The 101,593-nt window shown below is 37.5% G+C and overlaps 15 protein-coding genes across 25 annotated transcripts; 7 read left to right on the forward strand and 8 right to left on the reverse strand.

Moving 5' to 3' along the window:
• Nucleotides 1-3,568: 3,568 nt before the first annotated feature.
• On the forward strand, nucleotides 3,569-9,399 carry LOC117615693. Of its 2 annotated transcripts, XM_034344824.1 has the most exons (14): nucleotides 3,572-3,952; nucleotides 4,837-4,927; nucleotides 5,054-5,138; nucleotides 5,270-5,339; nucleotides 5,705-5,774; nucleotides 6,249-6,318; nucleotides 6,430-6,475; nucleotides 6,572-6,821; nucleotides 6,909-7,114; nucleotides 7,238-7,312; nucleotides 7,834-7,894; nucleotides 8,036-8,116; nucleotides 8,898-8,977; nucleotides 9,080-9,399. In XM_034344824.1, the coding sequence occupies exons 1-14, from the start codon at nucleotides 3,816-3,818 to the stop codon at nucleotides 9,156-9,158; spliced, it is 1,401 nt and encodes a 466-aa protein (XP_034200715.1). In that variant the 5' UTR covers nucleotides 3,572-3,815; the 3' UTR covers nucleotides 9,159-9,399. The 2 variants fall into 2 exon arrangements, with proteins under 2 accessions (XP_034200716.1, XP_034200715.1); XM_034344825.1 differs by lacking the exon at nucleotides 7,834-7,894 and having other exon boundaries at nucleotides 3,569-3,952.
• A 3,505-nt stretch (nucleotides 9,400-12,904) lies between these two features.
• Nucleotides 12,905-16,231, reverse strand: LOC117616123 (leucoanthocyanidin reductase-like). The gene is made up of 5 exons (XM_034345338.1): nucleotides 15,878-16,231; nucleotides 15,617-15,757; nucleotides 15,278-15,515; nucleotides 13,578-13,781; nucleotides 12,905-13,499 (listed from the first exon to the last, which is right to left on the reverse strand). Exons 1-5 carry the CDS (start codon nucleotides 16,079-16,081, stop codon nucleotides 13,237-13,239), a joined length of 1,050 nt encoding a protein of 349 aa, XP_034201229.1. The 5' UTR covers nucleotides 16,082-16,231; the 3' UTR covers nucleotides 12,905-13,236.
• A 4,005-nt stretch (nucleotides 16,232-20,236) lies between these two features.
• On the reverse strand, nucleotides 20,237-26,420 carry LOC117638668 (transcriptional repressor ILP1). Its single transcript, XM_034373766.1, has 6 exons — nucleotides 25,068-26,420; nucleotides 24,487-24,654; nucleotides 23,497-24,173; nucleotides 23,033-23,315; nucleotides 22,506-22,792; nucleotides 20,237-20,911 (listed from the first exon to the last, which is right to left on the reverse strand). Exons 1-6 carry the CDS (start codon nucleotides 26,268-26,270, stop codon nucleotides 20,719-20,721), a joined length of 2,811 nt encoding a protein of 936 aa, XP_034229657.1. The 5' UTR covers nucleotides 26,271-26,420; the 3' UTR covers nucleotides 20,237-20,718.
• A 641-nt stretch (nucleotides 26,421-27,061) lies between these two features.
• Nucleotides 27,062-30,552, forward strand: LOC117616416 (SUPPRESSOR OF GAMMA RESPONSE 1). 3 transcript variants are annotated; one of them, XM_034345732.1, is made up of 7 exons: nucleotides 27,062-27,253; nucleotides 28,202-28,343; nucleotides 28,525-28,711; nucleotides 28,791-29,287; nucleotides 29,598-30,071; nucleotides 30,176-30,234; nucleotides 30,327-30,552. In XM_034345732.1, the coding sequence occupies exons 1-6, from the start codon at nucleotides 27,246-27,248 to the stop codon at nucleotides 30,227-30,229; spliced, it is 1,362 nt and encodes a 453-aa protein (XP_034201623.1). In that variant the 5' UTR covers nucleotides 27,062-27,245; the 3' UTR covers nucleotides 30,230-30,234; nucleotides 30,327-30,552. The 3 variants fall into 3 exon arrangements, with proteins under 3 accessions (XP_034201623.1, XP_034201624.1, XP_034201622.1); XM_034345733.1 differs by having other exon boundaries at nucleotides 27,065-27,253; nucleotides 29,598-29,622; nucleotides 29,656-30,071; nucleotides 30,176-30,552; XM_034345731.1 differs by having other exon boundaries at nucleotides 27,070-27,253; nucleotides 30,176-30,552.
• A 3,532-nt stretch (nucleotides 30,553-34,084) lies between these two features.
• Nucleotides 34,085-34,615, reverse strand: LOC117615126. The gene has a single exon (XM_034344137.1). The coding sequence runs from the start codon at nucleotides 34,448-34,450 to the stop codon at nucleotides 34,304-34,306; it is 147 nt and encodes a 48-aa protein (XP_034200028.1). The 5' UTR covers nucleotides 34,451-34,615; the 3' UTR covers nucleotides 34,085-34,303.
• A 2,725-nt stretch (nucleotides 34,616-37,340) lies between these two features.
• Nucleotides 37,341-41,181, reverse strand: LOC117626269 (serine/threonine-protein kinase STN7, chloroplastic). The gene is made up of 10 exons (XM_034357944.1): nucleotides 40,583-41,181; nucleotides 40,409-40,498; nucleotides 39,978-40,100; nucleotides 39,730-39,828; nucleotides 39,196-39,364; nucleotides 38,996-39,089; nucleotides 38,402-38,495; nucleotides 38,259-38,315; nucleotides 37,695-38,108; nucleotides 37,341-37,606 (listed from the first exon to the last, which is right to left on the reverse strand). Exons 1-10 carry the CDS (start codon nucleotides 41,030-41,032, stop codon nucleotides 37,439-37,441), a joined length of 1,758 nt encoding a protein of 585 aa, XP_034213835.1. The 5' UTR covers nucleotides 41,033-41,181; the 3' UTR covers nucleotides 37,341-37,438.
• Nucleotides 41,182-42,039: 858 nt separating this feature from the next.
• On the reverse strand, nucleotides 42,040-43,898 carry LOC117626279 (probable galacturonosyltransferase-like 3). The gene has a single exon (XM_034357953.1). The coding sequence runs from the start codon at nucleotides 43,639-43,641 to the stop codon at nucleotides 42,574-42,576; it is 1,068 nt and encodes a 355-aa protein (XP_034213844.1). The 5' UTR covers nucleotides 43,642-43,898; the 3' UTR covers nucleotides 42,040-42,573.
• A 4,807-nt stretch (nucleotides 43,899-48,705) lies between these two features.
• Nucleotides 48,706-53,699, forward strand: LOC117616150 (receptor-like protein 4). The gene is made up of 9 exons (XM_034345375.1): nucleotides 48,706-49,031; nucleotides 49,155-50,207; nucleotides 50,284-50,434; nucleotides 50,550-50,621; nucleotides 50,711-50,779; nucleotides 51,493-51,561; nucleotides 51,971-52,048; nucleotides 52,604-52,812; nucleotides 53,051-53,699. The coding sequence occupies exons 1-9, from the start codon at nucleotides 48,956-48,958 to the stop codon at nucleotides 53,152-53,154; spliced, it is 1,881 nt and encodes a 626-aa protein (XP_034201266.1). The 5' UTR covers nucleotides 48,706-48,955; the 3' UTR covers nucleotides 53,155-53,699.
• Nucleotides 53,700-62,334: 8,635 nt separating this feature from the next.
• Nucleotides 62,335-64,038, forward strand: LOC117614552 (AP2/ERF and B3 domain-containing transcription factor RAV1-like). The gene has a single exon (XM_034343405.1). It carries the CDS (start codon nucleotides 62,554-62,556, stop codon nucleotides 63,817-63,819), a length of 1,266 nt encoding a protein of 421 aa, XP_034199296.1. The 5' UTR covers nucleotides 62,335-62,553; the 3' UTR covers nucleotides 63,820-64,038.
• Nucleotides 64,039-66,248: 2,210 nt separating this feature from the next.
• Nucleotides 66,249-70,765, forward strand: LOC117627086 (methionine aminopeptidase 1B, chloroplastic). Of its 4 annotated transcripts, none has more exons than XM_034359005.1 (11): nucleotides 66,250-66,476; nucleotides 66,587-66,668; nucleotides 67,047-67,287; nucleotides 67,514-67,675; nucleotides 67,757-67,798; nucleotides 68,189-68,260; nucleotides 68,480-68,559; nucleotides 68,747-68,844; nucleotides 69,385-69,432; nucleotides 69,792-69,962; nucleotides 70,225-70,765. In XM_034359005.1, the coding sequence occupies exons 1-10, from the start codon at nucleotides 66,353-66,355 to the stop codon at nucleotides 69,935-69,937; spliced, it is 1,095 nt and encodes a 364-aa protein (XP_034214896.1). In that variant the 5' UTR covers nucleotides 66,250-66,352; the 3' UTR covers nucleotides 69,938-69,962; nucleotides 70,225-70,765. The 4 variants fall into 4 exon arrangements, with proteins under 4 accessions (XP_034214910.1, XP_034214896.1, XP_034214889.1 ...); XM_034358998.1 differs by having other exon boundaries at nucleotides 69,792-69,941; XM_034359019.1 differs by lacking the exon at nucleotides 67,514-67,675 and having other exon boundaries at nucleotides 66,249-66,476; nucleotides 69,792-69,941.
• Nucleotides 70,766-70,875: 110 nt separating this feature from the next.
• Nucleotides 70,876-72,184, forward strand: LOC117627108 (allene oxide cyclase, chloroplastic). Its single transcript, XM_034359032.1, has 2 exons — nucleotides 70,876-71,333; nucleotides 71,426-72,184. Exons 1-2 carry the CDS (start codon nucleotides 71,105-71,107, stop codon nucleotides 71,950-71,952), a joined length of 756 nt encoding a protein of 251 aa, XP_034214923.1. The 5' UTR covers nucleotides 70,876-71,104; the 3' UTR covers nucleotides 71,953-72,184.
• Nucleotides 72,185-74,639: 2,455 nt separating this feature from the next.
• Nucleotides 74,640-76,713, reverse strand: LOC117615248 (zinc finger protein WIP6). Its single transcript, XM_034344300.1, has 2 exons — nucleotides 75,561-76,713; nucleotides 74,640-75,275 (listed from the first exon to the last, which is right to left on the reverse strand). Exons 1-2 carry the CDS (start codon nucleotides 76,029-76,031, stop codon nucleotides 74,838-74,840), a joined length of 909 nt encoding a protein of 302 aa, XP_034200191.1. The 5' UTR covers nucleotides 76,032-76,713; the 3' UTR covers nucleotides 74,640-74,837.
• Nucleotides 76,714-80,469: 3,756 nt separating this feature from the next.
• LOC117615039 (transcription factor HHO3-like) lies at nucleotides 80,470-83,226 on the forward strand. 2 transcript variants are annotated; one of them, XM_034344016.1, is made up of 5 exons: nucleotides 80,474-81,066; nucleotides 81,187-81,464; nucleotides 81,588-81,873; nucleotides 82,030-82,106; nucleotides 82,539-83,226. In XM_034344016.1, the coding sequence occupies exons 1-5, from the start codon at nucleotides 80,934-80,936 to the stop codon at nucleotides 82,911-82,913; spliced, it is 1,149 nt and encodes a 382-aa protein (XP_034199907.1). In that variant the 5' UTR covers nucleotides 80,474-80,933; the 3' UTR covers nucleotides 82,914-83,226. The 2 variants fall into 2 exon arrangements, with proteins under 2 accessions (XP_034199908.1, XP_034199907.1); XM_034344017.1 differs by lacking the exon at nucleotides 82,030-82,106 and having other exon boundaries at nucleotides 80,470-81,066.
• A 5,507-nt stretch (nucleotides 83,227-88,733) lies between these two features.
• LOC117614891 lies at nucleotides 88,734-91,421 on the reverse strand. 3 transcript variants are annotated; one of them, XM_034343818.1, is made up of 8 exons: nucleotides 91,131-91,421; nucleotides 90,942-91,035; nucleotides 90,730-90,855; nucleotides 90,432-90,590; nucleotides 89,768-89,886; nucleotides 89,355-89,546; nucleotides 89,176-89,266; nucleotides 88,734-89,081 (listed from the first exon to the last, which is right to left on the reverse strand). In XM_034343818.1, the coding sequence occupies exons 1-8, from the start codon at nucleotides 91,283-91,285 to the stop codon at nucleotides 88,998-89,000; spliced, it is 1,020 nt and encodes a 339-aa protein (XP_034199709.1). In that variant the 5' UTR covers nucleotides 91,286-91,421; the 3' UTR covers nucleotides 88,734-88,997. The 3 variants fall into 3 exon arrangements, with proteins under 3 accessions (XP_034199709.1, XP_034199710.1, XP_034199711.1); XM_034343819.1 differs by having other exon boundaries at nucleotides 90,730-90,847; nucleotides 91,131-91,247; XM_034343820.1 differs by having other exon boundaries at nucleotides 90,730-90,847; nucleotides 90,942-91,051; nucleotides 91,131-91,234.
• Nucleotides 91,422-91,526: 105 nt separating this feature from the next.
• On the reverse strand, nucleotides 91,527-94,469 carry LOC117614890 (programmed cell death 6-interacting protein). Of its 2 annotated transcripts, XM_034343817.1 has the most exons (7): nucleotides 94,159-94,442; nucleotides 93,499-93,666; nucleotides 92,794-93,055; nucleotides 92,510-92,676; nucleotides 92,199-92,348; nucleotides 91,798-92,077; nucleotides 91,527-91,686 (listed from the first exon to the last, which is right to left on the reverse strand). In XM_034343817.1, the coding sequence occupies exons 1-7, from the start codon at nucleotides 94,201-94,203 to the stop codon at nucleotides 91,658-91,660; spliced, it is 1,101 nt and encodes a 366-aa protein (XP_034199708.1). In that variant the 5' UTR covers nucleotides 94,204-94,442; the 3' UTR covers nucleotides 91,527-91,657. The 2 variants fall into 2 exon arrangements, with proteins under 2 accessions (XP_034199708.1, XP_034199707.1); XM_034343816.1 differs by having other exon boundaries at nucleotides 91,527-92,077; nucleotides 94,159-94,469.
• Between the last annotated feature and the right edge of the window lie 7,124 nt (nucleotides 94,470-101,593).

A 101,593-nucleotide genomic window follows, 5' to 3' on the forward strand; every position in this document is an offset into this window, starting at 1 on the left:
TCACCTTTTGTTGCCTCTCTCGTCCTCTTTGTTTTTGTCATTTTTTGGAGTTTTACATATATATATATATATATATATATGATGCCATGTAATGTCTGTAAGAACCTGCATTGCATATAGAAAATATCTTCTTGCTCTTTTTTTTTTTTTTTCTTTTATTCATTTTATGCTGCAATTTAATTCTTATTTTTAATGAATTTATACTTGAAAATATATATATAAAAAAATAAAAGGTTAACGATGCATTACCCGACAGTTACTGCAGTGGTGTTGGTTAAAGGAGATGCAATTTGCAGGTCGAAAAGCTGTAATTAGATATGCACCTAATATATATATATATATATATATATATATATATATATATAGTTCATGCAAAAAGAAAATGTGAATGTTCCATATATAATTTTCTATTTTCTTTGTGTGAAGACCTTAAAAAAAAAAAAAAAGCAAGAGGAAGAAAATGAATGCATGTATATCATATTACTCGGTTATGTGAAGCGTCATTTGGGTTTCCATTAATTTGATGTTCCCGTGACATAAAATAAATACAGTTTTCACGTTAATTGGGTTCCCATGAATTCTTTGACTCGGAAAAAAGCAGCATTCGAAGCAGTGACTTGGACAATTTGACTGTGCCAATACAAACTGTTATGACAACGTTATTTGTTCCTAGGGATGGCAACGGGTCGGGTAGGGGCCGGGTATGACAATATCATCCCCATTCCCGCTTTCCATCCCCGCCTTCATCCCCGAACCCATCCCCGTTTATTAGGTTTCGGGGACTATCCCCCATACCCGCCCCGAATCCCCAATTTTTTTGCATAAAAAAATATTTATCATACATTTTAACATTAAATTTCATATTAACTTATCATTCAACACATCCAAATTAACTATAAAGTTCAACTCAACTATTTAAAATCACATCAATATGAAATTCCATAGAAAATTAGGAAGAATTAGGAGAGAGAAGTTAACTTAGGGTTAAACATAAATGTTATATTTATTTAAATATAAACATATATATTTTCGGGCCGGGTTCGGAGATGGGGAAGCCAATACCATCCCCTCCCCATACCCGTCAGAGATTTTTCAAGTTCGGGAATCCCCGTACCCGATACCCATTTAGACCCGAAATCTCCCCCCATTAGGGTCGGGGACCCGACGGGAACCCACCCCTACGGGGATTTTTGCCATCCCTATTTGTTCCCATGCAATGTTATAGCAGTATAGCATACAAAGACGCAAGTTTAGATTCATTTGAATTTTAAGTGAGAAAAATACTCAAATGAAAATAATAATAATAAAAAGACGTTACAAGGCTTGGCTTTGCGCTCATGCTGGGCTGGGCTGCTTAAAGCCCTTGACCTTCGGGTCAACCTCATCCAATATTTTATTCGACTGCTGAAAACACGCTGACGTGTTTATTGACGAGTATGTGACGGAAGCAAAATTCAAAACTTGGCAATGCCATCTGCTACAAACCTTTTTGTTTCCTTCGCCAAATCCAACCAGAGATGATAAAAAATCCAATTACAATTAATACGCATGTTTATTTAAAATGTAATTTTTTTCCTTTTGCCTTCTTTTGTATTTTAATTCGAATCTCGTTTTACTTAATTGCAAATACGACTCCAACCCCGCTTTTCTTTTCTTGGACAAATGCATATGCTCTTAGAAAATAAAACCACTTATTTGTTGTATTTTAGCTTTTCATCATATTCCCTCCCTATACCTATAGTATTTGTAGTTTCTTACAATATGAATTTTTTGTTGTTGGAAATACAATATGAGTTATCTGTATATATAAAGCAAAAGACAAAGAATAATAAAAATAATAAAAACATCATAAATGCCCTTAATTAATGCAAACGTTAAAAATTAAAATTATTAATTAAATGAGGATAATATGATAAATTCATATTTTTTCATATTAAAAAAATTCAAATTAAAAGAAAAATTATATAATAGATCATATTTTTATGAAACACAATTACCTATTATTTTTTTCATTCTAAAATAAATTAAATTTAAAAAAAAATTTCTCGTAAGTGCGGAAGCACATATAAAAAGACTAATATAATAATAATATGTTTGGTAATTGGTCTAAAAACAGCCCAACGTTGTCTCGTCCGAGTTCGTATAGTGGGGTGTGTGAGGAAGCTTCCTCGTAGGCCCAATCCTTAAGAATAGCAGACTATCAAACATGAAACCCAAATTTCGTGAGATGGAGCAGACTAATAGATAAATGAGTTATTTAACTATGTAGGTGAAGCTGGGTCGTATGGTAGAATTCTATATAGGGCACTAAAATGAAGCTCTATTTTTAAATTATTTTAAAATTGATTAGTCATTTGATTAAATTTGTTAATTTGATCTAACGGTTAAAAAATAGAGCCTCATAAGACCCTCGCTATAGAATGACTCGGGTGGTATATGTTCTTTGACAACCCCATCCTTCTGTTGTTTCTTATGTTTTTGACCTTGGTGGGTAATTTTTATGTTTTGTTGGGCTTTATTTCCTTAAAAAAAATTGTTATTGACACTTCAAAAATATTATTTTACATTCCACTTTGTTGAAGAAAAAAATATAATAAAAAAGTACATGATGATATGTTTTTTTTTTTATAAACATTAATAACAATTTCCTCAAATTTTCTCACGCTGATTATGGACATTCGTTTCTGGTGTGAAAGGGATGAAGTTTGTTAAGGAAAAAACCTCATATTTTTTGGTCTGTTATCTCTTAAATATATTCAATACCATTTGTCCATTTCAGGGGGTGGATATATCATAATCAAGCACCAGCCTGAAAAAACATGGTATAGATACTCTGAGAAGTGTGTAGATTTTACATACCATATATGTATTGACCAATGAATGACCTTCCTACAAGTCTCATACTCATAGACTCAAATAAATCTGATACGTTCTTTCATTTAACTATTCTTGTTCAACGACAACAAAAATAAAGTTGTGTTTTTAAAAGAAAAAGAAAAAGAAAAAGAAAACTGGATTTGACCACTCAATTATCAATTGATTCGTGCATGATAAACAAATGGTTAAAGTAGATGCTGCAATCAAAATGCTAATGCACCAATCAAAAGAACCGCAGCTGTGCCTGCCATCTGTACTTCCAATACCACCTCACTCTCAGATCTTATCCGCTTTAAACAATCAACCCAAAAAAACTCATAAATATCCAATTACAGATGTGTATTGCTTTATAAGTACTTTACGTCACTAAACCTTAATTTCTAGCCTTCCCAATGCTATTAATAGAAGAACATAGAGGTGACAGAGTTACTTTCGTATCTTAGGGTATTACGAAACTCACGCACATCAACGACTGAAAATTAGTTACGACCTCGTATATGATTTTGTGAAGCATTACTTATAGAATAGGTGTATCGTTTTTTTCCCCTTTATTCCACGCGGACAATTTCAGCCCATCCTTCCCTGGTCTCATTACACACAAATACGAGGGTAGTTTCGTCCACAACAGTTGTCTGTCGTAAGCAAACGACTTGGGCCACTTGGCTTTTAGCGTGAAAGTGAAGTGAAGGAGGAAATAAAAAAACAAAACAAAAAACGCTTATACCTTGATACACACCAGACCACCTCGAAGAAGAAGTCTCCTTTCGTGTCTTTTTCTCTCAAAAGTTTAAAACCTTCGACAGCTTCTGCTTCTTCTTCCTCTTTGCTCCTCGCTCTCTCTACTCTTTGTTTCCGTACTGTCCCTGTAAATCCCTTCTGTGTAGATAGAAGAGATAGAGAAAGAGAGGCCAATTTCTGCGCACAAATACTTTCTGGAAATGTTGGTTCCGCGGAGAGTGATGACGTGGAGGTCGGTGGCCAAGTCTCTGCAACCTCTTCTTGCCCATGCCTCGCTTTTCACATTCACGATTTTCCTCGTCCTTAAACTCCACCATGCCGTGCGGTACCATTGGTGGTTCGTAATTTTCTTTTCCCTCTGCTTTTTCCTTTTTTTTTTTTTTGGTGTTGTTTTTGTTTGGTTGCCGAGAAACTGAAAGAAAAAAAACGGAAAAAAAAGAAGGAATTTTCATAAGCATTTAATTCGGCGAGGGAGAGTGTTACATACTGTAGTTTCTCTTCTTGTACTGCATTGTTCTGGGAAACTAAAGGTGCCTATTTTGCCAGTTTATGAAGTTTTTACCTTTGTGGGTTCAAATTTCTGTATTTCTAGGTGTCTTATGGAGTTAATTGCTAAGAATCACACTCAGTTTTCGAGTAAATTTTTTTTTGTGTGTGTTCTGTTTGGCAATTTAATATTTATTGTATTGGATATGCATTTTCAGTGATCATGGAGGGCTGTTGCTTCATTGAGCATAAAGTGGAGATCTTTGATTTTTTTTTGTTTTTAGTTAGGATTTCTTATGCTTACTGTTTCAAATTCTTAAATGCACTATTTGATTTTGGTTTGGAGATTTCATAACTCAATGAAGCCATTTTTGCAATATAATTCAAACTGACCAATGCACTACCAAACCTTTAAAAACAGAGTTGAAAACATACCTGTTCACCACGAACTTACCAAGGTCTAAGCCATTCATTTATTCATGGCTGTAGCTGAGCAGTGAAGATTGTAGAAAGAACCATTTAAGGTCATCTCATGCAAGAAAGCTGCCTGATAGTTTAGGTTTTGTAGCTGTAATCGTATTGAGGGTTCCAAACCTCTTTGGCGAAGCATAACTTTCCTTAAAAAGAAAAAAGAAACCCAATGCTTCCGAATGATTCCTCTGATTTGTCTACTACATCAACTGATGTTTTCGATATTGGTTTAATGTATAATGTTTTGTTGTCTTAAAACCGCAGGATCATATTTTCCCCTCTGTGGCTTTTCCATGCAGTTGTAGCACGAGGCAGATTTTCGTTACCTGCTCCAAAGATGCCTAATGATCGCAACGTATGAGATACTATTTCCAATTTTTTTTCTTTTTTGGATTTTTCATGTTTCCCACGTATCTGTGTTGTAATGTTTTTGTGGACGATCCTATTTACAAAACAGTAAATATTTCTTTCTTATGGACAGTGGGCACCTTTTCATGCTGTCATGGCGACACCGTTGCTTGTCGCATTTGAACTAATGCTTTGTATCTATCTTGAGAGCAGATATGGTATAGAGGCAACATACTAAATGACAATCATCATTTAAAACCATGTTTCTTTTCTTTAAACATTTATACATTTTGGTATGTAGATAAATGGATAATCAGATGTGTCACTAATTCCTATTTTTTGTGAACAGTTGTAAGCTTGAAGATTGTCTTTGCACCTTTGGTGGCGTTGGAACTCGCAATTCTATTTGATAATATCAGGTGTCTATATTTGCTTCAATAAGTTTCATTTTTCAGGTTACCCCCGCTCCCGGTACTACTTTTTGACTAATCATTGGTTTCAACCCTGTAATAGTAATTGGACCTGCTTTATGACAATCTGGAGCAGAGTCCCGATAAAATCCATTGAGACATCCAGATCGTAGATTAATGAATTATCGTAAAACTTCACCAAAATTTTATTCTATGACTTCTGATTCTATTGCCAAATCTTAACCTTCACTTGATCTGAAAATTCGCGTTACTTAAGTTGTTCTATAGGGCTATGTATCTTGTATTTTACAATGTAATGTTTTGGTTGAGTAAATTGTATTTCTGCTTAAGTAATTAATGTTTCTGTTGTATAGGATGTGCAAGGCTCTAATGCCTAGCGATGATGAGCATGTGAGTGATGATGTGATATGGGAAACGCTTCCTGTAAGTTTGCCACTATTTTACTATAGAAGGATTGAGTTGGAATAGGTATTTCTTATTGTTATTAGGCTTAAATGAATTCAATTCTTGATTATGAATTGAAATGTTTGCTTCATCTATTTGTTCTGGTCACCTAGTTGTTTGTGACTAAGAGGATTGCGGTTATTTTACAAGTAACTTCTATTTATATTGTAAGCTGGAAAAAATCTAAACATGAAATTATGTGGCATGCTGAAAAGTGATAATTAAATCTGTTTTTGAGAAAGAAAGAAATATTAATGGCAGTTAAGATCTTTTCGTCCTCTAATAATATGTGTGATGGGTTTAAAGTAGCATTATCTGTACACGTAGTGAATTTAAAGATGGTAATTGTTGTGTGATATTTTCCTTGCCTATGTAGTATTTATGGAAAAAAAAATTTATGGCTATAAACTCCTTTATACTTTCAATGCTAAATTACCAATCTTTGGTTTCCAGCACTTCTGGATCTCTATATCCATGGTCTTCCTTACTGCTGCCACAATATTTACTCTTCTAAAGATAAATGGTAAGTTTTGGTTCTCTAGTTTTGTACTTGTATTTAGTGGCACGTATTGCAATGATATGCATTCATCTCTTACAATATTTCCTGGCCTGATTAACTTTATTCAACATGCAGGTGATATTTCTGTTTTAGGCTGGTGGGACTTGTTTATTAACTTTGGGTACTGTTACATTTGTGTTTACAATGATTTTGACTATTAATGTTCAGTATTCTTTGTCTTCACTTCCTGAATTAGCTTCTATATATCCTTTTACAGAATTGCAGAGTGTTTTGCCTTTCTTGTTTGCACGAAGTGGTATAATCCAGCTATTCACAGACATGCTCACATTCAAGAACCATGTTCACCTTCAATGACTATTAGATACCTTGACTGGAATAGTGGCTTAGTAGTTTCTTCAGATGAAGATCAAGACGAGAGTGCAGTATGCAGCCTGCAGGATATTGGTGGACATATTATGAAAATTCCTCTAATCTGTTTCCAGATCCTACTCTTTATGCACTTAGAGGTGTGTTCAATGTTTAAAAGATCTATCTGTTGATAGTTTTGGAATGTTCTCAACAAGTCATCATCTTAAGTACATTTATCATTTCAGGGAAGACCGTCTGTTGCTAGGCATATCTCAATTCCTGTTCTTTTCACTCCTCTTCTTTTACTGCAAGGAGCCGGTGTTTTATTTGCTGCATATAGATTAACAGAGAAAATTCTTCTTTTAGTACACAATGGAGTTTTTTCTGGAAGATACTTGGACATAACATCAAAAGTTCGTGAGTATTTTGGGTTCTTTCGCCATGGTTCAAGGTAAGGAATTATTTTTAGAAATAGAAATTTCAAATGATCTTTAGAGATCTCTACTCAACACAAACTTTAAACAAAATTCAAGTTACTATGTAGTCATTGTTGGTTAAATCTTCCTGTTGGCAGGTTTTTGGGTTGGTGGTCGATTGACGAAGGAAGTCGAGAGGAACAGGCTAGACTGTATTGTGCAGGGGCTTCAGGGTCTGTGATTCCCTTACCCTTCATAACTGCATTCATTTTCTGCAATATTTAGGCAATCTTCTTCCATGCTTCCTGCTTTCTTATTGAAACAATATTAAAGAGTCCTTGTATTCTCTCAATTAGACGTTCTAAGTACCTCAAAATGTTGTATAGATGCTGCACTATGGTGCGTTCTCGTGTGGTGAATATAGATGCTTGATTTGCAATTTATGTAATACATGACACACTTTATAACTGGAAATACAAATATTTTAAACTTTGTGTTGTTGCAATTCCCTGAATTTCTACAATGTTCGTTGATCCATGAATATGCTTTCCTACATGTTTTCTGCAATAGAAACATTGTTGGGATGTGTTGCAGTTTTGGTTCTAATTGTCAGTGTTGTTGCAACTTGCCTGCATGGCTTTCTAGTAGGTGCTGTCGCATAGATAGATATCTGTTAAATTGCCTGAAAATAGACGTATCTTGCAAAGTAATACGAAGTTATCATTGTCAATCCTTGCTCTGATCTTTCTTTCAGGTATGACACTTTTTCACCTGATATAGTGAAGAAGTTGCCTAGATCGGACCTTGTTCAGGAGGTGAGCACTATTTCTGATTCTGTTGGGTCATGGTTGCCTCTTAATTGAACCGTTTGTCTTGGTTTCAGCATTGTTTTACTATCTAATTGATATTTGAGACATGTAATATCAGCTTATAATATTTCTGTTTTCCTATCTCAGATTTGGAAACTGCAAGCTGCACTCAGTGAGCAAACAGAAATCACGAAATTTAGCCAGCAGGAGTATGAAAGACTTCAGAATGTAATGGTTCAAATGACCTGTTGTTTTCCACATAATGAGTATACGAATATTTTCCTGTTGATTTCATAAATTTCGTTCCTAACAACTCAAGTCAACCACATCAAACAATTGGGTTAGCTACATGATTCCTTCTGTGATAGAGTCGTGAACATAAATTCTTTTCCCCACTTCTCCAGTCATGAGCCAGTCTCCATTACATCTTGAATAATCTTGTTCCTACCTTTAGTGGTTCTTTTTATAACCTATTGATTTAGCTTTCAAGAATCATTATACTCAAGAAGCTCAAGAGTGAAATGTCATCTAACTAAAAACCAGTGAGTTCTGCTGGTGGAGTAGAGAATTTATGAGTACAAGGTCTGCACAGACCTGTAGTTCCAGTAGTAAGATGAATCCTGTCCAATCCCTGGCAATAACAAGAAGTAGAATCACTCATCAGTTCTGATTGTTTCTTGTAGAGAAGGTGACATCTCTCTAACTACAGAACAGGTCAATATACCTCAAAAAGTTCTTTTGTTCCTTAATTGGGTTATTTTCCTTGGGTATTTGTTGCTGTTCTTGACACGAGTATTCTTTTTTTTTTCTTTTTTTCCTGTATTACTCAACTTTACTTGCATAACAATTGCTTAGATAAATTAAGTTAATATTTTCAAACCGAAGACTCAGTATGGGATGGAGTATTCTAAAAGAAATCAATTGAATATTATCCATAGTTTGTGCCACTATTCTTGTTCCAGTGTGAGGATCTAGTTTGGGGCTTACCTGTTTCAATTGAATCCAACAGGAAAAGATTTTATGTCGAGTATGCTTCGAGGAGCAGATTAATATAGTCCTCCTTCCATGCAGGCATCATGTTCTTTGCAGGTACCTTCATATACCTTTCTCACCTAACTTGTTTTCATCATTTCATCGTAACAATTTACAGTGATTTTATTCGTCTTAATCTTAATTCTAAATGTATTTCAGCACTTGCTGTGCGAAGTGTAAAAAGTGCCCCATATGCCGCGTCTCCATTGAACATCGACTGCCCATATATCATGTGTAAAGCAAGAAGACCAGCAGTTCCAGAACTCTGATGTTGCTTGTGATTTTAGGTTGTGTGTATCAAGCAGTTGGAAGCTGGAAAAATTTGTTTTCTTTGTTCATGTCATTATCTTGTAGCATCGTGCCAAAGAATTGTATATACACCCTCTTAGAGCACTTCCACCGAAGGTCTTAAATATCGAGGGTTTCAGAAATATCGGGGGTTCAAAAACACGGAAATATCGATGGAAATATTGGGAAAATATCAATATCGATAAAAATTAGATAAAAACCACGGAAATTGTGATAAATACATGAAAATTTTTAATGGAATTTTAGAAGTTTATTTAGTTAATCATCTATTATTTTGACACAAAAAATTAGAAGGAAATGCATTGCATGGTGGGTTTGAGTGATTTAAGTTGATTACATTGTGAGCTGATAAACTCCGTGACTTAGAAAATCTGGAGTAATTAATGAAAGATAATTAAACACCTCATAGTAATTTATTTATCATTTTTAGTACAATATTTTATACTTTATAAACTGCATGGTAAAATACATGAGTAACTTTAATGTAAACCAACTTGATTTGTTATGAAAATTAGGCACCTTACCATGCTTAAAAAATAAAGATTGAAAATTAACTAAGAATATAAATAAATTTATCTAAGGAAGAATTAAATAGGAAATAAAGAAAATGATTACAGAGATTTAAGTAATTAAGCAACAATTTGAAGGGGAATTTAATAATGTAAGTGCTTATAAATAATAAAATAATGAATAAAATTAAATGGATTAAATAGGACAGAAATAAATTATATTAAGTAATTAAGTAAATGAGCAACAATATAAAGCAATAAGTAATTATATTAATTTATATTTTGAGAAACAACTCGCAATAGTTATAAATACGAGATTCCATAGGTAATAATCACAAAGTGATAACTAGCATGGTGGTTAAATGGCTACAGATATTGGAAGGAGGAGGGGTTTGAACCCAATGCGCGTGAGTTTAAGATCTGGAAAGTATTTAGGAAATTGTGTTTCCTTTCATTGTCATAGTAAAGGGCAAATACTATTTTTTTTTTTAACGGAAAAAAAAATCAAATTTAAAATTTTGGTAGGTATTTTTAGAAAGAAAAAAAATCATAATTTTTTGGTTTTTTTTTAACAAAAAATTTTGATTTTGATTTTTTCAATTTTTTTAGTTAAAAAATTGGCAGCCGTTGGATTGGAGCACAAACTCTAGATTGGACCCTCCAAGAGTCACCACGTGACTTAGAGCTATTGGGTAAAGTTGCGCTGGCGCTAGTTTTAAATTTTTTTTTAACGTTGGCGCGTGTAATAATAGGAACTGTAATAATAGCACCATTATATGAAGAAAATGAGAGAATATTATCATGTTGGTAAATTTTGTTTCATATAAGCTAAAATGGGGTTTTTTTTACGCCACATTGCACGCTCTGAAACTATTCAAATCTTTTTTTAGAATTTTGGGTTTGAATATAGGCAAAAATTAGTTACTTAATAAGATATAATTGATGTTTGTGGCGTCAACACGTAAGGTCATCTCTAGTCAGAAACTAATATTATATATATATATATAAACAAAATGAATTTAAATTTTTTTTTAAGTTATTAAGAATAAAAATTTATGGTCACTCACCGTTGGATGTAAATTCAACGGTTGACTTGAATCAGGTAATAACCATTTATGTCATATTGCATTTGTATATATCATTTTGAACCATTGGATTAATATCCAACGGTGGGTGACCACAATCTCTTGGACTCCTGTGGTCCAAGAGATCGGGACTGATATATATATAAACAAAATGAATTTAAATTTTTTTTTAAGTTATTAAGAATAAAAATAAAAACCTAACGACTAGCTGACGTCATCAATGATGTCAACGAGCCGTTAATATTGGCTGTTGGATTTGCAGTTATACGAGATATTTCGTGCTCTTACCCACGCGAGATACTTTCTCCCCTTGGAAAGCACATCCGCTAGGCCCACAAATTTTTTTTTGACTGAGGCCAAAATTGGGCTACATTTGGCCTAGTTGCAGGGCTAAAGGGCCAAATGTGGCCCTCCAAATTTGACCTTTTTTTTTTTGGCCCATGGCTGAAGATGAGTTTTGTATTATTTTAGGGCTATATTTGGCTTATGGCCCATGGCTGGAGATGGCCTAAGCTACCCCAAGGCAACAGCTCGAGTCATTTCTCCTTGTAGGCTTGCTTGGGTTGGTAGGCTCCACGCCTTGCCCGTGCTTGCTGTTGTGCGCTGGGCAAGGCCTAAGCCATCTCCTGTTCGAATTGGGTCCTTGCAATGGAAGTGCCCTTATAGTCACCGACTACACTGGAGTTGGTTGATGTTTTCTTGTCCATATCGTATGTTTATAATCTGTCAACTCAGGAATGGAAAAGTGACCATTTGAAAAGTTAAAAATTTTGGTTATCAATTTTTTTTTTTTTGGGTTCATGTTTGTGGTTGCAAATTGAACGATGCTTCTTTTGGAGATTTTGCAATAAATATTTAAGTTAGGGATTGATTACATACTTTTAATTTCAACCGTTGGATTGCATTTAAGAGACTACTAATATATTTAATGAATACAATCCAACAGTCAAAATTAAGTATTATAGAACATGCTAGCAACCTTCTCTCTAAACTTTTCCTTTGAACATTCTCCTTTTTCCTAATGACATGCGACACTTCTATCTCACTCAAAACAATATTTTTAATTGAAAAAAATATTAAATTGTATTTCCATATATGCCCTTGACAGAAACTAAAAAGTAAAAAATCCTTTGAGTTTTCACAGCCCGCTCCCAAGCCACTCCACCCAACCACGACACAGCCCAACCTCTCTTGCTGAAAAAAAATATCCAAGATTTTTGTCTCTCTCTAACCTCTACATACCCTTTGCTTCCCAAATCATGAAAATTCAAACGCTTTTTATTTTTTTATTTTTTATAATAACAAAACGAAATAAAAATAGAAAATAGTGCTTTGGTGGTGAGATTTGAGAATAAAATAAAAAAATTTCGATTACAAACACCGGAGAAAGAGAAGGAGGTGGGAAGGTGGGGGACTGTTGGGTAGGGATAAGGGAGATGTTGTTTGGTGGTAATGAGGGGTAGAGGAAGTGGGTTTCTTTCATATGCTTGTTTGGGTACCGGTCATGGGTCATTGCTGGGTATTAGTGGGGAGGTAGAGGAAGGATAGAGAGAGGATGAAGAGTGAGATGGAGAGAGAAAATATTTTTTAAATTGAAGAAATTAGGGAAGTCAATATATTTAAATTAAATATTTTATTTAATAAGGATAAATTTGAAAAATAAAAACTAACTTATTTGATTATTAATGACATTATTTTAAGTGTAAATAAAATGACACATGTCATGACAAAAAGGGAGAAAGTGCAAAAGAGAATGTTTCTAACATTCTTTAAAGTACGTAACCAATTATTAACATAAAATACTTATTGAAGAATTTTATATTGCTTCTTTACCGATGTTGCATTGCCTTTTTCTTCTTGGCTCTCTCATGCTTTATAAGTGACACGATGAGAGAAATAAGAAGAATAAAGCCCGGCAATGAAGTGGGTATTTTTTGTTTCCTTTATGTTTTCACTTTCTGTAATCATTAGTGAAGAAAATAAGAGTGGTAGTAGAAATTGAAAAGATGGCATAGGCAATTTCATCTTTCCCTTGTTATTGCTGGAGTAAAATAAAGATGAAAGTACAGAGAAAAGTAAAATTGGTAACTAGTAGTAAAAAGCATGGTTGAACTTGAAGATCATACATACTAGTACATTTAAATTATGAAATAATGATAACAAACTGGATACTTTAATATTTCAGACGGAATCCAGTTTCCTTGTCTGAGAAACCAAACAATCAAATTAGCATGTGTCTCTGAGGACAGACAAGATGGTAAACCCTCCATGCTAATTTAACATATTCAATACTCCCAAATTGTTGGACAATTTGTAATGTCCTTTTTGTGCGGGGGAGGAGAAATAAGACCAACATAAAAACAAAAATAGTAGATGAATATGCCTTGGGTGTCAGAGAGTCTGATGGGGTAGATCAAGCACACGTGGCAGTGACAGCCCTCGGTTCAACAACTGCAGTAGTTTTGGTGGAAACTTTGTTTTTCTCTAGCTCTTGCTCGTCTTCCAATTTGAGAAGAAAGTCATTGAAGCACTCATCCAAGGTCCTGAAAGATTCTCCCGGGTAGAGGGTCCCAATCTCCACATCGTGAGGGCCATCCACGGGGAAATTGACCTGGCAACCTTTGATAAAGATATCGTGGGTGAATGAGGCCACTATACTTTCTGGTATGCGTTTCTCTGAAAAAATAACAACGTTAATGTCATAAAACAAGAAAAAATATAAAGTTTCGATCACAACCCAAATTCAGAAATGACCTGCAGCAATGGTTAGTAGGTCATCTTCAGTGATGGTAACTCTGGGAAGGGTGCGGCCAATTTTCTTCTCCCACAGAGATGCCAGACCATTGATGTCGTATAGATTGGAAGGGGGTCGAAAATGAACATTTTTGTTCATGGTTCGGATGTCGTCCACCGTTTTCATTGTGAACTTTCCAATATCAGCGCCGTCTATAAAGTAGGCTGTGTATAAAATTAATAGATCAAGTCAGTTGGTTGTACATACGAATTCGCATTCTTTCTGGCTGAATTACAATAATTTAGACCATAGGTGGCTGGTAAAGGAGGGTGACAGCCCAGCCCGTGAAAGAATTTGGATGGGATGGCCCATTGGACAATAAACCTTAATTTTGAGAGAAATTTTTATATGTTTTGGATATATCACATAGTGTATCATTTGATCAGTCTCGATCTCTTGGACCACAAGAGTTTAAGAGATTGTGGTCACCCACCGTTGGATATTAATTCAATGGTTCAAAATGATATATATAAATGCAATATGACATAAATGATTATTACCCGATTCAAGTCAACCGTTGACCATAAATCTCTTGAACTACAAAGGTCCAAGAGATCAGGACATACATAAAACATATGAAATTATTCTATAACTTACTACATTACTTTTTATGATAATTAAAAATATTCCACATGTTCTATGATACGTGATTTACCAAGAACATCCAAAAATTATTTTGATTTTAGGGAAGGAGTTCCCAACATGTGGGCATGTTTTAAAAGTGAACCTTTTTTTAAAAATCAACAAAAAGTGAAGAGTTTCCGTCTTATGAATGTGGCGAAATTCTATAAGATATGTTGATGTGGACAAAATAAAGAAACAGTTCTTCGTTGTAACGTACTAATGATGTTGGACCCTTCATATAAATTTATCACTTTCAATAAATAAATAAAATGATTCTGATAATAAATAAAAAAAAGGATTATAAATTAGTGTTAGTTTCACACACGATAATAATTTCTTATACATATAAACAAGTATTTAACCGGTATTGTATTAATTGACTAACGGTTGGTTTTGGAGTGATTTTGTATAGACCAATAATCACTTATATGGAGAATCACTTTAAGTGATTTTAAGTAATTTTGTAGAGAAACACACCTTATAATCACTTAAAATTACTTAAAGTGATTTATATGGAGAAACACCTCTCATCTTTCTTAATAACAAAATTAAAACACAAGTTTAAAATGGTTTAGTTGGCTAGAATATTGTACATGGATTTTTTTTTATGTTTTTTAATCTCCGGAACTTTTTTTTTCATTTTTTATGTTAACTTTTCTTAATTTCAGTTATCAAAACCTTAATTTAGAGTGAGGTAGAATAGAAAAGAGAAAGAACAAAAATGATTAAAAAGTATTTAAAAATAAATGGGACAAAAGATGAGTGGAAAAATCAGCTCCTTTTAAATTTAGTAGTTGAAACTAAAAACAATTTTTTAAGAATATTACCAAAAGTGCCACGTGTGCTTGATCTATCCATCAGACTATTAACAAACGATTTTTCGTTAGCTAGCTTTTGATTTAAGCCCTCCATTTTTGGTAAAGATTTGGAGGATAATACCTATAATGGTTATTCTCCAAACCCTTCAAATAAACCTGTGTTAGCAGAAAAAGTGGATTCGCCCAACAAAAGAAACCCAATAATATGTGTATCATACCTTTAACGTTGCCATCACCGTAGATTTGGAACTGATCCAACGGTGGAAGAACCTCAGAAGGATGCTTGTTGTCGAAGTAGGGCCAAGAAGCAATGGAATTGCAGCAAATGTAAGTGTAGGGCACCCCAGATTTCTCAACACACCGCCTGACTTGGCGCTTCTCCAAATACATGGTGAGCCCTGGTTCCACCGGATCAGCCCTGTCGACATCGTGCCCAAACTCTGACGGCAAAAACCTCTGCAACACAAATTTTGTTGCATTACTATGAGAAAATGAAATTCACATTGACATATTTTGCTACATTCTTTTTTAAGGTGTTTTATTAAATATGTATATACCTTAATTGTGCCAACAGCTTGAATGGCCCCAACCAGGATGATCTGGTCCAATATTGTTGTACCACCCACGGCTGATATTACCACCTCAATCTCATGCTCTCTTAGCAGTTTCTCCATCAGTGCCTTATCAGAAATCACCCCCTGAAAATACTCAAAATTAAAAACACATGTTACAAAATCAACAAGAATAATTCGACCCCAGAAAGCAAAAACAGAGGAAAACAGAGACACCTATATTTATTCACACACACATACACATACATGTAAGATTATAGCGCCTCTGTCTTTGAGGGATTTGATGATGTCAGCCTTAGAAGGGTCATGAGGGCCTGGCCTGATCAGAACATAAGTGGGTTGGCCAGCATCAAGGCTAGCTTCAGCCACAAACCTCCCGATGAAACCAGTAGCACCAACAATGAGGATTCTGCCATTCTTGGCTGCAGAAACACAAGTTGACACAGTCATGGCTGGCTGCTGGCTGCTGGCTGCTCCTATAGCCCTTGACCCTTTTGTTATTTCTTTTCAAATTTTAAGTCTTTTTCCCAAGTAACTTAAAATGGAGGGCCTGTGCTTGATATTTGGCTTATTAAAGCCTCACACGATTTGGGTGTGCAAGTGTGTGAAATATGGGATTCTATATATAGAGGAGAATAATATGCTACCATATATTTTTGTGTATGGGTGATTTGAATTTGTTTTTATTTAACCTATAAGGGATGCAGGCATGGCTGGCCCTAATTTATATTTCAGCTACCCTTCAACATACAAATTTTGGTGGTGTATTTCTCTGATCATGATCGAGTGTTTTGAAGTGTAGCTATCTGCTCTGTTTCCATGCGTTGACTGATAGCTTAGCTATATAAAACTGACTTTGTTTCTTCATCTTTTTAATTTAGGCACTGTTCGTTTATAAGATTAAAACAATTCCCAGTTGGGTTCCAAAAAATTTGTTTTTTATGTCCATTGTCAAATCTCGGATCATTATATTCCAAGTCCAAATTCACTGGAGCTTTGACATCAAGAAAGACTAGAGAGGAGGAGTTTGAACAGCACAAGAAAGAAGCCTAAACTTAATTAATAAACCGTAAATCCCACACTTCTAGTAATTCAAGGTTCCCATGCCTTTATATACAAGCAGAATGCTGCTAATTAGGCACGTCGCAACGGCTTGATCCGGAAGATAATGCCTTAACTATCAAGTGACTTCACTAATTCAACAAAAATTGTTTAAACATCACGTTGATCATGTAACTTAAAATTTTCATTAATGATAACGTGGGCAACAACGATTATCTAAGTAGATCCTAAATTTCTGTTCCTATTCTTTTTATTTTACAATCCACAAGGGCCGTGAGTTAGAAGTCACTATCAAATCATCAATAAACTAAAATTATGAAATACAAAAACTAAAATTATGAAAACGAAGAAGCCATTTTTCTTCGGTGCCTTGTTTGAGACCCCACAACCACAATGGAAGTTGGCAGCTAGCTCATCAGCTCATCTACAAGTCTGCCAGGGCTTTGAGTTTGCGTTGAATGAGTAAAGTTTTGAGCTTTTTGAGATTTTATATTTGCACTTCCAATTTGAGTGCCACATTATCAACAATTGTTTTCCTTTCTTCAAACATGTGTACTACTGCATGTACCGGTTAATAGAAACAACAGAGATGGGGCTTTCTCACTATGCAAACAGAGCAGGGTCCGAGGAGCTTGCATTACATTTTAATTTCGTCTAGGAAATCTTTTTTTTTTTTTTTTTTTTTCCGGGTCAACTTGGAGGAATCTTATTTACAGATTTAATTTACTAGAATCAATGGTAATTTTTCCCCTGGGAAATAGGGAAAAAAAAGAAGTAATTTTTCCCCTGGGAAATAGGGAAAAAAGTGTCTGATTGGTTTACACGACCCCTAATTTAAATACGCACACAACTCGAAACTAGTACTGTACAAAGCACACACCTTTGCCACGTCTCAGCTCGGCTTTTCTTTTCTTTTTCATAATGATTAAACGGCTAATTAGTCATCATTATAGGGTAAGCAAATTCAACATCATTTAATTTATTTATTGTTTGAAGCTTCCAAGTTTCAACAACCAAAGGCATGCAGTCATTGATCATCAGCACCTACACATCTTCACGCACAGGTGCGTCAAAGTTACAGTCTAACCTTGTTAGGTATGAAATTATTACTATCATGCTTATTTTTCTTTGGAAGACAAACAAGACAAGAAAACGGTTAGGCACTTGGGCTGCACTTATATTACATGAAAATTCAACCTTGTTAGGTTTTCAAGTTCAGGTTTTTTTTATCAGCAAAAGGTATGGAGAAGGAGCTCACCCACTAACATGGTGAATTGACCAAACACACCACGTGAATGTGAAGCAAAAGAAAGGATTTTATTGAACTGATTAACTGTAGATTTATTTGTGCAATGAGAACAATATGCAAGCACCAGTCCACAATATGATCTATACATGCTTATTCTTTGTTTTAACCGAGAGATTCTTAAGTGTAATCTTGTTTCTATCTCTTTTATCATGTGAACAGTCAGAAGAAGATAGAGATAGACAAATATAATTGTATACAAACGGAACCGGTGATAGGGCAATATATACATATATATCTTCTCCATATGCAGACACATGCATGGCATTTGTCCTGGTCTAACACAAATGCTTATTAGTATTCATGATCTTGTGGGGATCTTACGAGCTTCATAAGGGCAATATATATATATATATATATATATATATCTTCTCCATATGCAGACACATGCATGGCATTTGTCCTGGTCTAACACAAATGCTTATTAGTATTCATGATCTTGTCGGGATCTTACGAGCTTCATAGGGATGAGTGCAGACCAAACTTTGAATTAGCGGTTCATATTCGGCTTGTTGAATTGGAGCATTGACGTTCGAAGTTTTAAGTTCATGAATGAATAGAATCCCCGATCCCACGCATGATAATATATAGAGCAACTTGAAATTTTAAATGTCGCTCGCTCTACGTAATTAATAGAAAAACACGGACATTACTTGTTCTAGTGTAAGGGTTAAGAAAAAACAATGGATAAAGAAAACGAAAGAGAGCAGAAGAAGAAGACGACGAAAGGCAGCAGGTCTAAAAGTCTGCAGAAGATCTGATGAGCTGAGAATCTGGATATGTAAGGAGAGGTGCGACAGATAGAAATTGCTAGAATATTAACCCAGCAGGTAGCATTTGGTAAAAGTGATTGTCAAAATGACTAAGCAGCTGATTAAAATATATTTGAAACGGGAAACTTGTCCAATTAGTATGGAAAGATAAACCTCCTTAATCAGCATGAAGAGATTTATATTAATAGAAAAACACGGACTTTTCTTGTTCTAGTGTAAGGGGTTAAGAAAGAAAAATGGACAAAGAAAACGATAAGAGAGCAGATGAAGAAGAAAAATAAAAAAGGCAGCAGGTCTGCAGTCTGCAGAAGTGCTGATCAGCTGGGAATCTGGATCTGTAGGGAGAGGTGGGACAGATAGAAATTGCTAGAATATTAACCCAGCAGCAGGTAGCATTTGGTAAAAGTGATTGTCAAAATGATTAAGCAGCTGATTAAAATATATTTGAAACGGGAAACTTGTCCAATTAGTATGGAAAGATAAACCTCCTTAATCAGCATGAAGAGATTTATATTAATAGAAAAACACGGACTTTTCTTGTTCTAGTGTAAGGGGTTAAGAAAGAAAAATGGACAAAGAAAACGATAAGAGAGCAGATGAAGAAGAAAAATAAAAAAGGCAGCAGGTCTGCAGTCTGCAGAAGTGCTGATCAGCTGGGAATCTGGATCTGTAGGGAGAGGTGGGACAGATAGAAATTGCTAGAATATTAACCCAGCAGCAGGTAGCATTTGGTAAAAGTGATTGTCAAAATGATTAAGCAGCTGATTAAAATATATTTGAAACGGGAAACTTGTCCAATTAGTATGGAAAGATAAACCTCCTTAATCAGCATGAAGAGATTTATACTAATAGAAATTTCAAGTGTGCTCAACCAATCAGCATACAAATCCAAATCCTAATCCATTATCTTTATCCTAATAAATATTTTAATTACTCGAATAATCAGCATTCGAATCTGATATGTGAAACTGGAATCTTGATAATTAAGTTTAGACCCTTCAAGTCGTGTTGTTTACATATAAGGACTAAATTATTAACCTACTATTCGTATTCTAACATTATTGGAATATATATACATACATACAAAAAATCCTCATTCAGGTTGCTAGATACAGGTGAAAATGGTTTTTTGTTGTAAAAAAGTTATGGTTTAGGTATGATGAAGAAAAAAGTGCTTGCGTTTTAGGAAGAGCAGGTGTGATTAACAATCCTAAGACAATACTAATTAAAAGCCGCCACTCACCTACTGATTAAAATGTTAATGGTGAGGGTTAAAATAAACTGACGTGACAAGACATGATGCACCACCAATCTCAATTTTAAGAATAAACTGGTGGATCAGATTAACCAATTAGGATTTAGGTGCAAATTCAGAATACTACCTACCTACAAAGTGGGTGTTATGAACTCGTAATCAATATGCCCTACCCTGTAGTACAATTTTAGGCAAAATACGTCTCTTTCTCAGCCTAAACATTTTAGTCGAATTTTGCTATCCCATCAGGGTAAAAGCAGAAGCGAAAATAACTACTTGAAATTTATCCCCAATAATTCACAGATTTCTTCTCTAAAAAAATTCACATCCTAATTCCCTTATGAGTGGGAAGAAATTGAATAAGAACTCAGTGTTTTCCTTTTCTTTTCATGTTAAGAAACCTAACCCCTAGAACTCATGCTACAAAGCACATCTACCAATGGGGCAACTATCCAATAAAAGGGCCTGCTTGAACGGCTCGTTCCTTCGCTTGATATATAGTATGTCCACCGATAACAAAGGGGAGAGAAGCGCCTGCTTGAAATTTAGGTCCAAGATTTGCACCTGGTGTTTGCTTAAAGTGCCTCTCTAGAAGGATAGCTCAAAAATGTAGCCGTGACCTTTGACCCTTTTTCTCTCCGGGGGGGGGGGGGGGGGGCTTCTCTCGAAATTTCTTCAGGCTTCTAACAGTTCATAATGCCTCCTTAAGATTGAAGGTCCTAGTTAGGTCCCTAGCCTTGTCATACTCATTCAAGTCAACCAACATTTTTTTCAATCTACGGGCAAGTCCACTAGTTTCACTTTGTGTCACACCTAGCGAATGCTTCTTCTCCAGAGTCCTTCCCAGTGAGAGCACGTAATCCACCAGTGACTGCAACTTACGGCTGCACAATGTAAGGAAAATGAGTAGAGAGCATTGAACATGCAGTTAAAAGGCATTATATAGTAAACAAATATCAGTTTATATTAACTCATCTAGTGGTTGGAATATAAAACTTAAGGTGAAAGCAAAAAGAGTTTTTCTATTTAAACCCCACACTTCTCTTTGTTCACCCATGTTCTTAGTTCACCCCAACTTCTAATTCAAAATTTCACAATTTCTAAGAAAACCCCACTATCTTCCCAAACTACCCTCAGATTAAGTATTAATTTACACACACCCCATACACCCCACTTAACCCTCGGATTGATCTAATAACTTATTAAGTTCCTATTTCTGTCAGTTTTGTAGTTTGCCCAATTCAATTGCAAAAGAACCCACCTTTACAAACCCCACAATTTCTGGGAAATTTGGAAAAAGGAATTGGAACCCACCTCCTATACCCCAAAGAACAATTCCTGAACCCAAAGGCAGGACCTTGATTTTTTAATGTTTCAAACAGCCATCTAATTGACTCTGACTGGGCTAAGCTCAATTCCTTGTCCAATGGTCTAATTGCTTTCAGAGTGAAACATATACTGCTAAAGATTTAAGCAGGACTATGTTCTTTCCCTTGAGTTTTTCAATTGGGTTGCAGCTCAAAACCCCCGTTAAGGGGAATGGAAGCTCCGTGCCCAGCAGATTGGGGTGTTTCCCAATTTCCCATTTTATCAATCTCCCAAAACTTAAATCAATTCACCAACCAAAACCCTCAAATCCCAATTTCTCATTGTTTAAGCAGCTGGACCATGATGATGTATTAGCTGGTGACAGTCCTCTGGATTTGATGGACAAGGCGGTGGGGAGTAGGAGGGGTGGTGCGCGGTGGGATATTGAGCCATGCACTTGAACTTGTTTTCGGTGGGGTGTGTATAGATGTATTAGGGTTAAATATTAAGTTGGATGATCTTTTTTGTCTTTTTACACAATAATAAAACTTAACAGCTTAATGATTTAAATATTGGGGTGAACAAAGAGAAGTGTGGGGTTTAACATAAAAGGGAACTGACAGGGAAGGAGGGAGGGAGTTGGTTACGATGCAACAACATTTTAAGCTAGCCATACTAACAAAATACAATTAGATTTGACAGTTCTAAGGCTTCTAAATAAAGAAGCTTGCTATGTTATAAAGGGAATGTAGAGTTGGTCTATGATAAACGTGATGTTCAACTCAACTAGTGTTACAATTTTTGTTAACCTCTGCAATACCCTGGATGTAAATGTAGGGAAGACCTTCAACAAGGTGAGGGAGGAGAAGAATGGAAGGAAAGGAGAAGGCTACATCTGTTACCAATTTCAAGCACCAGATTAACTGGGGTTAAACTTAAAACATCACATCCTTAAAATCATCAGTTGAAGTCAAGTATGCATAACAGACATGGGACACAGAAGTAACTATTTCAGAAACAGATTATCATCCTTAACATTCACACAGTTAATATTAGTAAGCAAACTCATGCAAGGAAGTTTACTGTGTTGGTTGAAAGTGCAACAGGGGATATTTTGAATGGCAGGAAATTCAATATTATTAAAACACTATCGTCATTAGCAATACCTACCGGTCCCCTGTGACATTTGAGCCTGCCCACACCCCAGATAGAGAAGCAACAATCCTTTCAGTTCTTGTAATTGCATCATGAACATTTGCACCAATGCTTCGAACATGAGGTAGAACTTTGCCACATAAGAGCTCCTCAATAGCAAGCTTCTCTAGAACTGGAAAAGCAAGGATTTCTTTCCACAAGCAGATGTTTTTCATCAAACGAACAGACAAACCGAATCGATATGCTGCAATCCGTGCTGCATTTGGCACCGCTGTCAATACAAGTTGGCTCCATGTTGGGACCTATAAATTGGAAATGATGAAGAAAAAAAAGAAACGATATCAACTCAGTTACAATCTAGAGCTGACAGGTAGATAATTAAAACATAAGTTAGATAGCATTAATACTTCAATTGCATAAAACATAAATACACCACTTGCATAAATTAAATACATAACGCAAAAATATGTCAATAGACACATATCAGTCCATATGCCTGCTTTAATGTCTTAAAACTTAGTTTGATAATCCAAAAGTTATACCGTAAGATTGGTGACAGCATCAGCCAGACGCGTATGAATAGCAACCAACAAATCTGCAAGAGCCTCACTAGAAGGCGGAACATAATCTGTTACCACACTTGTGGCAGCAACTGCATTCTTTGTCTCTCGTGTACTGAGAATGTCCCAGCAGTGAACAACTTGGTGATGCAAAATGGGTAATGCAACCTTTTCCACCAGATCAGGGACAAGGTTAGCATCAGCATCATCTGGTGCAAAATCACTTCCATCCTCCGGTAAGTTATAGTCCGCTAACAATGAATGCCTGAACAGGGAAAAGAGCTTATTAGAAAGATGGAACAAAGCAGCAGCACTACATCAGTGTGTGCTTTTATAAAAGATGTATAATGGCTATTGCCTCAACCAAGCAGGCTACACCCAACAAGAGAAGCAAGTCTGTATAGAAGGTGTGAAATATTTTGCACTTCAAATTTATGCACAAGTACCAGCTCATATTTAGAAAATCTGTTTTTTCACGGAGAGGATCCCACTTCACAAGCTCCAGCCTTACATATGGAGAAAATATAGCAGGAGCACTTAATGACATATAAGCATCACGGTAGCTGGATGCATAGTCTCTCTTCCATTCTTCAAACCTTTCTTTGACCAATGAAAGTTTGGAATATTCCTCGGCTGCATCACTGAAAACTTGAGCAGCAGTCTCGAGTACTAACTGGCGGTGTTTGTGGTATGCATTACTCTCACTGTCACTCTCATCGGTGCTTGATTCTCCTTCTATTGTTCGATGGGTACTGTCCACTTCCATGGATGACAGTCTCTTAGATTCGTACCTTCTTTTCCTGTGTTGATGAGCCTCGGACCTCCCTTTCATATCCCTACGTTTCTGAAGGTTCATATCTCTACCAAATTCATCTAATTTCACTGGTAGATTTGTTTGTTCCCTCTCAGCAGTAGTTGCAGCTTGTGCTGCACTTTTAGCAGCTGCAATTATTTCAGCACCGCTACCTTCTTTACTGAAGATAGACATTGCTGCTTTTACAGCTGCTTCTACTTCCATCATTTCATCATCATCCGCACTTCTTCTTTCCAAAGTAGCAGATGCACGTTGTTCATGAATTTTCTGCATTTCCTCTTCAAGCTCTTCTATTAAAGGAGCTTTAACCTGAAAATGAAGAATTACAGCAAAAGAAGATTAGTTCTGGTCAAATGATGTCCATATTGGGATTAAAAATTGAAAACAAAAGAAGAAACATAAAGTAGTTTTTAAACTGAAAGTAATATGGCATTACCAATTCAAAAAAGAAACATAAACAATATAAACTCCCCATGTATATCATACACTACCAATTTCCATTCCTCGTCTGTTTAAAAACCATAATCACCTTTCCTATGAACTTATACATATGTGTAAATGGGAAGGGAGAGAGGGGAGGGGGGGAATGATAATTCATGTTGTTATTTTGCAAATAGCATACCTGCAAAAAGTTACATAAGACAGAAACAAAGTCACGAAGCTTTTGCGTGAACTTATACTTCTCATCAGCAGCAGACAGAGACTTCTCGAGAGCAGTAATATTCAATAGTGAGGAAGACAAATTTTCATCAGTCTTAGTTAGTGACAACATGGTTCTGCCATGACTTTCCTGAGAGTTCAAAAAAAAAAAAAAAAAGAGGAGCAAATCATATGAATCAGAAAACATATTCTGAGTGTACAGTCATACATATGCATATATGCTATAAACGCCCCAAAAAATGTGGATATATCAAGCCAGAAATGAGTTACCGACACTGGCAGATTCTTTTGTTTCCAAAAGTATGGTTTGCATATTCAGCTATGTATTCTTAATGTCAAATCCCAAAAAAGCTGTTGGAAAGTGACAAATCTTTATTCTACACATAGCTTAAAAACATAACTAGTGAGCAGAAATTGACGTCGAGAGTAGAAGCCAATATTTCTTTCCATTATTAATTCCCATGAGACCTTGAAATGTCACTAACATAAAAAATTTCAATTTAAAAAAAATTCATTTTTGACAAGAAGAGCAGCATTTCATACCTTAAGCTTCATCACATTTTCCTCCAAAGCTTTCTTAGCAATCTCAGCTTGCGCCTTTATCGACATCACATTAGAACCTTGTGATGCTCCAATGGCCCCTCCTATACTTGGCCCAACAGGCACGCTCTGTACTGAACTATACCCCGCCATTGCGGAGTAAGTAGCCTTCGGTTGCGGCACACTCTGAACCACAGGAGCACTAGTGCTGACCACGCCTATACTAGAACCATCATCCATCCTTTTTCCCAACCCTTTCCTGAACTGCTCTTCTTCCCAAATCTTCTCTTCCTCGTCTTCATCCTCATCACGGTCGATGCTTTTTTGCCTCAATACAGCATCCGCTGCCCTATCATCAACATCCTCAAACACACCCTTTTTAGAACCCTCCACATTATCCCCAAATATCGCGATTCGACCTCGAAACTCGGGCTCCTCATCGCTCAACCCTTCAGCAGCGCCATGATTACTCCCTGAATCCAATGAAATAAAATCCGGGGCCGCCGCCCTCGATTTTCTGAGCCGTTCCCTCTTCGCCCGAATCGCATTTATGGTGGCTTGATCAGGAAACAACCCAGATGAGCCCTTTGCCTTGTCAATTCCCATCGAGGCCAATCGGGCCTCGGCGTCGTCCTTGTCCCTCCTAAACAAACTAGCCCTTTCCTTCTCTTGCTCTTCATCGTTGTCGGAGTCCAACTCCCGGGCTTCTCTCAACGTATCGGAGATTGTGCAGCTGGGTTTAACAAGGCCCTTTAAAACAATGGTGGGTTCGGAGGAGGGTCGAGAGCTGGCTAGGGTTCTCGTGTTCTTCTGGAGCTCACGAAGCGCTTCTTTGGTGTAGGTTCCAGCTTGGGGTTGGACGTTGGAGGGCAGAGAAGTCGACACAGAAGAGGTATGAGCGAGACGGTCTTTGAGAGCTGTCATCTTGTGGGCTGAAGAGGGCTTGCCGAGACGAGAAGAGGGCTTATCGGGTTTGGAAGATGAGGAGCGAGATGGGGCTGCGGCGCTTTCTTCGTCGTCGACGAAGCTGAGGAGCTTTGGGGCTTGATTGTGTGGCTTCTTGGGCTTGGAGGAGGAGGAAGAAGAGGGTTTTGATGAGGATTTGACGGTGGGTATCGTCGCAGGGGTTCCGGTGTCGTTTGGGTCGTCGTTTTTGTCGTCATCGTCGTCAGCACGGCGGCGGAAGTTTCTGGCTCTGCTGCTCATGGTGGTGATTGGGGATTTCGCAGTATTCGAACGGAGAAGAGAGTGGGAAAGCGACGAAGGGGAATTTGGGATTAATTGGGAACAGAAATTTGCCGATTCGCTACTTACTTTTACTATTCACTACTTCCTACCCTAGTCTAATCTAGTCATTTTAGCGGACCCTAAAAAATATATTGTTTGCTTCTTTTTTTCCTTTTTTCTAAAAATAAAATAGGAGTACCTGTGATATCATATGAATTTTTTGGGTTTCAATGACAAAATAAATTAGAAATTTTGACAAAGAAGGTAAAGTTTCGTTTTTTTTCATTTTTAAATATTATATATTTATGATAAATTAAAAAACAAATAGTGTTCACATCGACGTCATATCGATATAAATAAAGGGAACTTAAATAAATTTTTATTGTCCTTCAGCTGAAAGCAAAAAGAAACTAAATTAAAATTTCTATTGCCCTCACATTGATAGTGAAAGTAACTAATATTCCCCTAAATCTTAAAACAAATGTACATCATGCTTTATAAATTGCTAGTGCTTTGCCATATTTTTTCTTCCATTGAAGCTAATTGATGGTTGACACATGTGATAAAGAAAACATACTTTCGATCAACAGCGGTTAATGAATGAAGTTAACGCCAAGTCGCCATTTTCCCCTCTTCGCGCCCTCTTCTTATTACAATTATTGAAACTATAAAATTAATATAATATAATATATTAGTTTGAAGAAAAGAACACACAGTTTCAATATTCAAAAATCAAATTTTAAAAAGAAATCTTTTATTAGTTCTTGCTTTTTTCATAAAATACGAGGTAAATGGGAATAACAAAGTCGAGTTAAATATAAATACCTGAAGTCTTGTTCGAGTCAATCTGTCGGTCAGTCGAAGTAGACGAAGCGCAGAGAGAGAGAGAAGCAAGTCGGCTGCCTTTGAAGCTCTGAACTCTGAGTTGGGCTTGTTCATCGTCATCGCTCACCTATGGCTGGGTATGCGCCTCTCTTTGTTGCTATTTTAGTTTGGGCCTGTTTTGGATGACTTTGAAGTTTTTAGCTTTCTATTTTTTGTTTTAAAATTGTGTGTATATTTATTGATGCTTCTTTCAGACTTATCATGGAATTTTCTGAGTTTTTGATTCAATTTGTTATAGTTTATGTGTTCATCTGATCAATGTACCATGAAAAACAGTTATCGATTTAGGACATGTAGTATTTTGTTAGTGGACTGAACAGTGGCAATCAATCTGTAAGCTTTAAATGACAGTGGATTATCAATTGACAAATGACAATGCTTAAGCTCTGACAAGTATAAACTACTTTCGTTCAGTTGAGAGCCATGATTATTGTTCTGCTGTCATTGTTGAGTGCTGAGCTATACTCTTAGATCCATAATCTCTTTTTTTTCTTTTTCGTTTTTTGTGGGTATGTGTGTATATTTCATGTATTAATCGTTATGCCCTCAGAGGGTTTTTATTCTGTTTCAAATTGTACCCTCAATTATATTTAGGTGGGAAGGTTGAGAGAGGGATTCATAATAATGTGTAATACATTTATTTTCCAAGAGATGGAAGAGGCCATGTGCACCTGAGCCAACATAAACAGCCCCAAAATAGTATGAGCTTTGCTGTGTTCTCATCGAGTCAGAGGTCACCTGTATTCACAGTTTGCAATGACACACCTCTGTGTGTGTTCTGATAATTTGGGCACTTTTAATACTTTGGTGGCGTATTATGATTGATTAATCTTTCATATGTTGTTTCTTCTCAATCGTCTTTGTCCTATGCTGGTTATACCTTTATGTATATTTTCAGTGTACTCCCAGCTTAATTAGAATATCTGATTTTAATTAAGATGGGTTCAGAGTTTACAGTATTTTTCTGATCCATATGTTGGAGCAGCAGATTGTTTCAAGTGTAATCGTTTGTGTGATTTATGCAGACCATCATGGTTGGTGGACAAAAATAGAATCGCCACAAAAATCAAGAGTGCATCTGGAACCTGTGATCCTGAAAGAATTAAATGGCAAAGCAACCCAACTAGAGCTTGTCCAAATTGCCAATATATGATTGACAATAGTGATGTAAGATTCTTGTTTTTGTTTTTTCATCCAGATATTACACTTTTAACGTTCATCAGTGAAAACCCATCAGTTAGAGAAGCTCTTGTTGGAAAGCATTTCCAACAATTTAGTTAATGAAAGTTTGTTTCTTTTTCTTGGATCTTCTTTTTTAACAAAAGTCGTTTGCAATTTCTCTTTCCAGGTTGCTCAAGAGTGGCCGGGTTTACCCAAGGGTGTAAAATTTGATCCAACTGATCAAGAGATTATATGGCACTTAATTGCAAAATCTGGTGCAGAGGATTTAAAATCCCATCCTTTTATTGATGAGTTTATCATAACTGTTGATGATGATGAAGGAATTTGTTGTTCCCATCCTCACAAACTACCAAGTAAGTGGCAAACATTTATTTTTTGCTTTAATGCTGGTCCTTAATGTTTTATTAGTTGATTCGAAAAATTAAATTTTAGGTGTTAAGCAAGATGGAAGTGCATCCCACTTCTTTCACAGAGCAATTAAGGCTTACAATACTGGAACCCGAAAGCGCCGAAAAATACATGATGGTGATGGTGATGTTCGCTGGCACAAGACTGGAAGGACTAAACCAGTGATGTTGGATGGGGTTCAAAGAGGATGTAAGAAGATTATGGTTCTCTACATGAGCACGGTCGGAGGAGGCAAACCTAAGAAAACCAATTGGGTTATGCATCAATATCACCTGGGAACTGAGGAGGATGAGAAGGATGGAGAGTATGTTATATCTAAAATATATTACCAGCAGCAGCAAGTCAAGCAAGCTGATAAAACTGATCAAGATATTCCTGAAGGTTTTGATCTGGTTATCACAGAAGTAGATCCAGTCACTCCCAAGTCGGTGACTCCTGAACCTCCGCGCACTGAACGAAAGCTTGCTGATTTTGATTTGGGACAAGATACTCCTGCTACTTCCAGAGATCCCTTTCCTCAGGTATAGTTTGTTTTCTATATTTGATTTTTAGTTTACTTCCAGTTTTCTGCTAACAGCGTGTCAAGACATATTTATTGTTTGTGTCGAACATACTCAAATTGAAGAGTTAAATATTATACTTTCTGCATTCACATTCTTGCCCTAATGGATACTCTCTCCATTAATAGAAAAGGGATGTTGGATGCTGTAATTGGTAGTGGCATGTTTCTAACATATAAGCAAGCTGCCTAAGATTTTTATGATTTAATGTAAATGATCGAAAAAGATAATGATATGGGCTTATTTTTGTGGCTTCTGTATTCAACTGAAGCATCCGGAGATGGACCATGCTGAAGATGAAGTTCATCCTAAGATGGACCATGATGAAGATGAAGTTCATCCTGAGATGGACCATGCTGAAGATGAAGTTCATCCTGAAATTGAAAAGCCTGACCATTATGATCAACACAATGTTGAAAATGAAGCCGATGAAGTAATAAATAACACTGAAAACAATTCTCAGGAAGATCCAAAATGGTGGGACAGCGAGTCACAGAATCTTCTGGATTCGCAACAACTTGTGGAAGGGCTGTCTCTGTGTGATGATCTTCTTCAGAGTCAATCTCCAATTAGGATTGGACATGAAAATGGTGAACCAGCACAGGTCAAACCCCGTCTTGCAGATTATGCTAAGCTAGGACCAGAGAATTTAAAGAAGGATCTAGAGGAGTGCCAAAATATTGTCCTGGATCCTGCAAATACTATGTTAGAAGATACACCTCCAGATTTCCGACTTAGCCAGCTCGTAAGTCACCTTCTCTGCCATTTAATTTTGCTTCTTATTCTTTTAGTCAATTTTTTCTCTTTGCATTTTCTTATGGTAATGTATTTCTTCATTCGGTTTTGTAGGAATTCGGGTCACAGGAAAGTTTCCTTTCTTGGGGTGTCAAGTTGGCGGACTGAATATGGTTTGGGCTTTCTAGTGTTCGGTATGGTTGCATGGTGGTAAATATTTTGTAGCTACATTTTGATTTAACTTTGCCTGTCAAATCATCTGCAGGTTCTGAGATCTAACCTTTTGCCAAACAGCTTGAATCGTGATATCTGGTGTGAAAAGACTCTTTGTAACTGTAATTCACCGATATTTTGGGTTTGAGCATTGATCAAACTTACACTTCTGCTCTCTTTAAGCTTCAAGCTGAAATGCAGTTGTTTTATCTGGTTTGCTTTGTATCTTTGGATTGGAAACATTGACATCCAAATATATAAACCCATTAATTCTCTTATTCACCAGTCTTAATTTCAGTTGCTGCTTCCAGCAAAGTGCTTATGTAGTGAATTGCTTTTTTAAGATGTGAGCAGGACATTTTACTCATGTTGAACATATAAAATGGAAATTATAATGGATTTTGAACTACAGAAAAAGCGCAAGAAAAAAAAAAACTAAAAGTACATAAACGTGTGGACCAGCAAATTATTGGAAACTTTATGCCAAGGAAAGCACTAGTGAATTGCTGACATGTAATAAAATGAGAAGCACAGCTTGGACCAATAAGACATTGATCAACTTAGAGGGCTTTATAGAACAAGCAAGTTGGCTTTGAAAATGGCTTGAGAGACCACTGGACCTAGCCTGCTGAATTAATCACTTTTGAGGTTCCAAGTGCTTGTTGATGAGCAGGCATGATCTTGCTTGGTGGGGAAGGCAGATTAAGACCTAGCCTAGCGCCACTGGACCTTGCCTGCTTATGAATTAATCACTTTTGAGGTTCCAAGTGCTTGTTGATGAGCAGGCATGATCTTGCTGGGTGGGAAAGGCAGATTAAGACCTAGCCTAGCGCCACTGGACCTAGCCTGCTTATGAATTAATCACTTTTGAGGTTCCAAGTGCTTGTTGATGAGCAGGCATGATCTTGATTGGTGGGGAAGGCAGATTAAGACCTAGCCTAGCAAGCAGCCTTGCTGGTGGCCTGGTAAGCATGTTGTAGGGTAAGTACCCTTGTTGGAAAGTAGGGCACCCACCCTTGTTGTATTAGCAAGACCTACCTAAAGCTCTTCTCCTTAGCACAATATAAACTTGGAAACGTACCCTTTTGTGTTGCAAAAGCGTCCGGTGCCGCCGGGCCTTGGTCTTCTCTTTTGATGCCTTGATGCGGCTAAAGAGTAGACACAGAGGGCCACAGCACCCTGGCAAATTTTATTTTTTTTGGCTCCAACTGAAGAAATGCCATTAAAAAATTCTTGAATTATTTTGAAGCTAAATTAGTTTACGATTCAATCTTAATTAATCACTAGTTTGAATAAAACATTAAGAATATGTTGCTAATGATTGTAATTACCTGACCTCAACTGCTAACAATATGTGTATACATGCTATGCAGTTAGGGGTCTCAGAGATGAGATTCAGCAACCTGGTTGGCACCCGGCACAACATAATCTTCTATCCTATGTCGTATATTTATATCATATAGAGTTAATAGGCCACCTTCTTAATATTGGGGACACACCAGGACCCATCTTTCTCCAATAATCCCAAAGAATGTAAGTAAACTCTAAGTCAACATGATTAATTAAATGATAACTATGCCAAGACACTAAACTTTCTCCCTTCCATAATCCACCCACATCCTAACAAGGAATTGAGTGTAATCACCGATCAATCATGATTAGTTATCAGCATTAGCATTTCAGTGACGCCCACTAATACTAAAGTGTCATTGATGAATGTGAGACTTGAAATTAAGTTACGCACTCACACGGTATTGTGCTAATATCATCCTAAATAATTTGTTTATAATCCTACAAAGAAAACAACAAAAGGGTATTGGAGAATCTTCTTCATCTTTATGATTGATGATGAAGCTGCATACTTATCCATATTAAATGTTGATGTGGATAGGTAATTGGATATAATGCATATCATCTATGTTAAACTTGCACTTATTATGATGAGTAACATTTTCATTATTGGGGAACACGGGATGTGCTAAGTGTGGACCACACGTGGGCCGCATGTTTGATTAGAATAGAATCGGTTGTGTGGTGGGGTTGAAGATTGGGGAGGCGCACGTGGGCATGATAAGGCTGCTTTGACCCAATTGCTTTCTGTCGGGGACCTCTGGGCTTTTTTTTTATTATTGCCAAAATAGCCCAAAAAAGAAGAGAGAGCCTAAAATACTGCAGAAAAACTATAATAAGGAGTTTAGAGTGAGGAATTTATTTGAGGGATTCAATTTTATTATTAACAAATATGAGGAAATCAATGGACTTAAACATTTTAAGTGGTTTGATAATTGATGGTGTAAATAAGCTCCTCACTCTAAACTTCTCATTGTAGAAGCTCTCGAAATCCTGAAAGCCTCCCTCTGTGAGGAGAAATTTTTTCGTATTCCTGTTTAGTTGCCCTGTTTTCTTATTTATCTTCTCATGTCATTTATTAAAGAGGATACAAATAAGAAGAAAGAGACAATTAAACGGAAGTAAGATAGTATTTCTCCAACTTACAGAAAAAAAAGAGAGGTGGCACTATCCTATGTGGCCGACAACAGAATATAAGATTGCATATTCAGCTCCTGTGCATCTGACATTCTGACCCACAAAACAAGAGGAAGAAAATAAATAACGACAACAAAATAGAGCTGTTTTTGGTTTTTACAAAGATAATAGATCGTATGCCACGTGTCCAGTTACGTGTCAACGTATTATGCGAGTGCGTAGAGTATTATGGTGTTCCGGAGAGTAGATGGGGTTTACTAACGACTCCAACAAAAGTAGAAGCTGCTGGCCTTTTTTTCTTTTAACCCTTCCCTACTTCTTCCTCTAAAAGGAAAGAAGAGACAAAAGGGAATACTATTGGGGGTAGGCCCATCACTACCGTACACGTGGCACACGTGAACATGAGTTGGGATCCAATAATTCAAGTGGCCCACAAAGGAAGGGGGAGCTTGAGTTTGGGTTTTGACCCAAACGTTAAAAGCTGTTTTCACAAGGCCATGTTTGGGCGCTCACTTAGTTGAAGACAAAGTTTAGGTGGAATTGATTTTGAGGATATGCTGGTGGTGCTGGTGCTGTTTGTGTTAAAGACAAGAAGATCTCACAATCAAAGCTTATAATATTGTAGTGATTAGTGACGATGGGCCCAACTGCAACTGTTTGTTTAAGTTTAATTAAACCTGGTTTCAGGTACAATTTTGTCATCAACCGAACTAATTATGAATGCATATATCATCTTATGGTTTCTGCACTTTTTGGACATGCAATCCAAAAAGCACAAATTATGTGGAGGATTGAAGTGAACTACAATTTCCAAATCCAATCCTCACTTGAAATTTAAATGATTAATACGAGAATGCTTATGGTCCATTTCCTTTACCAACACTGTGAGAAGATATTTAAGCTGATCAGCAACAATTTGATCTGTTCATAATTCTTCTTTTAAATCAACAGACTGAGAAAACCATCTCAAAAGGAAGAAAACTTGGGTTGGGCATGCATGTGAATCTTCAATTTTAACAAACAAAAGTTCATTATAGGCTAAAGCCCAAGAGGGCTTTCATTATAGGAAGTGAAAAGCTTAGGCTTTAGTTGCTTTGACCTTCTGAGGTAAAGCAGAGGCTTTAGGGAGGTGATGATTGAAGAAACTTTATTCCTCCCTCTTTTTTGAATCTTCATAGTCGCAAATTTAAGGCCAGAATCACATGAATGTTGAGCATTGAATCTCAATCATATAAACATAACAAAAGCAAGCTTGTAATATACAGAGAGGATGAAGAACACATAACAACTCTTGCTTGTAATATAAATATCAAACTTTATATTATGCTATCCGATGTACATATCTAGCCCCGCAAGGCCAACCCATACAAAATTTTGTTTCAACTTCCTGACAGAAGAACATTGCTGCTATTTACACTCAACCAAGAAGATCAAGATACAAAAAAAGGGGGGAAATTAAGAAGAAGAAAAAAGGAACCAAAATCTTCTTGCCCATCATGCCATGGACTATTGGGACGTTTAAAACTTTAGCTAGGACTTGAATTAATCATGCCAGCAAAGGAGCATGACCACACACCTCCTTATGATGTAAAGCCTGGCTCTTTGCTCTCTGAGGACCCCTCCAAGTCCTTTGCTTGAAGAAAGCCTTCTCTTGCTGCCTGCCATGGTGGAATTGCTCACAATCTTCATATCTTTACAATCTCTTTTGTTTTTCTCTTTGACTGGTGCTGAGTTTTTGCAAGTCAAATGAGGGTTTTTGAGGGAATGTGCTTGTGTGAATTGGTTTCAAAGTGCAAAGGCCAAAGGGAGGTTCAGCTTCTTATAGAAAGAGGAGGAGGGGGGTGTGGTCCAATTGCTCACACGATCAGATTGGTCTAAACAAAGAGCCAAGGATGGGGCATGAAAGGGTGTGAGCCCCCAAACTCACCAGACAACACCCAAATGGAGCCCACAACCCACTTTGGAATCCAAACCTCAAGCAACACATAAGAAAATGATAAGACAATCCAAACAAAACAAGGACCCCTCTCATCCTCTCCCCCTCACATGTAATATTGCTATGCCTACATAGGTCTAATTTGGACTATTATATTTTATTTTATTTTACTCTTTTTTTATTTGGGTAAATATATCAAAGTACGTAGGCATTACCCACCAGCATAATGGGTCGGCCACTACTAACCACAAGGTAGCAAGTTTGTTTTTTTGGGAGTTTATGAGCTGAGCCTTCAAATTTTCTAAATGATGAGGTCATAATTCTGCAGCAAACCCCAAATTTCCCCTCTTTTCTAGTGCTTTTCCTTGTTGTTTTCCTTTTTAACTTTTTTGTTGGATCCACCTAAACAGGCAATAGGATTAGGATAGGAGGTGGGAAGAAGTTGAATCCTACATAAGAATGCATAATAACTAACTTTAATCAGCATGATTTAAGACTCTAATGACTTCAGCTTATCATCATATAGACTATAAATAAATAGCAGAACCATATCTGTAGGGACAAGACAACGGCTTTGATAGCAATGTTAGGCTTTCCCTGTACCATGCTCCGGCAATTATTGCATATTTTAGGTGACCAGTGAGCACACAAGAAATGCAGATGATGAGAGTTCATTGTCATTTTTGCCAGGTTTCTATCAAAGATGATGTCATTAAACTTTCACTGTGTAATAAACAAGGCTTGTTGAGAAGTGGGTTTCTTAAAACATGGACATTTTTTTCTGCTTGGCTTGTTCTTTCAGAATAAAGGCCAGAAGTTGAATTTGCTGATTCATCTCATCATGATGATGATGATGATGATGATGATATATATATATATATATGTTATTTGCAGAGTAGGCAATAGGGCATGCAGATGAGTGAGTAAGATTTGCAGAGCTTGCACTTTAAACAGAGACTGAAATATTTGGTGGGCAATGTGAAAGACAAAGTTGTCTGTGTGTGCTAAATGAGACACTGGGAATATATGGAAAGGGCAACTAAAAAATATATTATGATGATGAAGCCATTTGCATTTTGCAGTGGATCAAAAGGCCCAAGATTTCCCAAGCAAAGCGAAGCAATTATATAAGACATGAAAACCCAAGTGATTGATTAATTTATAGGTACCTTATGCTTCACCAGAAGCAAAGCAAACCAACCCACTTGCTCTGTCTCGTGCTCCTCCCTTTTTTTTCTCTGGAGGCCAACTTCCAACAAGCAAAATTTTCCTTTTTTTTTTATTCTTTCTCTGAGCAATTTTAAGCTGTCAATATCTAATCAGGCAAATCATAGATTACACCCAGATTAGAGCTAGAAATTGGTGCTAATTAGTCTTAATCTCTGAGTCTGAGAGCACTATATTCAAAGCGTCTCATGTTATGTTTGTTGTTCCAAATGCACTTGAACAAAAAATAATAATAATCTGGCTTGGTTGTACTGAACAAGAAGGCCAGACAGAGTTGCACGTGAAGTTCTCGTGATTTACAATGTCATTGCCTGTAACATAATATTAAACCTTATCTCTAAAGCCCTGAATTATATTTGTTCTTGATGCTTCTATTAAAAGCAACTTCGGATTCAATTCCTTCCTTCTGCAACATGTTGTGTTGTGCTTCCTTCCACAGCATTTCCTCTGCAATTTCAAATTCAAATTCAAAATGGCAATAAACTAAAAGCTTAGCTAGCATCAACCATGAACATGTGAAAAAACATCTGTGGATTGTACGGACTTGAGTGGCAACTACAGTTGTATTCTTACATGCATATCGGATTTTGACAGGCTTTTCTTTAAAGGAAGCTTTGATTTGAATAATTTTAAGCCACGTTCTTGAATTAATGTGCGTCAATTACAGCTTTTAATTGCCGTACACTTCAATTTCCTAGTGAATTATTGTGTTCGTGCTCGTTGACCACATAGCCAGCATGGTCATTTGCATGGCTGGTTCCTGGTTAAGATAATCATATAATTACGTAGTGTAGCAACCTTTGACGAAATGGGGAATTCTGCAAACAAAAAAATGAAAAAGAAAAATCTATGAAACACAAAGGAAGAAGCCCAACTCGGCCAACTGGGTTTTGGTCAACTGGTTTTGCTGTCGGTGGACGGGTGAGATTGCTTGTTTAAATGACCAACTCCAAATCACACTAGAGGCGGAACCGTCGATCCATCCCAGAGTCCAACTACGAGTATTAGGTTTGTCAAGTCCATTTGCTATAAATAAAATGACAACAATTTAGGGTAAAAATTGGGAATAAGTTACTTATTAATGTTTAAAACTTGATCCTATATTCAAGTTAAAGGAAGGCATTGGCAGAGAAAGAAGGTAAAAAGGCAAGAACACGAGCAGAATAATCATGTTGCCTAGTTCAAGTGTATCACAGGCTCACACAGCCTGGATATTGAAAGACTCAGAATATTTTTATTCTTTTGGTCAAGTAGGACTGAGAATGCTTGCTTGTAGTTGCAGTTCATGGAGGACTGTGTCATAAGATTTATAATCCATATTCTAAGTCCTTGCACGTGTGCTCAAAATATATGGGATTTTCTTTCTGGGAGGAACCAGTATTCGAGGTTTGTTTCTATTAGATTCCAGCTACTTTCTGTCACGTTTAAACATAATTCTATATCACCAAGTTGGTCAGTTGAGACTGCTACACAACATTTACAAAAGGGGGAAAAAAAAGGTATCTTCACGAACTTCAATCCTCTCTGGGAATCCACCTGCTCCACCAGAGACTCTTCCTACGTTGGTTAAGCTCATCCATGCTCTCATTCAATGTTCTTACAATCTTCCTCTGGAGCCAAAGAGCTGAAGCAAGAGCATTTCTTCTTGCAGCACTTGCCTTCTTCTTATTAGGCTCCATTTCCTGCACAATATAGAAATGAAGATCACTGTGCATCAAATCCTGAAAAGAATACGGTTTACTGATTTCTGAACTTAGTTCAGGTACAAACTCTGAGATCCTGGAGCTGAGCTTCTGTGAAGCCTCCATCCTGCTGGGTTCCGGATCTTGCCATTAGCCGAATAATCCATTTGGCAGCCTCCCCATAATCTTGTTGTGTATATCGAAACAGTTGCAGCCTCATATTCTGCATCAAGGACAGAGCCAACAGGCCTTCCTTGTCAAAGTAAGGATATGCTAAAGCTGTTTTTGCACTGATTCTTTGTCTTGCTTTGTATCGAACCATTGATGTCAAGAGTTCCCATCCAATTCCACCATCCAAATCCAACAGCTCAAAACCTCTTCGTAGTTCGGTGCTAGCACGAGGCTCGGCGCTTTTCCTCCATGCAACCAAGTCATAATCACACCTTTTTAGTTGACGGTTGAATTGAATTAGGCTGTTGTCACTCCGTAATCCTGGGAATGCCTACAGGAAGAAGACTAGCAGTATGAACCCTTCAAAACCCCCATATTTATAAACATGAAACTGAACGTGTGTGATAATAAGAAGTTGAATGAGTATCAGTCAATTAGTTAGTATAACAACTATAGCTACCTAGCAATTTTTGTCACTCACCATTTGTAGGAATATGAGCCCGGCACTGTAGATATCAAATCTATCAGGCAAATTCATCTGTTTTCAAAAACCATTAAAGCAGTCAGCTGCCTGAGAAAGTAAGCTAGCTATAATCAAAACCAAATTCACAGTTAATATTCCACCTGCCATAGAACTGGGGAAAGTGCTGTTGCCACTGGAGCAGAGGGAGCGGATGGCGTTTGTGTGCTCATGATGTATTGCTCTGGTGCAGCATATCTGAAAAGGGAAGGATCCAAAGACATCATGAATGCCTTCTGATAGGAGAACAGTACATCAATTTGAGTGAGATGCTATAAGAAAACTGAACCTAGGTATTACTAAAAATATGTAAATCAGAAGGATACCCTTTTAAGACTGATGATTCAGCTAGCATTCTTTCAGAAATCAAATATCATATATTCGATTATCATACAAGTCTCATGTATTACAAACTTCACAAACTGCAGGCTTTTTGCTGAAACTTTTTAAAAATATTTTTTGCCCTGGCCTCCATCTGGGTAATTTTTTGCAAATCAAATTAAACTGTGGGTGTTTCTGTTTTATTAGTACTTAGGATCATTTCAAGGTGCATTAGCCTGACGAAACTGATACTATTTTAAGGTATCCCTCTAGACGACATTAACTATATTAGTGCTGAAAATTTATTTCTTTCGTCCATAGATGTAAAGTAGAAATTGAAACTCATCATTCATTGTCTTCTCCAAGTAGAGGTTTACCTTGGATCCAAAAGAAACTCCTTTGGAATATAGTTGATGCCAACTCGCAAATCTGCTGCAGCTCCAAGATCAATGATCTTGAATGTTCGAGAGCCTGCTCATTGTTAAAATAGCAATAGGAAATGTTTAAACTCTGAGAATAATTGAACTTTTCCAGTTCCTCCATTGACTCAAATACAGCATGCCATCAGTATTATTACCTTCGGAGAAAATAACATTCTGTGGTTTTATATCCCTATGTACAATCCCTGTTGAGTGAAGACCATCTAACGCAAATAACAGTTGTCTCATAATTGTTTGAATGATCCTATTTTCCCTTTCCAAACCCTTTGGCAAGTCCTGGACCTTTCCAAGAATCATGGTTTCTACCTGAATTTTATGTGACCATCAGTGAAGTTAACAGTTGTAGAATGGAATTAAACCAAAATTTACTGTAAAAATAAGAAGCAACATGTAACCAGCAATTCACATGCCAAGTCCCATTATCATTAATTTTTCCAAAATTTTCCTTTTGAACCAAAGATCAGTTTAAACATAGATGATGGATGAACCATGGAAGCTTGTAGCATACTGTTGGTAAAGAATATCTAAATTTTGGTCATAATCAATAACTAGACTGAAAGTAGCCTGCTAGGATGTTAATTATGACAAAGAAATCATCAGTTTCACACCAAAAATGGTTAATTCTGGCAATTTATAGGGCAACCAAAAGGCTGATGAGAGAAAGTACCAACATTATAGGGAAAGTCTTTACTTTGCATCAAATCATACAGCGTGGCTTCCCCTTCAAATTGCCATATAAGCCAATATTCAGCTCCTTTCTTTGAAGAAGTCTGCAACAAGATTCATGGTATTAATTCTTATAATGGGGATTGAACTAGAATGTACAATGGAATGAGCTATCAAAGAATTCTTTTTTGATCTTTAGAGATAATGATACCCTTAAAATCATATGATACTAGTAGGCATTATAGAGCAACACCTCGAGAAATCCGTACTTAAAAGCAGCACAACTATTTGCACACGCCCTTCGCACACGTTCATTCATCCAAATCTCCACAGCACCATATTCAGTGGCCTTCTTCAACACAAAGTCACCTTCTTTCTAGTGTCAACCAAAAAAATAACATATTAGCATATCATATTCTCATACTCTTCTTTTCTTTTCTTTCTTCCAATGTGAGAAGACACTGCCCATTTGACAATACAAGTGAGCTCCTTATCAAAACCCAGACTTTTGACACAAATCAAAATTGAAGTAATGACTGCAAAGGCAAATTAAGCAATACTTGTTGAAATCATATAACTCAATTTTTGAACTCAATCCATTTGATATGTTCAAAATTTAATTCATTCACAAGACCAAGTAAAATCACAAATTTATGTAAAGAAATTCAATTAAGTACTTGATACCTTGGAAGAAGACTTCTTATTAGCCAATGAACCTTTGTAAACCACTCCAAAAGCTCCTTCACCCAACTTTTTCCCCAAAACAAAATCATCCTGTCCCACAAAACCAAACACAAAACAAACTTGAGATTCACAAATAAAATCCAAAATCAGACCAAAAATCAGCCAAAAACCAACCTTCCTGTAAGTGGGTCTAAAAAGCCTCTCAATAAAAGCAAGCACAAACATGTCAAAGAACCCAGGAGCCACACCAGGAGTGGCCCATAGATAAGATAGGGCACTCAGAGCCAAAATAGCACCAGGGGCTGTGAGTGTTAAGCCATTAGACTTTGGAAGCGTGCTTCTGTATATGATATCACCGCACTCCATGACTGTACACGGAAGCCCCACTCCCACGCCCAAAAAGAGGTCCTGAACCGCATGGATCAACTCGCCGCCGCCAGAGGCGAAAACCAGCAACGTTTTCGGGTTGGAGATAGTTATTGATCTTGAACTGGGATGTGGTTCGAAACTGGGTTTATTAATTCTAAGCTTCTTGCCCAGAAATGGTGATGTGGGTTTTGATTTGTGAGGGTGGAGCTTGGCCACTCCTATACTAACTCCACCGGCTGCAACAGTAGCAGCCATGGCTGTACAGAGAGAAAGAGGCTTTCAGAACTTGTATGGGTGAAAATCCAGATACCTATAGTCGCTGGCTTACTTCAAAAATGTCTTTCAATCTTAGATTCTATCTCTTTCGAAGGTGTTTTCTTTTTTTCTCCTATTTTCCAGTGACCGTTATTTTGTGGAGGGAAATGGTTCAATGGGATTGATGGCTAATAATTCACCAAAAAATGAGAGATTGACACGTCAACACATGCACCACAGAGTTGGAGTGGGACCTTCATGTGCATCGTGTATGGAAAAATACAAAAGACAAGACTAATTGGGCTTGGGGAAAGTAGCAAAACCCATGTTTGAACTGTCTTTTGCTATGCAACGCAGTAAGGCACAACTTGAACTTGCCCACCGTAGAAAAAGTCTGCCTCATTTCATTTGCCTGCTCAGAGTTAGAAGCCCATGAACAAAAACTTAAAAGGGAAGAAGAAGAAAAACGCCCACAACATATAGTTTTCTTTTGCTGGGCTTTCCTTTTCTGTTATGTTATTATTAATTTGCATCTAAGATTAATGCGCCTGTGGTCAGTTGTTGACGATGGTTGTTGTCCTTGTAGCCTTTTAGACAATGGGCTTGAATGAGCACGGGAGGGACGATTGGAACTTGGAAGGTGAGTGCATTTATCATCCACTCCAGGCTCCAGCTGTCGGTGGCTCAATTTTTACTGCACTGCACTGCACCATGGTTGGTTGCTGCCATTATGCCATCGCAGCGAGAAATGTTTAGTTGCATTTTGCTATTATTGATTAATAATATTATATTATTTATGTCTTCCGTACACAACATCCCATTCAAAACAAGAAACTTATGAATGATATATGTCTTCCGTACACAGGAGTTGTTTGCTCATTTTTATAATAAGTCCTCTTTATCACAAGTATGTATCACCCAATTTTAATTTGCAAAACCGAACATTATTCTAACAAATTCCTAACAACCAAAACGCCCCCGTATTTACAGTAAAAGAAACGAGTGGGTAGGTTGGGAAGAAACTTTTTCTTTTTTCTTTTTCAATGATTGTACTCCAAAAGTGAAAAGTAGTAAACACCTTTGATACATTCCACTTCCACTACCTACAATATCTATTTTTAGTCTTTTACACACACAAAAGAAACGAAAAAAACAAAAAAGAATGCGCATCTTTCATTTCCGAATCTTCACCAAATACCCACCCATTGGGCCATTGGGCCATTGGGCCATTCCACTTCACCTACCATAATTACCAGACCATACTTGGCCTTCGTAGATATTTCAAATTCTTACCACGCACCGACGATTTATCACCTTCCTCATCAAAATCCACTCCTTTTTCTTCAACACGTGTCCACTAACACTACCCCCGCCATTTCCAGTCAAATTTCCCTTTAACCGCTGTAAATCCCAATGCCCTGAACCAGCCCAGACAAAAAGGACATTCATATTGTCGGATTTATCCGCACCGCCCCCGTCGCGTGCCAGCAGAGCAGAGATCGTCGGACATAGCGCAAGCCTCCGTGAATCACGGTGCGGCTTCAGCTATCAGAGAACAACGACGAATGACGGTACAGATCATAGGGGGCCCACAAGCTATCCAACGGACACGGCCGCTTCGAGTCCAGTCTCAACCACGGTTTCCCCTTCCCGCTCCAATGCAGCAGGCTCACGGGCCCAGGGTGGAGGTCCCTACACAGCCCCTCCAGGTTGTCACCGCCAAGCCCGTGCTGGTTCCACCTGTGCTCCACTCCCTCCACGTCACCCGCGAAAACCAACAGAAACGGAGGCAGCGACCCCAGCTCGTATATACGACACCGTTTCTGCACCCTCATCCAGTGCTCCAGCTTCTCCGTGTACTTTCCCTCCCTCCATTTCCACAGATCGATCACCATCACCCCCGTGTTGAAATAGCACGCCCTCCGACCCTTAAACGACGCCGCGAATGCCGCGTTTGACCAGAATTTCGGGGTAAAGTAGTTGGTGAAGTTGGCGTGGCAATACTCCGGCGCGCCGAGCACGCGCCTCCCGAGGTTTATGCTCCACAGCTTCTCCACGTCGTCGACGACGATCAAATCGGAGTCGAAGTAGATGATGCGGCGGACGCCCGACGGTAAAAGATCGGCGAGGTAGATTCGCGCGTAGTTCAGGGGCTGGTCGAGGGCGCGCCGTACAGAGTAGGAGATCTTGCCTTTCACCAGGTTGGAGTCGAAGTGATAGAGGTGGAAGGTGAGGTAGGGGAAGGTGGAGGTGATGACGTGGCGAAGGAGGTCGGAAGGTCGGCGATTGTGGTGCGAGGCGGCGATGAAGTGGAAGACGATGTTCTCGGGGCACGTGGCGTGCTGGAGGACGGAGAAGACGCCGGCGATGGAGCCGCGGAGGTAGGTGGTGTCCAAGGTCATGGCGATGTGGATGATGGAGGGATTGTAGTGGGAGTGCTGGTCCAGTGAGGACCATGCGGTCCGGGGACATCCTCGTCCATTCCGAAATGCAGGTGCTTCTCGAAACTTCGGGAGCTCGACGGCGGCAGATGTCGCCGGAAATTTTACGGTGACGGTGAGGACGAGGACGATGAGGAGGAAATAGAGGAGACCATGGTCCGGTGGCATGGTCTGGTGGTGTAGGGAATTGGAGTGAGAAGGGGAATTAGATATTAGACTATGAAGTGTGAAATGGGGTGCGGCTTGGAGGGGAGAGAAGGGATGTTTTAGTGAGAGGGTAATTTTGGTATTTTGTAGGGCTTTGGTGTTGTGGGCCCCTGGAAATGGAGTCTGAAAGAGGAGAGAGATGATACTTTGATTGATTTTGCATTCATTTCTTTCCAGAGAATAGAATGAGGAGAGAGGGAGGGGGTGGCGCAAAGGCAAAAGCCAGGCTGGAAAGACGCGTCGTTTTGTTAGTTGTGTTGGGGACAAAGGTGTGGCCATCTTGTGGTGGATGGTTAAAGCTTTCACGGTAGGCATCAAATGGGCCGTACGGTGGACGTCATGTCGTCTCGTTCAAATGAATTACTGGGATGAATTAATATAGGATTGGAGTAACAAGACGCCGCCGCGGCGTTGTTTAAGAATTGAAGTTAGGGAATGTGGCCTGAAATTAGCAGCAAATAAGATAAGATTTTTTTGTGCCGTATCTTTTCTATAGGGAGCGATGGATGGATGGTAAAATGTAATTGAATGCTTTTGGATGTCGACATTAGATTAGGGATGAAAATAAAGGCTAAAGAAGCTCCCGTGATTCAGTGATTAAAGCACACTTGCTACAAATGCACTCTGCTGCTACTATTCTACTTGAATTTGATTTCGACCGTTGCATAATTTTGATAAATGGGAAAGCCATCAAGCCACGCATTGCATTATAAATTGAAGACCGTATAATAGAGTTGATGGTTTTGCCAGTAGATTAGGACAATGAGTTAACCTCTTGTATTGAATTTCTCTTTTCGTATATTAAATTTAGTTAAAATATAATTTAAGACTATTTTTGTATATATAAAAAATAAAATTAAAAGAGGGACCAAATAGATAGAAGCAACTCTAGACTGGCTTTGCCATCTTGATCTGGATGATATACAGCTGGAAATGAGCGATTAAGAGGGTTCTGTGTTGTGCTGCTCCAACTGCCACATGGAATAAGATCCATTATTCCATTCCAGCTGGCTTGGCAGCTAGACCTAGAATGCATATCATCGGTGGTTTCGCTTACGTTTGAGTAATTGTGTAGTTGTGTTAATTATTTAAATGGCCATTGGCAATTTGGCAGCATCACCCCTGTTGTATTCTATATCATAGAAAACAAATATTAGAATTTCGTAGATTGGCAATAACTATCTACCTCGTAAATTAGTGATTCATTTGTTGTTGCATCACATCAGTTGTCATATGAATGTGATGATTCTCATTTGCCCCAATTTTGATTTATTATGCCATATGTAACAATTCGTTAAATTAATGAAAATTTGTCATGAAAATGTCACGACCATATATACATATATAAACCTCACCATGGTTCTGTTTGTGTATTTGTGTTACATGAAATTTTGATTTCTGAAAGTCATTCGTTATTGATTGGTGCCACTGGAAAGCCTTGGCTATAACATACATAACAAGTCGATGTTAAAGGTATTATCATGAGAGTCACGTTTAATTAAATAATGTTAATGGGGACGTGATTTAACATGTTAAATGTGGACAGTTGTTGTTTTAAGAAATGCTTTTATATTTGTGGTTTTTTTATTATATTAAATTCTTAATTGACATGTCCTATTGTATTATTGTGTCACTCATAACACAATTCGAAAGGCAGGAATTGATAGTTTTATTTGATACCTTAAGACTCTATTTGATTCACGGAAAAGATTTAAGGGAAAATCAATTCCCATGTCATTTTTCATGTTTGGTAATTTTGTGAAAGTAACCGATAAATAACATTTTATTTCATTTCACATGTTTGGTTTGTGTATGAATGAAAAACAAAATTGGTTTACAAATTTCAATTATACCCATATGAAATGAAATAAAAAAAGAACACATTTAATATTATATTGTAATTCTAAATTGTTAATGGGAGACAATATGATCATGAAAAATGTGTATTTAATGTTGGCTTATTTTGCTAAACTTTCCCATGAGAAGGAAAACAAAACACATGAAGGGAGAATGACTTCATTTTCCCTCTTACTTTTTCATGTGCAAAGAATTTTTCATGCTTGAACTTACCAAACATGAAAAAGCAATTAATTTTCTATCTTCAAACCTTCTTTTTCATGAACCAAACCAACCTATTAATCATAACCACAGTCTTAAATATTATCGTTTTTTGGAATGGGCGATATTTTAGCCCATATCCACTTAATTATCGTCAATATATCGATATTTTCGTCGATATTATCGCAATAATGTCGGAGGCGATAATTTCCTACTCGTTCGTGCTTTATTTGGGCAATATATCGCGATATTATTCCCATCCATCTAATGGGCCTTATCCAACAGGCTGCGAATCAATTTGTTAACAATGTTACGACGTGTAATATTTATATGGTCTTAAACGTTTTGCAAGCTAATATTATCTAGGATAAATTTCCATTTAGAAAAAAAAAATCCCTAATATTATTTTATTATGTTTAATTTAGGTATATGTTTAATGTTACGACGTGTAATATTTATATGGCCTTAAAAATTTATGCAAGCTAATATTATCTAGGATAAATTTCTATTTATTTTAAAAAAAAAATTCCTAATGATAAATTTAGGCATATGTTTAATTTTATTTATTATTTTATTATGGAGGTTTTTTTTTTTTTTGGTGGTTATATATTACGGAGTTGTATTATTATTCACTATTGAGTTTTAATATTGTTCATTATATGTGATACTAAGTTTTAACTTTAATAGGAATTCTTTCTATGTGGTAGTAAGTTACTCATATATATATATATATATTGTCAAGCTCATATATCTTATCATATGCAATATATTGTAGTAAATTAATATAACTAAAAAATTGTGGTGTGTTTAATTTTCTTTCACTAATTACTACATATTTTCTAAAGACAGGGTGTTTGTCAGGTCGCTACATAATCAACTTAAATCACTCTAACCCACCATGTCATGCATTTTATTCCAGTTTTTTGTGATAAAATAATAGAGAATTGACTAAATAAACATCCTCTAAAGTTTCAATAAAAAATTTCAAGTTTTTCTCACAATTTTCTTGATTTTTATTCAATTTTTATCGATATCGATATTTTGTCGATATTTCCATCGATATATCCGTATTTTTAGACCACCGATATTTCCGAAACTCTCGATATTATAGACCTTGATCATAACTCATCTCAAAATCAAATACTCAACCCACCCACCCACACTACCCAAAGTCAGACTGACAGCCCACTCAGTTTTAAACCCGCCCCTCAGCCCACTTAGTTTGGTTTGGTGGGATATACAAGTAGCCCACAAAAGCACACACACAGATAGAATCATTGCATATAGCTGAAGGTATGTACAATACGAGACAATTTGAAAGCGGAATTGTGGCGGAAAAGATGGAACTCATGGAATGCGACAAATCTAGAATAAGGTTGGGGAGGCAATCCTCACTTTTCAAAAATTCCCCCACAAAATATATGTACTTTATATACAAACGATATTTTGCTTTAATGTACTCTAAACAACAGAAGGGATAATTCGAATTCGGGTGCCGATTGAAGAACACATCCACTATAATCAACTTAATTAAGTCCATATTTGCTATTCATTAAGAGTTATTCATGCCAAAAATCATATGAATAAAAAGTTATTTGAAAATCTATAATATGCAAAAGAAAATGCACTTCATTACATAACACTAAATGAGAATGTGGGATAGTTAAATGACCAAACAATGTCCGATTAATACGGTTTTTTGTATAAATAATCTTTGAAAGAAAACCTTAAAATTACACAATTTGGATGATTGATTTACCTTACATAATTATAATATTATCATTTAAAAGAAAACAAAGACATTCTTTACTACAGAAAGCGTTTTACTATGTTTTGAAATGAAGAATATTAAACAAGAGGTAAGTCGATGACATAACAGTGATTTGTCGCTATATTTGGGCACGATAGAATTATTTGTCTCTAATGTTTTTAATTGCAGAAAACAACAAACCATAGGTCACGGATACACAGAGAGTTCAACACAACTCCAAGCATCCATAAATACAGGGCAACAACTAGCAAACAAGGCACAAGTAATTATTTTAAATAACACGGTGGATTGGTTTAGAAGAGACAGGCCTGTTAATTAGTGGAATAATTAAGCATATTAATATCAGTTGAGTGTGTAGCAGAGCTGAGGGCGGCGGTTGGGTTGGGTGACTGTCCGAATTTATTTATGCCCTTCAAATCAAAATTAATAATGATAATTTGTAATTAATTTCGTTTTAATTAATAAATATAATGAAGCAATGTGGGTTTTGTCCCATCTTTAAGTGCTATTGCAAGTTGCAAGGGAAATTTCGTCTGGTAGTAGGAACGCGCGAAAAAACAGAAGGGAAAAAGGAAAAAGGCTTGTATAATGTTGTGTTGGCTTGCATGGCTGCCCGCCTAAGAAAAAGAAAGCCACTGTATATCTTAATGGAAGATGCAGACGTAGTCCAATGTACATTGGGGCTTTCGACAATCGTCTGGTTTGTGTTGGGTCCCACCTCATTCCATCGGTTTCAGTGCAAGACTGAACCCGGATGAGGAGAGAGCCATGGCCATCCTCCTCCTCCTACACTGTGCAATTTCCGAATTTTGGGTTTCCGGCTTCCCAATTTCCGATCATCATACTCTACTATTCTCTCACGTGAGGCCTGCTGTGCTCTACTCTGTGACAAGGTCCTTTTCATTTCGTTTTATTTATTTAATATTTCCACACCCAAAAAAAAAAAAAAACACTTTAATCACTTCAAAATTTGACAAACCCTTTCCCATTTATGGACAGCCACTAAGACCCTCCTTCCTCAGCATCACACCAGCAAGGCCATTTTAAGTTTGTTCACCCAAAATAACAAACAAATCTTCTTTAATTAATTAAAAATATCTTATATCTGTAAAGTAAGTGGTAAGTTTGCGTTAAGTCTCAATCCCTGATTTAACTCCCCAAATCAGTACTATTTAATTAATTAATTCGTTAACTACCGAACCACCACTACTGAAATAAGTCGACTCACTCGACCCCAAGTCCAAATCTGGACCAGCATTCACTTTCCTTCTGTGCTATTATTCATTCGTCTTCCCCGCTAATCTCGCCTTCCAATCTCCGCCTTTTCTTCTTTCTTTCTCTTTTTTTTTTTTTACCTCCAATTTCATCAGTGTCAATCAGTCATGTCCTAAACACTCATCCCACTCCCTCCAAAAAACAGAAAAAAGAAAAAAAGAAAAGAAAAGAATGAGCCTCGTCTTCTTCCTCCTGTCCCTCTCTCTCTTCATCTCCTCCTCCTCCTCTGCCTCACCTTATCCCTACGGTAACAACCTCCACCCTCCACACTCCACAACCATTACGCGCATTCTCTCTCTCTCTCTCTCTGACCAACTACTTTAACCAACTCTGTAACTGTCACTAACTCTACTTCTTCTTTCTTTCACAGGAGGACTCTCCTACCACATAGACTGCGGTGGCCCCACCGACTCCGTCGACCCATTCAACACCGCGTGGCTCTCCGACCGCTTCTTCACCGGCGGCGCCACCTCGGTCGTCTCCGAGCCCCTCCAGTTCCGCCACCCCCAGGAGAAGACCCTCCGCTACTTCCCCCTCTCCGCCGGCAAGAAGAATTGCTACATCATCCCCAATTTGCCCTCCGGCCGCTACTACATCCGCACCTTCACCGTCTACGACAACTACGACGGCAAGTCCCACTCCCCCTCCTTCGACGTCTCCGTCGAGGGCACTTTGGTCTTTTCCTGGCGCTCCCCTTGGCCCGAGGACCTCGCCCGCACCGGCGCCTACTCCGATCTCTTCGCATTCGTCTCCGACTCCGAGGCCGATGTCTGCTTCTACAGCATTGCCACCGACCCTCCCGTCATCGGATCTCTCCAGCTCATCCGGGTCGACCCTGCCTCCTACGACGCCGTTTCTATCGGCCAAAACTACGTTCTCGTCAACTACGGCCGCTTCACCTGCGGCTCCGATCAGTTCGGCCCCGGCTTCAGCAACGACACCGATCTCTTCGGCCGCTCCTGGCAAAACGACAAGGACGTCCGATCCACCGACGACGATTCCACGGTCCGATCGCTGTCCACAAGAAACACCATTGCCAACACGGACCAGAGCCCTAACTATTTCCCGATGAAATTGTACCAGACGGCGACGTTGGTCGACGGCAAAGGACTGGTGTACGAATTGCAGGTGGACGCGAAGCTCGATTACTTGTTGTGGTTCCATTTCGCAGAGATCGATTCGAGCGTGACCAAGTCGGGGCAGAGAGTGTTCGATATACTCATCAATGGCAAGAATGTTAATCGAATTGACATATTCAAGGAGGTCGGGAACTTCGCGGCTTATTCATGGAGATACACTGTCAAGAATTTGAGCAGCATTGTGCTGAGCGTGAAGCTTCAGAGTGTGGCGGGTGCGGCGTTGATCAGTGGGCTTGAGAACTACGCTCTGGTTCCGGCTGATGTTGCGACGGTTCCAGAACAAGGTATAATTAATCCCAATTTATTATTTAATTGTTTGATTAATGATAAAAGCCTTGAAGGATTATGATTGGTTTGCAGTGGTTGCTATGAGAGCATTGAAGGATTCACTTCGCATTCCTGATAGAATGGGGTGGAATGGTGATCCTTGTGCTCCTACGAATTGGGATGCTTGGGAGGGAGTTACATGCCATCTGAATAAGAATGAAACTGCCCTCGTCATATCTCGAATGTAAGAAATATATTCTCTTAATCTTTGTTTTCTTTTCAATTTCAAACCTTAACCCGCAGATGCAAATCACTGGCCAATGCATTACACATTCAAGTAATTATATCACGTATTTCAGTGATCTTGGAAGTCAAGGCTTGAAAGGGTTTATCAGTGACCAGATTAGTCTCTTGTCAAACTTGGCAAGCCTGTAAGTATCAACTGCAAAACTACTTTTTGGTGGATATCCTTTATAGCTTCAGCTTATACTGTTTCTGTTTTTTAAATATAAATATACAGGAACTTAAGCTCTAATTCTTTGGGGGGCACATTACCATCTGGTCTAGGCCAAAAATCTCTCAACACGCTGTAAGTCCCACTCATGTTGCTGCCATGTCAGTAGAAATACTTATTGATCTTTGTTGTGAAAGATAAATTCTATTTTGATGTTCTTGTGTAACTGAAAACTGTTCCTTAAGGGAACATCTCCTGGCTGAGCATCTATTTTGATTCAGTTGAGCATAATCTTACTTTTATTGTTTTCTTATATCCCTGCCCTGTGTGACTTGAAAAAACTGTATTCCATTGTTCGTATGCATTATTTTTCTATTTTACAATTCAAGAGGTAACTAGGATTGTGTTTTTCTTCTGCTTCACTGATGAAACAAGTTTACCAAGCAGTTTGGAATCCTTTCTTCAAAAGCATTTTTCTTGGCCCCTTTCTTACTCTTCTTCTAAATAACATTTCTCTGTCATCAATTCACTTAGGAGTTGCATCTGTTTGAAGATTATAATATTTGTTTTGGTTGTCATATCAGTTTCGATGTGTATATTTATTATTAGCCTTCTTCATGGTAGCTTCAGTGTGATAAACAAACCTGCAAAATCTTCTGCTGAACTCTTTTCTGGAAAAGTTCCTCCTTTTCCTTTCTCACAAAAACTCTGTTATATTTAAGTTTTGCAGAGTGATAGCACGCCTGTTAATTTCGTATGCTAACATTTTCTGATGTTTGCTTTTATTTTTCTAGTCGTTTATGTGCTTCTGAGTTATTATTTATTTTTAGTACACTGCTATTTTGTAGGGATTTGTCAGACAATCAATTTTCCGGGTCTATACCACAGAGTTTAGCCACTTCAAATCTTCAGCTTGTGTAAGTAGTTTCCTTGTATATTTGTGTCCATCATTTGGTGATAATGGAGCTTTGTTCCATTGTGCTTTTCGCAATCAATAGGCATTCTTCTACTGAAATGTTACCAACACTCAAGCCAAGTATGTTAAATATATGTTGTTGAGTAAAACACACTACACTCCACACAGTAAGTTCTTGTTAATCTGCGAGGGACAAATGCATTAGTTTGGAAAGGTGTCAATACTTTCTTACTAGCCTTGTCTATTGCGGATGTTTTATAGGAATTTTTACTTAAACTAATATTTTATCATTCATATATAAAGTAGGTAATTTCCATTAACTAACAATGTGAAAGAAGCATTGTCTGGATTAGCCCGACGCTTTCCATGTGTATATTTCTATATTGTTAATGCACATTCTCTGTTCACAGGCTAATGAATAATAACTTATTGGAAGGCCAAGTACCAGAGGAGTTGTATTCGATTGGTGTGCATGGTGGATCTATTGAGTATGTCGTAATTTAATTTTATATTATTAGTTTCTCCTTTTGACATATTATTTCAAATTTTGATGAAGCTCTAAGTTCTCTCTATACTTGTGTGTATGCTTGTTGGTTTGGTAAGGGTTAAAATGTAATATGTATGTATATATTGTTTTACCAGTAAACTTATATGAAACCTGCTGTATTATTTTGAAAAAGACACTGAATAGTGTCCAAATTTTTTGGTATTGGTATTCAAACATTTTTGGTTCCTGTGGCTGTACTTCAAAACATGGGCTATAGCCTGGCCATTCTATTTTATTTTGTTGGCCATTGGGTTGGCTGGCCTTGGGGGTTCAGATTTGTAATCTATTAGGAGATGAACCAAAGACCTCTTTCTTGAAAGAGGGATGATGAGTTGTGTTACAAACCTTGTCTAGGAGTTACATCAGTTCGCAAGAACCTAGTAATGTTTATCACATGCGTTGCATTTACTTTCTTTATTTCTGTTGGTTAAGATTAATCTTGAATGTAGGTTTTTGTTGCATGTTTAACCAATGAGCTACTGTGTTTCTTTGACAGTCTCTACGGTAACAAAGGTTTATGTGGGGTACCATCTTTGCCTGATTGCCCTCTATTTTGGGAAAATGGTGGCTTATCTAAGAAGGGTAAAATTGCAATAGCCGTATCATGTGTTTTTGGTTTCTGTCTGCTGCTGTTGGTGTTATACATAATCTGCATCCGAAGGCGTAGGAATGATTATGACTTTGGCCTACCTCAAGACTTAATGTGTGAGTATGAAATAAGTTCAATCTTATTTAGATTTTGTTATTTAGTTGCATTCTTAAACTATTTTAGCATTTGGTTTCCTTGTAACAGCCAGAAATACTTTTTTATTCGTGTGGGAATTCTTAGACATTATTGGCTAATCAGATAGTTGGATATAATGCTTTAATTTTTTGAAATTCTTCTACTGACAGGTTCTTTCTTTTGTTTCGTTTTTCTTTAAATTAATGGCTTTTCTTCCAGCATTTGCTGCTAAGAGAAACAGATATCAGAGACAGAAGTCCTTGATGCTTCTTGAAATGGAGAGCCAACATGCCAAGGCATTAACACCTTTTACTCCCCGGTAACGAAGTGTTTTCTCGAAGAAGAAAGTAGCAAACTTAACACTCACTTACCAAGAAGACGTACAATGAGGAACTTGATAGTGTTTTGTACAAAGTTCTCGATTATGATGTGGACAGCAGCACCCCTGCTTCTGAAGTCGGCTTCATGGTATTTGCATTTTGGAACAATTGTTCAGGCATGAAGTCTTCCCGAAGCCAGTCCGCAGAATACGATGGATCAAAAATTTTGACTGACGAAACGAAATGCATAAGGCCCCAGCCATCTTATACCAAAGTCTCAGCATTTGTTGGATATATTGATGTAAATTTATAGTTGAGTGCATGAAATGGAACTCACAATTCTACCAACTGGTCGCTGTTTCATTGTTACTGATTTCTGGTCTAATTTTCCCCTCCCACACTAAATCTACATGCACTGACTGATCTTTAGTCAGATTAGTATTTGCCTGCAGAAATGTGTAATTTTTGTAGTGGATTTTCATAACGCTGATTTAAGCAACTGGCATGCTTGTTCTTTCTGATGAATAATTGAGGTAAACACCTGAAAATATAGTCTTCCTTTTTTCTTATTTTTCACTAAGATGCGCTTTTCTACCGTTTGTTATTATCTGCTGCGGTTGTGAACTGAGTTTCAACCTTGATACAATTAGCAGTGTCTTATGGTGGATTTTCCTCTAGTACAGTTCCAATCCAATTATCCACGGGAGGAAAAAGTTTTCATGTGCGCCTAATAATGAGAAAGTAAGAGCTCAACTATTTTTGTTTATTAGGGACATAAAATATTGTTGCTTAGCGTGATAGAATTTTCACCTGTGTTTGGTAGAAAAAGTTATAAATAAATAAAATTTAATCATTATAATAATTTATAAAATTGAAAAAAATAAGTATCCAATCATATATTTTTAATCAACATACAAAGCAGCAGGTAATGGAATTCTTAACCTGATGACCTCCCAAAGTGTGAGATTAGATTAGCTGCCATTTTGACAAAGATATTGCAAAAGTCATCATTTCATCACTGGAAACCACAAATTAAAACTTGCAAATTACAAATTAGGCAGCCCGTTTGGAAGAGAGAGAGAGACCCGGGCGCTGTAAAACAAGGACCACATGACCTGATCTCATCTCTCTCTACAGCTAGCTCATTCTTCATGTCAACGTTCCAAATTTGAATGGATATTTCTTTAGACTTTGATTTAGAATAGCAGCAAAACCAGCAACCAAAACTAACACAAATGATATTTATCTTCTCATCCAGAGACCTATAGTGTTTGAATAAAAAGGAATCTCTCATGCTTTCACACATGACTTGTTGCAAATTGTCAAAAATTAAAGTTAATTAATTGAGCTGATCACGATTATCAACTCGCTGGGATAGGATTAATTGCTATTAAACAAGTCCTTAAACATTGCATGCAGTCCTTAAATTATGCTTATCAACAATAATCCACGTTGGCCTGTCTCTTTCAGTTTGAGCGGACTTTGAGTCATGGGTCTTTGCTTCTTGGACTGCTTCTCTGCTTGTTCAAAAGAATATGATGCATCATCATGTCATGTCTTCAAATAATCTCAATTTCCAATCATTAATTAATACAACTATTCAAGTACTAATAAGACCAAATGACTTTGATTATGGTTAATTGCGCCACGATCAGTTTGATGGTTAAGCAAACACTTATCACTTAATATCTGATTAGGCCAATTCAATTCATCAGAATGAAGTGAGAAAACCCAAGTTTCTCTATCAAGCAACACTAACCATGTGTTAATTATTTGCACTTCACTTATCTTTAATTAGTAGGGTTTGCAATTTGCAGCCTACGACTTTGTCAACAAGCAGACTTGGGAGGGAGGGAGAGAGAGAGAGAGAGAGAGAGAGAGAGAGAGAGAGATCAAGTGGCCCAACTTGGTCAGGTCAGGTTTGATTGAAAAAAAATGATCAAATGGGATGGTGGTGGCGGTGGTGGTGGTGGCATCAACCTAACAAAATGTATGGTTTACAAATTCCCAAGAATAAGTATTAAAGTAGAGAAGAAGAGAGCTGCGTTGAGCTTTTGACTTTGGACAACATACCATCAAAACAAACAAATTCATCAAATGAAACCCCAAGTTTGAGTTGACTCTCCTTTTTATACAAGGTTTGGCGACGACTTTGAGACGTACAACTTAAATTAAAGACTTGAATTGGTTTTTGGTTTTGCATTATTATTTTCTTTATTCTTGTTGTTTTTGAGTGTGATATTTCCACGTCCAAGCACCCTTCTGGATCAGAGTCAGATATTATCTTTTGACTGTGAATTAATAAATTTATTAATTAGACATTTAAATTCGATTATTAATTCAAAACCAAAGTAAACCCTTGTGAATTAATTATTAATTCCCAATTACAAATTACAATGAATGAACGAAAGAAAGAAAGAAAAAATCTATTTAAAATTCCATGATATTTTAAGATGAGTTTTACTCCACTGGTTAACCCCCTGATTAGACCGATTCACCACATACCTTAACTTCCAATTCAAAACAGTAATTAGTGTTCCCTTAATTAGTAATCCACGAAATTAAGAAAATAGTTTGGCATACGACTTGTTGACTTGCTTGCTTGACCTCGTATTTTGTGTATTATATTTTCTTAATGACTTGGTTACTGTCTCATCTCACTCATCCACCCACATAATTTGGCAAGTGTGTGTTTATAAATTATAAAAATAAAAATATTGGCAGGTAGTGGTGGCATGGCATGGGGGGGGGGGTGATGACGTTGCATTGAGTGAGAAAGGTAAATGCTTATCTGCAACAGAAGAAAACAAAACACAATCAGAATCGCTTCCTATTTGTTTTGTTTTGTTTTGTTGCCATATATTTTGGCAAATGGAAATTGGTAGCCAGCCAACCACAAACCCCAACCCAAGTGGCAAGGCTTAATTTGACTATGAGGCTTAACTTCATGCGTGCCATGTCGGCAACATAAATAACCTCACATTAGTCCATTACTAATAATATACTGGGACCCACTTGCATTTGGGGAAAGCTTTGCCTCACTGTTGTTATATTTTCCATCTAAGTGTCGTTAGTTGCTGATTTAACCCTAAGAAAATATGTTCTTCATTTTTCTTTTTCCTCTTGCAATACAAGGGGTTTAGTCGGAATATGAATAGAAACTCTTGAGAGTTTTGTTAGAGATAAGTAAGTCACGCATGTAATACACGTTTACGATTGACGGCCAATTCACGCATAATTAATATAAAGAATCCATCATGTCAAAATAAAACTATATTAAGTCGACATTTAAATGCAAATGATTCTGTGATTGAGAGAATTTGAGAGCGGACAATCATTAAAGCATGAAGAAAGAAAGAAAAAAAGCCAAAAAGCCCAAAATATCATTCAAATTCAGTTGATCAAGTCAAAATCAGTGAGACCCCATTGCTTCAATTTGTGGGTCAAAAGACTTGAAACAGTGCAGGTGTATCTAGAAGCGAATAATATTCTCAGTTATTATTTTTTTCTACACTATCTCTCTAGGTCTAGCAATGTGACTGGTGTGAAGTGTGGGTATGGAAAGAACACTGTCAAGGAAGACTTTGTGAGGCATGGCCTCTCAGCCAATGGGATGAGTTATGTGGCACACAGGGGACAGTGGGGCCCAAACCCAAGGACCAATGGTTGTATTGTATTTGCTTTTGTTTGAGTCAACAAAAGCAACTTCTAGTTACATATGATATGACCCTACTTCTTTACAGCCTAGTTGCTCACCTAATGTAAACCTCATTATTGGTCCTCGCTTGCAAACAATGTGGCTGCCTACTTGCCTACTTATCATTTTCGTTTCGTTTACTTCAAAACCAATTTATATAGAATCTTCTACACTCCAATGTGTATATATATATATAAGCTTCTTTGACCAACTTCCATTTTTTCTCACTAGGGTTTAGCTGGACTTATGCGTTGATTTCCTGCAGTGTTTTATTTAATCTCTCTCTTCCGGTTTTGATGCTAATTAACCTCACTCTTAGTTTGAATTTTAATGCCCTAAGACTAGTTTATAAAAGATAAACTACTAATTAACTAAGTCAGGAATTATGTTTAGTCGTGTTCGTTAAGTAACATATAATTCTCGCTTATAATTTTCAAATAACATATTCTCAAATTTACTATTTTAGTCAACAGATCTAAACCACATCAAATTTAAGTTAAAAACTTTGCAATGGATTAATACATTACACAGTCTCAGTACGAAGTAGGGTTTGAGTGGTGATATACGATCACGTGGTTTTGACCCGAAAGGGGTGGGTCATTGTCCACGTCGGTAGAGGATCGGGCAACGGTCAAGGATCTCATGATATCACTCGGTTTTAGTTATTTCCTTTTTTTCTCTAATGTTGTGATAATTAATTTTAATTGGCCCCTAGTTATATTATTATATTCTTTGTATTTGTGGGTGGAGTGTTGCTTGCGTGTGAACAGACAACAGATGGAAAGAAACAAGTTGGACGATAAGAAACAAACAACAAATGGCAAAGCAAATAATGCGTGTTCTTGACGTGGCGGAAAAATTCCACCCCCCAAGAAAATTAATATTTGGAAATATCATTTTCCCCATGTTTGTCCCATAACCATTTCTTTTTTCTTTTTCTTTTTTTAATTGAAGAAAATATTTACTTCCGCGTTTCTTTTCGCACAACTGGTGCAAATTGCCAAAAATAAAATAGGCCCGGGGTTTTCACCTGTTCTTGGGGACCAGTGGTCCAGCTCCACCTTGCATCTGGCAACTGGCAAGCCTTGTCAATAATGTCACTCTTAAAACACCTCCCCTTGATGAGTTTTGCATTATTTTGTATTTTCATGTGTTAATTAAGGACACTAATGCACCATTAGTGACTGAAAATATGAGATAAAAATTGACATGTTATGCCATTCTTTCATGCAAGTTGGTTAGGACAATGAACTTACTTCTTTGTATTCAGTAGAGTGGGGCATCAAAATCGGAATACCGAAATTGTCCCGAAATCGTGTCAATCTTGTGCCATCCCATTTAGTGTTGAAGTGTAAATGGGATGATACCGTGTCATCCCGTTACTGTTTGGCACGACACCGATTCCAAATTTGTGATCACATTTGGTGCCATACCGTACCGAACAATACCAGGTAAATAATAAACCCCAATTTCAAATTCCTCCTCTCCCACGAATATTTCGACTCTTCCAACTTTGTTTCCTCCGTCTCCCTTCTCTTCTCATTTCCTTCCCTCTATTCTTCTCTCTCTCTCTCTCTCTCTCTCTCTCTCCGAAGTGTATAAAATCGGTGGAAAATGAAAGCCCCAAAGTCTCTTTGAGTTTTTGTGTAGAAAAATCAGGGGTCGAAGCTCGTATTCTTGGTTGGTATTGAATCAAGACTTGATTGTTTGTTTTCTTGTATTAGGCTTGATTTGTGAAAGCCAATGTGAATGTATTCAATGTATCATATAATTTGGCAGGTCTTAAACAAGACTCTTGAATCTTGATTGTTTGTAAATTTTGTATCAGGCTTGATTTATAAAAATGGCAAAATTTCTAAATTTTTGCAGGATATTTTACGGTATCAACATTGATACCAAATCATACCAGTCCCATTTGGGTCCAGTATGGTATTAAATTAATTTGGAATATTGATTGCATTATTGTAACTTGTTGTTGCCTTAAATGTACTATATATCTCTATTTGTATACTTACTTGAAGTGTATAATGAATCTTTCCATGACCGAAAAAGAAAAGCTGATGACACAATACAAATCCTTTTTATCCTCTTCCAACCAATCAAAAACAAACATCACCAAATTCCTCTCGGCATGTCGACTTTTTTTCCATTATAAAACCGCACAAGATGAGATCATCAGATTCATCACTACCTGAAAAACCATAAAGCTGTGTGAAAATTAAAATAAAAGTCAAGCTTCTAAGTGTTATGTATAAGCTTATCTTTGTCATAATGTTTCTATTGGCCGTTTTAAAAGTTCCCTTCAATTTTATTCTCTTCAAGCATCCAAATCAAAAATATTCCCGCATATTTTATTTTCTTCACAAAAATAAAGTAGAGACGTGGAATGTGTTGGCATAGTGATCCTCAGTCATCAACGATTGAAAATGCCCTGGAGAGGAGGCTTGGAAACAGCCGACGCAAAACGTTAATTATGTAAATCTGTACAGATAATCGCAAAAACTTTTTACCTTAATTATTATATTAATATAAACTATAAGAAAGAGATAAACGCATGCTTTTGCTTTGGATATCATCAATATATGAATGCACTAACCAGATTGGGATTGGTGACTTGTGAAAAAGGTTCCCCGTCACCAGCCCCACTATATATAGTAATTTTCAATTAAATAAACGTTTATGTTGGCAAATTTGCGATAAGAGCGCATGCCACGTGGTTGATAGAAAAGAGTTGATTCTTTTGCACAGCTTTTAATTTGTTTATTGAGAAACAGGTGGAAAAGGTTAAGCACCTGAACAATGTCTTATTTGATCGGGGATTAATTGAGGATTAAATATTAATCGAACGTTTATCCAGAGGTGAAAAGGATAGGCTTAGGCATGGCATGGTGAGGAGGCTAACCACCTATCTTACTTAAGAGATAGATGATGATTAAAGAGAGGAATTTGCAGAGATCTAAATATATATAACATTTGGGTTATCAGATTAGGTTTTGAAGAGAGAGATTCAGACCAGTGAGGAGAGAGCTTGGTTGGTGGGATCAAAAAATTATTCCAAGAAGATAATATACTTAACTCTACTGTACTCTTAATCATCTAATTATGGAAAAAAAAAAATCACAAAAGATGAAGATATGTGATGCACGTTTTTCACTATTTGTTTATTTTGTGTCGGCCTTTGGATATATATTTTGATGCATATGTTTATTTTCTTGGATTTGAAAGGAACTGACGTGACATACACAACCAATCAATGTGGCAATCTTTCTAATGAGGGATGACCTAATCGCTCAGCAAATTAATGGAAAATGCAAAACAACATGCTTTCTTCTAGATAAGCAAATATTTGGCCCTACCATACCAATGTAATTTCAGAATGAAAAAGATTAGTATTAATAAATCATTTACTCAGAAATCTTAAACCTAGTTCGTGCGAAAAAATATATAATTATCAATCGCAAATACTAGGGTTTATTTTGGTATATTTAAATTATACAAGTGTATATTATGTGGTACAAGCAAGTTTATTGGAGATGATGACACCAAACAATTTATGTTCATATTTTGTTTGTTGAGTTCCCACTTGTAAGGAGTGGCGATAACAGAAAGACTCGGGTTCCGTATACAGTATACAATAATACCGTACGTCCGCTGTTTTCTGAAAATCAAAGTTAGAAAATAGGGACCAAACTGAATTATATTAAAAGAAAAGAAAAAGGTTAATTACACGTAAATCCATCGTATTATTAGAATTAAAAAATTAGAGTGGAATCTGAAAGAAGCAGCAGCAGGACCCACGTAAGAAAACCGAAACCACAAGTCCACAGAGGCAAAGCCCAAAAAAGGGGCTGACCCACCGTCTTCAGCGCTCGGTTTTGAAGATCAACTTGCATGTGGGCCCTCAGAAGACCGAGGACTCGTCCGTACACAAAACCTATTTTTAAAAATAATATTAGAAAAAAAATATATCTGGATGCAATTGAAATCAAATCCTCAACACCCTCACCGTCACCTATAATTTAAAACACGTAATTGTTAGGCCCACTGAATATTTGGACAACGAGTTCAGCGGCGTCCGATTAGGCTGTCTCTGATCCCCATTCCAAATCAAACGGTCCACATTAAAAGGAGTAATATTAGTATCACAGGCAGGCATGGTGTGTGCATGAACGGAGGGTAGCCTAGCCACTTGGAGAGTTGGAGGGAGAAATGTCAATGTTGGTTGGAAATACGAAATAATGGAATTGGAAGGAAGGGGAAGGAAGTACATATATATATATATATATATGTATATTTGTGTTTTGTGGGGATGGGGGATACTAAGGTAAGGTTGAACCTAGCTAATAAGACAAACCATGAAAGTAGGGGAAGGACGAATCAAATCAAGCCAGCTGGTAAGACTTATTAGGGGTGGCACAGAGAGAGAGAGAGAGAGAGAGAGAGAGAGAGAGAGATGAGGTGAATGCCTATCCAAAAAATCCCAATCCCACGAGGGCTCATTTAACTTTAGCCCCACAACCCATCCTAGTGGGAATGGAATGGAGCTGCAACTAGTAGTAGTAACATAACATCTCCCTCCTTGTCTCAATGTTTATCTAATTCTAATTCTAATTCTAATTATAATTCTAATTGGAGCAATAAAAGCAACACACCTTCTTAATCCCAACAAATATCCAAACATCCTACCACTCTCCAACTTTATGTGATATTGCTAATTATGCACAATCATTTTAGATTATCACACATTTCAGATAAGATTCATTTATATACATTTATTAAATAAATGAAGATGATGGATGGTAATAGAAGGGGAGGCCATGCTGGAAGGCTGAACACAGAGAGAGAGAGAGAGAGAGCAAAAGCTTTTTCAGGGGGGATGAACTTAATTTACTAAAACAAGGTCCATGCTCATGTGAACCTCATCAACTTGTTTCCCCCTCCCCTCCCCTGGGCCCCACCTCACATACACTGCCCACAACCCGCACATCCATAATATTATCTATCATCCCTATTCTTATTAGACTAGTACTATACACTCAACCGGGTATAGTTTAATAAAATAAAATAAAATGATTTATAAATTAGAAGTTTTATGTTTAATTTTCATTACATCTTAATTATAATTTGTGCGCATGAGAAATTCCATTTCCGTCTAGTTTATGCTTAAAAAACAAAGACCTATAGCATATTGATACAACACAGAGAGAGATGACCCCACTTCATATTTATTTTATTCTAAATTTAATTATTTTGTTTTTCTCATTTATTAGTCCCCACCCAGTTGCCAATTGTTTCCCCTTTCTCTCTCTCTTTTCTCTTACAGGCTCACAGCATTGAAATGAAAATGAAGATGAAAAAAGGATGCAGACATGAACCTTCCGACCTCTTTACCATCCCAATCTCTTTGGCTTTGGGTTGACCCACCATACCCACACATATACCCATATCTCTTCTTCAAATTTAATATATATATTTATACACATAGACACCATACAGTAAACATAAAACATAAGTAAATCCCAACCCACCCTTCCCCTTCCTTCACTTCACCCCCTATATATATACTCAACCTTGAAACAATCCCAATTCATTACACCTCTCCTCTCTTGGACTTGTATCATTCATACATCAAAAGCACCTTTTTATCTCCCTCTTGCTTTCTCCCTCCTTCTTTAAACACACAATTAAATTAGGTAACAAAAACAATGGATGGCATGAGCTTAAGCTGCACAGAAGAAAGCACAACCAGCGACTCCATATCCATTTCACCCAACAATCATCTTCTTCCTACTACTATCGCTATGTCCCCAATTGCCAAGTCATCACCCCACGCCCACAGCCTCTGCCGCCTCGGCAGCGGAGCCAGCAGCGTCATTCTCGACTCCGAAATCAGCAGCGGCGGCGGCGGCGGCGGCATCGAAGCTGAGTCCCGCAAGCTTCCCTCCTCCAAATACAAGGGCGTCGTTCCCCAGCCCAACGGCCGCTGGGGCGCCCAGATTTACGAGAAGCACCAGCGCGTCTGGCTTGGTACCTTCAACGAGGAGGACGAGGCGGCCAAGGCTTACGACGTCGCCGCCCAGCGCTTCCGCGGCCGCGACGCCGTCACCAACTTCAAGCCCTCCCCCACCGCCACCGGCACCGACGACGACGAAAGCGACGACGTCGAGGCCGCCTTCCTCAATACTCATTCCAAGTCCGAAATCGTCGACATGCTGAGGAAGCACACTTACAATGACGAGCTGGAGCAGAGCAAGCGCAACAACTACGGCTTCCTCGACGCCAACGGGAAGCGGGCCAGGGCCCACGGCCCATTGGGCCCGTTCGGGTCCGACCGGGTCCCGAAGGCGCGTGAGCAGCTTTTCGAGAAAGCGGTGACCCCGAGCGATGTCGGGAAGTTGAACCGTCTCGTGATCCCAAAGCAGCACGCTGAAAAGCACTTTCCGTTACAAAGCGGAAACAACTTCAACAACCACACTAGCACTAGCACGAGTGGCGGTTCTGCTTGCAAAGGCGTGCTTTTGAATTTTGAGGACGTCGGGGGAAAAGTATGGAGGTTCAGGTACTCGTACTGGAACAGCAGTCAAAGTTACGTGTTGACCAAAGGGTGGAGCCGGTTCGTGAAGGAGAAGAACCTGAAAGCCGGTGACATTGTGAGCTTCCAGAGGTCGACGGGACAGGACAAGCAGCTTTATATCGATTGGAAGCCCAGGATGAATGTGAATAATAATAATAACAGTGGTGTTGGGTCGAACCCGGTTCCGGTTCAGCAGGTTCAGATGGTTCGGCTATTTGGGGTCAACATTTTCAAAATACCTGGGAGCGGGGGTGGGGCTGTCGTGGATGCTGCGACTGCTGCTATTGGTGGAGGTTCTTGCAATAATAATATAAATAATGTTGGGAAAAGAATGAGGGAGATGGAGTTGTTGGAATTAGAGTTTAGCAAGAAGCCAAGGATCATTGGAGCTTTGTAACCATTTTTTTTCTTTCTGTTTTTACTTCCTTTTGCCCTTTTTTGTGAAGTTGCAAAAAGAAAAAAGAAAAAAAGAAAAAAAAAGGGGGCGAATTGTAAATTAGTTGGCAAAAAGAAAAGAAAAACAAATGCTTAAGCTGAAGAAAGCAAAGCTTTGAAATTAGGTGCAGCAAATTAATTTGATAAAGAATTTATTTCAATCTCAAAGGATAAGTGTCAATTTGTGATATTATTGTTAGCTAGGTAGTACTAGTGGCTGCTTTCGTGGCTTAATATTATTGGTTGTTTTTGCTTTCCCAAAATATATCTCTCTGCGCTGATTTGTTGAGAGAAGTAGGTATGAAAATTCAGGAACATTTGCTGCTGTTTCCAATAGCAAATTAGCAATAGGCGTCTTGTTGGCTTCATTTTGTCCAATAAGAATGAGCCTTCATTTTACGTGTTCTTACATTATAATAGTGCACAAGTGGAATTAATTATTCATTAAAGATATATAATGGAGATAATTAGTTACTCAAACAGAGAGGATTATAAAGTATAATTAATCTATGAGTCGTTGATAATTGCTGGTGCAGTGGATCTAAAGTTGAGATCTTTTTAATAGATCTTGACTTGTAACATTATAGCATTATAGCATTATAGCCTAGCTGTAATGTAATATCCTAGAACAGATATTTTCTTTTGTTTTCACGTCGACTATTTTGCATATAATTTGGATATGTATTGCCACAACAATCTCCAGTAAATGTCTTCATTAATTAAGAATTAAGATGCCGTGATGGTTTAAATATGAGACCTCTAATTTACAAGTCAATACTCTTTTTTATTGGGCTATTACACCTTGTTGACACAATTATCTAGTTATAAATCATATAGAGCTATGGAGTTTTTTGGAACTTGCATTAATTAGTAAATGAATTAAAACATGTGATCTTTCGTAATCTTAATTAGTGAAAAATGAGTAAAAGCACACATTTTCTTGGCTTAGGCTTAGCAAGTGAATATATTTTTAGTTCTTGCAATTATATGTATAATGATAATATAATCAAGTAGTTAGTTGCTATATATAATTTTTGAAGTGGTTATTATATGATTATATCTAGATACAAAGTACTCTGCATCATGCATGCATGCATGCCTGCCTCATGGCGATAAGAAAATATCAACACTGCTGCTGCTGCTGCTGCTGTCATTATTAAACGTAAGGAAATATGATCACATGCACACTTTGAACAATTCTATACTTAGTCAAATTTTGCATCCTCAAAGGAGATGCTAAGATGCCTATTATCGCATCCGTCGTTAGAATCCCACAAGATTATTGACTTTTTATAACTAATATTTGACGAATTTAAAGCATAAGAATCTTGTATTTATATGGAAAACATGAAATATTGACAATTAATTGTACTTTCTTTCTAATCAAGTATTGTTTTGCTTTGCAGCCCATTGCCTTTGGTTAATGTTCTGTATATTTCGTCGAAATTTCCAGTTTGAGATAGATGTGATGTGAATTTGATCAGTGAATGAATATAAATAATATCAGATACTGAAATACTTATAATAAGTTATTAAAGGGACGTTTGTTCGAATCGCAATGTGCTATCAACTCGAGTGATATTTTCATGCTAGATATGTGACATGTTGCGCATGAGATGGATGCAGTTCATGTCTATCTAGCTTAAGAAAATTGATGTTTCAAATGTAATCCATTATACCTAATAGGGACAATTTAAAGCAGCTGTTATACCATCACACTCAGACTATGAAAGGGGGATAGAGAGAGCTTGGTTCTCTCACGATTGATTTTTAGTGGATGTTTTTGTCAAACTCTAAGTTGAAACAAGCTAACTAAAATAGCGAATATTAGTACGATCATATCGCCATAATATGCATCTTCATTTCTGAGATCATTTTGGTTTTGTATTACTTAGGGTTCATTTATAGAAAATTGTTGGACACTAACGTTGTGGCTATGCATTTTTGACCGGCTTCCCAAATATACAATTAAGCTTATTTTTTCCATCCATCCACGCGTTTTCTTGGCATTTAGATTCATCTACACATTCATTTATGCCTAATATTTATTTCATTGACTATAAACGGCTTGTAACTCAAATGGTTAAGAGAAGTTACTCATCATGCACAAATCTCTCTTGTATGAAACAAATATTCCTCCCATTCATTGCAGTTTTTTAGCATCCAATTCAAGTGTCTTTAAATTTCATGGATAGGCTGGAGGTAGGTGGTGGCCATTAAAGCCCAAACCCAAAGCCCAAAGCCCAAAGCCCAAAGCCCAAACATCTTGTATATTCGAACCACATCGAAACGACGTCGTACGGATGATGATCAGAAAAGAAGAAACTCCTTCTTACATTAAGCCCAACCCAATCTTGCTTGCTAAGCCCGTATTTCTCATTCAAAATCAAAGCAAACCCAAAACGCCTCCTAATAATTCCATTATCCACTCTCTCTTCCTCCTTTGTCACTCTGTGTGTGTGTGTGTAGAGAGACGAGACTGAAGTGAAAGAGAAATGGCAGTCGCTGGTCTGCAACTCTCGGCTCCCTCAGCACATGGCCAAGGCCAAGTCTTATTAAGTTCAGTAAAGTCATCTCTCTTCTCGGGGGCCCCACTCCGTTTCTCACCCCCCACCTCTGGTACCTACCTAGCTCTGTAGCAAATGAAATTTATTTTTATTTCGTAATCATTTGGTTCAGCTATGCGTTTAATTCCCCGACTATATGCTTTTCATGTTCTGCGTCTTCAGGGAGAGAACCATTTACTCGGAAGCAGCTCGTTGTCTTTGCTCGGAGACTTTCGGGCTTGGAGGAAGCCATGAGAATTAAAAGGTACAGTCCGCTCACCTCCTGTTCCTTCAAACCAAGTCTTACAATTAGTTGAAACCTCGGATTTATCAAATTATTATTTTATTTCCTTCTTCTGCTGTTTCAGAGTTGCTGTTGAACACTCTATTTGGTGTCACAAATGTGATAATTTGAGTTCCTATATAAAATAATGCTGTTTGAATTAGACTGTCGAATTTTGAATAGAGTTTGGAATTTAAACAACAACAAAAAGTAGAAATATGACAATAATTTGATATATACATGGAGAAAGATACACGAACATCACTTCAATTCAGTCATTGAAGTTGATAATTGATATTAAGAATACATCATTCAATGACCTTACTTGCCTTAGCTGGTGGATTATTTAATAATATGTAGAGAACGTGAGAGTCAGCAGCTTACACCAAAGGTTAAAAGAAGGCCTCCATTGAGGCGTGGAAGGGTATCGCCAGAACTTCCTGTTCCAGATCACATTCCGAGGCCTCCTTATGTTGGTTCATCTGAATTGCCAGAAATTGCCAGTGAACTTCAAATTCCTGGTTCTCAAGGCATTGCTGACATGAGAGCTGCATGTGAGCTTGCTGCTCGCGTCTTAGACTCTGCAGGAAAGTTGGTTAGGGTAAGCTTGCTACCTGAATTTAGGTTTGAAGTTTCAATTTTTTTTCCAAGCTATTTGAAGATTCAGCTTTTTGTTTCTTATGAAAAAGAATAAGTGAATGTACCTTTATTCTTCAATGTCATATCTTACTTCTATGATTCAACTTATGTTTTCCTACCATTGGCACTTTAATCTTAAAGATCAGGGATTTTGGGTATTCCATTAACATCCTTTTGCATCCTTCCAGCCATCAATAACAACTAATGAAATTGACAAAGCAGTGCACCAGATGATTATTGATGCTGGTGCTTATCCTTCCCCTCTTGGCTATGGGGGATTTCCAAAGAGTGTTTGTACATCTGTTAATGAGTGCATGTGCCATGGAATACCTGATTCTCGACAGTTACAGGTTTGGAATGCTACATTGTACATTGCTCCTTGCACAATATTCATGTCATACCGGTACTAATGATAATCTTTTTTTTTGCAGAGTGGAGACATTATAAACATAGACGTGACGGTCTACCTAAATGTATATTCCTGATTTTATGATTTATGACTTCTTGTTTTAGCTCATTTGTGTGCTTCCCTATGCTCCCAGAAAATGTTTTTATCATTAGTTTAATTGTTTGCAACCTAAATTTCCTATTATTTATCTACATCAATTCGTTCAGTACGCCAGTTCTGCATTTACAAATACTAGTTGTCTACCAGCTATTGGTAGTCTAACATGTGCAGTCATTAAAAATGGTTTTTGTTCAATACCAACCATTTTCTGGGAATTTTGTTTCATTATCATTATTAGATAATAAAAGGTATGATGCAATGGGTTGGATATTTTTGTTCACTGACTTCTTGTACCATTTCCTATTATCTGATAATGAATGGTATAATTCTTTATATCCCATGTTGTCTGTGATAGGGATATCATGGAGATACATCAAAGACATTTCTTTGTGGGGATGTCAGTGATGCAATCAAACAACTAGTGAAGGTAAAATTTCCAGATTGATAGCATTGCATCTTGTGGTTCAGAATTATTTTGGACATGCAAAAAGCATACTTTTATCGTTCATGTACATCAAGGTTTCGTATCTATTTTGAAATGTACTATATCTATTCCTTATTAAGCTTTGATTCTGTTACGGATCTCCAATTTATGCATTACCTTCATCTATATATATCATTGCTAATCGTTTTACTTTGGTGGCAGGTAACTGAAGAGTGCTTGGAAAGGGGCATAGCAGTTTGCAAGGATGGTGCTAGCTTCAAGAAAATTGGAAAACGAATTAGGTTTGCTTCGCCTCCTTGTGATATGTTGGATAAGAACAGATTGTGGACATATTTTAGATTTGAAAGATGATACAATAAACATGTGTATTGCATATGGTGTTTCACACTATGTAACTAAAATGCACAACAGGTTATTTAAAAAAAATGTTTTCTCTTGTTGTTAAGATTTTATTTGGATCATTTTCAGTGAACATGCTGAAAAATATGGTTATGGCGTGGTGGAGCGTTTTGTTGGGCATGGTGTGGGGACTGTATTTCATTCTGAACCATTAATATTACATCACCGTAAGTGACTAGTTGAAATTCTACTTTTGCATACTTTGTTGCTATCTTCGCCTCAGGAAAGAATGAACTGCTTACGAATGGTTAGGTGAAGAAAACTACAGTAAGTTTGGATTCACCATGTCAAAGCATTTGTATGCCATTGGGTATATCCTGATAGGAAAGATTCATGCTATTAACTGAACAGTATCAGTGACCTGGTGTGATAATAGTGGCTACTAATTGAGAATATTATTCCTAATGAGGTAAACCATAAAGGTATACTTATGCTTGAATCTGGACCAGGAATATTCTATCATTTCTTAAAGAATGAATACCATTCAGATTGACCTATCAACTGCTCACATAGAAAAATTGCAATGACCTGCCGCCCAAGCATTCAAGAAAGTTGAATTTTCTCCTTTTATAAAAAAACCTTGGGTTCTTTCTGCTTTTCCTTTGATTGCGGTGGGGAGGTTGCATTGCATCTCATACTTAATATTTGCACTCATTTGGCTGTTGATCAGGCGTGACTAATCCTTATAAATGTTAATTTTTTAACAGGCAATGACCAGTCTGGTTGCATGGTTGAAGGTCAGACATTTACTATTGGTGAGTGCATTAGTAGTACTACCGGGAAGTTCCTTATTCAGATTTGAAAGTTTTGATGGTTAAAACATGCATAGATTTTACTGAAGGCGACGTAGTATGGCTAGGATGATGGATGTCTCGTACCCAAAAATAATTACGAAAAAATAGAAGAGAAATACAAAGAGTAAAAATTAAAATTGAAAGCCCTCTATTACTGCTGCTGAAGTAGGGGAGGGTTAGAAGCCGATGATCTATTCGGTCTAGATGCATGTATTCCATCCTCGAATATGGGGAATTTAAGATCTTAAGTTTGAGCATGTGACAGTGGATTTCTGACTCTATAACCTTCATGACACAAATTTATTTCTCTTGGACTGCAGAACCCATCCTTACTATGGGAAGCATTGAGTGTAAAACATGGCCGGACAATTGGACAACACTAACCGCTGATGGTAGCCCTGCTGCACAGTTTGAGCATACCATTCTGATCACTAGAACTGGTGCTGAAATTTTAACAATATGTTAACATGGTATTGCTCCTTTTCTCTGACGTGAGTTCTTTATATACAAGTCTCTACATTTTTTTTTAGAATTGTATTTAGTAAAATTGATCAAAGCTTGGAAAGTCTCATCAAAAGAGTAGATAGCATTTTCTTATTGTGTCATGAAATGAAATAAAGTTTCTAGTGAACTTCTGTTCACGTAGCATTTTTCTTTAGCTATTGAGACACGATAAGTTTTGAGCCACTTTCTCAACAATTCCACGTGATTTGGTAAAAGCCCTTTTTTCCTTTAACATATTATTCAATGCAGGTAAAATTTCTCCTCCGGCTACTGGAAGAAAAGAACAAACCAGAAAAATTGTGCCAGGATTTTGAAACTTTAGCACAAAATCACCGACCATTTTGTCGAACACTAGCATTCCTGCTGACTATCCATGTCTCTGTCTCTCTGGCGGTGCAGCTCCAACCTTAAACACGTGTGGCAGCAACTGATACTTAGGGGCATTATAGTATATATGTTTTCAGAACGGGTGAATTTTCCCACCTGAGTCAGCCAGCCAGCCAGCCAGTCAAACCTTCGAAAGTTTGAAGAGCAACTTCCTGTCATGCTCATGTCTGTTTGACCAGTCGAAAATCGAATCACAAAATGACGCTACTGCAATTCTTGAATATGCATCTCATCATTCCGAGCCATGACATTTTTTGGGTTTAGCTTCAAAAGTGCTTAACATTGAGATTTTCATTGTAAATAATCGTTGTTCCCTACAAACCACCAGACATTTTACTTCAAAAAATCTGCTTTTTGGAAGTCGGAGATTTTAAGTATACTCATAAATTAGCTTTTTGGGAGACGTGATTGTAAATGGATTGCAACAAAATCTATTTTTCCTTTATGATGATCAAGAATCCATGTGAGAAACGCCCTCTAAATAACAACCAAGCATCCTTTGAACAAACAAAATCTATTTTTCCTCCGAAGAGGTCTTAACACGCCGACCACTTTGCAACGTCGTCCACACCATTCCACTTTTCACACAAGCGGAGAACCCACGTGTTCAAAAAGCAATATTCTAAAAAGCAATTCGTATTAAATAACTCCCACTATCGTCGCTTCATATCATATATCTCCGACTACTTTACCATTTACTTTCCATCTTCCCCTTCCTTCAACCTCTGAGATTCCTTCTGCCATGGCGTCTGCAAGCTCTCTCAAGGCCATCTCTTCCCCGTATATTTCCAACTCAATCAGGTCTCCTTCACCCTCCCAAGCTCAAAGACTGTTGGGTTTCAATCTCTCGCATTCCTTCCCAACCCTAAAATCCACACCAACCCTCCAAGGCTTCCCAAACTCCAAGAACTTCACGAGCGCAGCTTTCTTCTCCCAGAAAAAGAAGGAGCCAGCTGATTCTTCAAGAGCCAGTAAGTACTTTTTTGTGTGTGCAATAAGCTCAATTAACATGTTCTCTTTATTTCTTTGTTAAAAAGGTTTTAATTTCCTTTTCCATTTTCAGCAAAAGTTCAAGAACTGCATGTGTATGAGATCAACGAGAGAGACAGAGGCAGCCCAGCATACCTAAGACTCAGCAAAAAAGAAGTAAACTCACTCGGTGACCTTGTTCCATTCAGCAACAAGATCTATTCTGGGGACTTGGAGAAAAGGTTGGGCGTTACAGCAGGCTTATGTGTTCTGATCCAAAACGTACCAGAGAAGAAAGGAGACAGGTACGAGGCGATCTACAGCTTCTACTTCGGAGACTATGGGCACATATCAGTTCAGGGAGCCTATTTGACTTACGAGGACACTTATTTGGCCGTGACCGGTGGATCTGGGATCTTTGAGGGAGTGTACGGACAGGTTAAGCTGAAGCAGATTGTGTTTCCCATCAAGTTGTTTTACACGTTTTATTTGAAGGGCATTTCTGATTTGCCTGTGGAGCTTACCGGCGGGAAGCCGGTGGTTCCGTCGCCGACTATTGAGCCATCTCCGGCTGCCAAGGCCACCGAGCCCAACGCTACCATCCCAAACTTCACCAACTGATCATCTTATGGTGGAAGGGGAACTTTACCAAAAAAACAAAAAAAAAAAAGCAAAAAGTTGGTGTGGAATTTCTGGTGTATGTCGTGGCACCAGCCTCTTGTTTTTTTGTTCTTTTTTAAAGTGTTTTGCTTTTGTGGTTGTGTATTAAAATCTTATTTTCGTTCTCTACTTTATTGAGAATCATGGACGGATTCAGGCAGGGCTAATGGAAAATTTGGAAATCATCTGTTAATGTTTTGTTGTTCAAAATTGAAATGAACCAACTAATCAGCCATCTAGGTAATAACATAATAATTGGACTAGTCATGGAATAATGGATACTATCTGTCCTGCAATTACTTGAATCGTACTCTACATTTATTTATCTTTTTCAAAGAAGGGTATGGGGAAATTCACACATCCCGATATCATGGAGGCTTGGGCTCATGATCACTTGGGAGCACTGAGCATACTAAAAGTCTGGTTAATCCAACTAACACTATTGGTTGGTTTGAAAATCTAGGACCCTGATCTGACGACAGTCACCAATCATCAAGAATTTCATGATCCGACGATTAAGAGATAGGACATCAACTAAGGGAATTCTATCAGTCATACATACCTTCGATTGCCTGGGCCAGATATCAGGGTTGGGCTTATGAATTGCTACCCAGATCCACGAAAAATGAACCACGCATATGGGTCAGCCCAGTCCATTTAAAACATACGACCTGATTGATTCATAAGCTATAAATTTGGGCTTGCCTAATGGGCCTCTTGAAAAACGAAGAAACAAAAAACGAAGGAGTAAAAAATAAAAATACAGACAAGGGGGAAAACAGAGGGTCTCACACTCACAGTAGCACTTTTCAGTCAGTAGAGTAGGGTCCTTGAAAACGATTCGTCGTCTCTTGAAAACCATTGTCCTCTTCCACGTCCTCTTTTGCCTGTTTTGTTTTGTACATTGGACTCTTGAAAACCATCAAGACGACTAGTGAGTACATAAGTACGTAGGATTATTATGTCCAGTCCCAGTCCCAGTGACTTTGGCAGATAAACATACATAATTCAGCCACAAAATGAAAAAGAAAAAAAAGAATGAGTTTTATATCTTGAATAGGATTTGATTGTATCAATATGCGCAGGCTGGTCTGCTTCTTCAAATTCATGTTCACAAGGAATCACATGCGCATCTAATTTAAGACCCAGATATTTAGTCATTTGTAATGATATCAGAAGCAAGAGCAAGCTAGCAAGCAAGCCTCCTCCTGCTATCAACATTCACTTTTTTTGTTCTTGTTCAGATCATCAGTCCAGTCCCTGTTTATTTCCTCCAAAGTACAAAATGAAAGCAGTCTTTTTAGATTCTATTTACAACCCAGATGCTGCTGTTATGGTAAAAACAACTGTAACCAGCTGAGAAATTGACCTACGTAGGGAAAGAGACAAGTTTTTTTAAATTTTACTTTCAACTTTTTGACAATATAAAAAGATGAATTTGAATTAAATTATATAATAATAATAGAAATAATACCTATATATATATATATATATATATATATATATATATATATAACCACCATAATGGCAATATTGCCTCTAATACAAGTTGTTTGCGAATAGTAGTATCATGAAGATGATGGAGGCCTCGTTTTTGAAGATCGATGTTTGCAGACACAATGAAAACGTCAAAGAAGAATTTAATAAGATTGCATGCAAACAATATTATTAAAAGCAACAACAAGCAAAGCACCCCATTGGCTCACACAGCAAGGAACTGATTGAGATTTTAAGTTTAAAGCTGCATCAGTTGCCTCGGATCTTTAACTCAGAGTTCTGCCCTAATCTTATTTAATTACAAAACATTTAAGGTTCCAGACACTGAGACACGACCAACCAAGCCCCTGAATTTATGTAAAGGATAAAACCATGTGTAACCCTAAACCTAATGCAGAGAGAGACACAAATTACAATTAATTAATGATCAGACACACAGATGCATGCTAAAATGATCTCCCCTCACATGCATGCTTGCATGGCTGATGGCAGCACAAATATTATACATAAAAGCAAAAAAGAAAAAATGGAATGGAAGAGATAAAAAAATGATAATAAAACCAAAGGAAAAAGATGATAATTATGAGAGATGATAGCGGTCATTTTGCAGAAGATTGATAGATAGATGGATAGGGTTAAAGGGCAAAGCTCACAGGAGTCTGAAAATGTTTCGTAGTATCAGTTTGTAGTTGTTCTGAAAAGGAAAAAGCCAAACCCTTGGGTGAAACCCCAAATGCAGTAACTCTCAGTGGTCCCTCTTTACCCCCACTGACATTATATGGACTCATTGATCAAAGTGTTTGTAATTTTTATTTTTATTGTTTGGGTAAAAAAAAGTTTTTGTATTTTTTAGTATTTACGATGCTTTTAGGTCTCCAAGTCCGAGCTCAGCTCAATATACTCAATAGCTTTGGCAAATGTAAAGCTATCAACAGTAGAATCTGTGACTTTACTGTATCCATGTCTGCACTTTTATCTGCCCTCCTCTGTTCTCTTCTCACTGAATTTACTTGACCACCTTCACTCTCTCTCTCTCTAGTTTTTTCTTAGAATTATGAATATTAAAAAAGCATCAGAAAAGGTACGTACTTTAATTAAAGAATTGAACTGCCACTTCCAACATTAAATGCATAGAACTTTGGCTTTTCATTGTACTGTTTGTCTTCATCTTCTCACTCCCTCACTCTCTCACTGTCTCTCACACACACATAAGAGAAGAGACAGAGACAGAATCATCGCTACTAACTAAATCTAATTAATTAATTACAGCTAGCTAGCTAGTTAGCTAAAAATCGAACTCCAAGTGTACTTACTAATTAATTACCCTTAAACAAATAAAGCAGAGTTATTTAATCATCATCGTCATCTTCATCATCCAGATGATCTTCTTCTTCAGGCTCAGTACACAACTCAACACCATAGGGTGCGTGGCCATCCCCAAATGCACGAACATGGTCTTTGAGCGACCTCTTGTGCTTGAAATCAGACCCACAAATGCAAAACCAGAGCTTCCCGCAGTTCTTCTCGTGAGTCCTCCAATCTCCTCTCACCGCAAATGGCTTCCCACATTTGCGGCACCCAAATGGCTTTGACCCATGTTTTCTTTTGTAATGTGTCTGCAGTGTCCTGAAGTCTTTGAGTGGCCTTGACCTTGGGTGCTCTATGTTGTTCTTGCACCCCTCTGCGCAGCAGTAGCATGGAAGTCTCAGCACTGATGAAGCTGGCTTTGTCCCTCTTAAGGATTCTGGCCCCTTCCTATATTGTGATCCATGCCCCCACATATGCATCTACAAAAATTAACAGTAAACGCAGCTTTAAAAAAAATACATAAATTAGGGCAAATGCTATTCCACTCCTACTTTAATTTGTGATTTTCGAGTGTAGGAGACCATTTGGGAGTGGGGATTCGGAAAGAGAAGAAAGAAAGAAAGAATATTATTTGGTAATTAGCTCTAGCAAATGCAAGGAATGCTTAGGCCATAAAGAAAATAAAATGCTAAAAGTAGATAAAAGCAGTATTAGCAATTAATTACTATGTATACAGCAGTGGTATTGATTGTGATGAGGAGTACCTGCATGTTGTTGTATCTGTTGAATGTTTTGCTGCAGACAGGGCAGGAGAACTGGGTGGGGCCAACGAGGATTTGTGCAGGGGAGGGAATCCAGTACTGGCCTTCTATAGGAGCACCAATGTGGTTGTGGTTAGGGTTTCCAATTGATGAACTAATTGTACTACCACTACTTGGTGGCCCAATATGAAGAGCTACTGTGACAGCACCATCCTCAAGATGATCAGTATTAGGGTTTTGATCTTGATGATGATGGTGATGGTGATGGTGATGGTGATGATGATTATGAGGAGGAGGTTGGGTTGAGGAAGAAGACTGGTGATAGATGAGGTGGTACTGTTTGGGGACACCCTGTCCAGGAGGACCAAGAGAAAGAAAAATGGACTCTTCATCTTGATCTTCATCAGCTTCTAAAAAAGAAGTAGCACTGGTACCCAGATCAGTGGTAGTAGTAGTAGTGGAGGGAGTTTGCATGGTGATTTTGATGAAGCGTTTGTTTATATGGGAAAGAGAGAAAGAGGGCAAGAGAGAGAGAGAGAGAGAGAGAGAGAGAGAGAGAGGGATGGAAAGGGAAGTGAGATTTTGGGCCTCTGGTGGAGAAGAAAAGTGGGGACGAGAGAGAAAGGGAAAGGGAAAGGCAATAAATATACATAAACAAATGATGTTTATGTTTATGTTGGTGTTTTGGGTATTTGGTTTTTTGTGTGTTGTGGGTTCTTATGGTAGCAATGATAAATTATGATCATATCAGATTATAAATGTGGGTTGTCAATGTGATCGGCATTGCGTTTGAGAGAGAGAGAGAAAGGGTTTTTATATAGAAAAAAGGTTCAAGAGAGAGAGAGCTAGAGTATGTGGCAAGTTGCACGTGGATTGGATAGGCGCAGGAGCACAGGAGGAAATTCATTAAATAGAGAGATGTTTGGATTTTTGGCGTGTTTGGGAATGGAGGAGACAAAAACCAGAAAAGGAGGAGGAGGAGGAGGAGGAGGAGGAGGTCTAGGGGTAGTGGGGGCAAACGGCAAGGCAATGCAATGCATAGAGAATAGCTAGCGTGCTCTACCAACAGAATAACACCACACTAAACTCCGTACTTTTTCTCCCTCAATTTGCTCCGAACTCTTGCTCGTTTCCCGAGACCCTAGCTTAGATATCATATACCTCTCCCTGCTCATCTCTCTCTCTCTCTCTCTCTCTCTCCTCATTTATTTATTCAGATACATCTTCTGCCCTTATTTACTCTCTCTATGTCTTTGTCTCTGTCTCTCTCCAAATCCAAAAGTTGAGAGAGAGAGAGAGAGAGAAATATATTGATCACATACAATATTACAGTAGTGTATGGTAGACATGGAGAACTGTAGAGCGGAAGGCGTGAGCTTTTCTCCCCCAACACTTTCGTTATAAAAGAGAGGGTGATGGTGATAGCTAGCTAAGCCATGGTGCCAAATAATGTTGCTGCATGGAAACCCGAAAGGGACACATTACCAATTTCCCCACACACGGTCTCACTCACCTCCTCCTCTTAGTTACGAATTACTATACCATGGGGACAAAATAAACAAAACAAAAAATAAGTAAAAATTTCAAAATGAAATGGACAAATCTGTCATAAGGGCAAGCCAAGCCAGAAACCACACTGCACTGCAGTGTAAGAAAGTAAAGCGACCTCCAGCTGCTAAAGCAAACATTCATTCAACTTATACTACTGTTTGTGTTTTATATTCTTCTTCTTGTGCTGGAATATTGTTTTTAGAATCTCAGACAAAATCCATGCATAAGTAAAGTGCCATCAATTGTTCAAAATATCCCAATAACTGATGGCAAATAAATAAATCATTCACCAACTTCAAACAAGACTATATAAATTACAAAAATATTAGGTGTTTCTGTACCATATACGAACAAGATTTTGACAGAATAATAAATGGGCCAACCTGACCGATTGGTGCAGTGCAAAAGTTTGACTGGATACGGCCCAAAACAGAAACTTAGATGGATGGTAATTCAAACCATCCCATCAATGTCCAGAGACTTCATTGAAATACAAGGAAAAACAAAAACCAAACACCACCAGATAGTAAAAACAGTTCCATCCATGTGCTTCTTCCCGAAGCTAATAACCCATTGAAAGGACTAGCGAAAGGACTGGTTAAAAAAAGTACTAGGTTTGGCCTGGTCCCTAGCTCAACTTTTAGTTGCTTATCGGGATTAAGAAACAGACACTGCATGATCATCACTAATCACATGACAAAAGCGCGCTCGAAAACATGCATGCATCCATGGCTTTGGCTTTGGCTTTTTTTTGGACGATCCATGGCTTTGGCTTTGCAGAGAAACAGAAGGGTAATTTGCTAAGCATAGGAGCCTAGCTATATAGGTAGATCACTATTTATAAGGTGCAACTTTTGAACAATGAGCTTTGTTTTGGTGATTAATTGTACGTCTCTGAGACAAAGTCAAGTGCCAGCATGTGGGTTGGGTTCTATACGAACAGAAATTCCCTGTGCCACTTTTAATCTTGCTCTTTTGCTTTTTTCTTCACTAAAAAACTTGTACAAAACGGATTTTGACTAGCAATTAGGCCTATAATCTCAGCCTCTCATTCAGTACACTTACATAGAAACCCAACAAAGAATCAAATGAATTAGAAATAATACCTCTCCTATTTCATGCTATTGATTGACATTATATATGCATGCAGGCAAGGTACTTATATTGTGCTAGCTGACTTTATTTGGAGTAATTTTTCACGCGATGTAACTAATAACGTTACACTGCAACATGTGAATTGATATATAATACCACATGACGGGGTCATTTTGATTAATTTGATCGTAATTAATCATAACACAACAAATTAAATCGGGTAAAAGAAATACCTCCCATCAAGATGCAGTGTATATATATAGTGGTGGGATGTACTCTTACTTACTATTGTTGTTGAATGACATGTGCTGAGGAAGTGTATAGACAAACTGTTGGTCACGCATGGCTTTGCCTTGCGAAATATGTGTATGTGAGACTCGAACGTAGGAAAGACAAAGTAAAAATTTCCAAATCTTCGTCTTGTCTGAAAATAGAAATTGGGAAAAGCCAACCGTGCCAACCTCATCAGACTTCATAGCCGCCCCCATTGATTTGTCACACCACCTCCCTCCTTCCCTTCCTCTAATTAACTACTGTTCATGTGACAGTCCCAGCTCCTTCACTCAGAAAGACTAATTTCTAGTCAACATTTCATTGTTGACTCCACACCACAGCACAGGGATCTCTATGTTACTGTTTAAGAAATATTTTCTGACCTTTTTTTTACAATTATTTTTTTGAAGGGTGTGAAAACAAATTAAATTCAATAGAAACTTTCAAAGAAGCAAGCAAGAGAAGATGCTATGTTACTTGGGGCTGAGAAAGAGAGATTCTTCTTGTACTCCCAAAAAGTAAAAAGGATCTTTTATAATTTGGGCAGTTTCTTTTTGGGCTCCATTTAAAAGTTTGCTGTAGGGTTGGAGCCTACAAAAGATGGTCCAATATTCATGAACACTAAATTTAAGAAAAACGTTTATTTTCTGATTTGATGTCCGGAGGGGTTGGGGGGGAGGGAGCGTAAATTGCCATATCATTCACATTGATCACATGGTCATAAGATTATGCGTCACCTTCTCGAGCCTGACAGAATTAGGTTTTTTTTTTTTTAACTTTCTTTTTCTCGGGTGTGATCGATGAACTTTTGAGAAGCACTTTGCTTGCTCAACATTACATTGATTTTATTTTCTAGAAACTGAAAGACTAGACATGGAGTCTTCTTTCAATTCTAAGGTAGTAAAACATCTTCAGACAAAAATAAGAAGAAGAATTTAAATTAAATACTAAAGCAACACATTGGTCATTTTAAATACCAATTTTTTTTTTATAGATACAAATCATATTCTATTTTAATTTAATTTAAATTATAATGAAAATAAATTCAAATTAGAATGCAGAGTAGATTTCACATCTACTTCAACCTACTTAGCTAAGCTAAAGTCTGCCAAACTTTATTTTATTTAAGTTCTAATACTAGTTGAAAAGTCAAAAAAAAATTACAAAGAAAATCTAAAATGAACGGTGTGACCGCGTTTGTGACCCAAACTAAATTAATGGGCTGAATCCAAATAAGCCCCAGCCCGACTATTACCTGGGCCATCGATCAACCCGAGCCAGTGGCCAAAACGCGCCGAACATACTAAGCCCTTATTCACCATCTCTACAGTACGCCCACCTCCAGGGAATCGCTGCACCGTCGAGAATCCGGGGATATATATCCTCGATTCCCTTGTATAGATAATGACAGGTGTCAAAATCCTACGGGTACTGGGAAGCACGCACCGATGACAGGGCGTGGTGGAAGCAATGATTGAACGTAGCGTAAACAGAGGGCAGTGTGGATTAGGACGAGCAGCATTTGGCCCTCAGAGGGCGCGAAAAGGCACATTTAATCACGCCTAAGGCTACGCGTCGTGGCCACGAGTGTGCACGCACACACCCGCGCACAGGAAGATTGAACCTTGAAGATTCCGTTTGCTCTCGGAAAACCCCGAGAATATTCGGAGGGGAGAGAGAGAGAGAGAGAGAGAGAATAGACTTGAAATAAATAAATATGACCAAGAATTAATCAGATAAACAGAAAAATAAAATATAAAAATAGACAGAGGGTAGGGAACAGAAAAAGAAAGAAATTGGTAAGAGGCTGAGCCCTCTGGAGGAAGGGAGCAATCGGTCTTTGATCTTATCCGATAAAAATTAGAATATTAAAAAATTAAAGATAAACGTAGGTGTGGGAGGTGGTGACGTCAGCTCCAGCCCATAGATAGGCAGAGAAAAGCGAATCACAATTCATACCATCGAATATTCAACCCCGACTTCTAAAAAAAACTAAATTGGAAATAAAAACCCAATCACAGATTCGCTTTTCTACGCGACGCCACGACCCGACGTCTCTCTACCTCTCTCTCTCTCTCTCTCTCTCTCTCTCTGTGTGAAAACAAAAAACACTCTTAAAAATTCCATCTCTTCTTGTCTAATTTAATATCTCAAGAAACTTGTTTTTGTTGGTTTCTTTCTTTTTAAATAATTTGGTTTTGGTCTGCAAGATTATTCCGTTTTCGGATTCTACTTGGATCCCATATGCGTCCTTGACAAGCCCCATTCGTTACCCAATCCCCCTTGTTCGGTTCTATCTATGCTTTTTGGACCTCCACCTGCTCCTTCTTATAATCTCTCTCATACATAAATACATTCACACCCGCATTTCTCTAGCTCTGATTTAACCCAAGAAGGAAGATAAAGACACAAGCTTTGAAAAATCCAGGAAGAGAAAAAGAAAAAAAAGAGTTAGCTATGGAGTCTACAGAGCAAATGCAGGCTTCAAGGTTGGGTTTCCGTGACTATGTCAAGGCCTTAGAGGAAGAGAGGCATAAGATTCAAGTTTTTCAGCGTGAGCTCCCTCTCTGCTTGGAGCTTGTCACTCAAGGTACGGACTCTTTTCAATTTACAGCTGAAGTCTTGTCTTATAAGTCCTAAAGTTCATGTCTTGGTTTGAATTTATATGGATTTGTTTTCTTATTTTGTTTTTGGGTTGTGTTTTTTTTAGCTATTGAGAGGTGTAAGCAACAGCTTTCGGATACAACCACGGACTACATGCATGGACAATCTGAGTGCTCGGAACAAACTTCAAGTGAGGGGCATGTGTTTGAGGAATTCATTCCCTTGAAAAGGACTTCCTCTTCTGATAGTGATGATGATGAGGTGCAAGAGTCTCAGGAGCCCAAGACCAATGACAAGGATAAGACTAATGGTGACAAGATAAAATCAGACTGGCTTAGATCTGCCCAGCTCTGGAATACAACCCCAGATCCACCCCTTAAAGATGTATAAAAAAGATTCCACCTTTATCTATTGAAATGAATTGTGATTGCCCCTTTGTTTAGCAGCTCCATTTTTTGAGGTAAAGGAGTGGGAAAGTATTGATTTTTGGGGTGTTGGTCATTGCAGGAATTGCCTAGAAAGGCCTTAGTGATGGAGGTCAAGAGAAATGGGGGGGCTTTTCAGCCTTTCCAAAGGGAGAAAAGCGTTGGGAAGACTAATAGGCCAGTGGCTAAAGTGCCTGCTTCTGCTCCGGCTACTAGTTCAACCACAGACACCGTCAGTGGAGGCAGTGGTGAAAGCCACAAGAAAGAAGAAAAAGATGGACAGGGTCAGAGGAAACAAAGGCGGAATTGGTCACCGGAGTTGCATCGCCGGTTCTTGCATGCTCTTCAACAGCTTGGTGGTTCACATGGTATGTTGTTGAGTAACCTTTTTAATGTTTTTTAGATTAATTTACTTGGATGATCAATGATAATGGGATATTTTATTTATTATGATTGGATGGATATGGGATTAAATTCATTTGGATGTTTGCTTGACATGTGGGTGTGGTTGGTTTTTCTTGCAGCTGCTACACCCAAGCAAATTAGAGAGTTAATGAAGGTTGATGGGCTCACAAACGATGAAGTCAAAAGCCATTTACAGGTTTGTATATGTGATTGATCATCTATCTGTTTTAATAATAATTTGCTCTATGTGAACAAAATTGTACAAGGAGCTAATGCCATGCCACTACTCATACATGACAGAGATTGGAAGCAATGTTTTTATGGAGATCTTTACAATTTTAACTTATATAATAATCTTATTGGTACTGATAGTTTGTATTTCCTAGGTTTCCTATCAATTCAAGTCATGCTATTAGTCTTGAATTTCAATTCATATTTAACTTTTGGGTGCTTCTCTATGTGCAAGTTACAATGTGATTAAAACAATATTATAAAACGACCCAGCAACAAAGAGTTGTGAATCTCACAAAAGCATGCATTTCTTGAACAATCAAAAAGTTGTGAATTTTTATTAAGCCTTCCTGCAATCAAGCAGAGCCTAATTTCAATCATCTTCCATTGTTTACAGAAATATCGTTTGCACACTCGAAGACCAACTCCAACAACGCACAACAACGGCGGCAACCGCAACACACAAGCACCACAGTTTTTGGTTGTGGGAGGTATCTGGGTGCCACCCCAGGACTATGCAGCAGTAGCAGCAACCACAGCTTCAGGGGAGGCTACCAGGGTTGCTGCAGCCAATGGAATATATGCACCTGTGGCTACATCTCCGTCTACCGTCAAACCAGTGTCACCACCATCCTTAATGCAAAGACCACGACCGAAGAGACCTGAGTCCTCCCATTCAGATGAGAGGGTCAGCCACAGCGAAGGCCGCGGTCATTGCAATTCTACCGCTACATCATCCTCCACTCACACCACTGCTTCCCCTGTGTTATAAACTTTTTTAACATGAGAATGATGTAAAATTTTTGTAACCAGCGTTATAGAAAGCCCTTTCTGATTACCATACCAATATTCTGACCTTTTCCCTGTTTTGTTTTTCCCTCCTGTTGTTTATGAGCTATAAGATGTATAGGTGTGTGCTGGATACGAGGGACAGTGACAGTAAAGTTTTGAAGTTGAATAAATTACGTACAGAATTTGGAAGCAGAACAAAAAATATTATGAGGCTCGAGCACGCCAATAATAACATACTGTTCCTTGTTTGTTATATCTCTATGTACATATGTATAGCCTGCACATTTTAGTAATCGTCGGCTTGTTAACTGTTGTATGCATTTGATTGAATGCTCTGTTTTGTACTGGATACGAGGTTGAAATTTGAATGGTAGCTGAGATTGCAAGAACCTAGACAATTTGCAATAAAAAATCAAAGTCTAATATGAACATATTAATGGACAGAGAAGCTACAAATCAAACTGTTTCAAGGCACTTACTGTGGTAATTACTAATTGCACCAAGGTTAAGACTTCTACTGTAAATAATTTTTTTATTTTTATTTTTATTTTTTTTGCCAAATGATAAAAATATCATTGATAAAAGCCGAAAGGCTAAATTATAATAATTACACAGACAACCAATCACTTAAACACTAAACTCCAAATTATGTAAATACTGACTAATTTCCACGTCTGAATTTGTCCAACTGGCCAGACAGCCACATAAGGTTTGGTGAAAAGGATGGTCTATTCGTAGCTATAACTTGATGAGGGAGTTATAGAGCTTTGTTGACAAAGAGGGGAATATAGTCTTCTTTACTTAAAAGTCTCGAAAAATAAAAAAAAATGACAACAAAAGAATCCTGACCCACGAGAAATCTTCCTACCCAAGAAAATAAGCAAATCACAGATGTTGCAGATCTAATCAAATCTTTTCTGTTTGGCTATTGTTGCCTCAAATCATAGAAAATTGGGTTGCGTAGAGGCTACACACAATATGATAATTCCTTGGCCTTTTGCACGAAAGGAGAACAATATTGGCAAAATTCAGTAGTTTGTTGGATATGTATGCATCAAAAACATGTGCACATACACACATATCATATGTTTCCCAATAAAGCCACCCCCTCTGAACATCAACTTCTTTACAAAGTGTGGTTTGAACAGTTTAATGTTAACTTCTATCTGAAGCTGATTAGGTTTCGGTTGGGTAAGCTAGATGGGGATACCTTATCCATAAAACCCCACCCCACCTTTTAATTTTTTCCCTCACTTACTCTTTTTTTTGGTTTATTTTGTATAATTTATCCCTGCGATTACATGTTTCATGGCTTCATTGAATGACACTATTAAACTATATATATAACTGTTTGTATATATCATTTCTATATTAATCATTTCAAGTGAAGCCAGCCATTACATGTTTCAGAGCCCTTCCAATAGTGAAAGGATAAGGATAAGTTTTAGAATATCATGAGGGTCGTTCTATACTTGAGATTTAAGAAGATGAACTCATTCAAATGTCCAAAGATGACCCTAATTTTCGTCTCATACTTTATAGTTGTACACATCACCAAAATCTAGGACCTCGAGCGTAAAGATAAATATTTTTAATCATTTGAGTTTCGAAGTCCTTGTTCAAAATTTTTTATTATAAACAACAAAAGGTTGTAATAATCATGACACGTAACATAAACCAGTTTTTATCATCATAATAAACATCAATGTTTATTTATTTTCCTTTTCGTTCCCTCCAAGTTTAAACAGAAGTTTGGATATATATATAGCTTGAATGAATGATGAAATAATTACTTCAAAGTGTCCACATTCGTAATAAAATATGGAATAATTTGGTCATCTCTCTATCAACTTTTTAGGCTTTATTATCTAAACAAATACAACACAAACCAGAGAAAAACAAGTGTTATCCAAGAGGGAATATTATTTAGATGCTCGCATGGCGGTGATCCAGGCCATTTTAAAACGTGGCGGCTCTGATAATGCATGGTAGATGGTACAAGTTAAAGTTAAAACCAGGCTAGGCCCCATAAATTATTATCATTTTGTGTTTGTGTTTGTGTTGTGTCAACACAAGACACACAGGACAAAGCCGTGTGTTAGTTGGAGCTAATTTTCTAGCTTATCGCATTGCGAGTCCTCTCATTTTTTTATACAAGAAAACGAAGTGAAAATGTACCACTTCCATGGTCCACATCCGAATATTCCAACGTATTTGGGACAATTACGCACTAGTTTTTAATATTTTCATTTAGTTTTTTTATTATTCGGAAATGTGCATATATGTTGTCATCTAAAATGTAATGTGCTAGTATATTCTCCATTTTCTTAACTTATCTTCTGGGGTGGGGAAGGAAGGACCAATCAGGAAGGTTTTCTGATCCCCAAGAATCTTACCTTGTCCGAGAATCTACCATATAAATTAAATCAACTTAAACTAAAGATTAAGATTAGTTAATTACTGAAGAGGAGAGAGCCTAATTGGTTCATGTGATGTGGGGGCCTCCCAGCTCACATATGCTCAGTATATTATGCAGCTTGAGCTTGATGGTGGGCCAATTTGTAATCGAGTGAAGACACGTCTGGGTGGAGATGATATTTCTATTTTTGGAATCAAAGGTGTCCTTAAATGGAAAATGAATTGAATATGTATTTTAAGCAAAGAAAAGACACAATGAATCCATTGAGTTGAGGACATTTTCAAAGTGTTCTAGAAGAAGATGGGCTTGGATTAGGACTAAGTCCGAGAGAGAGAGAGAGAGAGAGAGAGAGAGAGAGAGGAGAGAGATTCAAGAGAAGCGTCCCTTGAGTGAGCCTTAAGGCCAAATGCCTCTTGCCCTCTATTAAATTCAGCAAGAGGAATCGATGCTAAAGTCATTTTTTGGTTGAGTTGGTGACAAAATCTTATCATAATTCTTGTGAGGGGGAAGAGGGGAAGATGTTGAGCATATTCTGGTGATCTTCTTAGCGTTGAACTGTTGAATTAGACAAATTAATCCTACATACATTATCAATGCCAAGTTTTGTTTTTTCTTTTGAACTTGTCATGCTTGAGTAGGTTAATTAATGCTGAATGAAACCCGTCTTCCTTTCACATTAAAAATGAAAACAAAAAGATTTCATATGTGGTATCTATCTACGTCAACATCTGTATCTCTCGAATATACATTGGCATTTGGTGTTTTTTTTATTTATACATTTTTGTTGTGGACAAACAATATGACATTTATAAATATATTTTATGACCGATCGAATCACACGCAAATAACAAAGTTATGTTTTTACAATATAACTAATCACAACCGAGTAGCAAAATCATCACAAATATTTTTGACCCAAAAAAAAATTCATCACAAATATCATTTTCGCATGATCGTATCCATATGAGTTACACTTGATATCTCCTTTAACTAAGGCCATCTCCAAGTGATGGCTATATCCTCAAATATATCCCCAAATTCCTAAAACCTATCTCCAAGAGTGGGCTACACAAAGAGTTACAAAAAAAAGGAGGGTTGCACGAAGGGCCAATTCCTAAAATGAGTGCCACATGTGGCCCTTTGGTCAACCCGTGCTAAATAATTGGATGGGGCTCAGCTAACATCACCTAGCCATTAGGTGACGTTTCTTAAAAAATCTAAAAAATTCATACTTTTTTTTTGGGTATAAATACATACCTCATTCTTACATTATTTCTCACAACATCTTCATAATTTTACATATTATCCTTCCTCGATTTCATCCTTTTACATAATTTCTCACAATTTCTTCATTCTTTTACAAACTATCATTCATCCTTTTCCATTTAAATTAATTTTTAAGTTGTTTTTAGAACAATAAAAAATCTAATCATAAATCTCTAGGGCTAATGACGAGCCAACACATGGATGTAAAAAATCCTATCCCAAAATATTTTTCTCTTTTAAAATGTATTTTAAATAGGATATAAATAGTGATTTAATTAAATTAACTAATAAATTTACATCATATACTAAAAACTATTAAAATATTAAATTTAGCCATTTATTATTGGAGACGGTTAAAATATAATCTGCCACTATTTTTTTTTAAAAAAAAAAATTATGTTTTAGAAGGATAAATGTAGCCCAAAACTAAATATAGCCCTCCCGATCTAAAGATAGAAAACAACTGTGATCAATTAGCATTTGACATTGACTTGAGTAAACTGCAGAATTATAATTATCTTCTCACCCCTCTATATAGTATGCACTAGTACTTCATTCCCGTTCCAATACATATCCTTACATTTCCCCCAAAAATAATTATAATTTGAAGTTGACCCAAATAAATTGTAATTATATTCCAAAGTGAATCTCACAAATTAGGCGGGACAATTGTCCACTGGGGCAATATTACCCACATAATTTTTAATTTCTAAAATTTCCACACAATTAATTGGCTTCTTTTTCGGGTAGCTATAGCTCTGAAGTCTGAGAAGTCCACATTTATGTGCTGGCTAGCTGACGTGGTTGGCAGAATTAACACCACGAAGCAACAACATTATTTGCTCTGCCCCATATACTTAATTGATCTAATTATACGAGATCCCTTTGGATTCTCTGTAGCTATTAACCTTAATTCAGCGAATCTTCCAGTTAGCTAGTCATGCTCGCAAATTAAATTTTCATTATGTCATTATATAGCACACTGAGAGTGATGTCCTCATCTTATTCAAAACTAGAAACAATCATTAATATGCGTTTGAGTGTCAATTATTAACGCAATACATCAACGGCTCACAATAAGTAGCATTACCTACTATGAAAACAGTAATCATTGGCTTTCTTAGGGGTTCCTAGTTTGTAGCTAGTTATTGTTGGCGGAGCTAGATAGCATCCTACAGTAATTGTTGTTATAGTACTTACCGAGATTAATGAAATGATTATGCAGCCCCTAAAGGACACAAACTCGACCAAATGCATTTATCAATAGTTTGATGATTAATTATATTATTTATACATACAAATTTCAACAAGCGACTAAGCCTAAAAGCTTAAACCATAATAGGCCCTTGGATCAATGGGTTCAGTGGTTAAGTCCTCGTCTTTGTTGACGAACCAATGTTGCTTTTTAATTCAAAATAAATGAATAACAAGATATATGTAGGCCATTTTCACGGAACCATTCCTGAAGGACGACGCCAACTCGTCCAAATGCATTCGTGTTGCTGCAAATGCAATCATATTTGCTCGATTCTGTGTATTTCCCATTATTCTTTGGTGATAAAAAAGTAGACTAGTTTTATAATTTTATTGGCTCCAGAAATGGAATATTGTTGTGGTTGCAGTCTAATAACACTACCGCTAATATCTCTCGTGGTTGGAACCGTCCAGGTTCATTGAGGTTGTCAAAGTTGTTTTTATTTTATTATAATAATAATTATAAAAAAAAAAGAGAAAAGCGACCATATAATTAAGAAAAATACCTAATTTATTAGGCAAATAAACAAGAGGAAACTACATAGGCAAACAAACAGATTGTGGTGTATACGTACACTATAACCACATGCTTCCTAGAAAAATACGAAAGTGTAAACATTTATAGGAAATTCAGTCCAAACAAAACAACATTTATAGAACCGTAAAAATTCATGGAAACAAGATCTGACAGACTAGGAGCTTTCAAGTACTTTATTTAGTTACTAATTAAATTGCGACTATACTTACCCGAGTCATTCTATAATTAGGGGACATTAGAGTCATATCTCTTAAACGTTTGATAAAATTAATCAATTTGATTCAACGACTAACTAATTTGATCAAATAATTAAGAGAGATACGTTATCTAAGGGCCTTCTAAGGCCCTAACTATAGAATTCCACATACTTTCCCGCATCACTTGCACTCATTGTATAAATTACAAATGTTTTGCGCCTCTAACTGTACCCACAGTGGACTTTCTTTTTCTTTAAAAAGTATGTAGCGAGACCAAGCCCATTGGGCCTTGCCTTTCAATGAACTTCCTTTTGGCAAATTACAAATTTGATTTGATAAAGATTACATATTTTTAAGGAGATACAGTTTCTGTGTATCTGCAAAAACAAATTATGGGAGTGGCGGGATCTCTAGAGGTACACCAGGAGTAGGCTGCAGCACCTGCGCATCTGGTAATTCCTTGGACAAAAGTTCCTGTATTACATAACCATGTCATCTTAAGAGTTTTTTTTCTTCAAAAGCATAATGACTCAAATATATTTCTCAACAAGGAGTTGAAGAAAACAACCTTGAATGATTCTATTGTTCCTTCAGCCTGAACTAAACTAGCAAGAAGCCCTTTGCTATCCAAGTCTCCGTTTGTCATCGGGACAATGAACCTACAAAATGTACAACAAAGACATTGAAATACTTACAATAAAACCATCTTTCTTTATATGTCAGTGTTAAGGTAAAAAGAATTTGTACTTGGCATGCAGCAGCTTTGCAAGTTCAACTGCATCTTCTTGTCCAGACACCAAAGTAAATTTAGGCAGAAGCTGCTTTATGACCGGCGTGATGACAATGTCAGCCCTTTCCTTCTCCACTGAACTCTTGTTGTATACACAATGGGGTTCATAGTAAAGAGTAAATTTCCCTTGTGGAGAACTGACAAGATATCTGGTCCACATAGCATATATATATATAGTTAATATTCGTTCAACTAAAGAGTAAATATTAGATAACAGACTACATCAAAATTAAATCTACAGATAGGTAACATTCCTTGGAAATATTCACTCGACTAAAAGTTGAACACATAAAACCACAAAGGAACTGTAACATTCCTTGAAAATGGAATTCACTAGTGTCATTCTGGCAATAGATAAATGAAACCTTACCCATTTTCAGGGCGCTGCCAAGGAGGACCAAGAACAGGCCCTGCAGTGGCCTGAACTTTGACTGTAGAACCACTTCTTGCTTCAATTACGGAGCTCTGACCAGGTTCCATATATGTGACCTGAAAAACGAAAAAATTAGAGTGTGAGTATCAAACAGAGAAGATGCATCTGAATTTATGTTTCTGAGCGCATAATTATTTAATTATCTTGAATGCAAGTATTGCAACTTTCAGAAACCAATTGAGACAATGGTTTAGGTTCAGTTGTTAAAAGAGATGTGATTTTGGCATGGAATTTGTCTACGGTCATGTCCACCATCTTAGCAGTAAACGCAATTACTCAAAAATTGACAGTGAACAGCTGAATAAGAACAGAGGCCCCAGCCTGATTGACATCTCCTACCCAAAAACTACGCTAGTTCTTGAGAAAAAGGCATTGCTTATTGTTAAGTTATGATTTTGGATTTCATTTTATCATACCATATAAGTGTAGTGTCATTATCAGCTTGTTATAGTATAGACCACCAAGCCAATTTTTCTCAGGTCTTAATTTCTTTGATGGTGACTACAATGAATAGCATATATTAAAATAAAAAACAAAACAGAAACATTCAGGAGCTGCAGCCTGTAAAAGAAAACACTAGTTTCAGATTGAATATGCTTACATTGCTGAAAAGGGGATCCAACAATGTCTGAGCATTGGGTGTAGCTATTACTCTAAGATTCAGGTACTTTTCAGAGAGCGGCTTTAAAGTCTTCAAATGGCAGTGGTCATCGAGGCTTTGTGTGATTAGTAAACAATCAACTTCTGGAAGATCACTTAGCTGCACTAAAGTTGCTCACCCAATCAAAAGAGGCTTATCAATTCCAGAACAATTGTACTACAAGATAATGGCAACATATGCATAACAACAAGGCAAATTATATATGAAAAGGAAATTAAATTAAGAACTAAAAGACTACCTGGAAATTCTTCAAAAACTTCTTGGCAGCATCATAAAGCCAGGGGATCCCAAAATCCAAATTACCCACCAAGATTGGATCGACCAATATTTTCAACCCACCCACATCCCACAACCAGCTATTCCCCTAAAGCAAAACTTTGTATACATATGTCAGGAAATGCCCAAACCTAATCAAATCGAAGAAAGACCAACAAGAAAATGAAAACCCACCTCCAAGTAAGTGAGTTTGAACCCATCAGTGCCGGCGAAACTCGACTGAATTGCGTTTTTCTCAGAAACCACAGCAGCAACAACCCTACCAATCCTGCAAATATGTACAGCTGAAGATAGCTCTAAGATTTACCAAAACCCTGCATATATGAGAGAGAGAGAGAGAGAGAGAGAGAGAGAGAGAGAGACCTGGACGTTGAAAGCCTCAATTGTTTGGAACTTGCGCGAATGGGAGTGGGGCTAGGAGTCGAGAGAATGGGAGAGGGCGCGACAGGGGATAAGGGTATTCTCGGCGTGCATGGTCTGCACGACCAGAGAAGAGAGCTGCACTGACCAACAGCCATGGCCTTCCCGCGAATTTGGAGAGCGATTGATTACTTTATTATTAGTTAAATTATTTTTTCATTTCCCAAAAATTCGAATGGATTTCATGCTGCCACTTGCCACGGGCTCACCCACAAGAACATTTAATTTTTTTTATTATAAAAAGAATGATTAATAAATGGTAAATCTTTGAAAATTAATTTAATGTGTGTAATGGTTTTTATTTTTTGATCTTTTGATTAAAGAAAAGTTAAAAGAATGTAACTGAAATTCCTTTCTTTTGTAGGAAATAACGCAGCAATGCACCAGCAAGTTGCAACTCAATATACACAATTTTGTTGAGCACACATAGCTAAAGAAAGAAACCAGCAAAAACTTGGATTTTCGCTAATCTAGGAATCTTTAATTTGTTTGGCTTCACCTGAAACAGAAATGCTTTACAATAAGTGGTTCTTGTACAATCAAATCTTGAAGGCAAGTTGTCTTTCCCATCTTTTGGGATGATAAGGTATGATACTTGCAATTTTGTTACCTTCAGGTTTTGGCAACTCATCCTCAGAGGGGACTTTCTCATGCCAAACAAACTCGTTTTCATGTTCATGCTTCCTGAGTAATTCCGCAAACTTATCAATTTCCTCTTTGAGAACATATTTCCATGACTCTTGGCCTGGCATTTTCTTCTTCTTCACATCAACCAGTGCAACTCGAAGAACTCCGATGGCAGCCCCGAATTGGTTGGCAATCTTCAGGCTTTCGGCAAAGTATTTCTTACTTTTTAACTCATGTAGCGCTTTGCAACATGACATGAATTCCTGTACAAACCAGAAAGAGCAACCAAAATGGGAAAGAAAACTTTCTGATCAGCCCCAAACTGTTCATTCAAGGTGAGGAAGGAATAAAGAAATAAAACTGGGCAAATGAATGCACACATACCACAATGCGTGAAGAAATATCATTACATTCCCTACTTGCTGTATTTAAAACACCTGCAGCTTCATCAAGCAACTCTGCAACACCATGATGCAACTTTGCCAAAAGACCCACGGTAGTGCCCTTCTCTTCAGCCCTCTTTATTGTTACCGCCTATTACATTTTCGTAACAACATCAATTATCACAAAGAAGAAGCCTACCGTAAAACTTTTATCATCTCTTTAAAACTGGCCTAGTAAAGAAAAGTAAGTGGATTTATTCATATATCAGTATGGACAGAGAAAACATCCGCAATTCTGTAATGGAAACTCACCTGGGCCTCGGCCAAGCAAATGAGGCTCATGACAGTGGACACAGATGTGACAACTTCTGGTGGCCTTTCCGCAGTGAGTGAATATTGTAGAATAGGAAGAACCTTATGAGCAAGATGATGAAAAACACCAGCAGCTTCTCTGAAAAGGGTGGCCGATTGCACTAGGTCTATGACAGCGCAAAGAAACTGATCAGGTAATTACATCCATGGTCACAAAAGAAATAATAATAACAATAATAAAAAATCTCAAAAGTGCAATATGAAGGTAAGCTAGCATCTTCTACCTGCAGGAAGAACTTCTAATGCCCTCTCCCGAAGGATTGCACCATAAAGGAAAAGGGTCATACCAACCTCAAACTGCAAGCTATTGATTTGAAAATATTTTGGACCTTTAAAGTTAAAGAAAGAAGATGAACTAAGAGCACTAGTCCATTGCATCTTAAGTTCTGAATTCCATCGAACTATCTGGCCGAAGTCGCTGATCATGCCAACATGGAAAATCAAATTCTCCAGCAACGGAAGATACATTTCTAGGTTGTGAAGAACCTGAGACATTGAAAAGAATACTAGAATAAGCAAAACATCAAATGCTATCAGAGACTGGATTACATAGTCGTACTAGATGCAAACGGAAAGAATCAATTTGTACCAAAATAAATACGCAAGTTCTCCATGTAACATTATCTCACAACCTAAAACACATGAAGATTGAAGGACGGCATTAAACTAACATAAGATTATTAAAAACAAAGACATGAGTTCAACAAATGTTTCATCCAAACAGATATTAAAGTACCTACAAACAAACAGAGTTCGCCATTAGAACAGGGTAGTGCCAGTATTACTAAACAATAAAGCTTTTTACGTATATTCAAAGGGTGACATTAATATGCATGAAAATGAAAGATGCAAAATAAATCTCATATGCCTGGCAGGCAAGAAATAATAAGTGGGTCTTCGAAATACCAAATGCCATACTGACAAATTACCTGTTGAGAACGAGAAGTTAACCCTCCAGACATTTCTCTTGCAATGGCCGTAGTAATGGAGCTGCTCTCATTAATAGACTCCTCAATCATTCTACGCTTAGAGCTTAATTCTTTCAGTTGCTCAAGTGTTGTGGAATCACGAGCAGCATAAGCCTCTTCAAACACAATCTGGACAACAAATCACTTGGGAAATTATTAACCACACAAAGAACAAGTAACACTGCCGAATAATTTATTGGACATATATCCACTTCTATGTATTCATCCCCAAAACCTTCCAAAATCTTTCCTCCAAAAGAGTAGACCAAAATTTCATTCAATGAGGTTGACAATGTCACATTATTAAATCTATATTTTTTGTTGTCCTATTGTGGGTCCTAAACATGATTTTCTGCCCAACAAAATTCAAGAAAACCCAACTGGGTCTATGCACGTTCACCATTACCGCAATCTCAACGCTGATTACAAGCAAGCAACATGGCATGACAAAATTGGAAATTTGATCAACTGGGTGTATGATAAGCTCAGTATAAAAAATCCGAAAAAAACAAAATTCAAGACCAAAGAAGCTTAATAGCACCATAGACTCTCCAAAAATAACTCAAAACACATTTACCACCAAAATATAAACTCAAGAATATGAGAGGCACCGGGAAATACCTTCTTAGTCTTCAACTTTGCCGGGTCTCGAAAATGAAGCATCATCGTTGCCAATTAAACAAAGCCCAGACAATATCTGGGTTTTACGAGAAGTTTCTAAAACCTTTACCTTTACAGAGCTCAGATTACTAGTAGAGATCAGCTTTCAGGTTAAGAAGCAGAGAGAAGAGTAAGAAGAGTGTGGTTCGTCCGCGGCTTATTTAGCGCGTACCATTTTCCGGGTTTTGTTGTTTTGGGTCGTTTTCAGGATCATTGCCTACTGGATTCGTTCGTTTGCTTCTCGGCCAAGATTTCGATTTTTTTTATAAGAGGTCAAAACTCTAATGGGCCCCTGATTCTACGTTCTTCAAGCAAACGTGGACTTCTCCGGGCCGACTCTCAAATTTTTTTTTAATAATATCAACTAAAATTTATTTAAAAAGGATAGAATGTTATAAAACTAAAGGAATTGAGGAGAGAATTTTGAAGTAGTGGAGATATAGGATCGATTCCTATAGCTTTTGTATTATTCAATTCACCGATTACAAAGGGAGGGTGAACTCTTTTGTAGGTAAAGCCTCTTCCAACATGTGGGGCTCCACCTTATTATCTACCTTATCATCTTACAACACTCATCCTTGAAGACCACAATGTACGGAATATGCCTCGTTAAAAACCTTGCCAGTAAAAATTCAGTGGGACAAAAAAAAAACTGGTTGAAGGGAAAAATAGTACATAACCATGTGTAACATAAAATTCTGTGTATATTGACACTCGTGCGACACTGCCTCGTTAAAACCTTGCCAGGAAAAATCCGGTGGGATAAAAACCTGGACGAAGGAAAAAGAGTACAGTGTGTGAAGGTCTTTATTTACAGCACGCTCCCCCTGATGCTTGGCAAAATATCTTTAAGCCATACTGTTGATCATCTTTCCGAATATCATAGTTGACATTGCTTTTGTGAGTCAATCTTGAGCGACACTGCCTCGTTAAAACATTGCTAGAAAAAATTCAGTGGGATAAAAACCTAGACGAAGGAAAAAGAGCACAGTGTGTGGAGGTCTGTATTAACACCATGCTCCCCCTGAAAACTTCATGACTAGCTTTTCCCAGTAAGCGACCATATAAATTTCCAGAGTCCGCATATCTAATAACACTTGGGCTATTTGTAAGTTCACTCAAAAATATGCCCGTATATGGTGTTATGCTAAGATAGCATCAAATATGCCTCACATCATCCCAAAATGATGGTGATGGAGTTGAGCTCTATCTGAAAAATACAATGTCCGGTCCAATATACTTTCGGAAAATCCTTAAAGTGCCCAACGGATAATCCTCATAAAAATGCTTCAATACTTTCTTAGTATAAGTAAGAATCTCGTTGGCATAATGCTCGATCTTTAAGTCGAGACAAATATTTCTTGAACTCTTCAAGAGTTTCAATATGTTGCAAACATATCAATGTACTCACTGAGGCAATTTATGAGTATTTAGAATTGAGTACAGGTTTTGTGCTTCAGGCATATGTCTTTTAGGGACTTGCTTCATGCAATTGCAATCCTTTCAGGGATTTTGTTTAAGCGATTAAACTTTATGACACATTATATAGCTTTAACCCTGCTATTTATACATCTTTAGGGAATCACTTCTGGTGATATGCTTCGTGCATTTAATAACCTTTAAAGATAACATGTTGGTCTCCGTAAATGTGCAATAAGAGGGCACAATTGAATCTGTAAACATGGAGAAAACCCAACATTCCTTGTTTTTGACAGAAACATTGTGTCATACAAAGTAGGTATATTCCCTTTTATTCAGAACACCCAAGTATAACTTTCAATATTAACATCTTTTGGGGTTCGTACTGTGGGTTTGTTCTTTCACGTTCATTCTCATCTATAATGGAATTGCCTCATTCCATTTTGGCCAATGATATTGTCGACATTTAATAATTGAACGTGGTTCCAATCAACACAGCCCATTGATGATTTGAGTAGCTACTCCAAAACCAAAAATTGTCATTCATCAATTCATGATCCCACCATTCTCATGTGCATGCGCATGCATCAATTATAAGCATTTCTTTGAATTTGGGTACCCAAGCCACTTCAAGGGGCTTTTATTATGTGAGAATGTGGATTATAACCTCCAATGGAGCGGTATTTTACAGTAGGGCGTGGATAATCTCCATTTAGGGAGTTGGAACATTTAGAACCCATATATCTGTCATGCTGCAGGCATGCCACAGATTAATACATACATGTCAATTAATTTCTGGGACTTTAACCCATACAATTTGCTACCATTAGGCGTGCACAATATCATTGTTGACATGTCAAAGGATTGTCCTTTCGGGACTTCAATCCACATCATTTGCTACGCAACAGGCGTGCATCATATTGATCACTGCTATACCCATATTCTGTTCTTATGAGACTTTAATCTGTGTAGTGTATTATCAATGTATCCAACTTGCAATCTGTAAAATTTGTGTTGATAATTCATGGATACATACAAGCCATTCTTTTGGAATGGTCATAATACAAGTCGTTCTTCTGGAACGATCTTTAATGCAAGCCATTCTTCTGGAATCTCCCCCTTGGGTTGCCTTTAAAGATGTTGCACAAAATGCCAAAATAAGAGCGTAAGCATGAAATAACACAAGTATTGCTTACATCCTTAGGTGGGAGAAACCTTGCTCAAATATCATTCAAGCTCGTATCGGCCCAGTAAATATAATGTAGCGCTTGATGATCCAGTTATATCCTGCAAGAGCAAAAATCACAGTTCTTCTCTCTGTCAAAAACAAATAACCCTCAGAGTTAGGATCACTTTATGGATTCTTTCTTCGGATGTTTGTTCTAAAGAAATAAAATCCCTTATGAACAGAGAGTTATAAAAAGAAAGAAAAGATACAAAAATTGTGATATTGATTGCAAGGTAAGGTAAGCAATCAGGTGAGGAAGCTGATGAGAGCAGACAACAAACTCTCATTTCTCCTAGTCTAGAAGAACTTCAGGAGATTAGAGCATGTGGTCGCCTTCACAGTTCCCCGATATAGCGGAAATGTGATCAGGGATAGTCTCGCTTCCTGAATGGATGATCAGAGATAGTCTTGCTTCTCGAGCATATTGAGTGCTCACTGATAAGAAAAACAAGTAGAGAAAACTGGATGTTTTCTGCAAATAAAATTTCGTTAGTAACATATTTATACACAAATAAGAGGAATAGGTAGATTCAATGAATTTCAAATTAACCACAAAAATTTGTGAGTTCTTGAGGTGCTTTTGAAAAAGTAACTCCGTGAAATCCGTAAAGCAAGATCAGCTTTGACGAAAATAATACTTGAAAATGTCGAAAGTGCCAACAAATATTAATGGAGGCCGCATGAAGTTTTGGAATCTAGGAAAGAAAAGGAAAATATGGGGATCCGAGATAATATTAGGATCCTGGAAACTGTAGCCATATTTCCTCCTATAGATATTGCCTTTGCAAAACTTGATTGGAGCAACCGCGTTTCAACTCAACTTCCTTCATTTTCTGAAACTTTAGTTTTTCTAAGACTTTCTTCGAAACCTTCTTAAAATGGCTTCCTCTTCTTCCTGCCCAAATTATTTCAATTTAAATGATGCTCCCACAACAACCAGTGACGCCAAAGTTTGGCGTCCATCCTTTGTATCCCAAAATCGTCATCTCACAGTTAATGATTCTGTGATGATGAATGATGCTACTGCTGTCATAGTAGCTAGGAATTTCATTACTCCAATGGATGAAATACTGTTAACAGGGAGGTCTGAGGAAGAGGCTATTGATGACTCAATGGCTTCTAGCATTCAGAGTGCTGCTTCTGTTTCTAACATGGCTGATCGTTTGCGTGCTAGAGCAAACGAGGTTAAGAAGCTAACAACTGAAAATTCGTCTCTTCAAAGAATGCTTCATGAGTCTCAACAGGAGGTTGAGAAACTTAAAGAAAGAGAATAATGCCTTGTTGAAACTGGTGAGTTCGTACTCCGTTGATACACTGAGAAGGCTAGACATGCTGCAGGTCTCCAATGAAAGAATTTTGGGAGACCACGAGAGGCTCATGGCTAAGCTTAAGAGGCGTCGTCCTCTTCCTTCAGAGGCTTCCAGAACATAATGTAACTTTATAGATTTTACAGGGCCTGCACCTTCATTACAGGTGGAAAAAATCTATCTGTTGTATGCTCCTTTCCTGTTATAATAATTGCGCACATTCTTAAACTTGCACCTATGGTTTTTACATCTTTTCAAAATGACGGTTTGAAACCTTGTGCCTTGTAGGTTCAAATAACCACATCGACTCTCCCAAATTTCATATTTCAACGCATGTGAGCCCGTAACTTCTGGCCCGGGCTAAACACAAACTCAAAATTTATTCGCCCTTTTCAAATGGACATGAAATATGAATTGAGTAAAAGCCACGATAATATCGCAATATAGTAGTGAAGAGCATTAACTACTATATACCCACAACTTCAAGTTCAGGATCTCTCATATATTTGGATCCATGGGCTTCCGGCCCAGATATAACAAAATATGTGGGGAGCCTCAATTCATCATTTGAGGTTTATACTGATATTATCCATTTCACGGTGTATTCTTAACAACCGGAATTCACAAAATATATTTCTTCCTTGAGGTGTCGATTATAACAAAATCGAACTTTATTAAATTCATCATTCTCTTATGCCAAAGAAATATGTGGTGTACCACAATTTGCAATAATACCTCAAGGGTTGTCCATTTAATTGTTGGAACTTCAAGTTCTCAACACTGTTAGATGCCAAAATCTCATATTCTCATGGTATGGACATGCAATCCCCTTAGATTTTGAACTTGGGGCCAAAATCACATATTCTCGTGGTATGGACATTTTTCTAATTTTCTGTACATATTTCGGGACTTCAAGCCCTTACATAATTGTCCATATATTGAAGAACTTCTGAAATCTCATTTAATTCCTCATCCATGAGTTTAAGGAACTGCAGGTTCCCTTTTGTATATAGTGACGGTTTACCCAAAATGGTAAATATTTATGCATACGTCACTATTCATATATACGGTGTAATGACCCAAACCTAAAATTCATATTTAATAAGTAATTTATTATGAGGAAAGATAATTTTGCCCTTGGAATAATTTATTAACGAAAAGTTGACTTTTTGATCGAAAATGAATTTGAGAATTCCGCGTACACCGTTGCGTAGAGTATGACGAAACGAGTTCGTAGACATGAAGTGGACTCGAATCGGAGCTTTAACGAAGAAAATACGGTTAAAATATTACGAGGGGCAAAATGGTAATTTAGAAAAAAACTCAGATTTTTAAACCTCATTTCTCTCTCTTCCCTCAGTTTTCCTATCTCTCTCTCTCTATCTCCCTCTCCTACTGTCCTCCTTCCCGTCGCCCTCCAAACTCCCATACCTCACGCCACCGGCAACCCCAAGCCGCAAGACCGGAGCCAAAACGACCGGCGTCACGCCGCCACCACACCCCGCCCAGCCCGTTGCCAGCCGCTGTTCAGCCGCCGAAAACTGTAAAAATCGAGCTGGTTTTGCACAGTTTTGCAACCGCTCGTTCTCCCTCAATTCTTATCCAAATTTACCTAGTAAGGTATAGATTTCTGCCTATTTTCCATTCTCTAGCTGATGGTTGGGTAGGTTTGCATCGATTTTGGCTGTAACTAGCTCGGTTTTCAAATTGGAATTCGGGCGGTTTTCGGCCTCCTTGTTCGGCCACTTCTTGTCAGTTTTTGGGGTAGGTCCAAGAACAAAAATGGTTCCAAATATGGTGTTATACCTAGGGTAGGAGTTTGGAGTCGTCGTTTTGAGATTTTCTGGCGATGCATAATCGCTTTGGACATCCAGCGCTGCCGGCACTTGCGGCGGCGCGTGGGCGAGGGTAGTGCAGTGGCACTGTGTCTTGATGTGATCCTTAGGTTTTCACGAGCGCGTAGGAATTCGCGGATCTCAATTTGGATACCGTTTGAGCCTCGAACGAATTTTTCATATTGTGCGATTTCCGGGTTCAATACTATTGAGCCGTTGGACCGTAATCAGTTTCAGATATGTTACTCTAGACAATTTCAGAATCGTGTAGGATTCGACGGATTGTGAATCGGATACTCCGAAATCACGAACCCTAGGGCTAGGGTTTAGAAATTATGCGATTACACGATCATGATCAATCCGACCGTTCAATCGAGACCAAACCCTCGGGACATGTGTCCTAGATATATTGGACCTTCTAGCGGCTTCCGGATCATATAGTGAGGTCATGGACCTGTGGGATCCCGGGTTGATTTTTTGGGACTTCAACGCTTTTTGAGTCCCAAGATACTGCTAAACTGGAAGGAAAGCTTTTATGGGCATAGGGATAACTTTAATTTGACACACGTACTTTTAGGAGCCGGGGGTCAGGGTTTTTAAATTAATACTATATTGTATTAATAGAATATTATGGTCATTGAATCAGGCACCCAGGCACCAGTTGACCTGCAGGAGGGACCTTCAAGAGGTCCAGCGAGCTCGGACCACCAGTGAGTGGACTCTTTGTTTTTATAAATGAATTTTAAGCAGTTCAGTTTCAGTTATAAGCTGTTCTATGCTTTTGAATATTTTATTTTGCATGCTGCCGAGAAAAATCTCCTTTAAAGGATATAGGAAAAGAAATTCTAGTTAATTATCAGATAAATGGCAGCAAAATTTGAAAGGTTACAGAAATGCTATATTTTCCTAAATCACCTTGTACCCAGAGATTAAATGTTGCCTTCGGATTATATTGGTTGCCTTCGGTTTAGTCAGCATGCTTGACAGTTGCCCCACAAGTTCCTTGGTACTCGAACTTGATTATTCAAGCAGGGGAATATTTACGTAGGCGATCAATGAAACTTCAAGCCTATGGAGGTGTATTTACCGCCGTGAACGCAAAAGAGATTAATCGCATTTTGCGATCAACTCGTTTGTGGTGGAGCGAGTAATGCTGATAAAAGTGGACTACGGTGCCCTGAATCCTGCGGGTTGCGACTTGGATTGACCTCGTGTCACTGAGACCTGCGAGTATGTGTCACCTATGGTGATGCAAGGAATTGACGGATAAAAGGAATTGACGGAAATAAAGGGTACACCTAGGTGATAGTTTTAAACTATTTTCAAAAGTAATGTTGACCAAGAATATGATTATATACATGTATAATTATATACGTGCATTGATTTCAGAAATAAAAAGAATAAGTTAGTTTGTATAATTGTTTTTACAGTGGGGTTAGTATGTTTATATGCTATTTTCTAAACTTTGTTTTGGGTCCACTCACCGTTTTTCATGTTTTGCGCCCCCAGGTAGTAGACGTGCATAGGAATCCACCACCGGGCCGTTTTCCATCTTCCGCGCCTTTTCTTTGATGTAGGATTTTTGTTTTGTAAAAGGATTAACTCCT

Source organism: Prunus dulcis, chromosome 1, assembly GCF_902201215.1.
Source record: "Prunus dulcis chromosome 1, ALMONDv2, whole genome shotgun sequence".
Lineage (NCBI taxonomy): Eukaryota > Viridiplantae > Streptophyta > Magnoliopsida > Rosales > Rosaceae > Prunus > Prunus dulcis.

What these genes read in the sequence shown, in the direction of transcription:
- LOC117615693 (XM_034344824.1), top strand. Translation starts at nt 3,816, where the DNA reads ATGTTGGTTCCGCGGAGAGTGATGACGTGGAGGTCGGTGGCCAAGTCT. An exon ending in ATTCTATTTGATAATATCAG is followed by an intron (nt 5,340 to 5,704) that starts GTGTCTATATTT and finishes TCTGTTGTATAG; the next exon opens with GATGTGCAAGGCTCTAATGC. An exon ending in GACTTGTTTATTAACTTTGG is followed by an intron (nt 6,476 to 6,571) that starts GTACTGTTACAT and finishes ATCCTTTTACAG; the next exon opens with AATTGCAGAGTGTTTTGCCT.
- LOC117616123 (XM_034345338.1), bottom strand. Translation starts at nt 16,081, where the DNA reads ATGACTGTGTCAACTTGTGTTTCTGCAGCCAAGAATGGCAGAATCCTC. An exon ending in AAGCTGTTGGCACAATTAAG is followed by an intron (nt 15,516 to 15,616) that starts GTATATACATAT and finishes TTTGTGTTGCAG; the next exon opens with AGGTTTTTGCCGTCAGAGTT. An exon ending in CCTACTAACCATTGCTGCAG is followed by an intron (nt 13,500 to 13,577) that starts GTCATTTCTGAA and finishes TTATTTTTTCAG; the next exon opens with AGAAACGCATACCAGAAAGT.
- LOC117638668 (XM_034373766.1), bottom strand. Translation starts at nt 26,270, where the DNA reads ATGAGCAGCAGAGCCAGAAACTTCCGCCGCCGTGCTGACGACGATGAC. An exon ending in GATTTTCTAAATATGAGCTG is followed by an intron (nt 23,316 to 23,496) that starts GTACTTGTGCAT and finishes TTCCCTGTTCAG; the next exon opens with GCATTCATTGTTAGCGGACT. An exon ending in ATGCTGTCACCAATCTTACG is followed by an intron (nt 22,793 to 23,032) that starts GTATAACTTTTG and finishes TCCAATTTATAG; the next exon opens with GTCCCAACATGGAGCCAACT.
- LOC117616416 (XM_034345732.1), top strand. An exon ending in ATATGATTGACAATAGTGAT is followed by an intron (nt 28,344 to 28,524) that starts GTAAGATTCTTG and finishes TTCTCTTTCCAG; the next exon opens with GTTGCTCAAGAGTGGCCGGG. An exon ending in ATTTCCGACTTAGCCAGCTC is followed by an intron (nt 30,072 to 30,175) that starts GTAAGTCACCTT and finishes TCGGTTTTGTAG; the next exon opens with GAATTCGGGTCACAGGAAAG.
- LOC117615126 (XM_034344137.1), bottom strand. Translation starts at nt 34,450, where the DNA reads ATGAAGATTGTGAGCAATTCCACCATGGCAGGCAGCAAGAGAAGGCTT.
- LOC117626269 (XM_034357944.1), bottom strand. Translation starts at nt 41,032, where the DNA reads ATGGCTGCTACTGTTGCAGCCGGTGGAGTTAGTATAGGAGTGGCCAAG. An exon ending in GAATGTTATTTTCTCCGAAG is followed by an intron (nt 39,090 to 39,195) that starts GTAATAATACTG and finishes AACAATGAGCAG; the next exon opens with GCTCTCGAACATTCAAGATC. An exon ending in GAGTTTCTTTTGGATCCAAG is followed by an intron (nt 38,496 to 38,995) that starts GTAAACCTCTAC and finishes TTCCCTTTTCAG; the next exon opens with ATATGCTGCACCAGAGCAAT.
- LOC117626279 (XM_034357953.1), bottom strand. Translation starts at nt 43,641, where the DNA reads ATGCCACCGGACCATGGTCTCCTCTATTTCCTCCTCATCGTCCTCGTC.
- LOC117616150 (XM_034345375.1), top strand. Translation starts at nt 48,956, where the DNA reads ATGAGCCTCGTCTTCTTCCTCCTGTCCCTCTCTCTCTTCATCTCCTCC. An exon ending in TGCGACGGTTCCAGAACAAG is followed by an intron (nt 50,208 to 50,283) that starts GTATAATTAATC and finishes ATTGGTTTGCAG; the next exon opens with TGGTTGCTATGAGAGCATTG. An exon ending in CAAAAATCTCTCAACACGCT is followed by an intron (nt 50,780 to 51,492) that starts GTAAGTCCCACT and finishes GCTATTTTGTAG; the next exon opens with GGATTTGTCAGACAATCAAT.
- LOC117614552 (XM_034343405.1), top strand. Translation starts at nt 62,554, where the DNA reads ATGGATGGCATGAGCTTAAGCTGCACAGAAGAAAGCACAACCAGCGAC.
- LOC117627086 (XM_034359005.1), top strand. Translation starts at nt 66,353, where the DNA reads ATGGCAGTCGCTGGTCTGCAACTCTCGGCTCCCTCAGCACATGGCCAA. An exon ending in TTTCTCACCCCCCACCTCTG is followed by an intron (nt 66,477 to 66,586) that starts GTACCTACCTAG and finishes CTGCGTCTTCAG; the next exon opens with GGAGAGAACCATTTACTCGG. An exon ending in GAAGCCATGAGAATTAAAAG is followed by an intron (nt 66,669 to 67,046) that starts GTACAGTCCGCT and finishes AATAATATGTAG; the next exon opens with AGAACGTGAGAGTCAGCAGC.
- LOC117627108 (XM_034359032.1), top strand. Translation starts at nt 71,105, where the DNA reads ATGGCGTCTGCAAGCTCTCTCAAGGCCATCTCTTCCCCGTATATTTCC. An exon ending in AGCTGATTCTTCAAGAGCCA is followed by an intron (nt 71,334 to 71,425) that starts GTAAGTACTTTT and finishes TTCCATTTTCAG; the next exon opens with CAAAAGTTCAAGAACTGCAT.
- LOC117615248 (XM_034344300.1), bottom strand. Translation starts at nt 76,031, where the DNA reads ATGCAAACTCCCTCCACTACTACTACTACCACTGATCTGGGTACCAGT. An exon ending in ACAGATACAACAACATGCAG is followed by an intron (nt 75,276 to 75,560) that starts GTACTCCTCATC and finishes TAATTTTTGTAG; the next exon opens with ATGCATATGTGGGGGCATGG.
- LOC117615039 (XM_034344016.1), top strand. Translation starts at nt 80,934, where the DNA reads ATGGAGTCTACAGAGCAAATGCAGGCTTCAAGGTTGGGTTTCCGTGAC. An exon ending in CTTGGAGCTTGTCACTCAAG is followed by an intron (nt 81,067 to 81,186) that starts GTACGGACTCTT and finishes TGTTTTTTTTAG; the next exon opens with CTATTGAGAGGTGTAAGCAA. An exon ending in ACAGCTTGGTGGTTCACATG is followed by an intron (nt 81,874 to 82,029) that starts GTATGTTGTTGA and finishes TTTTTCTTGCAG; the next exon opens with CTGCTACACCCAAGCAAATT.
- LOC117614891 (XM_034343818.1), bottom strand. Translation starts at nt 91,285, where the DNA reads ATGGCTGTTGGTCAGTGCAGCTCTCTTCTCTGGTCGTGCAGACCATGC. An exon ending in GCAAAGCTGCTGCATGCCAA is followed by an intron (nt 89,267 to 89,354) that starts GTACAAATTCTT and finishes TACATTTTGTAG; the next exon opens with GTTCATTGTCCCGATGACAA. An exon ending in GAACAATAGAATCATTCAAG is followed by an intron (nt 89,082 to 89,175) that starts GTTGTTTTCTTC and finishes TATGTAATACAG; the next exon opens with GAACTTTTGTCCAAGGAATT.
- LOC117614890 (XM_034343816.1), bottom strand. Translation starts at nt 94,203, where the DNA reads ATGATGCTTCATTTTCGAGACCCGGCAAAGTTGAAGACTAAGAAG. An exon ending in TTTGCTTGGCCGAGGCCCAG is followed by an intron (nt 92,349 to 92,509) that starts GTGAGTTTCCAT and finishes AAAATGTAATAG; the next exon opens with GCGGTAACAATAAAGAGGGC. An exon ending in ATATTTCTTCACGCATTGTG is followed by an intron (nt 92,078 to 92,198) that starts GTATGTGTGCAT and finishes TGGTTTGTACAG; the next exon opens with GAATTCATGTCATGTTGCAA.